The 144,179-nt window shown below is 39.3% G+C and overlaps 2 protein-coding genes and 1 pseudogene across 2 annotated transcripts; 1 reads left to right on the forward strand and 2 right to left on the reverse strand.

Annotated features, from left to right (window-relative positions):
- Positions 1-5,873: 5,873 nt before the first annotated feature.
- On the reverse strand, positions 5,874-7,677 carry LOC126155110 (inhibitor of growth protein 1). The gene has a single exon (XM_049916211.1). The coding sequence runs from the start codon at positions 7,592-7,594 to the stop codon at positions 6,641-6,643; it is 954 nt and encodes a 317-aa protein (XP_049772168.1). The 5' UTR covers positions 7,595-7,677; the 3' UTR covers positions 5,874-6,640.
- A 3,021-nt stretch (positions 7,678-10,698) lies between these two features.
- LOC126168251 (set1/Ash2 histone methyltransferase complex subunit ASH2-like) lies at positions 10,699-102,673 on the forward strand. Its single transcript, XM_049920541.1, has 11 exons — positions 10,699-10,918; positions 44,666-44,869; positions 44,953-45,131; positions 49,148-49,320; positions 56,000-56,177; positions 60,329-60,534; positions 65,155-65,332; positions 65,420-65,564; positions 73,547-73,682; positions 87,817-88,068; positions 100,235-102,673. Exons 1-11 carry the CDS (start codon positions 10,896-10,898, stop codon positions 100,337-100,339), a joined length of 1,779 nt encoding a protein of 592 aa, XP_049776498.1. The 5' UTR covers positions 10,699-10,895; the 3' UTR covers positions 100,340-102,673.
- Positions 102,674-130,080: 27,407 nt separating this feature from the next.
- On the reverse strand, positions 130,081-130,198 carry LOC126099217 (5S ribosomal RNA; annotated as a pseudogene).
- Positions 130,199-144,179: the final 13,981 nt, after the last annotated feature.

Genomic DNA, 144,179 nt, shown 5'->3' on the forward strand with positions numbered 1-144,179 from the left:
TATGAGACCTTGGTTGGGTGTGTGAAGTCATTAGCAGGCTGTCCCGTAAAGCGAGACACTTGTTTGTTTCACGAATGTGGTGACTGCCCTGGAAAGGGAGCACTGTCTTTACACACACTTGGCCTGGAAGACGTAGCAGATAACTATGCAGAAATTACATATGCGGCATGGGAGTAAAATAAACTAATTAAGAAAACTGTTGCCTTTGACGGTTTCACTGATGAACTTGGTAAATGGTCAGTGAAACAGTAACACACCAGCATCTGAAGAAATTGCAACAACAACACATTGCAGAAGTGAAAGGGTGTGTACAGACTGAAGAACTATTTTTAGTGTTTCACTATGATTTTGCTGAGAACTGGTCTGCAATTCTCCCACAAGAAGTACAAGGGTATCATTGGAGTAATGACCAGGTTTCAATTATTACAGGAGTGACATATTTTCAAAACAAGACCACAAGTGTTGCAGTTATAAGTGACAAAACTGGACAGGACTCAGCACATGCTTTGCTAGCAATGCACAAAATTCTTCAACTGCAGACAGGGGCAGAGAAGATCCATCATTATTTTTGATAGTGCTCCTAGTTATTTTAAAAATCAGTACCAGCTGTTTGAACTGAGTAAGTTGCTTGTGCCAACTAACTAGATATACAGTACTACTGGTCACGGGAAGGGTCCTTTTAATGGTGCAGGAGGCCTGCTGAAGCACCATGCTACAAAACATAATCTTTCCGGATCAAATACAGCCGCGACTCAGAATGCTGAGGATTTTAAGTGAGTCGTGAAATCTTACACATCGCCCTCATTCTTTTGTCCAAAGAGGAAATCGAAGAATTCCATGAGCAGAAGAAAGAAGAATGGTCCAAACTAACCACCTGTGAAAGGAATTCAGAAGACACATTTTTGGACTCAAAGTGATGGGAAAACTCATATCGCACACACTTTAAATAGCAAAGAAGAAGAAATTTCATTTGTTCGGCCAACACCTCAGAAACAGTAGTATAATATTCAGATTCACAACCTGAGAAGGTGTGTGTGTGTGTGGGGTGGGGGTGGGGGTGGGGGGGGGGGGGGGGGGGGAGAGATAGAGAGAGAGAGAGAGAGAGAGAGAGAGAGAGAGAGAGAGAGAGAGAGAGTCTGGAGGATTGCAGAGATTATAGACACCAGTTACGAGTTAAACAAAATTGTAGTGAACTTTATGCTACCACATGGAGCAGCTGCTGGATATAGGTTTCCAGCTGAAAGACAGCAACACCACCATCAGTGCTCACTTCTTGTTCACAGTGTTTTGAAGATCGTAAATCCTCCAGTTCCTATTATTTAAACAGGAAGGCATCACTCAATATAAAATGATGATACTGAAGCAGTAGAACACATTTTTAGTTCACTGACTAGCTAATGTCAATACAAAACAGAGTGCACAGAAGTTGTATAAATTGAAAGTCTTTGGACCTTTCACATACATTTTGAAACCATTTAAGATGCTTGAAAAATGAGTCTCTTACTCATCTTTCAAAATTAAAATTATGTTAAATAAGGCTAGGTTTTGATTTTTAAGGGCTTGTTATGTGATAATAAAACAAGTTTTATGTATGGCAAAAATTTCATTGTTTATAAAACCTGTTCAACCTAAAAGTGGAAGCTCTCCTTTTCAGGGAACGCAGAACTATACGGTACTAACCAAAAGCGGGGGGGGGGGGGGATATCAAAATTTTATGGACTGGCAGTTTTGAAGAATTTTTGTTTTCCATAGATCATAAAAAATGTTCACAACACTACAGCAAAATAACTTTGCACACCCACTAAATCGTTAACATTCATAATCTACGTGTCTACCACATCCAAACTGTATAGTTGATCACAAGAAGAACATTACTCTTATCTGTATGTATTGTGGGATATTTAACTTCTACATATATATGTTAATTGTAATTTCTGACTCTCAAAAAGATACAATAATATACGAGGAAGGATACAACTGACCAGATTTTCTGTCATTACAGTCAAAGATGTCTTTGATACAGGTCATATCAACATGGACAAATAATATTATTATGAAGAGCTGAAATGGACTGTATCACTGTGTACTACTCTTCCCTAATCAGCAGGGAATCCTCTGACGGGAGAAATCACATAAGCAGTTCCCAAACTTCAAATGCCACTGTTCCTCACATAAGTAAATGGTCTTTCATCTAATTACAGAAAGCAGAATTAGTTCTCTTTGAAGATGAGACTAATATTGTTATCAAAACCAAACATACATACAGCAACAAAATAAATGGTACACAATGTTCTTAAAAGTATAATGGATTGGTTTTCTGTGAACAATCTAACTCTCAGTTTCAAAATGAAAGAACTTATACAGTTCTGTACATCTAGAGTTGTCCATACTGATGAGAATTTGCATTGGAAAAAAGCTCATTTTGGAACTCCTGTAACAACTTAGTTCAGCCATATTTTCACTTATTCATTGCAAATCTTGGGGAGAGAGAGAAATCAATAAGCTGACATATTTTGCATTGTTCATTACTATAATGTCATATGGGATAATGTTCTGGGGTAATTTATCTTTAAGAAAGTCTTCATTGGTCAAAAACAATGCAGTAAGAATAATATGTGGTGTCCTTCCACGATCTCTCGTAGGCGTCTAGTTAAGGAGTTAGATCTGTTGACCAACTCTACACAGTAAATTTATTCCCTCGCGGAGTTTGTTGTAAAAAGGCCACTTCAGTTCAAAAGGAACAATGATATACCAGTACAATTACAATACCAGAAGGAAAAAAAATGACACTCATTAAGGTTGTCTTTTGCACAACACACATTGCACAGTGCTGTAACAAAAATTTTTATTCCCATGAGTAACAGAAATTTTTGCCCCCGTGATATAACATGTGACACATAGCAAAGTAAATTTTGAAAAGAAACCGAAAAAGTTTCTCCCTGACAACTCCTCCCACTCAGCACAAGAAATGTCTACTACTGTAAAGAGTGAGAGATGGTGGGTACGAATAACTAACTCACACCTGTGTATCTTAATAATAAATAAAAGACTCAAATGCCCAGCATGTAGCCATATTTACAAATTAACCTGCAATGTGAAAGTAAAATTACTTCTTTCACACCATTACAGGTAAAAGTTACAAATTGGACCCCCCCCCCCCTTTTAGGTTTTTCAACATGCCTCAAACTTAAACATTAGTATGTGGTACATGTTAATTTGGTAAAACTACCTTTATTATGCTTTCACATTCATTGGCTTTGCCAGCTCATGAAGTCTCCTCATAAAGAAACCTAGATCTCAGGCTGTGCTACAGATCAGTGTCACCACAACAAAGACTTCAGAGGGGGTCCATATTTTAACCTCATTTATGATGTATCATGTAAATGATCCACGGAACATGAAACTAACCATTTCACAGGCTCAGCCGCAGCTCAACATAAAAGGAAAAGTCTTATTTAAAGCAATGGTCCTACTCAGCCTATCAAACTGAGTGCATTCTCCCAAAATGTTTTACTGACCATGTCTTGTCTCTTTCAGGCACTCCTCGCCCACTATGAGGTATGACCCAGCTATCCAACAACAATAGAGAATGTAGGGGGGGGGGGGGGGGGGGGCGTCACATGTAGTCACCACTGGTATTGTACAGGAAGTCTTGGCTGATTTATCCTATCCCTCAGTTCATTACCCTCGATAGCCACACGGCCTGGTACTCACCAAAATATCATCCCCTTGCCTTGATGATTTAGGATAAAAGGTGCAAACTCCCATGGATTGAACTTTTCTCACAGATAGATAAAATAAATTTACCAATACCCCTACATGCAACATCACAACAACAGTAAAATACACTGCACTGAATTTGATACTACAATGTCACTGTCAAGCAAAACATATTAAAGCCTTATTAGGAACATCATGTTACCAATGATTGCTAGGAAGTCAATTCTGCAGCACTTTAGAGTAACTCCAGTGTGCAGTATCTTTTTTATCCAATTAGTGAGGGTGTCCCCATACTGACACCAAAAATAGCATTACTTAACCTGAACATTTCAAATCTCTTATTTTCCTTTTGTCTTTATCCTGTGTCTGTACTGGGTCAGCAAGGTTATATCATAATTGGCATTGTTAATCTTCGAGGGAGGCCGGGTGCCATTCCTGTCACCACTCCTTCACCAGCTGGGGACTGAATTGGTGTAAACCCACACCAATTGTGTGTGGGATGAGTTATCCATCTAACAGTGTGCCAACATTTGAGATTTTCCAACTATGTAGCTGTGGCAGGACATGGGTACCAGCTCAGTACTCACCTAGACATTTGTGAAAAAACAACTAAAAAACCACATCCAGGCTGGCCAGTACAGTGGCCCTCATTAACTGAGAGGCGGATTAGATCCAGGCCTGGTGCACATGCCAGAATCCTGGGAGAGTTGGTTCCATGTGCAGCTATTCAAGAAGGTTGGATATAAGAGTAAAATCAAATTATTTTTACCTGAACACGGGCTGTAAATTGCTCGAAAATACTGTAGTAAGAAGTTACGAACATCCTGTCATTCTAAAATTCCATGGAGCGATATTTAAATTTGAGTGAAACTGAGCAACAATAGTTACTAACAGGTTCTGTATGATGGAACACTTTGTCTCACATCAACCTTCACTACATTCCTATTGTTGTGTAGAAGTCTCAAATTAAGCTACTGTAACTGAAGTCAAACTTTTTGCAACACAATGTATTCTTGGACTAAACACTGAAACCTATGTTCTTGCAAAATAATATGTGACACTGTATGGTTGACATTCCTAAATTTCCCTCACACACTTATACACTTTGTAGTGAAAAAGGAGAGCTGCTGCAACAACTAGCAGCCAGGTTTCAGCCATGTAGCACAAAAGGCTGCTGGCTGTATCAAACCTAAAAGACATGAAACAATCATCATTGACAGAGATGAAGCAACATCTGTTCTTTGTCATAGACACAAATACAAACTGGGGTTATGTGACAGATAAAAAAAAAAAAAAGCAGTTGTGCCAATCCTAGTATCACTGTCTAGCTGCTTCTTTTGTTACCTGAAGTACAGCATATGTAAAGGACACTAAAAAGATAACTGATATTCTGAAACATATGACTGCTGCAATAGAAACACCAGCATCTAAAACATGTTCCCCTCTCTCATTACTTCTGGGGATACAAAGTACTCCAATTTCATTAAACTCTGATATTTTTAGGCTATACAGTATATGTATTGTTTTTTCAAAATATATCCCTTGCTCACCACTGTTATCGAAATGCAATGATGACCCTCAGCGGAGAAAGCAAATGTAGTAACTAACAGTTTCACAGTAAATAGCTACTCCACCTTCACAGAATATGTGGGAGAAAAACATTATCTAAAATAATTATTATTATACCAAAGATATGGGTGGCCCATTGTAAACTTTAGGTCTTATAAAACTGTTTTTCACTTTCTGCCCACTACAAAACTTGAATTCACAAAATTAATTTTGAAACACTTTGCAAAACAACATGTACTACAGACTCTTTTCTGAATGAATCTTAAAATAATTGTTATTCTCCCTTTTACTCCATGTTAACATGTACATCTACACAAAGTAAACTTCCCAGAACAAATGCAGAGAATAAATGTCAAATGTGTGAAAGTTATCATAATAATTCATACTTTGATTCCCTAACATAAGCACATACAAGACACCTCTCAAACATCTTCCTCACATCCACCACACCCACACATCTTTTAGTCATGGGCCTATATAACTTTACCGCCAATGCTGGTCACCATATTACAACAACACAAAATTTAACAGTGGATAAAGTTTTCATTTTGAATCAGTTAAAAGCATGATACAGTTGTTCACCGATAAATTTATTTAACATATAAAAAGTTGCATATAAACTATTAGGCTCAAATGAGAACATAAACAGCATTCTTTGCTTGGGGAAAATACTGATAGTCATCATTTCTCAATCTATTTATTTTTATGTATGGCAGGAACTACAGAGTTCAGCTTTTAATAATATAAGCTTTGTACAAAGTGAACTCTGTATTTACCTTTAATTTACTGCACTTTTTCACAAAGAAGGAAAAAAATTAGCATAGTTTCATGTTTACATGCAAATAAAACTTTAATCCCAGTGTGGGAAAAATAAATAAACAGATTTTAAATATAATTCTGATTCAGACCATTTAAACAAACATGTCATACAATAGACGAATGTTTGCTATTGAGAACGTTTGTACGGCTGCACAAAGGATCACTGTTATGGTCACAAATTATTGTTACCTAAGCATCTTTGTGTACCAGATGTGAGAAAAACTTTAGTGTACAGAACAAGGCAATAAGTAAAAATCTTGTCTGTAATGTTCTTCACAATGAGAAAATATATTCAGAGGTGTGTACAGTACATGTTTGACAGTACCGTAACAAAAACAGACGCTTACTTTTGTATGCACATGAACCTGTTAAACTCTCAACCAAAAACGGCAAAAGCAATGAAGAGATTTTAGTACTATCTTCTACACCAGTATATATACAGACTGACTGAATAATTCCACAGTACAGTACTAAAAAGAAAAAAAAACACAAACGCTGTGATTCACTGCACAGAGTGCATGCCACCCATTCATTACGCTTTTTCTTCTTTCTCTTTATTGTATCGTTCAAGCTCTTTTAGAAATTGTGCTTTCGGCTTCATTACATTCGGTCTATCACCACGACATTTGGGGCAAAACCATTTACCTTTGGGCTTTGTAGCAAGAGCAACACAAGAGAAATGAAACCACTCTATCGGACAGAGGTCATTATCACAGAGGATCATCTCGCCATACGATATTTGGTCACACAAACAATATGTTGGTTCATCGGGGTCGATGGCCAGTTCATCATCTTGGGGCGGGGTATCTTCACGCTGTTGTTGTACTTGCTGTTGGGACTGTCGCGATTTACGTTTTTTCTTTTTGCTTGTACTGTTACCTTTTTTACTGTTGCAAGTTGCGTTGCTAGACGTATTTCCTCCACCCGTACTGCTTCGCGTTGCTGCAGGTTCCGGGACAGAAACTTCTGATGTGTTAACAATATCCAAACCTGTGACACTTTCAGTTAACGTACGTCTAGCGCGTTTAGACTGTCGTTCCCCAGTCCCTGTACTTGTGCTACCGCCGCCTGCCACACTGCTGGAACTACCATGATGATTGTGAGTTTCGCGATTAGGTTCATGATTTTCCTGATCCTTCCGAAAATCTAGATTTCTATAGTCCAGATCTAATTGTCGAGATTTATTTTCAATTAGATCTTGTATTTGTTGGACTATCTGTAATTTTTCATCGCCCACTTCCTGAGCAGCAATTAAGGACTGTTGTATCCTAAGCAAATTACGCCGCCTGGCACTGGAATCTCCTTCCGAACGCGAGGATTCCTGATGTTGTTCCACTTCTTTCAAATAAGCCTGATACGTTACATCCAGCTCTCTCATACGAGAAATCAGCCTCTGTAAATCGTCCGGAAGGTTTTCCACACAATCCAGGTAATTCTCTACGTAAGTAGCGGAGTATAATGCTTCAACAGCAGCTTGATTCAACATACTTACAAAACTAACTACCCACTAACACCGCTGTCTTAATACGACACAACCATTGACTGCCATCAATGACAACAACCACATTCAAGAACAAGAATAGACTGTGCCAAAGATCCCACTGTAAAGATGGCACCCAATCCTGGACAGTAAACGAAATGTCGTAAATGTTTACGTCGTAGATACTAGAAATACATGTATATTACATTTGTGATTTGACAAAATAACGCGCATATGACATAACATTTTCTTATACTCACTACTATGAATTAAAAATAATTTTATTGTGAAAAAATGAGAAAAGCCTCTTGCTATATCGTTGGCTCTCTCTGTCATAATTTCTGAAAAGTCAAAGTAATACCGCAAAATAGCAACAAAGTACGATGAGCGGGAGAATTGAATGTGGGTTGAGTTATTACAGTTTGCATTTCGATATGTAAATGTTTTAAAAGAGAAAGCATACGTATTGGTCGCTTTTAAAGATATCAAAAGATACGTTTTCACTGAATAAAACATTATCAATTCATAGCAACAAGCTATAAGTATAGACTTCTACATTTACACTCCGCAAACCTCTTTGAGGCATGTGGTGAAGGGTTCTTCCCGTTGCACTCTAACGAAAACCGAGATAAAAAGGACTAAGAAATGTACCGTTGTCCTATTACGAGTATTGACTAAGACAGCGGCTACACAATGGAGCCAATATTCAACTGAATTCGTATGGGACCAACGTCAACATGTCTGGCGTACAGATCGTGGTCACAGTATTTGCAATCTAATGAAAACCGATGTAAAAAGAAATATATCGCTGCCTTCTTACGAGTATTAAGACAGCCGCTGCACAACGGAGCCAACATTCACTTGAACTCGTATAGGACCAATGTCAACATGTCTGGCGTACAGATCGTGGCCATTGAGCGTGAATAATTACATTTACCCATTACAAAACAAAAAAAGGAAACCACACAAAAAACTCTATAGCTATATCGCTTCACACATACTGGAATCAGCAAGTTCTAAATAAGGTATAAGCTACCATATGCTATAAATAAAATTCTACCAGCTTGATTTTATTTATCATTTTTGGTACAGGTATGACGGACGTAAGTTATTAGACCACTATAATCGTGAACCCTCTGGGCAATTCCATAGCTTTTGTCGTAAGTGAATGACAGATTTTGAGCGGCTTCTTCAAATGATTGAACCCAAAATAAAAAGGAGAGACACGTTTTGGATGGAGGCTATACCTGCTGAAGTTTTTTTGGCAGTGACACTTCTACTGCTTGCTGCAGGAAACAGTTTCAAAAGCTTGATTTTGCTGTTCAAAATATTCACTCAAGTGAACGAACGAGCGTAATAAATGACTTCTACGCTGAAGCTACGATGATGGAAAGCAATCACAGTTCACGCCAATGTGTGGTTGGCGTATCGATATTGCCTCAAGGTTCTTCAACGTCGAAATACCGACAAGCGACGGATTCGCGCCAAGATTGGGGCCAACGTTGCTTCCATTACTATTTCATCGATCCCCATATTCGGTCACCTCTGTTGTCTCCGTTTTGTGGATTCGGCCAGAGTATAAGCGATTTACACAGGAAGTTACTAAACTCTACTTATAAGTAGTCCGTCATCTTGGTGAAATACTTGGTGCTCAATAGGAAAACAAAGCACTACGCCGTGGAGTATGTCAATTTATGTGAGAATGTTCCGTCATTACGTTTAAGTGTAAGTTACATAACGCCAATAAAAATAATCACATACTAGCGCTGCAGAATGTTTTTTGTGAAATTTTGTACTATATAACACAATATACCCTCTGCTATGCGTCTCCCGCTGGTTTGCAAAGTATAGATGTAAATATTAATAACGATGATATCGAAAAAGAAAATACTGGATAGAGGGGAGTGACAGTTTACTTTATATGCACAAGGCATAAACGAAAGAGTGATTTCACTAACCGGTATTATAGTTGTGAATTAGTGTGCCTACACAATAATAGTTTTTAACAAAAATTTGCAATTCTTCTCAAATAAGTGCTTATCCGTAGTCGTGCAAAACATCTAAAGTAATTAGCATATTAAAAAAGAGTCAGAAAGATGATGATTATGAATATTTACTGTAGTACTGTATGCTATATTTAAAATTTTAGAGAAATTTACAAATAAGAAATTTATGTTATTGAAAGAGACATTTATGATAAATTAGCACACCAAAGGGCAAAGTTAACAGACAAACAATATATGCCACAACAGTAACTTAATCAACTCTGGCAGCGCGAGGTAGCCATGAGGTCTCAGGCGTCTTGTCACGGTTAGCGCGGCTCCCACGGTCGGAGGCTCCAGTCCTACCTCGGGCATGGGTGATTGTGTTGTCTTTAGCGTAAGTTAGTTTAAGTAATGCGTAAGCCTAAGAACCGATGACCCCAGAAGTTTGGTCCCATAGTCCTTACCACAAATTTCTAATTAACTCTGGTGGACAGTAAATAGTTAACAATAAGACTTAAAAAAAAAACTGTCTGAAGGGTGGTTGGTTGTACACGGCTGTTTATTCAACTAGAACATCAAGATTTTTATTTTAGCTCTATAATAATATTAGAGGTCTAATTCTTTAATTATATGTGTACCTTACAGATCTATCGTACACAAAAGGTATCCATAAATAAATATGCTTTTCAATTTTGTGCCTAACTGCATTTTGTTCTTGGACTAATTTCTACATTTCCAGCCTATCTACTTAAGGGAAACGATAGTTGAGAAATTACGGAAATCACGAATGAGAAGTCGGAATTTTGATCTCCCCCTCCACTTCCACTATTTACTGACATTAGTCCAGAGATACGATGGTGCCCACTGCCCACTCAGGTGACGCACCAAGTAAAACAAAGGACTACTAGCATTCCAGAGGAACGGAATTCAAATCCCCATTTGCCTATTCACATTTTCCAAGTTTCTTTTTTTTTTAAAGGACAGAATGTCCATCTTTTATAACCAGTCAGCGACGTGAAGCTAAACCCTAATTTTGGTATCTGTCGAATACGTTGCGTTCTTAGGATTCACTCCTCACTTCTTCGTAGTCTACATGGCGCAAAACATTTCAAATACTGTTATCGGTGCTTCCTTCTTTCCGTTCATGAGAACATTTCATTTCGCGTATGGTTCTTCATTTGTTTTCAAACTGTATGCCAATACTATGTATTGACAATTTGACTACATTGATTTCGTCGTAATCGAAGAACTGAATAAAACATTGAACAATAAAATTTGTTATCATCTCTGGCGCACTGAAGTGTATCTATTTTGCTTTGGAAATGGAAGACGTAAACAAGGCTGCGTGAGTATCAAATAAGAATTTCGCTGGTTTTGCTAAGGTCATTGTAGTCAGTGCTGAGTGGTAATAGGTGTTGAATTGTCGCGAATGTTGAAAATGTGATAAGTACTGCATTTTATGAATGGCAGTCGCAGTGTCCAAATTGCTTCTGCTCGCAATGGAAATGATTTTTAATGAAAGAAACACTGCTTGCCTTACGTATTGTGAGGTGTAAATTACATGTACCTCATCTACAACAAATAAACCTTGACCTTTAAAAACTGATCCCAGACGTTTAGTTTGTCGCATTATATTCCACCTAACCCGTATCGTATTGTGATGCAACACGAATTAGCCTCCGAACTTTTCAGTGACATTTTTACGCCCAGAATAAATCGTGCTACAGGACACGTCTGTAAAACCATTTAAACATTTCAGTTTTTATGCTATTTAGAGGTGCCTCCAGTAATGTTTAGGCGTGGAACGACACGTTTTAGCTGATATAATCAAAACAAACAAATCGTTACCAGGAGCTTACCGATGTCATTTCCACAGTCCGTACCGTTACATGAAAACTTAACGTGATTTTACTGAGAATCGGTCGTACAGTTTTTTCACTTCAGTACGTTTGGAGCGGTGCTAGTTTAGGCTTCTTTATTCCCAGCCATATTGACACGTTAGAAATAAGCAGTGTCATTTCTTATGAACTATACCAAATTTATGCAATTTATTTTTATAATATCTGAAGAGAATTACGCATTTTTATTTTATTTTTATTTTATCCATATTCTAAACCTATTCAATAGATGATATATAGTGAACATACACACGTGGATACGCACATGTATAATGTGGAAGCTATTATATGTTTTTACTGCTTAATCTATTATATGTATATTGTCTAGATGTAATCAAAATGACGTGTCCTATATTACAAGAACATACCTATACGAAAGGCAGTTTACTGGACCAATAAAAGTCACGGTGACAAGTACATGCAGAATTTAATTGTGAAAAATTTCGTAAATAACATTTGTTTATTTGCCCTTGGACTCATTTTTGTACAACATACACATATTTAAATCAAAACACACAGTTGACATGGTTGAAGATGTTGTAGACATGAAACGTTTTTACATGTGCGTGGTCTCATGTTCCATGGATGATTCACACAATAAATCATAATGATGTAGGCCTACAATGATTCATTTTACATTTAAATAGCAAATTAATTTGTTAATGTGGCTGTATGCAGACTTTTTTTAACATAAAGTGTGAATTAGTAATTCCTATCCTTCACCTTTATGCATTATAATAACAGAAATTTTTTCTGTGGAGTAGGAGGAATTGTCGGGGAGAAACTGTTTCAATTTGTTTCAAATTTTACTTTGTTGTTGTCAGACATGTTATATCATGGGAGTAAAAATTTTTGTTACAGCGTTGTGCAAAATACAACCTTAATGAGGAGTACTGAATGTCAGTTTTTTTCATCTGGTGTTGTAATTCTACTGGTATATCATTGATGCCTCTTAATTGCAGTACATTATTTACTACAAACAGAAATATTCTGAGAAGTAGTAGTCAGAAGGTCTAACTCTTTAAACAGATGCCTACAAGATGATCATGTGAGAGCACCATGTATTATTCTTATAGCATGTTCCTGAATAATGAAGACTCTCTTAAAGATAAGTTACCTCAGAACATAATTTCGTTTGACATTATTGAATGAACATACTCAAAGTATGTCAGCTTACTGCTTTGTCTTTCCCCAGGATTTACAGTGATTGTAAGGTGAAAATGTGGATGAATGTTGTTGTTTTAGGAGTTTCAGAATGTGTTTTTCCATTTTAAATTCTCATCAATCTGGATACCTCAAAATTTTAAGTTTTTGCTCTATGTATTGTTTCCTCAGCATTTGTTAGTGTTATCATTGGTGTAGTGCGTATAGATATGCAGAAGTGCATATGTTGTCTCTTTCTGAAATTGAGAGTGAGACCATTTGCACAAAACCAGGCAATTATACTTTTAATAACACTGTTTGCCATTCCTTTCGTTGCTGTATGTATGCTTGGATTGATTACAATACTAGTGTCACCCACAAAAAGAACTTATTCTGCTTATTGTATATTAGGAGAAAGATCATTTACACATGTAAGTCCGCCGCTCGTGGTCTCGCGGTAGCGTTCTCGCTTCCTGAGCACGGGGTCCCGGGTTCGATTCCCGGCGGGGTCAGGGATTTTCACCTGCCTCGAGATGACTGGGTGTTTGTGTTGTCCTCATCATTTCATCATCATCCAGGAAAGTGGCGAAATTGGACTGAGCAAAGGTTGGGAACTTGTACGGGCGCTGATAACCACGCAGTTGAGTGCCCCACAAACCAAACATCATCATCATCATACACATGCAAGGAACAGTGATGGACCTAAGATTGAGCCTTTGGGAGAAATACGGAAGCGTCCGATCCCGCCCGTCTGCTTTGACCCATGACGTCACAAATATGGCGGAAACAAAAACAAACACACACACTTTCCACAAGAAGCCTAATGATACTAACGGGACAAGCGCGGGAAATGGGGTGTTTTGGGTGGGGCAAACTAAATATAAACAAATTTAGACACCTTGTGTAGCTACAACGTGTAAGTGAAGACAGCCATGCATGAATACCCACCCACCTCCCCAGGGGTCGTAACCCCAGCAACCCATAGAAGATAAATATGCTTCAGTAGCTGATAAGTGTTTTTTGTCTTTTTTAAAAAAAAATCTCACGGGATAGAACGAACAGATCAGAAAGATAAATATAATAAACTAAAACAGAAATTGGAGGAAACAGATAATTAAAATAAGTAATAACATTTTTAAATTAAAAAAAAAAAAATCTCACGTGATAGAACGAACAGATCAGAAAAGTAAATAAAATAAGATAAAACAGAACTGGAGACAGCCACACTCAAACCAAACTCCGCGCCGTCATGACGTCACACACGACAACACCCTTACGTCACGGGTCAAAGCCGACGCGTGGGATCGGACGCTTCTGTCGACCCCCCTTTGGGAACCTCGTATGTGATTTCTCCCGAGTCACAAGAATCTCCCTCATTACATTGGTTGAATTAACTAAGTACAACTTTCTGCATATTTTAGTTAAGTATGATGTTATCTATTGGATGGTTACACCTTCAGTTGCATAAAACATCAATTTATTTAGGAGATTATTGTGATTTGCGGAGTAAAATTCCTTAGATAGAACACAGAAAATACCAGCTGGTGCTATTTTGTTATTTAATGCCTGTAAAATTTGGCAAGCGAATGTGTAAATGGCAGTCTCAGTTGTGTGACACTTTTGAAACCAAACATTGATTTCCTGAAGATATTATTGTTGCTCAGGTGGGTGCTACTCTAGAATACGTCACCCTCTCAAAAATTTTCGAAAATGATGTCAGCAGTGAAACAGTTTGATAGTTATTGACATAACTTCTATCATCTTAATTTTTTTCATGCAATACTTTAATCTCTCTTGTGATACATGGTTTTTTACACAGCTGTTCAATGTCCTTTCTGATTAGCTGTATGTCAGCCTTTGGTTCATTACAAATGTCCTCCCAGGTTATCTCTTGTAACCTGTTCTTTAAAAAAATCTGTTCTGGAGTCTAATTATTTTAACTGATTTCCTTGAGGAGTATCTATACTGTAAGGCACTGTCTTATTTGCTCTAACTAATTGTGCATCATGATCAGAAAGAGTATTTGTCATTTGGTATACAGCTATTTGAGTTTCATCAAAGAAAACATTATCAGTAAGAGTCCTGCTGTATATATCTATCAATATTCAAAAGTTAATTGCTGATATCAAATTATAGGATCCAAGCAAGGTTCCCAGACCGTTTTTCCTATCAGAATACCACAGAAAGTGTATGCTGCAATCAGCACAGACTGTAAACTGCTGGTTGCTGTCTGACATATAGGACAGTGAGGACTCTGTATTCCTCATAAAAAGCCCAAAATTTTCCAGTGATGATCTGTGTGTAGTTACAATTAAAAGTGAACTATTTTTCAGAATTAATTATCAAGCACATACCTCTATGGCTGATCACTACACAATCTACTTGCCTCGATGTTTTTGAATTTGTGTTCTGTCTTAATATATGTAACAACTCCTTCTTTTCCCATTGAGTAAGTTCTGCTTGAGAAAGATGCTAGAGTGTAACTTTTCAAACAGTGGAACATACAGGATGGATTGTAACAATACTATGAAAACGAGAGTTTCTACTCGCCATATAGTGGAGATGGTGAGTTGGAGATAGGCACAACAAAAAGTCTGTTAGAAAGTGAGCTTTCGGCCAACTAGGAATTCATCATAAATAGACAACATACACACACATACTCACACAAATGCAACGCATGCACATGGCCACAGTCTCTGGCTATAGAAGCTAGACACTGTAATCTTATATATTCAACTGTTCTAACACTCTGGTTACATGACGCTCTGATATGCACAGGACCTCTATCTTTTCAGAGCTCTAAATTTTCCAAAAAGGCAAGAAGCCCCTCGCCTAACTATGATCTATCGTAGAGTCCTCGAACAATAAACTTTGCCCAGTTCTTGCAAAACGCACTGGTCACACCCATCTACAAATGGGGTAGTAGAAAGAATCCACAAAACTGCCATCCAATATCCTTGACAATGATTTGCTGTAGAATCTTAGAGCAAATTCTGAGCTCAAACATAATGAGATATCTTGAACAGAATGATCTCTTCAATGTCAATCAGCATGGATTTTGAAAACATCAGTCATGTGAAAACCTACTCATACTTTTCTCACATGACATACTGAAGGCTTTGGATCAAGGCAACTAGGTAGATACAGTGTGTCTTGATTCTTGAAAAGAATTTGACTCAGTACCACACCAGTGCTTATTGTCAAAAGTATGATCATATGGATTATTAAGTGAAATATATGACTGGACTGAGGACTTTTTGGTAGGAAGGAGACAGCATGTTGTCTTGGATAGAGTGTCATTGTCAGATGTAGCAATAACTTCAGGTGTGTCCCAGTGAATTATGTTGGGACCCTCGCCATTCATGTTGTATATTAATGACCTTGCAAACAATATTTATAGTAACCTCAAATGATGCAGTTATCTATAATGAAGTACTATCTGAAAGACGTTGATAAGATTTCAGAGTGGTGCAGATATTGGCAGCTTGCTTTAAATGTTCAGAAATGTAAGATGTGCACTTTACAAAATGAAAAAAATTTAGTATTATATCCTATGACTATAATATCAATGAGTCAGTGTTGGAATCAGCCAACTCATACAAATATCTGGGTATAACACTTTGTATGGATATGAAATGGAATGATCACATAAGTTCAGTCAGGGGTAATGTGGGTGGTAGACTTCGGTTTTTTGGTAGAATACTAGGGAAGTGCATCAGTCTACAAAAGAGATTGCTTGCAAATCACTCATGTGATTCTTCTGTACTTAACTGTATGGTTGTTAGCTTAGCAATCAGCAGGGACAGGAAAATTTCAAATAAATGATAAAGCAAAAAATAATGCAAAATCTATGCTTTTCAGTGATGTAATGTGAAGTGAGCGGTTGTTACAAACCGTCACAAAGTTTGACATTCGTCCCCATTCTCATGTAAATATGTTGCATGCCTGAAGGCAGCAGTTTACTATATTGGAAACTGATAATTATTGGATTTTTTCTTTTTTCTTAGCTGTGAGAATTCTGTATAATTTTAAAATAACTATTTATTTCTCATATTAAGGCCTAATGCTCTAGATGAGATATCAAATTAATTACATTCCAGTAGCAGTTTGTCAGCAGTGTGACACTTCTGCACAGTGTGTTGTATAAAACATGGGATGTTTTGTAGAGATCTTTAATGTATTGCCTAAGTTAAACTAGACATTTTCATAGTATGCAAGTATAAATGTGAGAAACATCAAAGATGGGACATTAGTTTTGCAAACATGTAAATCAGAATGACACCTGGTACCTTTCAACCTAGCCCAGTCCCCAGTCTACACAACAGATCATGTTGTCACCAAAAACTTCATTCACAAAATGGTAGAAATAATATTGAATAATTATTGTCAATGTTGTTTTACCGCCAGAAACACATTTGCATGAGGTCATGTATTCTATGTGGTGGCTTGCTGATTAGAAGCAAACCAAATGGGCACAGTGTTGATTTACATGTTTGTAAAGCTTAAGTGGTATATTTTGTGATTCATTTTTATACCTACATACTACAAATATATACAGTTTAATTGATATCTGTCGAAACTGCGTCATTCTTGGTACGATTTGTTGTACAAAAATATCATAAAATCTGATGTCATCAGTTAAAACATTGTAAGTAAAGATTGATTCATTATTGTGGATAAATGAATTTTTGGAGATTGAACCAGTAACATTTTGATAAATATGAAGGGTCTGATGCTTTCAAGCATAAGTGAAGGAGTCAGCGAAATGCACTGTGCTGCACATAGAATTCGGGCTAACAACCCTTGCAGCCTCAGATCCACAATTAAGTCTGTATTCACAGCTCTATGTTCTTGCTTCAGCCATGGGACCGCAATGAACTTTCTTTATGCTGATATGGTAGACTCTATTATGTATTGTTAGAATGACAGGTCTCTGCTGAAAGTATTCTTAAAGGATGCAAATCCCTTCATAGAGTAGTGGGAAATCAACTATCCAAACCAGCAGGATGTGTGGAAATTGTCAAATGTGTGGTGTTATGCTTTGTCTTCCATATTCAAATTTGGACTGTGGGCAGCTGTTTTCACACTATAGTGAAGTATTGATGGATCTGTGGTGTGAAGTCACAGAAGAGAACTTTGAAGTTATGACAGTGATTTCTTTTGTAAAACCTTGAAAGTGTATGGTTCCAAAGTTTTTATTTACTTCGTTACATTTAGTGGTTTTAATACAGATGATTTCTTTTTTAATAATGTAAATAAATGTAATCTGTTACGTCAGTAAACATAAAGTAACTGGTAAGCAAATTTTAAATTTCAACATAAGTACTGAAAAACAATAAGATAAGACAAAAATTGGAATGTACAGTACTTAAAAAATAATCCATCTGAAATGAAGACTGAAAGTGGCACAAAATGATGCCAAAACTGACAGAAAATAACACAAGTCCACAGAAATAACACTGAAATTTGCCAAAAATAACACTGAAGTAGGCCCAAAAATAAAGCAATTTTTTATGTCCAAAGCAATCAGTGATGAGGTGTACTTTATAATCATTTTCACTTACAACGTGATTAGAATTTTGTAAGATCTATCAAATTATTCTATGATTCCTGACAGCAGCTTACTTGACCAATGAAATAGGATATGGTCTGCTACAAAAGGTTCATAGTTTTTCTCATTAATATTGATTGAATTCCTTTGAAAATACAGTATTACTCCTACAGTGATTGTACGAGCTCTTCCCTCATGCTTCTAGACAAAGCCACTGTATTTCTTTATTTCTCTTTCAGATAGAAATTTTTGTCTCCTTCAGGTTTCTATAAATTTAATGCTGTCATGTCGTACACATATGTAACAATAACTCGCAAATTACATCATAATCTCTATCGCTATGTTTCATAGCCTCCCTTTAAACATCATTTCGTTCTCCTCTCTAACACTCAATGTCCTCAAACTGTATTCCCAGAAATCAGTCTTCACACTGAGTCCTCAACCAGTGCACACAAAGTTGGTCTCTTGCATTCGATTTTGCATACCAAATTCTTTCCTAATAATAATGTCATTAATGTCTTGTTGTTCCTGCCTTAGTCTGTAATTTGTTTTGGAGATGGGCTGCATTGGAACTTCTTGCTTCCAATCATTTTGTGTGGAACTTGTCTTATTATCAATATGTTTAACTGTACATAGCAGTAAAATAAATGTTTTACTTTATCTCTACTTACTACGATCACCGGTTTTTGTCTTACTGCTAAAGGTCCCTGTGGGATCAAAATCTCAACTAATACCATGTTTTTCTCTGGTCTGCACAGATATACATTTTTGTCCCAATGTCATTTTACACATTCATTTTTATATTACAATGAAAAATAATTCAGTGCTGTAGAATGAAGAAGCAGTGTGTGCACTAATATGAAACTTCTTGGCAGATTAAAACTGTGTGTCAGACCACAACTCGAACTCGGGAACATTGCCTTTTGCTGGAAAGTGCTATACCATATGAGCTACCCAAGCACAACTTATGACCCGTCCTCACAGCTTTAATTTCGCCAGTACCTCATCTACTACCTTCCTACAGTACCTCCTCTCCTATCTTCCAAACTACACAGAGACTCTCCTGCGGACCTTGCAGAACTAGCACCCTGAAAGAAAGGACACTGCGGGGTGTGGAGACATGGCTTAGCCACAGCCTGGGGGATGTTTCCAGTATGAAATTTTCATTCTGCAGTGGATTGTGCACTGATGTGGAATTTCCTGGTGGATTAAAACTGTGTGCTTGGCCGAGAGTCGAACTCTGAACCTTTCCCTTTTGTTGGTTCCGGGTTCAAATCTCTGTTCGGCACACAGTTTTAATCTGCCAGGAAGTTTAATATCAGCACACATTTCACTGCAGGAAGATTCATATCAGTGCACACTCTGCTGCAGAGTGAAAATTTCATTCTGGAAACATCCCCAGGCTGTGGCTAAGCCACGTCTACGCAATATTGTTTCTTCCAAGAGTATTCTGCAAGGTCTGCAGGAGAGATTCTGTGAAGTTTGGAAGGTAGGAGATGAGGTATTGGCAGAATTAAAACTGTGAGGACAGGTCATGAGTCGTGCTTGGGTAGCTCAGATGGTAGAGCACTTGCCTGTGAAAGGTAAAGGTCCTGAGTTCAAGTCTTGGCCTGGCAAGAAAAAATGATGTTTTGCCATTCGTGCACCCAGGTTCATCATTGAGTACACCATTGCAGGCGCTCCTGTCTGTGATGCAGCTTCAAGGGTAACTGCAGCCATGGTCTCCGAGCTGATAGGCCATGCTGTTGCAAACGTCATCGAACTGTTCATGCAGATGGTTGTTGTCTTGCAGACGTCCCCATGTGTTGACTCAGGGATCGAGACGTGGCTGCACGATCCATTACAGCCATGCAGATAAGATGCCTGTCATCTCGACTGCCATTGGGATCCAGCACTGACTTCCGTATTACCCTCCTGAAACCACTGATTCCATATTCTGCTAACAGTCATTGGATCTCGGCCAACGCGAGCAGCAATGTCGCGATACGATAAACCGCAATCGCGATAGGCTACAATCCGACCTTTATGAAAGTCAGAAATGTGATGGGATGCATTTCTCCTCCTTACACAAGGCATCACAACAATGTTTCACCAGGCAATGCCGGTCAACTGCTATTTGTGTATGAGAAATAGGTTGGAAACTTTCCTCATTTCAGCATGTTGTAGGTGTTGCCACTGGCGCTAGCCTTGTGTGAACGCTCTGAAAAGCTAATCATTTGTATATCACAGCATCTTCTTCCTGTCGGTTAAATTTTGCGTCTGTAGCACGTCATCTTCGTGGTGTAGCAATTTTAATGGCCAGTAGTGTATTGGAGAATATGCTGCAGACTGCTGTTCCACCAAGGAATTTCTGGGAAATATCCTCTACCAGAAGCCAGGGTTCTGTGCTTTCTACAAAATAAGTGAAATTGGGACATCTGCCTCTCAACAAGTAATCCTGTTAAAGGACTTGGAAACTGTGAAGACCTTAAGTGTACCAGAGACAGATTTCCATGGTAGTATCAGCTGGTTCTGCAGTTTACGTCTTTCTACCCTACAAAGCAGCTCACTAGCACAGAGACTGCCAGAAGATTTTACTTTGGAACTCGTCAACTACCAGAGATATGTAATCCAGATGTGGCCGTGGCATTTGCTTTCTACACCAGATTGGCAGTGCCTATCAGACACCTACCTTAGAGACATGCCAGACAGTACATCAGTAGACCGTAAAGGGATGAAAAGTATTTCATTAAGAACAACTACAAATGAAAGATAAAGAAATACTGAGATATTAGCCATAATACCAGAGAGAGGAAAGCTGATCACTCCTCCGTTCCCCCCTCCCCCCCCCACCCCCTCCCCACCTCCGCCCCACCCCCATACCCTCACCCCAAAGTGTAAAACACTTCCCAAGGAAAATTTCTTTAAGGGGTTGGTGATATGCTGCCAAGAAAAAGACAGGAGGACGGCGGAACTAATGGTGGACTGGATAGCTACTGAACTACGGACACGGGGCAGTGCTCAGTAAGAGAGCTCTGCTTCGTTGCCTTTAAAAGTCACCTGGCACCCACAGAAAAAGAATAAAATTTTTGCATTGAAGACAGACCTACCTGGACATATGACTTCAGAAGTGCTTGTGTCACTGAAAGAACATCTCTAGAAACACTACTTCAGTTGGTTTTTACAAGCCTGAATAACCACCTGCTTTTGCAGCAAGGACCACTGTGGGATGTGCAGGAAGAGAGTCAGTGAGGTTCTTGAAGGTAGTGACAATGATGTGGAACTGTGCTGACTCCAGTGCTTTGGCCACCTGCACTAGGTTTCTCAGTTAAGGATCCATGGCACGTACATCCTGATCGAGGTGCTCCCACAGATTCTCGATTGATATTTAATCCACAGAGACTGGTGGGCAGGGGAGTATGGTAAACTCATCCTGGTGCCCTCTGGACCATGCATGTACACTCCAAGCCGTGTGACACATGGCATTGTCCTGCTGGTAGATACCATCATGCCAAAGAGAAACCAGTTGCATGTAGGGATATGCATGCTCCCCAAGGATAGATGCAGATTTGAGTTGATCCACTGTGCCTTCCAGAATAATGAGATTACTCAGGGAATGCCACAAAACATTCCCCAGACCATAACACTCCCTTCTCTGGCCTGTACCCTTCTGATGATAGTTGCAGGGTGGCTGCTTTCAGACTTTTCACAGCGTACACACCAGCAGCCCTCTGTCTGATGGACCATAAAATGTCATTCATCTGAAAAGCCCACCAGTTGCGGTGTTGGTGTGCAAATTCCAGCCGCCTGCCGCTTGGGTTCTGAGGCCATCCTTGGTTCCTTCCGGCGGCTGGCTGATTTGGTGAAGACATCCAGCATCGCACGCGGAGTGCAAGCTGAGCTTAATATCTGCAGCATAGTGCCCAGAGTCGATCGCGGTCCTCTGGTTTGGAGCCGTGTGGAGGGTCTAAACCAGAGGCTCAGACGACTCTGCGACTATAATGGTTGCAAATTCATCGACCTCCGTTATTGGGTGGAGAACTGTAGGGCCCCCCTAGACAGGTCAGGCGTGCACTACACACCGGAAGCAGCTACTAGGGTAGCAGAGTACGTGTGGCGTGCACACTGGGGTTTTTTAGGTTAGAGGGACCCCCCCCCCCCCCCCCCCCCCCCTTGGGCGAAACGATAAAATACCTGACGGCTTACCAGAGAGGACATTATCATCGTTGATAAAGAACGTCCGTCCTCAGAGACCAAAAACAGGAAAAGTTAACGTAATATTGGTAAACTGCAGGAGTATCCAGGGCAAGGTTCCTGAATTAGTATCTCTTATTGAAGGAAATAGTGCGCATATAGTATTAGGAACGGAAAGTTGGTTAAAACCGGAAGTGAACAGTAACGAAATCCTAGACACAGAATGGAATATATACCGCAAGGATAGGATAAACGCCAATGATGGAGGAGTATTTATAGCAGTAAAGAATTCAATAATATCCAGTGAAGTTATTAGCGAATGCGAATGTGAAATAATCTGGGTTAAGCTAAGTATCAAAGGTGGGTCAGATATGATAGTCGGATGCTTCTATAGACCACCTGCATCAGCAACCGTAGTAGTTGAGCACCTCAGAGAGAACCTGCAGAACGTCGTGAAGAAGTTTCGTGATCATACTATTGTAATAGGGGGAGACTTCAATCTACCAGGTATAGAATGGGATAGTCACACAATCAGAACTGGAGCCAGGGACAGAGACTCTTGTGACATTATCCTGACTGCCTTGTCCGAGAATTACTTCGAGCAGATAGTTAGAGAACCAACTCGTGAAGCTAACGTTTTAGACCTCATAGCAACAAATAGACCGGAACTTTTCGACTCCGTGAATGTAGAAGAGGGTATCAGTGATCATAAGTCAGTGGTTGCATCAATGACTACAAGTGTAATAAGAAATGCCAAGAAAGGAAGGAAAATATATTTGCTTAACAAGAGTGATAGGGCACAAATCACAGAATATCTGAGTGACCACCATCAAACGTTCATTTCTGAGGAAGAGGATGTGGAACAAAAATGGAAAAAATTCAGAAACATCGTCCAGTACGCCTTAGATAAGTTCGTACCGACTAAGGTCCAAAGCGAGGGGAAAGATCCACCGTGGTATAACAATCATGTACGAAAGGTACTACGGAAACAAAGAAAGCTTCATCATAGATTTAAGAGTAGTCGAATCATAGCTGATAAGGAAAAGCTGAACGAAGCGAAAAAGAGCGTAAAGAGAGCAATGAGAGAAGCATTCAACGAATTCGAACATAAAACATTGGCAAACAATCTAAATAAGAACCCTAAAAAGTTTTGGTCATATGTAAAATCGGTAAGCGGATCTAAATCCCCTATTCAGTCACTCGTTGACCACTATGGCACCGAAACAGAGGACGACCGAAGAAAGGCAGAAATACTGAATTCAGTGTTCCGAAACTGTTTCACTGCGGAAAATCGTAACACGGTCCCTGACTTCAGCCGTCGCACGGACGTCAAAATGGAAAATATTGAAATAAACGATATCGGAATTGAAAAACAACTGCTATCACTTACTAGCGGAAAAGCATCCGGACCAGACGAGATACCCTTAAGATTCTACAGTGATTATGCTAAAGAACTTGCCCCCTTTCTATCAGCAATTTATCGTAGATCGCTGGAAGAACGTAAAGTACCTAGCGACTGGAAGAAAGCGCAGGTCGTTCCCATTTTCAAGAAGGGTCATAAATCAGATGCGAATAATTATAGGCCTATTTCGCTTACGTCAATCTGTTGTAGAATAATGGAACATGTTTTGTGTTCTCGTATTATGACGTTCTTAGATAATACAAATCTCCTTCATCATTACCAACATGGATTCCGCAAACAGAGATCATGTGAAACTCAGCTCGCCCTATTTGCCCAAGAAATTCACAGTGCCGTAGACACTGGCGAGCAGATTGATGCCGTATTCCTGGACTTCAGGAAGGCATTTGATACAGTTCCGCACTTACGTTTAGTGAAAAAAATACGAGCTTACGGAATATCGGACCAGGTTTGTGATTGGATTCAGGATTTCCTAGAAGAAAGAACACAACATGTCATTCTTAACGGTTCAAACTCTGCAGATGTAGAGGTAATTTCGGGAGTACCGCAAGGAAGCGTGATAGGACCTTTATTGTTTACAATATACATAAATGACTTTGTTGACAACATCGGTAGCTCCGTGAGGCTATTTGCAGATGACACGGTTGTCTACAAGAAAGTAGCAACATCAGAAGACTCGTACGTACTCCAGGAAGACCTGCAGAGGATTAATGCATGGTGCGACAGCTGGCAGCTTTCCCTAAACGTAGATAAATGTAATATAATGCGCATACATAGGGGCAGAAATCCATTCCAGTACGATTATGCCATAGGTGGTAAATCATTGGAAGCGGTAACGACCGTAAAATACTTAGGAGTTACTATCCGGAGCGATCTGAAGTGGAATGATCACATAAAACAAATAGTGGGAAAAGCAGGCGCCAGGTTGAGATTCATAGGAAGAATTCTAAGAAAATGTGACTCATCGACGAAAGAAGTAGCTTACAAAACGCTTGTTCGTCCGATTCTTGAGTATTGCTCACCAGTATGGGACCCTTACCAGGTTGGATTAATAGAAGAGATAGACATGATCCAGCGAAAAGCAGCGCGATTCGTCGTGGGGACATTTAGTCAGCGCGAGAGCGTTACGGAGATGCTGAACAAGCTCCAGTGGCGGACACTTCAAGAAAGGCGTTACGCAATACGGAGAGGTTTATTATCGAAATTACGAGAGAGCACATTCCGGGAAGAAATGGGCAACATATTACTACCGCCCACATATATCTCGCGTAATGATCACAACGAAAAGATCCGAGAAATTAGAGCAAATACGGAGACTTACAAGCAGTCGTTCTTCCCACGCACAATTCGTGAATGGAACAGGGAAGGGGGGATCAGATAGTGGTACAATAAGTACCCTCCGCCACACACCGTAAGGTGGCTCGCGGAGTATAGATGTAGATGTAGATCATCGCCAATGAACAACAGTCAGGAAGGGTGCAAGAACCAGGCACCTGCTGCAGAAGCCCATATGCAACAATGTTCGCGTAATGGTCATTGGGGAGACACTGTTGGTAACCACTTGGTTTAACTGGGCTGTCAGTTGCTGAATTGTTGTGTGTCTATTCGCCCGTACACATCTGTGCAATCAGCATTCACCTCTGTTATCTATGGCCCTTGGTGCACCATGGTTGCCTTGGCAAATTTGGGATAGTGCCATTTTACCATGCACAGTATACTTTAACCATGGCAGTACATGGCCAGTTTACAGATATGGCCATTTTGTAAATGCTTCCAGCCTTGGCCCTTTTGGACATCAGATAAATCACTCCGCTTCCACATTATAACAGTGATTGCACTATTTTCCACAATCTTCCCAACATGCTGTATCTGTGCTCCACTGTTAATGCTGCCACCTGCTGTTTGTGAGTGGTTTTGCGCATTGACATCAAATATAGGTGGTAGTCACTTTAATGCGAATGGACCATGTAGTTGGAGCATTGAGTAATGACAAGAGTAATGACAGTTGAGTTTAGGTTCATTTAGCACATCTGTCATCACGCATTCTCTGACAAACACTGAGCATTGAGTTGTGTTCTGAGCACTCTGCTGTAAACTTCATAGCCACTGCAAGAATTACATGTTATTGTAGCAAGTTAATTAGTGAATTTTTATTCGATTTGTTACATTACGGGGTAAAAAATGTGATTAAAATGGTCAAATTGTGACGAGTTTTTGTAAATATGTAATATGAAATAAATTCTTCTCCTCTTAGTTTTTCTCCTTTTTCCCACTCAAAATTAAGCATGTGACTAATGTTTGGGTGTAGCTTATATTATAACCAATGTGGTAGCTTGAAAAACAAAGCAGAATTAGTTATTACAATTAGGATACAGAAATCATTTGTTTTGCATAGTCTCATTCAATGATTGACCACAGGATTGTGTTTGGATATGTTGTTGTTGTTGTTGTTGTGGTCTTCAGTCCTGAGACTGGTTTGATGCAGCTCTCCATGCTACTCTATCCTGTGCAAGCTACTTCATCTCCCAATACTTACTGCAACCTACATCCTTCTGAATCTGCTTAGTGTATTCATCTCTTGGTCTCCCTCTACGATTTTTACCCTCCACGCTGCCCTCCAATGCTAAATTGGTGATCCCTTGATGCCTCAGAACATATCCTACCAACCGGTCCCTTCTTCTTGTCAAGTTGTGCCACAAACTCCTCTTCTCCCCAATCCTATTCAATACCTCCTCGTTAGTTATGTGATCTACCCATCTAATCTTCAGCATTCTTCTGTAGCACCACATTTCGAAAGCTTCTGTTCCCTTCTTGTCCAAACTATTTATTGTCCATGTTTCACTTCCATACATGGCTACACTCCATACAAATACTTTCAGAAACGACTTCCTGACACTTAAATCTATACTCGATGTTAACAAATTTCTCTTCTTCAGCAACGCTTTCCTTGCCATTGCCAGTCTACATTTTATATCCTCTCTACTTCGACCGTCATCAGTTATTTTGCTCCCCAAATAGCAAAACTCCTTTACTACTTTAAGTGTCTCATTTCCTAATCTAATTCCCTCAGCATCACCCGACTTAATTCGACTACATTCCATTATCCTTGTTTTGCTTTTGTTGATGTTCATCTTATATCCTCCTTTCAAGACACTGTCCATTCCGTTCAACTGCTCTTCCAAGTCCTTTGCTGTCTCTGAGAGAATTACAATGTCATCGACGAACCTCAAAGTTTTTATTTCTTCTCCATGGATTTTAATACCTACTCCGAATTTTTCTTTTGTTTCCTTTACTGCTTGCTCAATATACAGAATGAATAACATCGGGGAGAGGCTACAACCCTGTCTCACTCCCTTCCCAACCACTGCTTCCCGTTCATGCCCCTCGACTCTTATAACTGCCATCTGGTTTCTGTACAAATTGTAAATAGCCTTTCGATCCCTGTATTTTACCCCTGCCACCTTCAGAATTTGGAAGAGAGTATTCCAGTCAACATTGTCAAAAGCTTTCTCTAAGTCTACAAATGCTAGAAACGTAGGTTTGCCTTTCCTTAATCTTTCTTCTAAGATAAGTCATAAGTATTGCCTCACGTGTTCCAACATTTCTACGGAATCCAAACTGATCTTCCCCGAGGTCGGCGTCTACCAGTTTGTCCATTCGTCTGTAAAGAATTCGTGTTAGTATTCTGCAGCTGTGACTTATTAAACTGATAGTTTGGTAATTTTCACATCTGTCAACACCTGCTTTCTTTGGGATTGGAATTATTATATTCTTCTTGAAGTCTGAGGGTATTTCACCTGTCTCATACATCTTGCTCACCAGATGGTAGAGTTTTGTCAGGACTGGCTCTCCCAAGGCCGTCAGTAGTTCTAATGGAATGTTGTGTACTCCCGGGGCCTTGTTTCGACTCAGGTCTTTCAGTGCTCTGTCAAACTCTTCACGCAGTATCGTATCTCTCATTTCATCTTCATCTACATCCTCTTCCATTTCCATAATATTGTCCTCAAGTACATCGCCCTTGTATAGACCCTCTGTATACGCCTTCCACCTTTCTGCTTTCCCTTCTTTGCTTAGAACTGGGTTTCCATCTGAGCTCTTGATATTCATACAAGTGGTTCTCTTTTCTCCAAAGGTCTCATTAATTTTCCTGTAGGCAGTATCTATCTTACCCCTAGTGATATATACCTCTACATCCTTACATTTGTCATCTAACCATCCCTGCTTAGCCATTTTGCACTTCCTGTCGATCTCATTTTTGAGACGTTTGTATTCCTTTTTGCCTGCTTCATTTACTGCATTTTTATATTTTCTCCTTTCATTAATTAAATTCAATATTTCTTCTGTTACCCAAGAATTTCTACTAGCCCTCATCTTTTTACCTACTTGATCCTCTGCTGCCTTCACTACTTCATCCCTCAGAGCTACCCATTCTTCTTCTACTGTATTTCTTTCCCCCGTTCCTGTCAATTGTTCCCTTATGCTCTCCCTGAAACTCCGCAAAACCTCTGGTTTAGTCAGTTTATCCAGATCCCATCTCCTTAAATTCCCACCTTTTTGCAGTTTCTTCAGTTTTAATCTACAGTTCATAACCAATAGATTGTGGTCAGAATCCACATCTGCCCCTGGAAATGTCTTACAATTTGAAACCTGGTTCCTAAATCTCTGTCTTACCGTTATATAATCTATTTGAAATCTGTCAGTATCTCCAGGCTTCTTCCATGTATACAACCTTCTTTTATGATTCTTGAACCAAGTGTTAGCTATGATTAAGTTATGCTCTGTGCAAAATTCTACCAGACGGCTTCCTCTTTCATTTCTTACCCCCAATCCATATTCACCTACTATGTTTCCTTCTCTCCCTTTTCCTACTCTCGAATTCCAGTCACCCGTGACTATTAAATTTTCGTCTGCCTTCACTACCTGGATAATTTCTTTTATCTCATCATACATTTCATTAATTTCTTCATCATCTGAGGAGCTAGTCAGCATATAAACTTGTACTACTGTAGTAGTTGTGGGCTTCGTGTCTATCTTGGCCACAATAATGCGTTCACTATGCTGTTTGTAGTAGCTTACCCACACTCCTATTTTTTTATTCAATATTAACCTACTCCTGCATTACCCCTATTTGATTTTGTATTTATAACCCTGTATTCACCTGACCAAAAGTCTTGTTCCTCCTGCCACCGAACTTCACAATTCCCACTATATCTAACTTTAACCTATCCATTTCCCTTTTTAAATTTTCTAACCTACCTGCCCGATTAAGGGATCTGACATCCCACGCTCCAACCCGTAGAACGCCATGTTTCTTTCTCCTGAAAACGACGTCCTCTTGAGTAGTCCTCTCCCAGAGATCTAAATGGGGGACTATTTTGCCTCCGGAATATTTTACCCAAGAGGACACCATCATCATTTAACCATACAGTAAAGCTACATGCCCTCAGGAAAAGTTACAGCTGTAGTTTCCCCTTGCTTTCAGCCGTTCGCAGTACCAGCACAGCAAGGCCGTTTTGGTTAGTGTTACAAGGTGAGATCAGTCAATCATCCAGACTGTTGCCTCTGCAACTGCTGAAAAGGCTGCTGACCCTCACCAGGAACCACACGTTTGTCTGGCCTCTCAACAGATACCCCTCCGTTGTGGTTGCACCTACAGTACGGCCATCTGTATCGCTCAGGCACGCAAGCCTCCCCACCAACGGCAAGATTCATGTTTCATGGGGGCGATATAAGTGTTCATATAGCAAAAATTAAGGAAATGTTGTGACGGATTTCAGAAAGTACATGGTATATTCAGTGTAATTTTATTTTGATAAGTCATGAATAATGCTGAAATCCAGTGCTTTATTTATGTGTTCACACTTTTATGATCCTCAGAAAACATTAAAGTAATGTTTTAAGATATCTAAATTTCAAAATTATTCCCCTGCAAGGTCACAGCAACCCCTCATTTTTTTAACACTATTGAAATCCATCTAAAAAAGTGCATATCATGCTGTTTTACCTCAAAAATAAAATTTTTGTATTTTAGGAATTGTGTTGTAAAGAATAATTTTTACGTTGTGGAAAATACTTTAATTATTAAACTGTGAGAGATGTATTAATTGGAAAATTAATTGAAATGGCATATCTTGTGAATGAAGGCAGGCATGCTGACACCGTGGCAGTACTTGTTGGCAGCAAGTATTATTTATCACACACACTATGTAGATGCTAAGACTTATTACTTTTATTATCCGTTTCTTTGTTTGTGCTAAATTTGCATAGTTTTCCCCATAATTTAAATTTCATTAAAGATACATGAATTCTAATAACAGTAATGGAAAGAGGAGACAAAATATTAAGAAACTGATAATAACAGTCATAAGTAGTAAGGGTACCACAGGAATAAATAGTTTTCACCATTGCAAGCACAAATTGTAAATATTTAAACTTTATTCTGATGATAAACTGTGGCACATAAAAATTATTATTTATATTTAAAGTGTGAAATTTAAGCACATGGCTAATGGTGCAAATGGAATTTTGATCAAACTTGTGTACAAAAATTTGTGGAGGAGTGGTGACCACGTGAGTCCCTTATGTGATGTCAGTGGGTATGCTTTTCATGGGTGGTAATACCGAGAGTTGGAGGAGGGTGACAGTTTTCTGGAGGGGAGTGACTGAGTCTTTATAATCCTTGTACATCCATACTCATGGCAGATGGTTACAGGGACTTCAGCTGTTCAGTGTGAAATAAAAATCAAAATGCCTGCAGCCATTTTTTTTGCATGTAATTTATTCATGCAGCCAGTTTCAGTATTCCATTACACCATCTTCATACCACTTGACCAATGTACACTGAGGAGAAGAAAGTCATGGCATACCTCCTAATATCATGTTGGATGTAGTTTTGCCCAACATAGTGCTGAAAGTCCCCTGCAGAAATATTGAGCTGTGCTTCCTTTATAACTGTCCATAATTGGAAAATTGTTGTTGGTGCAGGATTTTCTGCCCAAACTGATCTCTCGATTATGTCCCATAAATGTCGTGCTACCTGGATAGCCAAATCATTTGCTTGAATTCTCCAGAATGTTCTTCAAACAATCACAAACAATTGGGGCCCGGTGACATGACGTATTGTCATCCATCATCATTTGGGAACATGAAGTCCATGAATGACTGTAAACAGTCTCAGAGTAGCTGAACATTTCCATTTCCAGTCAATGACTGAACCAAAAGACCCAGTCCATTCCTTGTAAACACAACCCACATCATTATGGAGCCACTACCAGCTTGCACAGTGCATTGTTGAAACTTATGTCCATGGCTTCATGAGGTCTATGCCACACTTGAACCCTACCCTCAACTCTTACCAACTGAAATTTTGACTCATCTGACCAGGCCACAGATTCCTAGTCATCTAGGGTCCAACTGATATGGTCACGAGCCCAGGAGAGGCGATGCAGGTGATTATGTGCTGTTAGCAAAGGCACTCATGTCAATTGTCCACTGCTATAGCCCATTAATGCCAAATTTTGCCACACTATCCTAAGAAATACATTTACCATATATCTCACGTTTATTTCTGTGATTATGTCAAGCTTTACTGATTGTCTGTTAGCACTGTAACTCTATGCAAATGCTGCTGCTCTTAGTCATCAAGTGAAGACTGTTGGGCACTGTGTTTTCTGTTGCGAGAGGTAATGCTTCAAATGTGGTATTCATGGAACATTCTTGACACTATAGATCTCAGAATATTGAATTCCCCAATGATTTCTGAAATGGAATGTCCCATGACCCAACTTCAAATCCATTCTGCATTCAAAGTCTGTTAATTCCCATCATGCATCCATAATCATATCAGAAAGCTATCCACATGAATCACCTGAGTACAGATGACAGCTCCACCATCACACTGCCCTTTTATGCCTTGTGTATGCGATACTACTGCCATCTGTTCATATGCGTATCACTATCCTGTGACTTTTGTCGCCTCAGTGTAAATTGGGAGAAATCCAATCTCATGTGCAATCGTAACATGAGCCAAAATTAAATAACCTGTGCCCACAAATCTATGGTTTGCATGACACTATCAGTTCGTTCATCAACCAACCAAGCTCCTCAGGGTCTCTTTTTAGTGGTCGGGCAATTGGTGATTCGGTACAATCAGAGTGGAAAGATTTGTATGAGCAGTGGTCCAGCCACACTCAGTAACTGTTTGAAATATTTCACTTTCCATGGTACTTAGAAATATTCCGGCAGTGTTTGGACTCTATTTTTGTGCAGTATTCGACTTTTGCATGGATAGGATTGTTGGACTTAGAAATATTTGTGCACAGTTTGCATTCTAATTATTTTGTACAGTGTGTCACAGACAGAGGGATTTCAGTTAAAATTCTTAACTGATCAGCAGCTAGTAGGACAGTGAATCATTGCGTTGGCTAGTCAGTTCATTGGTGAGGGTATTTCAGTGAATTTATAGCTGTGAACACAGCCTGTTGTTTTCTATCTAATTTATTAATTTATTAATGGTAAAGTGTTAGTCACAATTTATTAATTTATTAATGGTATAGTGGTAGTCACAATTTGGAGTTTGGGTCATATTATTAATTCAACATAATGACTTGTTGTAATCACCAATCAGAAGTTTAGTGAATGATTAATTGGACAATAAACAATGTGTTAAAACTTAAATCATCTGTCATTGGATATGTGATTTATAGCAGCAACTACATTCAATCTAGCAGATATTGGAATTCTGAATAATCATCAGTAACTATTTTACAGTTTCATTGTTTACAGTTTTTATGTTTACTCACAAAATGTTGCAAGCTTTAAATATTAAAATAACAGTCATTGGCATTTTTTGTGATCTTTCTAAGGCATTTGATTGCATAGATCATGTCACTCTCTTACAAAAACATATGTCTTATCCAAATGATGGTTGTACACACAACTGATTTGAGTCATGTACAAAAAACCGAATGAGAAAAGTTATGCTGAATAATTCAAACTATGTGGAAAGGAGAGAAAATTTTAATGACCGAGGAGAAATAAAGAAGGGAAACCTACAAGGTTAAATTTTGGGATTACTCTTATTTCTTATACACTCTTAAAAATACAGCTTGAAGAATTATCCGAATGAAACAGAAATTGATAGATGTGATGTACTTATACAAACAAACAAATGATTAGAATTTCAAAGAAACTGGATGATATATTCAAGTGAAAGAGCTTCACAAATTGAGCAAGTCAATAATGTGTTGGTCCACCTCTGGCTCTTGTGCAGTTAGTTATTTAGCGTGGTATTGATTGACAGAGTTGTCAGATGTCCCCCTGTGGAATGTTGTGCTGAATTCTGTCTAGTTGGCACTTTAAACCATCAAAATCCCAAGGTGGTTGGATGGCCTTGCCCATAATGCTCCAAACATTCTCAATTGGAGAGAGATCTGCCAAACTCTGTGGCCATGGTAGAGTTTGGCAAGCACAAAGACAAACAGTATAAACTCTTTCCATGTATGGGTGGGTATTATCTTGCTGAAATATGAGCCCAGGGTGGCTTACCATCTGTGCAGGTCTCCAGGACTCAGTTCGAAGTAGGACTTATCACTGAAGACAATTCTACTTCAGTTGATAAAATTCCTGGCTGAAGACATGTCTGGAGATGCCTCAGACCCTGCAGCATATCAAACTGACTGTCAGCCTCTACACAGTCCGACAACCAGGAGTGGTGATCTGGGGTGCCCTTTTGGTTATTGTCCACAGCACCTGTACAGGACAGTGGTTTTTTGATGATATTCTACATCCTGTTTTGTTGCCCTTCATGGCAAGCCATCTTGGGCTTACATTTCAGCAAGATAATGCCCACTCAAACATGGCAAGAGTTTCTACTGCTTGTCTTCGTGCTTGCCAAACCATACCTTGGCCAGCAAGGTCGCTTGATCTGTCCCCAATTGAGAATGTTTGGAGCATTATGCACACGGCCCTCCAACCAATTTGGGGTTTCGATGATCTAATGCACCAATGGAACAGGATTTGGCATCGTATCCCTCAGGAGAACAACCAATAACACTATCAGTCAATACCAAGTCAAATAACTGCTTGCATAAGGGCCAGAGATGGACCAGCATGTTATTGACTTGATCAATTTGTGAAGCTCTTTCTCTTGAATAAATCATCCAGTTTTAAAAAAATGTTATTATTAGTTTGTCTGTACATGTATATCACTTGTACTGATTACCATACCATTCGGATAATTCCTTCATGGTGTGTGATTTTTTTCTTAGTGTATATATGTGAATGACCTTCCACTGAACATCCATCAAGCAAAATTAGTACTTTTTGCAGAAAATACTAGTGTTATAATAAATCTTATTAGGAAAACAGCAACAGAAGAGATTATTAACGATGTTTTTCGAAGAATTATCATGTGGTTTTCTCGAAATGGACTATCCCTTATACCAACAATTGAAGTCACTAAATGAAGTAAAATGCTCAAAATATTATGGGTGTATATGTTGATGAAAACTCAAAGTAGAAGAAGCATATTACTGAGCTTCTCAAACAATTGCTCTTTGTATAATTTCTAGTGTTGGAAACAAACAGTTCAGCCTCCTGACATATTTTGCATATTTCCATTCGATAACGTCGTATGGAATATATTTTTAGAGTACCATATCACTCAGAAAGAAAGTATTGATTGCACAAAAGTGAGCATTAAGAATCAGTTGTCATCATGTAGTCGTCTCTTCAAGGAGTTAGGCATGTTAACTGCCCCATCACAGTAGACAGATTAACTAATGAATGTCATCATAAACAGTTCACCACTATTTCAGAAGTTCAGTTGTGTCTGCAGCTAAACCACTAGAGGTAAAAATGACCTTAATTACACATTATTAAAGTTGCCATTGGTTCAGGAAGGACTTCAATAAGCAGCAACAAACATTTTTGATCATTTTTCTAATAATGTGAAATATATGTTACAAAATCAAATTTTAAATCTAACCTAAAATCATTTCTTCTGGGCAGTTCATTCTACTCCATGGACGAAATTTTATTAAAAAAATGGTAACTGTAAAAAAAGACCTGGTTTTAAAGTGCAGTTGTATGAGTGGGACTAAAAAATTGTTCATTAATGTTAATACTGATCACGTATAGACATCCTCTAAACTGACTCATTCCACATCATTTGGATACAAGAATTGTTCAAATGATCTTTGAAACATGAAACAAAATAAATAAATAAGTAGCAGTGCCAAGATTATCCAGGAAGAAGTCCAAATCATTATTCAAGAAATGTGGTTTAAGTGAATTTTTTTTTTTTTATCACATAACAAGGCATCTCAGTAGTTGTTATACAAAATTGTAACAGTTCTCTGCCCTATTGTTGCCTAATATGTTCTTTCAGATGCTTGTGAAAACAACCATGCCATTCTTTAAACATCACTCAACAAATCAAGGGAATTTTCATCAGGCATTAGTTTCATAATTTACTGTTCTACAAATATTCCTTCCCTTTTTTTCCCTTGGAAGCTTCTTTTGAAAGTATTTAAATCCATTTAAAATGTTGTCCATGGCCTTCATAAAGTTTTTGATGAGGCCCAGTTTAATGTGCACATTTTTGAGGCCCAGTTTAATGTGCACATTTTTGGAATCAATAAGAGGAATGTGCACCATATTCTTCTGTCCATGCTGTAGTTCATGCCAAGCAGGCCACTTTTTCCCCCACAATAGTCTTTTCATTATGGATATGATGTCCTACTTGCACAGAAAGTGCCAGTGCTCTGCATACATGAGCTGTATGCCTTGAAATACAGCAGTTACGTGGAGAGCTCCATATGTATGTCATTTGCATTTCTTGTTCTGGGTGATAGTGAGTTTCAGTTTAAAGTTCTCCTCTGTCTGCTTCTGATTAACTGGATGAGCATTCGGAACAGAAAGAACTTTATCATCGTTGTGGAGAAGTACTGCTTTCAGATGAATTTTGCTGGAATATATGAACAAGTTCCTCTCATTTATATTCAAACCTTAGCCAAGAATCTCTATAGTAAACTCAATATTATTATCAAAAACCAAGTCATCTTTCTTGGAGAAATATTTAGAAGAAACAGCATAAGAGTCACAGTTATCATTGACTTTTGCATCTGTAAGATTTTGTCCTTTTATCATGAAGGTAAAAGCTTAGCTAGTTGCTTTGATAAATTTAAATTATGAACAAAACCTTTGAGATCCCCTTGAGACAAAAAGTGTGGGTCATTAGAGTCACAGTGGCCTCGTAATGTTGGATAGCATGCATATCTACTTTGCTGCCTTCTGTGTGTTCACCACCGTATTTATCTTCACACTCTGTCACATTTCAGTATGAGGTACTGGTAGCAGCAGTTCTTCACTGTGAGACAAAAATAACAGTCCATGGTATGGTCTGTTAGTTTCCTCCAAATCATGGGAACAGCATGTGATGTGATTGTGTATTGCATGAGAAACAACATATGTTGTATTAGTGATGGCAGGAGATAAAGGGTGGGACATTTCTGGTCTTTGTCATCAACCATAGACTGAAAGTAAATTCACAACACTTCTTTTCAAGAGGATTAAGTTTCTGTATTTGTAATTTCAGAGTTAATTGTGCACAAATAGATCAAAGAGAATTTACATAGGTTGAGGCTTTTCTTCTTATGAATTAACACAAACTGCAAACTTTCAATAACTTAATGCAAACAGTCGCTTTCAAGAAATGTCAGAACTACCAATGCTAAGATGCAATTGGCAACAAACACAATGTGATTATAAGTGGTCAGTGATGATTCATCAGCAGTGCTGCCAAAACACCTTCATTTCCCAGAGGTAGATTTCTTAACTGGGGCTCATGTGTGGTAATTTTTCCTTTTCAACAATTAAATATGCAGAATATTTCAGGTAAGACTCAGAAGTCTAACAAATGTAAAATGATTCCTGGTGTTTTGATTGCTAAAGGGAATCATGTTACAAGGAAACTGAGCCTGAGAGCTAAAAACTGATTTCATTTTCCAGTTCACTACCCATGAGCTAGCAAGGTACATCACTCAAATTCTTTGTAACAAAAAAGTTGCTGACCAGTTTCATTGGCTACTAAATTCAATTAGTTCTTCCAAACAGCAGCTGAAAATAAAGGGAGAGGAAATGGACCATTGAGACAAATTCATTATATTTACTTAGTAAACATTTCATTCTCCAGCACAGACTTTAGTTTTTCCAACTCATTTAGAAAGATCACAAATATGATTAGGTGACTGAAAAGCAGTAACTTTTTTCAAAACCAAAATACTAAAATCTTATGCTTACTTGGTAGTATCTCCCTTGACATACCTTTGTAATCAGACAATTAGCCCTAACTTTGGCGTCTAGAAGAACTATGTTAATTTTGATGTGTCAGGAAAATGGTTCTGAGGAAGGCTGTTTAGTTCCAAAATCCCTATTTGCTTATCTTACTGAAAATCACATGAACAGCATTCTAAAAAAATCTATAGTCACTAGAATTAAAAAAAAAGACCTATGGTATTTTTGTCCCACGATAGCAGACTAACATAAGCAAAGTTCATTGGTATACATATTTTGTAGATCTCACAAGGAATTGCAAAGTAAAATCACACTGAACTTTTGTGCTATTGTTGTGACTGTTTGAACATTGTGCTGCCTGGAAGATTACTCCACTTCGTATTGAGTGTGGTGCGAGTGTCATGTATTGCTTACCTAAGTGTTGCTAGTTTCTGTGGAGACTGGTGTAAACTTATGTGCAGTGCACCATTCAATTGGCCACAAAAACAACATATGGGTTTTTGCAAAACAAAGAGCTAATCTGTTTTGCTGCAAATTAGTTGTAAAACTGTTCCACTACTCTCCTGACTGTTAGGAAATATTTGGGCCCATGATCAGCATACTTGTATTATCAACAAACATCATAGGTGTAGAAGAGTCATCCACTGTCTTTAATTAATCATTTATGCAGGTCAAGAACAGGAGTAGGCTGCATACTGAACTTTACAGGACTTTGTATTTAATGTTTCTGCATGTCAGATATAGTTTTTAACCTGTGGTATAAATTGCTAATTTGACTCTCAGTTTTCTGCTGTTGAAGCATTCTTACAAGGCATATGCCTTAGCATCAAAATATTTTAATTTTCTTGGAAGAATTTTATATTGTTCACAATCAAAGATCTGGGAAACAAAATTAAAAATACCAACAGGGTAATTTTTTTGTTTCATTGTACAAAACTAAATTTGTGAGATCATGTGTTGCTATTGTGTGTAGAGAATACTTTATTGAAGCCAAACTGAACAGCTATTAAAGGCTATTTGTCAAAAAATTGGCTCAATATTCTATTATGAAGAGAGAACTAAAGCCAGTATGTTTAAAAATGTGTTAGAACATACTTCTTAAAATATACATACCGTACAGCAAAGGCTTACTGAAATAATACAAAATAGGGCTTGTTAAAAGTATTAGGATTATCAAAAATTAGAAAAAAAAAAACATCTCTGTCATGTCACAGCATATTTTCAGACTATGTGGTATGGAAATGGTATGTCAAGATCTGTGATGGAAAATGCTAACCTCTTTTCATCTTCCTGAGATCAACATCTTAGTGTTGTGTGTAGAGTTTATTATAGAGGGACACTAACTTAGTTTTCCAGAAAGACAAATGGGAAACACAAAGAATGTTGTGTGTGCACACACATACACGCGGGCGCCCTTACATACAAATGCATGCACAGACGCCCTCACACACACACACACACACACTCACTCTCTCTCTCTCTCTCTCTCTCTCTCTCTCTCTCTCTCTCTCTCCCTCCACCCCCTTCTATCACTGTGTTTCTCCATCTCCTCCCAACTCTCTTTGTCCTTGTCCTCCTTCCCCCTTTCTATGTTCTGTGTCCATTCCCCACTCCCCCCGTCCGCATCCTCTTCCCTCCTCTTTCTGACACCGGTCTCATTTAATGTTATTACAAATTCACATTCCATGGTAGTATTCTAATCATAAGCCAATAAGTCATACACACAACTTCTGTTTTCTGGGAAAACTGACTGCAAGGAAAAAAAATAAAACAACACATTGTTGTACATACAATGTTTTTTAAATATGTATGACGAGAAAGAGTTTACAGTGTGTCTCCCCTAAGTGTCATCAGTTGCATTTTCTCAGGTATTTGCAGTTTTAGTTTTGCATTGTGTAGCCGGAGTCAGCCCAGATAAGTAGTGCTCGTCATGTCTTTTATCCAAAATAAAGTCTCGATGAAAAGTGTCATTTTGTTTCCTTTTAGAAACAAGATAATTTTTGAAGTTGTATTTTACGTGCCGTTTCGATGGACCACTCCCAGATTACTCTAGTGCGATATTTATTTTATCAGTATATATTAACAGGGACAGTAAAACTCAAAGAATAACCAGTACTCCCAAAATGACAGCACTGTCCTGGTCCTTCCTGACTGCTACCACTAAGCATGCATGTGACTGAGTCACTGATGGATTGCTGTTTTTTCTTCATGTTTTTCTGTCCCTATCAATACATATCAATAAAACAAGTATCTGCCTAGGCCAATTTGCGAGTGCTATACCAAATGGGCACGTAAAATTGTGATTTAAAAATTTTGTTTGTAATGGGAAACAATCCAACACTTTCTTTTGGCACTGGATGTCGCATGAAAGGCATGACAAGTAGTAATTGTTTGGGCTGACTCCAGCTATACAGTGCAGGAATTAAAGAGCAAATATCTGCAGAAACACCAGAGAAAATGTGCTTGATGACTCTTAGGAGAGACACGTGGGGTGTGTGTGTGTTTGGGGAGGGGGGGGGGGCAATGTCCTGACTCACTGTAGATGTCGTTTCAGAAGAGATTTCCACACTGAAGGGGATGAAATATGAGATGGAAGATTTTTGAAAATATGACACTATTAAGGCAATTTTGAAGCTAGACCTACAAAAATTGTTATTTGCTTTCTTCATAAGACATAAGAAATGCGTGTTCCAGAATTTTTGGAAATTTAACACCTATGTGGGCTGAAATAGTGGGTGAAAGTTTTTTTAACGTAAAAGTGTTATTAAAGAACTACTAAAGTATTTTTAATGATACATCTATAAAAACTGATATTTGACTACTCAGGTTAAAAAATTTTTTTTGGAAATTCAATCTCTGTGGTGGTGAAATTGGGGATGAAAGATTTTATGGAAATATTTCATTATGCAAATATTTTTTAAGCTGAATATATTAAAATATTTGAAAACAGTTTACCTAACAAAACAGTGAAATATAATTGTAGGAAACCATCTAAAAAACCATGGCTTTCTAAAGGGATAAAAATATCTTGTAAACGGAAAAGGGAAATGTATCTTATAGCTAAGAGGAGTAATGATCGAGAAACAGTGCAACATTATAAAAACTACTGCACTGTATTAAGAAAAGTTACTAAAATGTCCAGAAGTATGTGCATTATGTGTGAGATTAGAACATCTGACAATAAAATTAAAACAATTTGAAATATTGTGAAAAGGGAAACAGGGCAGCCAAGAGCACAGGAAGACTATTTTTATCAAACTCAATGGAAAAATTTTTTAATGAGAAGTCAGAAGTAGGAAACATTTTCAAGAATTATTTTTTAAGTGTTGTAGAGAAAATAGGATCTAGCTATTCATTAGAAAATGCATGGCAATATGTGAAGAGGCAGTACCTATGCAATTTGATAAAATTGAAATTCAACCCATCTATCCTACTGAAATTAGGAAAATAATAAATTCACTCAAAAGTAAAAGCTCACATGGAGTTGATGGCATTTCCAACAGAGTACTAAAAGCTTGTTCCCAACAGAAAAGTAGAATTCTCAGCCATATCTGTAGTAGCTCACTGAAACAGGGCATTTTTCCAGATAGACTGAAATATGCTATTGTTAAACCATTGCATAAAAAAGGCGTAGCGCTGATGCTAACATTTATTGCCCAGTCTCACTTCTGACAGCTTTATCCAAAATTCTTGAAACTATAATGTATTCAAGAGTAGCATTATGTATTTGTAAAATGAAGTACTAACAAAATGTCAGTTTGGTTTTCAGAAAGGCTTTTCAACAGAAAATGCAATATATGCTTTCACTGATCAAATATTAAATGCATTGAATAACCAAACATCACCCATTGGGATAGTTTGAGATCTCTCAAAGGCTTTTGATTGTGTGACTCATGAAATTCCTCTTGATAAGCTTAAGTATTGTGGTATGAGGGGGATAGTGCACAGATGATTTAATTCATATTTAACTGGAAGAATGCAGAAGGTTGAAATTAACAGTACAGATAGTCTGCAAAAATCACCAGAGTCCTCTAAATGGGGAGGTATCAAGAATGGTGTCCCACAGGGTTCAGTCTTGGATCCCTTATTGTTTGTAATACATATTAATGACTTGCCACTCTATATTCATATGATGCAAAGCTAGTTATTTTTGCTGATGATACAAGTATAATAACCAGACACAACAAACAAGAATCAGCTGAGAAAATTGTAAATAATGTATTTCAGAAAATTATTAGGTGGTTCTCTGCAAATGGATTCTCACTAAATTTTGAGAAAACACAGCATATACAGTTCTGTACAGTAAATGGCATAACACTGTTGATAAATATAGACTATGAACTGAAATGTGTTGCTAAGGCAGAACATTGAAAATTTCTTGATGTGTGTTGATGAGAAATTGAATTGGAAGAAACACATCAATGATCTGCTGCTAGGTTCAGCTACTTATACCATTAGGGTTATTGCAAATTTTGGTGATAAATATATCAATAAATTAGCCTACTATGCCTGTATTCATTCACTGCTTTCATACACATCATATTTTGGGGTAATTCATCATTAAGAGAAAAAGTATTCATTGCACAAAAGCATGTAATCAGAATAATAGCTGGAAGCCACCCAGGATCACCTTGCAGACATTTATTTAAGGAACTTGAGATATTCACAGTATCTTTGCAATACATGTATTCAGTTTTGAAATTTGTTACTAATAATCCATCCCACTTCAAAAATAACAGCAAAATGCATAGCTACAACACTAGAAGAAAGGATGATCTTCGCTATTCTGGGTTAGATCTGTCTTTGGCACAGAAAGGGCTGAATTATGCTGCCACAAAAATCTTTGGTCATTTGGCAAACAGCATTAACAGTCTGACAGAGAGCCAACCAACATTTAAAAGCAAATTAAAAGAATTTCTGAATGATGACTCCTATTCAATAGATGAAGTTTTAGATATGAAAAAGTAACTGTAAAAAAAAACTAATAATTTTGTGTAAAGAAAACTCATATTAAAGTGACACATTCCACATCATTAAAAAATATCATATTCATGATCTATGAAACAAATGGTAATGTATGTATGTATGAATAAATGAAAATTTGTATTTGGCTTCTCTTTTAGAAATAAAACAAAATACTCATCTCACTGTTTTTGGAAATTCAGTCCCTAAGGGGGTGAAAAAGATGATGAAATTTATTATGAAAATATTTCATAATGAAAGCATTTTTAAAGCTAAATTTATGGAAATTGGTAGTTGGCTTCTTCGTTAAAAAAAAAAACGTGTTTCATTGTTTCAACCCCTAAGGGGCTAAAAAAGGACTAGACTGATTCACTGACACGTCATTATTCAGACCAAACAGCTAAGAGGGTGAAATAGGGGATGAAAGACTTTTTGAAAAATGTTGATTCTAAGATAGTTTTGAAGCTGGAACTATGAAAATTGGTGTTTGGTTTCTCAGTCAGAAAAAAATTATGTTTCAGCATTTTTGTAAATTCAACCACGAAGAGGGGTAAATATTGGGTGAAAGTTTTTTAAAAAAATAAATCAGTGTTAAAGGACTACTAAAGCATTTTTAAAGCTACATATATGAAAATTGGTATTTGACTTCTCTGTTAGAAATAGAAGAATACACATTTCCGTGTTTTTGGAAATTCAACCCTGTAAGGTAGTAAAATAAAGCCTGAAAAGTTTCATGAAATCATTTCATTATGAACACATTTTCAAAGCTGAATTTATGAAAACTTGTATTTTGCTCCTCTGTTAGAAGTAAAAGACTACTTGTTTCTTTGTTTTTGGAAATTCGGCCCCTAAGGGGATGTATTAGGGGATGAAAATATTTCCTACTATTAAAAAAAATTTAAAGCTAAATCTGTGAAAACTGGTATTTTACTTCTCATTTAGATATAATGCATATGTGTTAGGGAATGAAAGTTTCTATGGAAATATCAACAAAAGAATGCAAAACGTGTGATTAACAAAAACCTTAGACTGAAGCCACTAGAATCGCTTTTTGATCAGAAGTACATTCGGAAAAGACCATGCTTATATGGCCTTAATTGGTGTGGATTCTTTAGAAGTTTCTGCAGTTTGTGAACAAGATAAAAATTCAATTAAGCAAACACAATGGAAGGAGAAACAGGTTGGAGAAGATTAGAAAAGAAGAGGCAGTTTACTAAATTCCATTTTGAAAGGGACACACCTGTTGTGAAATCTCCCTTCATCATCTTCACATGGGAGTGACTAATCTGGCTCTCCTGTTTAATCTTCCCTGACTTCATTTCTCCCTGAAGTAGGAATGAACGGTTCCAAAAGCTAGGAGAGTTTTTTCCTAATTTTGTGTGTGTCTTTTGACAGTGCTGGTTGTTCACCACTGTACTGACACCCATTGTCTGCTTGTAATTTCATTATTTTCCAAAGAGGTCATGGTATAATTTTTCATTTACATGCCTGCCACATATTGTCTATATTAACTAAGAAGTATCATTTGTGGCTGTATGTTCTGACATCTGCTTGTGGCTGCTAGTTCCAGCCATATGCAGTTTCCAAAGACTACTCATATAAACAAAAAACTTTGACATTAATTAGTGATTAAACTATTGGCCAAACAGAAAAACAATTTCATTCAAATTTATGTTGCACAAGGTTTCCCTAAATCATCCTTCAGCACAGTCATGTCATATTTTTGTTTACACCTGCATTCAACATGAAATCTGTACTGACCATTACATTGACAATATATTAATAACCTAAATGCAGTCATGTAATTCATACACTGTACATTGCATTCTGTATCTTCAGGAAAGTGGTTCCGTCATCTTCTCACCCATTTAGAAAGATCTGATCACTTGACCTTTTAGTGTACTCATGGTACAAAAGAAATGAGAGTGCTCACATTACTAATTAATTATTTCTTATATCCTATTAAAGGAACTATTTCTTATGTCCTATTACTGCGCCGCTGTTTTGACATTGCAGCGTATCCATGCATTAAGAAAAGTTTCATCATAATCTAGGTGGCAGTGAACAAGTAGTTTACTTCGTACATGTTCGTGTGATTCATCAGAAGGCAAAAAAAAGCAAGGCTTCTGTGCAGCCTAATGGAAAATGATGCACATAGAATTTTGAGTCATGGAAGTAGTGAATGCAGGTGTGTGTGCGTGCGCGCGCGCGCGCAGTTTTGTATGGGTGGGTATGGTTGGGTGTTTGTGGAAAAAAGGTGTCAAACTTTGAATGGAACCACTACTAAACAGAACAGCAGTCTCACTTCTCATGTATGACATTTTCCAGTTGAGTGTGAGAACACTGTGTAGCAAAGTAATCAATAACTATCACCGTGTCAATCAGTTTTGATGAAACATGTCTTCACTTAAGTTCTAGGACAGACAAATAGTCCTTTATTAATATGTCACAACAAGAAATTTCTTAGTAATGTGAGCTGTCCTATTTTTATTGGGACAGTAAAGTATTATTTCCATTATGTGTAACTTTGAAAATGAGGTGAATGGTTTTGACGTAAGTTTCCTGGAACTGTTGTCTCCTAGCTACTAATTTCTATTGTTACTAGCTAAAGTTGTTCCATAGACAAATATTTTGTTTTCAAACTTGTAGTGAATCAAATGAAGAAGAAAGCACTAATGCTAAGGAGAATGGTGCTCCCCAAGAGGAAGTGGCACAGAAAAATAAACAGATGACTGTGGGAACTGGAGACAGTGATGCTGCACGAACAACAATATTGAAACCTGTAGGGGAGGGGAAGAATGGAAATAAAACAGCTTCCAAGCAGCGGCTAGAGAGGAAAGGTTGTTGTTACTGGTAGGTCACAGGATCAAATAAAACATGTGGAACTTTTAAAATGTTTCAAAACATTGTTATGTTTCTTTTGTCTTTCTGTAAAGTGGCAAGGAGCGTAACCTAAACATTGTAGAACTGCTGTGTGCCAGCTGCTTACATTGGTACCACGAGTCATGTATAGGTCTTCAGCTTGGAAAGCTTGTGCCTTTCATGATGAACTACGTATTTGTGTGCAAAAACTGTTCTCCTACAGGACTGGAAAGTTTCAAGAAAAACCAGGCCGGTAAGTTGCATGCAGTTTTTGAGTGTGTGTCTATTTAAAATGTAAATTAGGCCTTAACATTAAAATACATAACTGTTCTAATACTTATTAGAGTCATTTGAATTATTTTTAGTCTAGCATTAATTACATTTTATTGGAATAATTACTAATTCCCCTTTCTAGAAACCTCAAAACTTAATTGTGGTAGTACTTTGCAAATTATTTTTAAAACTGTTAGCCATAAATTTCAGCTTAATATTTTTTAACCTTTGTACATTGGGATAACAGAATAATGCTTAAAGCATTTGAAAATTTCTCCTAACTTTGAAATTATGCTTGTTTTGGTTATTAATAGACGTTTCATCATTTCTTGCAGCTTATGTTTTTTAGTTGCTGTAACAGTTACACAGCTAATTTGTTATTAATTTTCATGTCCTGGAGGCCTTATTTTAACCATTTTGATTTTGTGAAACTTCCCAGGCATGTAACATGCGTCTCTTAGTGTCCAGTGATGTGGTGCTCACATGTTCATCCCTCTACATGTTTGACTGAAATTTGTGTAGTCCTACTGTTTTCCTCTCCCTGATTACTGTTGTCATTGTTAAAATTAATGTGTTTTTATGTTCAAAGATGTGTAATTACGATTGACAAGGATTCATTACCAAATGATAGTTCTGCTCCAATAACTCATTAAATCTTTGTTCTTGTGCTGTACTATTTCTTAATATATTGAACAACTTCTTTAGAAACCTAAACTTGGCAGTGCTGTACAGAAAACTTAAGAGATTGAATGGTTAAATGCTTTTTCATTGTGGAGTAATGATAGTGGATCCAGAAATTGGTGTGTTGCACATCTGATGGAATTGTCGTGCTGGTATCGTGCTTCAGCAACTAAGTTCAACTTGCTTTTCATTTTGTTGATAATCATTCACCAAAAAATAACATACATGGGATGTGGGTAAAACATTTGTTTTAGAAAATATTATTGTGAAAAATTTGGCACTGCTAAGAACAAAATATTTTCCAGAAATTTCCTTGGAAAGTTTCATTTTTTGCTTAAATGCAATTGTATCCAATTTTTGATATTGTCCAAGTTCAAGATCCAGCAAATGACAGGTCTGACTATTTGAAATTCATGTTGTTGTTGTTATGGTCTTCAGTCTAATTAGTGGTTCACTGCAGCTTTACATGTTACAGTATCCTGTGCAAGCCTCATCATCTCCGAATAGCTACTGCAACTTACGTCCATTTGAACCTGCTTACAACATTTGTCTTGTGCTCTCCCTCTACAACTCTTACAAGTTTAACCCTTCTCCTACACTTCCCTCCAGTACTAAATTGATGCATCCGTGAAGCCTCAGATTGTGTCCTATAATCTGATCCCTTACGCCACAAATTTCTTTCCTCCTCAATTCTACTCAGTACTTCCACATTTTCTACCCATCTAATCTACAGAATTCTTCTGTAGCACCACATTTCAAAGACCACTTTTCTATTCTTTCCTGAACTTCTTATCATCCATGTTTCACTTCCATACAAAGCTACACTCCAGACAAATATCTGTAGAAAAGACCTTCTAACAGTTAAATTTATGTTGCTACTAACAAATTTCTCTTCTTCAAAAACACTTTTCTTACCATTGCCAGTCTACATTTTATATCCTCTCTACTTTAGCTGTCATCAGTCATTTTACTGCTGAAATAGCAGAACTCATCTACTACTTTTAATTTCTCATTTCCTAATCTAATTTCCTCAGAATAACTTGATTTAATTTGATTACATTCCATTAATTTTGTTTAGCTCTTCTTGATGTTCGTCTTATATCCTCTTTTCAAGACACTGTCAATCCCATTCAACTGATCTTCTAAGTCCTTTGCTGTCTTTGACACAATTACATTGTCATTGGAAACCTCAAAGTTTTTATTACTTCTCCCTGAACACAAATTCCTTCTCCAATGTTTTCTTTGATTTCTTTTACTACTCACTTGATTTACAGATTTAATAACATTGGGAATAGGCTACAATCCTGTGTCACTTATTTTTTTGACTATATGTGATGGTAGTATCTGTTCCTGAATGAACAGTTACCGTAGATGACCATGCAGCTTTGCTAGGAATGAAATGATAATTAAATGGAAACCCTAGCTGCAAACAGGCATTGATGTACATTAATCTACCACGAGTAATGAGTATGATGGGCAAACATCTATTAGGCGCACTACGATTATAGTGGTGTGGACATGTTGGGAATGTGGGTCTCACGGGGAGCTTGCAAGGGATAAGTCCCTGCAGGTGCACTATCCGCTGTGCCCTCGGTGGCTCAGATGGATAGAGCGTCTGTCATGTAAGCAGGAGATCCCGGGTTTGAGTCCCGGTCGTGGCACACATTTTCAACATGTCCCCAATGAAATACATCAACGCCCATTTGCAGCTAGGGTGTCCATTTAATTATCACTTATTTTTGAATCACTGTTTCTCTTTGATGCACTTCTAATCTTAAAATTGTCATTTGGTTTCTATTCAAATCGTGTATGTTCTTTCATTCTCTGTATTTTACCCTTACTGCCTTCAGAATTTCAAAATATTCCAGGCAATATTGCCAAAAAAATTTTAAGTTTACAAATGCTGTAAATATAAGCTTTCCTTTCTTTAACGTACCTTTTAAGGTGTGTTATGAGGTCAGTATCACCACATGAGTTCCTACCTTTCTTTGGAATCCAAACTGATTGTCCTTGAGAGCAGCTTCTGCTAGTTTGTTTCCATTCATCTGTAAATAATTCATGTCAATATTTTGCATCCATGACTTACTGAACTTATAGGTAATATTTACAGCTGTCAGCATCTGCCTTTGTTGAAATTGTAATTATTACATTCTTCTTGAAGTCTGAGGTTGTTTCCCATGTCTCATACATCTTTCACACTAGGTGGAATAATTATGTCATGGCTTGCTTTTCCAAGGATATCAGTAGTTCTGAAGTAATGTTGCCTAGTTCATGGGCATTCATTTGAATTAAATCTTTCAGTCTACTGTCAAATTCTTCTTGAAATACCATATCCCCATCTACTTCCTCTTCCCTTTCTGTAATATTGCATTCAAGTTCATTGCCCTTGTGTATCCCCTCTTTATATTCTTCGTACCTTCCAGCGTCCCCTTCTTTGCTTAGCACAGGTTTTTCAGTTGACCTCTTGATATTCATACAGTAACTTCTCTTTTCTCAAAAGGCCACTTTAATTTTCCTATAGGCAGTCTCTATCTTTCCTCGAGTCACACATGTTTCTGCAGTCTTGTGTTTGTTCTCTAGCCATTTCTGCATAGCTGTTTTGCACTTTATCGTCAGTCTCATTTTTAGATGTCTGTATTCACTTTACCTGCTTCATTTTCTGCATTTTTATATTTCCTCCTTTCATCAATTAAATTCAATATCTTCTTTAATATCCAAGGATTTCTACTAGGCCTTGTCGTTTTACTTGTCTGATCCTCTGCTGCCTTCACTGTTTCATCTCTCAAAGCTATCCATTCAGCTTCTACTATATTCTTTTCTCCTGTTTCAGTCAATTGCTGCCTAATGCACCCTTTGAAACTCTTAACAACCACTGGTTCTTACAAGTTATCAATGTCTCTTCTCCTTGATATCCTATATTTTTTGCAATTAATTATGGTCAAATTCCACATCTGCCCTTGGAAAGGCGTTCAGTTTAAAATGTACATGTATGCAGCCTTATTTCATGGTTCTTAACCCAACTGTTACCAGTGTTTGAATTATGCTTTGTGCAAAATTCCACAAAGCAGCATCGTCTCCCAATCCTTTCCTCTTACCCACATTCTCATATGATTTTTCTCTAACACAGCACATTGATATCAGATTGCAATAAATATTTTATGGACATATAACTGGGACGTTCCACATCAGTGAAGGTTGCACTGAATACTGGAATGAATATTGCATGAATGTATGATGTGTGTGTGTGTAATCTTATATTTCTAATTTTCTACTCTAATTACTTGTACTTGCCACTTAAACAAATCTTTATTACAGCATTTACACAGATGTGTGTAACTGCCTTAGGAAACTTAAAACATGCAAGTGCAAAAGAGGGCACACCCAGGACAATGTTTTCTAAGGATAAAGAAATTGTTCCATTTATTGATCTTCATTGGGAAGGCATGACAACAATGCCACGCCGTGTTACTCAGTCATGGCATTCAACGGTAAGTTTGTTATATTTTATGTATGACAAAACACTGAAAAATTATAAAACGCTGTGTAATTCTGTTCTATGGCTCAGACATGGTAAACTATTAATTAAGTGGTGGCTTTTTTACCATCTCATTGCCTTGTTTATCAATATTATATTTGTCATTGCAATAGACCTCTGAACTAGCTCATCCAGACATTTGTCACAGGACTTTTTTTAATGTGAAGATCGCAGTAAAGCTTTTTTTTATGTTAACATATCATAACCAAGTATGAAAGTCAATTTATGAGTACAAATTGTAGGGCTGCCCTTCGAATTTGTAATTGAAAACCTGTCTACTTCGAGCACATAATATGTGATAAAGTATGGTTTGTTCATTGCAGATAATTAGAGCAAGCACAGTTCACAGTTGTTCTGATACTTTTCTCTTTCAGAGTTGCAATTTTCTTGATGCCTGAAAAAAGGATTAGTGGTGAAAATTACAGTTATGAGACCTGTCTTCAATAATTTCAGCAGTTGTAGCAGTAGACATTGAAACAGTTTTTGTTTTGTTTTCATTGCCCCTCTTGAGTTCTTGTTTTCATTTCACACAGATTGTGTAAATGAGCATAGAAGGAAACATCGAGAGTTAGTAAGGGCAATGATGAATCACAGTACTAGGAAAAATGTAGAGGGAGAATGCAAATCTAGTAGTAGATGGTAAGCTGCTAACCACAGTTAGAAAAATAGGTAAAGCATGAGTATTAATGAGTAGATACTTCAACAGTAATGAAAGATGTTGAGAAAGGGGAAAACGCTTTGCAGAAATGAAAACATAATGTGCAGAATTAATAAATTATCAATTAGATAACACACAAATAAAAAAGCTGGAAATGTTTTAGAATGAAAGTCAATGTGCACAGACTAAATTGGAAACTACTGATGTAAGAGAACCGACCATGAGAAGTCAAAAATGTGCCTTCTGTTTGAGAGACTACTGTAGCTTTAATCAAATGTCGACAAGTTTCAGAACCTTTCTTCTGATATCTTTTTCAACATTGGTGCTTATTATATAGGTATGGTGTCTCCTCTTTCAGACGTGCACACCCAAAAGAATGGACACTATACCTATGTAGTACACGCAAGTGATGGCGATCAATCTTTCAGTGCGGGTCCTCAGTAGTGTCTGACCTCCCACGGTAATACTGTGTGGTTGGAAGGGAAGGGGGATAATGGACAGGGGACACTACTTTGTAATGGGTGGTGTATGAAGACTTGGCAATATTATGAAAGGGAAAGACTGCTACTCACCATATAATGGAGATGTCGAGTCACAGACAGGCACAACAAAAAACAAACAAATAAGCTTTTGGCCAGAAGACCATGGTGGAGAGAGGGCAGGGCAGTTAGATGCAGTCAGGAAGTAAGATGGCAAGGGGGAGGGGGAGTGAAAAGACTGTGGGTGCACTTGTGGAATAGGTGTCTGAGGAGTGGGGATTGGGAAAGGGGATAGGTTGGCGAAGAAGAGTGAGTAATGGAGGTTGAGGCCAGGAGGGTTACAGGAACATAGGGCACGGTGCAGGGAGAGTACCCACCTGCGCAATTCAGAAAAGCTGGTCTCGATAGGAAGGATCCAGATGGCACAGGCTGTGAAACAGTCACTAAAATGAAGAACATTGTGTTGGGCTGCGTGCTTAGTAATTGAGTGTTCCAACTGTTTCTTGGCCACAGTTTGTCAGTGGCCACTGATGTGGAAAGACAGCCTGTTGGTTCTCATGTCCACGTAGAATGAAGCACAATGGTTGCAGCTCGGCTTATAGATCACACGTCTAGTTTCACAGGTAGCCCTGTGTTAGAAGTATGAGACAGGTCTTGCATCTAGATTTATTACAGGGATATGAGCCTTGAGGCAAGGGATTGGGAGCAGGGGTTGTGTAGGGATGGATAAGGATATTGTGTAGGTTCAGTGGGTGGCAGAATACCACTGTGTGAGGGTTGGGGAGGATAGTAGGTAGGACATTCCTCATTTAAGGGCATGATGAGATGAGTCAAAACCCAGATGGAGAAAGTGATCCAGTGGCTCCTGTGGGTATTGTGTCACACGGGAATGCTCCTCTGTGACCGGACAGTGGGACTTTCGGAGGTGGGAGTGACTGGAGACATAAGGCACAGGAGATCTGTTTCTGCACAAGGCTGGGAGGGTAATTACAGTCTGTGAAGGCCTCAGTGAGAGCCTTGGAATATTTTGAGCAGGACTTCTTGTCACTATAGATGGGACAGCCATGGGTGACTATTCTGTATGGGAGGGAGTCTGTGGTTTGTAATGGATGGCAGCTTTCAAAGTGGAGGTATTGTTAGTGGTTGGTAGGTTTGATACTGACAGAGGTAGCCATGTTTGATGTGGAGGCCAGCATCAAGAAAGGTGGCTAGTTGGGTTGAGGAGGACCAGGTGAAGCAAATATAGGAGAAGATGTTAAGGATCTGGACAGACGTAGATAGGGTGTCCTCATCCACAATCCAGATCATGAAGATGTCGTCATCAGTGAATCTGAGCCAGGTGAGGGGTTAGGGATTCTGAGCAGTTAGGTAGGATTCGTCTAGATGGTCCATGAATAGGTTGGTGTAGGAAGGTGCCATGCAGGTGCCCATTTCCGTACTCTGGATTTGTTTGAAAATGATGCTTCAAAGGAGAAGAAATTGTGATTGAGGATGTAGTTGGTTATGGTGACCAGGAAGGAGGTTGTAGATTTGTAATACAGTTTGTAATACATACTGCATTGGGAATGGCAGCGCTGAATAGCAGCTAGGCCATCAGCATTTGGGATGTTGCTGTAAAGAGAGGTGACACTAATAGTGATGAGCAGGGCACTGTGTGGTAAAGGAGCAGGAACTTTGGAGAGTCATTGGAGGAAATGGTTAGCATCTATTATAAAGGAGGGTAAGTTGTGGATGATAGGTTCACCCACCTATCCCCTTCTATGTTCCCATTCCACAGCCTTCTAATTGACAGACTCACCAAAGTCATTTTACTACTCCCTCCTTTTCTGACCTCCCCCCCCCCCCCCCCCTCTATGTAACCTCCCAACTGGAACTAGCTGCCGTACCCTCTCCCTCTCTCTTTTCTTGTCCCTGTATGCTCCCACAACAGCACTACACTGTGCCCCACCCATACCCTGACCTCTCTCCACTTCCCCACCCCTAGCTACCCCACACCACCCAGATTGCTTCTCCCACCATGCACAGTTGTTCACAGTATGGTCCTGGCAGCCAGAGACAATGTTCATGTGCGTGTGAGCTGCATTTGTGTGAATTTATGTGTTTATGTTGATTATTTCAGAAGACGTCATTCTGACTGAATGCTTATATGTTTAGTAGTCTTTTTGTGGTGCCTGTCTTCAACTCAGTTTCTCTGCTATATGGTGAGTAGCAATCTTTCATTTTCATAGTATTGTCATTAGTCCATCCTGGATTTCCATTGTTTGATGTGGAGATTCTGGTCAGTAGGGAGACATGCTTGGATAGCTGAAGCACTTAAGGTGACCTCTTGCGAAAAGCAGGAATCCGGGTTCAAATCCCGGTCTGGCACAAATTTTTATCTAGTTATTTCAATGTCCTAATGCAGCAAAAGTTGGAAATTTCTGTCATCAAGTACAGTAGTGCTTCAAAACTCCAGAGACAAGAACCATCTCTACAATGGATGCATAACGATTGTCATTAATTTAGGTTATACCAGGCTGCTCTCTTCTTTTACTCATTTCTCTGTCTTCCCTTTTCTATTTATGTTCAATATTCCTTCTCGGTATTTCTGCTTCACTTTTGACAGTTATTTAACATCTTTTCCCTCTTTTACACACTTTTCTCTTTTCCCATTATATCTGTCTCATTTTTGACAATTATTTAACATTTTCTCACCTTTGTTCTTTGCCTTGACCACCTCTCTCATTCATCTCACACCTTCACCCCTCCTCCCTCTCACTGCATCATTTCACTGTTTTATCTTTCATTTCAGTCTAAACTCTTCCAATTTTAAATCATATTTTGCTTATTGACTACATGGTGGGAGTTTTGTGGTGATTTGGGCAGATATATGAGGGTATTCCATGGGCTCCATTGTTACTCTGCAACGTCACATTACTGCCAAGAATTACGTGACCATTTTGGTGGATCAGGTCCATGCTGAGCTGCAAAGTTTGTTCGCCAAAGGCGATGCTGTGTTTTGAGATGACAGGGCCCTTGTCCACACAGCTGCATCTCCTGGACTGGTTTTTTGAGCACAAGGATGAATTTCTGCATCTTCTTTGGCCACCACAGCTACCGTATCTCAATATTATTGAGCCTTTGTGGTCTACTTTGGAGTGAAGGATGTGTGATCACTATCACCTCCATCGTCATCTGACCTTGCCATTATTTTGCTGGAAGGCTCATACAAGATTCCTTTCAAAAATGTGATATTTATCCATTCTGAGGTGACTGGAAACTGTTTTGAATGCCAATGGTTTTGATCATTTCATGTTTTTGTCCATCCCCTGTATACACAGCAGGAACTGTGAAAGCTTTGGGTGTGAACATCAGAAATATCTATTTTGAAATTTTCTTAGATGCTGGTATGTGGCTACTCAGTGTCGCATGTACAGTTCAAAGTGATTTATACAACTACTAATTGTTCTTCTATCAGACTCATAGATGGCAGAAACTCTATTTTAAAATTACGTTTGTAACTACCTCAAAGCTTGTCTGTAGTGTGTGGTGTGTAGCAGGGAAATAGAACATATTCTAATGGAATGTACAGTTCTCTTTTCCTCCATCTGAAACTGAGGACATTGTGCTTTTCTGTGCTTCTTACCCTTCGATATCTGAAGGGTGGAAAAATTGTTTTTCTCATGATCTGCCATCCTTTCTGTAAGTATGACAAAGGGTGAAAATGCCTCTCAGTGAAAAAGAAACAAGTTCATAAAAAGTTTTCAGTTGTACATGATAGAGTTGGAAGGTAAATAGGTCAGGTGTCCACTACACACAGGAGGCGGCTGCACGGGTAGCAGGGGCTGTGTGGCGTGGACCGGGCGGTTTTTTAGGTTAGACAGTCTCGGGAAAGATAAAAAAGGACTCCAATCTCAAAGGGTACAGGGCAAAGAAACGGTGAGACTCATCAAAGACCTACTCTTCTCCTGACCCGTACAGTGCTATCAATCACTTCAACCAAAGCTAACCTATTCCCAACATCAAACCTTGCTTCTTGCAATTCACACCACCATCCAGTGGGACATTCCCCCTTTCTCACCTAACCCTCCATGGTTACCTTCCAGGAATTCCTTATATACAACTTGCCTCACCAATCACCATCCTTCCCTAGGTCCCATCCCAAGAATAGAAAACCTATCAGTGAAAGAAAGAACTGCTATTAACAGCCTCAAGATGGACCCTGATTTAATTATCCTCCTGCAGCCAAAACCTCCACCACTGTCATAATGAATCACTGTGACTATTTGAGAGAAGGCATCTCCCAACTGCATGACTCCTCCACAGAGAGGCCCTGCCATAGTCATCCTATTGCAGAAGTCCAGTATAACTCCAGTCCTTACTCAGATCCTTAGGCTCATCCCAGAATTTTCTCCTGAATCCATCTCCCACCTCACCCCAATGACCCCTTGCACACCACCTTCTACATGCTTCTGAAAATCCATAACCCCAACAATCCTGGATGCTCCATTGTATAAGGTCACTGTGCTCACTCTGTAAGAATCCCTACTCTCATCTACTAACACCTCCAACTAATTGCTCATAGTGTAGCCTCTCACATTGAAGGTGTGAACCGTTTCCTTCACCTACTTTCGACTATCCTCACCCCATTACCACCTCAATCCCTATTTGTTACTGTTGATGCCATCTTCTTAGACATCAGTGTCACCCACTCCCATGCCCTTGGTGCTATTGAATGCTGCATCACCCAATGTCCTTCAGACTCATTCCTTATACATCTGACCAATTAAATCTTCACACATAACTGTTTCTCCTTTAGGAAGAAGATGTATAAACAAATCCATCAAATAGCCAAGGGCAACTATATGGCACTCTCTGATGCCAATTGTTTATGATTCATATAGAGGAAACCTTCCTGGCATCCAAAAACCCCAAACCCCTCATCTGAGTGATGCTCTTGATGGTATCTGGGCACAGGACCAAGATAATCTATCATAATTTCTTCATAGGCACAACACCTGCTGTCCCATTCGCTTAACCTGGTCATCCTTAGCCCAACAGGCCATCTTCATGGATGCTGATCTCCATCATTCCAATGGCTCCATCCATACTTCTGTCCATGTCAAGCTCATTAACAATCTACAGTACCTCCATTGAGACAGCTTTCACCCCTTCCACACTAAAAGGTTGCTCCCATATAACCTGGCTACCCATGGCCAGTATATCCTTTCATCACCCCAAGAACCAACTGCAAAGAAGCATGTGCACCTCATCATCCAATATAATAAGGATTGCTGTTGTGTGAGCATAGTACTAACAACAATAGCAACATTATTACATAGCCAGTTAGGCTGAGAGTCAATAAATATTGCAGTCTTTTTATATTTATAGGTCTACTTGTAATTTTTGACTTGGTATCCATCGTACACTTTTATCTTTAGAATACTGTGTGTACAGTCAATTAGCCAAGCTCTGATATGTTCTTTTTCTTAGCTTCATGTTTTTGCCTGTTTCAGATCCATCGTGCCTTAATGAAAGATACAGGAACATTATTTGTATGTGATGACACTGGGAAGACTGATGCCCATCCATTATATGGTCTTCAAGGCCTTGAACTAGTTGACATAAGGCCAAATTATGAGGCAATGATTCGTGGAGGTCATTTGAAAATTACAGACATGGGAGTTCAACATGGTATTATCTTTTTGGTTAACTAGTTGCTGAATATAGAATTTTGATATAGTACATTGTGAAATGGAAAATAGAACACTTCTCAGTATGATAATCTCAAAGTTTAGTTTGTTTTGGATGCAAAACTGCAGAAGTTAGTGAAACATTCTTCTTCGTTGGTGTAGCATGTCATCATTTATTACTTATATTTTCAGATAGATCTTTCTGTGTTGAGTGCAATAAAATAAAGGTAATCTAAAAGTCACCGTCTGCATTCTCTGTGGCCAAACCATCTATTAGGAAAGTTCTCACTTTTTGATGTTATAAAAGTATAACCTGGTGCAAAATCTTATCAATATGAATTGGTTAGTTTAGCCATTAGCTACCTACAGTTCCTAAAAATACATTCCATCTTCTGAGACGATGAGGTATTTTATGTTTCTGACAAGAGAAAAATGAGAAAATTATCCAGCCATTTTGGATTCTGTAGCATATTTCGATTCAATGCAATTTTTCTTGTATCCACAATGTGAAGATAGATGTTGGGATGATTGGTTTTGAATATCCTATCTGTTCATTTAAGTTGACCTTACTAATTAATTTCAGATACTTTCTTAAGATTTTCAGCTTACTAAATTCCTAGCATGTTAACAAAGTCCATTTTTATGTTGTCAAGCATGTTTCACAGGCTCTTTTGAGATGATTTGCTAAGATGTGTTTGCTCAATTGGTTCACAGTACCAGATTTGAAGTATAAAGGAGCATTCCCACTTCATATTCAACCAACAGCATTTGGCATGAAATCGTTTAATTGTTTGATGTTTAATGTTCATTCAAAATATATATCCAGTCACTTATTTGAATAGTTTATTAATTATTTGCTTGATTTATCATGCTAGATCTGCAGTGGTGTTAAATAATCAAACACAGTACTGTACAGCTTAGCAAAATGATTTATATTTATCATTTACATTTTATTGTGATTACCTTTCATGCTCACAGAGCAAAATATTCTCAATACAATTTTCTTGTGCCTAATGACTTACTGGGATAAAATAAGAATAAACATTGACCTTATGTAAGCTATAGTACATACCATATCCGCATATAGACAGTGTATACATAAGAGGAAGAGTACCATTTAGAATTAACAAACAGGTTTAAAGTTCTGGAGGATTAAGAAACTGTAAATTTAAGTATGAGAAATGATGTTTTCACAAACATTATTCTGGAAACATTGAAATACATTGCAGAAGCAAAGAAGCACATACAAATCAAAATTTCAGAGGACACAAGACAGTGGAACAATGTAAAAGAATCGAAAGTAAGTGGAACAGAAATATGGAGTTAAGTGACCTAAAGAAAACTATTCACTAAAGTTTACAAGAAGATGCCAGAAAGTATAATTAGAGAATTACAAGGGAGACAATGCAGAGCAACCAAAGTCATGAGAAAATGAAAGAGGCACTTATCCTTGGTATACACCAAAGCACATCAGTCTAGATGCCAGTTGACTGTTGCAGCAAAGTGGGAGACCATACTGAAGGTGTCTGAAGCTTTCTGCAGAAATCTGTTAAGTGCACCTAAGGAAATGAACACTTAGGCAGTATGTTTCTTGAAGTTTTCCCAGCAGGCTGAGAAATGATGGAATACTTACTGTGTACTATGAGAATGATTACATTACAGAAGAATTATGTGAAGAAGTAGGGAAAGCACTTAGGCACATTAAATACTTCCACAGTTATTCACATGTTTGCATACGAGAATGATACCAGATAGTTGAAACAACACTGTATTTGTTGTAATTCACAAGAAAGTGTGCAAGGACAATGTGAAGAACTATAGGCCCATCAGTCTTGTGTCAATAATGTGCAATTTGTTTTTACAAATATTGTTACAAATCATCCAGAAAACACTTTAGATTTTAACCAGGGAAAAGAATGAGCTTGCTTTAGAATTGGGTGAAGCACAATGGGCCATCTATGGGTGGTCAACAAAGTTATAAAAAGAAGCAGTGTATTTCAGTTACCACTCCGTGTAGTGTGTATTGGCCATGATAAAGCATTTGACTCTGTCACAATACAATCTATGCTAATTGAACCTGAGAACTGAGGAATAAAAACTACTTCCATCAATTTGTTTAAGAATATATATACAACAAGGTTACAGCTTCCATTTGATTGTGTTAAGTGAGTGAAAACTTCAGACTTGTGGCAGGAGTTAATCAGTGGGATTCCATTTTACCAAAATGTTTTCTGCAGTCGTGGAAAAGGTCTTCACATCATTCAACTGGGGTGAAGAAAGGATTGCTTTCGCTTTGTTGTGACATTGTTTTGTTTCCTTTAAATCCAGAGAAGTTTCAGCAAAAGATGGAAGATCTTAATAGAGCAAATATGATACAGGCTTGAGGAATAATTACAGTAATATGAAAATAATGGAGCTCATTCAGGAAAATGAATATTGTATTCAGAAGTAAAATCCCAATGTGCCTTAAACAGAAGGTCTGTGCTTTGAGCTGAAGGTCTATAGTCAGTGTATACTACCAGTACCAATTTGTGAATGTGTAAAGTGGACTTTTAGTGCTCATATTGTTTAAAATTTGAGTCTTGTTCATCAATCAATGGAAAGATATATATTGGGATGAGAAGAAGTGACAGAAACACAAGAAATGGATAAGAGAAAAGACGGAAGTCATGCGTGATGGTTAGGTATAAAACTTAAATGGAGATGTGCTGATCACACAGGATGTAACATAATGACGATTTAAATTTTTGGAGATTGTAGAGGATGAAACTGTGTGTGTTTTGATATTAGGAACCTACAGTCACAGAAGTGAAATGAAGTTTTCTCATTCACCACTGGGCTGTTGAAAATCCATGCACGACCTGTATGAGAAGTTACAAGATGAGATTGTCAATGAACATTTGGGCTGGAATTCTTGGAGATCACTTTATTGGACCTCATATCTTACCAGATTATTTGAATAGTGCATGGTATTTGAACTTTCTGGACAAGGCATTGCGTGAACTTCTACAGGGCTTTCCGTTGCAACTGCACATTAGTTTGTGGTTTCAGAACAGTGGTGCTCCTGTGCACATCATCGGGCCACAGCATAACTCACGGAAAACTTCAATCAGATAGTAATGAGGAGGAGATTTCTAGTCCCTTGGACTATGCACTCCCCTTACCTCACCCCTCTTGACATTTTCCTCTGGTGTTATGTAAAGTCCTTTGTGTACTCAAAGCCAGGAGGAACACTACCTGAGCTTATTGTGCACATCTTTACAGTGTTTGATACCATTGGAGGGAGCATGGAATCTTACAAAGAATCAGAGAAAGCATTGTTCATTGTTGCACATTATGTAATGAAGTTGATGATCATCACAGTGAACATTTACTTTACAGTAATGAAGCCATAGGTTCCCTACTATCAATAAATGTTTTCCAGATTATGGTAGGTTCCTTTTATTAAAACGTTCAAAATATCATTCTCTACAATCTCCCAAATTTTCAAAATGTCATTCTGTTACACCCTGTATAGGGAGACGAATAGATGGGACATGGATGGAGAAGATCCTGTCTAGGACTTTCCATGATAAGAAAAGCCTGCCTAATGGAAGATGGATTCACAACATAAAGAAACAAGCAGGACAGAATTGTATGTGAAAAGCTGAAGATGGTAACAATATGGAGGAGTCTGGAAGAAGCCTATATCCAGCAGTGGATGTTAAATGGCTGATGGTGGCAACGATGGTGATTACATAAATGTTTAGGAATGAAACTGAATACAGCATCCATCAAATGTACTGGACATTAAAAAATTGAATTTAAATAATGCCTTTAAAAAAGGTTTGTGGAGTGTATCAGTGATGTTGTCTAAGGAATCTAAATTGAAACTTAAAGTGATCCTGGATGAGCAGTTTCATTATTCACTGTAGTTTTACTCGTAACTGATTCTAAGAATGTGTGTACCTGTTTAAAGAATTAAAAATTTGTTGTAATATTTGTAAATGGATCATACGGCATCTGTTATTTTTTCCATAAATTTGTTCGCAGCTACTAATAAAATATGCTTATCAGTGTATCTATGCATAGCTCTCATAATCCTTTGACAAGTTGTACGCTCTCTGCATGAGTGATATTATTTATCATTTCTGTCTTTTGTCACATGTGTAGTACAACCATCAAGTACCGTAAAAGGTCGAAGTACAAAAAGGAAGATAGCTTCTGATCAGGGAGGTGGTGGTAGACAGAGGGGTCGAGTAACTGAAGCAACTGCACCAAAATTGTCAGCCCATGGCTATCCTTTGGAACATCCATTCAATAAGGATGGGTATCGTTATTTCCTTGCAGAGCCTGATCCACATGCTCCATTTAGGCAGGTGAGTATGTCACATTGCTATTTCACAAGAGAAGATTCATAACTGATGTTTATAGTTAAGAGCTGGTGGTGTTGGTGTGGATTTATATAAGGATTATAATTACTCAGAGGTGTTAGGCAATGGCAATGGGAAATTTTCATCTTGATATAGAATTTGCTGTCATTTCCAAGCTTTTGTAACTCTTCACAAGGGTTGTGCTTCCTCACTAGAATGTGAACACAATGAATAATATCCATTAAATATCTTTTGTTTACTTGTAGGTCTTGCTATTCTGTCTGAGATTCCTTAAGTTTTTGTAGTATTTTTTCTTTAGTTTTTGCCTGCTGCAGGCCTCATTATTTCAATATTGCCTTTGTTTCAACTTTAACTAGCACCCAGTACCTTACTGTGGGCCTTCTTTCTTTCTTCAGTGCAGGTTTTCTTCAGTTTTAACCTTTGGATTTGCTTGGAAATGCTGGTGTGTATGAAGCCTCTTCTTGAACAGATCACAACTCTATATGTCTTCATTTGTCATCACTGCTACTTGAAGATCCAGCTCAACCTCAGTGAACCAAGCAGTTGTCTTGTGTGTCTGTAGAAAGCGATCATCCTGTTTCATATGGTGTCAATCACCTTTTACACATGTGAGTAGAATTTGTTGCTATGCCTCCTTCTAAACTCACCATTCTCTCTTATTAGGCCCAAGATCTTCCTTAAGATAATTCTTTCTTTGGCATCTAACTTCTCATTCAAACCTTTCCTATTCATCATGAGGCACTTTTTTGTGTACAGTGCCTCTGGTCAGAAGCCTGGACATTGGTGTTTGAGCTTGATGTTAAATGACACTGTTTGCTGTGGCACCTCTAGCCAGCTGACTTTCCACTTTCATCTTGTTGGCCGTAAACATGAGGACTTCTTTCTCAGTTGTATTGTTTTCTATCCAGTCTCCTAGGTGGCCAGATGTTTGTAATCTGCATTTAGCTTTCTGGATGCCATCTTTGTGTTAATTATAAATTACATTTTCCTTCAAAGTAGATCTGGAGACCCAACTTGGCTGCCAGGGTTTCAAGTTCATTGATATTTATAATCATTATGCTAGGGAATGAGGAAAGAGTGCAAGATGATCTGGAAAAGCTAATAAGTGAGTTCTCAGATCTAAACTTGTGCAGCTCATTGTGTTTCCATTTTGACCTGTTTATTATATGGCTCTTTGGTCTACTCACAAATAATTTTCTTCAGCATGCAGTTGTAAAGATGAGAGCTTGTCTCCTTGCCTAACACTCTTCCTGACCTAGAATCTTTTCTTCAAATTTCACTTTGGTGAAAGTGTCACCTTTTGTATGTTGTCAAGGTGAATGAAATGGCACAGCAGGCAGATTTGGTGCCATTCTTATGAAGTGGTTGTATCAGGGCAGTTATTCTGTTTCTGAAATCTCTTGGATGATGTCCAGTAGCTTATCTTCACCTGGTGCTGTGTTGCTCCTTAGCAACTGAGTGATCTGCCTGTAAGCTCTTTTGTGGGTAGAAGTGAATCGGTATTGAACTGCATGGGCTCTTCAAAAGCAAATTTTGACTGTGGGACTTGACAATTAACAAGAGACTTAAAATATATTGAAAGAATCAGATACTGCCCTCATTGTTGTAAGCCAGTTTTTGTTTGGGAGCTCTGAAGTACATACTTGAAGAGATATATTTACTGAGGTTATGTGTGAAGATTCTGGAGACATTCCTTGTGTTGTTTTTTTCTGAATTGATGCTCAATCTGTGTCCTGTTGGTTTTTGTAGAAACTACTCTTTACCCCATGAACAAATCACTGTTCCTCCAAATTTTTTTGCAGTAAGAAAGTCTTTCCATCTATCATTAGCCTTCTGTGAGTTCCATCTTTGCCAGATTAGTGGCTTCATGGGTTCTTTGAGACACTCCCTGTTCTCTTCATAAAGAAACAGTAATTTACTAGTAAACGTCTGGTTTTTTTTTTTTCTCTCTGTCTCCTAACCTTTATTATCGTGACTCTTCTGACATAAGATGATATGGACCTTTTATCTGTCATAAGAAATGGTTCAGAGTGTTTGTAATATTGTTTTCATTTTTCTTATTTATGCTAAAAGCGACACTTGAATTTTCTCCTTGGTCTGTTTCTTTATAATAAAACCTATGTTCTTATTTCAATTCTTTCCTAGAATTCTGTTTAATATCTCTAAATAGGAAGTAGTAGAAAGTCTATATTATTATTGTTTATTTATGACATTGTATTTTACTTAATTTGTTCATAAATCATTTGATACACTGAAGATTAAGTGTTATATAGAACAAGTCAAATGCAACATTAGGCATTGATTGACTGAGTACGTGCAAGAAATAAATAGAAGGTGCGTACATAACTCTGGCAGATTAAATAATGGATGCAGCTGATGAATAATTAAGCAAAAAGACATAGTCTAGAACAAATCCTTGACTAACATATGAGATATTAAATTTAGTTGATGAAAGGACAACATGTATAAATGCAGCAACTAAAGTAGGCAGGAGTGAAAATAAACATTTAAAAAATGAGATTGACAGAAAGTGCAAAATGACAAAGCTGGAATGGCTCAAAGATAAATGCAAAACTGTAGAAGCATGACTATGAGAAAAATAGAGGGCGCACTTGGAGGAAATAAGTTGCTGTATGAGCATCAAGAGTTTGATTTGAGTTTGTTGACTCATTCCACTTCCCAGAGGTTCTCCTTCCTGATGGGAGCTATGAAACATAATGAATGAGTGAATGAAGTGAAATAATGCTTCTATAGGACATAATTTTGAAAAATATTCACATCATTCTGTATTAATAAACTGACAGCAGAGTGTAAACTATGTCTACATATGGTAATATTAATCACACTTTCCATACAGAAAGATTAAACTGTCAGTTCATTTTTAAAAAAATATGTCCACATCTATTATACAGTATCAAATTTTCATTATGTTCTACAGTGCCCCAATTTGCTTAAGCATAATGTACCAAAATATAAATTTTATGTTTATGTTGCAAGCTACAGTGTAGCTCTGTACTGCAAAAGCATTTTGCAGCAGATAATTTTAGAAAGATACTTCAAATTTTAGAATGTTCTATTTTTTAACTTCAACTCTGTGACAATTTAGTACATGGAGTTCTCAAGTTTCCTTTAGTGACTGGAAGTTGACCACTTGCTTCTAAACTATTTATTTTCATGAATAATATGAATCTGTGAATATACAAACAAGTCAGTGACATAATTTGCAGTTTTCTAATCAAAAGTGTGCAAGAGGTTTCTGAACTAGCACTTAATTTACAATATATATGTTGTACATAGTTATTTGATCATAGATGTTTGTGGATCCTTATTCCGATGATATTATTAGCATGCAGCTTCTCAAGGATGTTATGAAATAAGTCTGCAATTGATACTAGTAGGTAGTTATTGTTATTATGTGTAAGTTATGTTATACTTATTCTTCAGTACTGAAATTTTGTTGGAGGCAGAGTGTGTACCAAATTTATTTAACTATGTATCATATCAGAGTAGTGCAGAATGAAACTGTAAACCTGTGCACACCAGGAAATATTAGAATAATAATTTGTCATTTTTGTCTGTGTGATTTGTATTTGTGGTTTATTTTGCATAGTTTAGCAACTAGCTGAGAGTTTGAGCTAGGTATAATAAAACTAACAAGAAAAAGTAATATAATTGAATAGACAAAAAATCTACTCACCAAGCCATGGCAGGAAGAAACACACAAAAGTTAAGGAAATGTGCAAGCTTTTAGAGCCAGTGACACCTTCTGGCAGAAGTGTTGAAGGGGAAGGAAGACAGGTGAAGGAAAAAGACTAACAAGGTTTAGGATGGGGAGAGTTATTACAGAAAAGTTCCCCAAGATTCTGGTTCAGGGGAGACTTACTGGGCAGTATGAGAGGGAAAGACTGATCATTGAGGACTGCACCAGATGAGATTTTTAGCTCTCAGCTATAAGCTCTAAGAGCCTCAGACCTCATCTACTGCAGTCCCCAACAATCAATCTTTCCTTCTCATCTGGTCCCATAAGTCTCTCATGACCTAAGATTCTGGGTGATTTTTCCGTAATCCTCCCCATTTCCCAAATCTTGCCAATCCTTTTCCTTCATCCCTCTTCCTTCCTCTTCACACCTTCTGATAGAAAAAGGAGCCACTGGCTCCAAAAGCTTACACATTTTCTTAACTCTGATACGTGTTTTCTCCTGCAACTGTTTGCTGAATAGATTTTTTACTAACAAGACAAATGAATGTTTCTGAAACACAAATTTAGTATTATGATTATTGTTTTCCACATAAATAGTTTCTAATTCCTAATGAATATCTTGTATCACTCTTTCTCACAACTTTTTCGACTCCAAAACAATTTGTTTGTTTTAATTGTTTCACATATAAATATGTTAAAATGTGCCTATCGCAAGTTATCATGGACTTGTGGTGCTGTAACTGAATGGCTATGTAAGACTTGTCAACAGACTAAAATCACTACTGGTACTCCATCTGTTATCACTGAAATTATGATGCAACACTCTCCCCTTATCTTTTATGAATATCAACTTAAATCTATAGTATACATAAGTACGAGAAATGTGGATCTCTTTGTTATAACAGGAATTTGATGAGAGCCCTGACTGGGCAGGTAGACCAATACCTGGCTGGTTGTACCGCAGGCTGTGTCCAAGTACAGTCTTACTTGCACTTCATGATCGTGCTCCACAGTTGCATATTTCTGAAGACAGACTTTCTGTCACTGGTGAGAAGGGATACTCCATGGTTCGTGCCACTCACTGTGAGTTGTTGAGACAATTTACACATTAATTACATTTCTTTTTGATTATATTTGGTAAGATATTCCTTTCATTTTCTGTGATTGAAGCGGTGAGTCGTGGCACATGGTACTGGGAAGCCACTGTGGAGGAAATGCCTGATGGCTCAGCAACACGTCTGGGGTGGGGACAGGAGTATGGAAATCTGCAAGCACCTTTAGGTTATGATAAATTTGGATATTCCTGGCGGTCAAGGTATGTAGTTAATTTTGAACTGTCCCAGAAAGATTTTCTGCTAATTTTGTTGCAAAGTTCTCATAGAATGTAAACCATAAAATTTAGATTTTCTGCTAAGATGTCTTTTATTGTGCCTCTTATGCATTGGAGAGTTACTATGGTAATACTTTACAAGCTGTTTTTGTTTTAATGTTTACAAGTAGTGAGTACTTTGTACTGATCTCTGATACCATATTCTATTTTTACCTGATACCTTTTTATACATAGTTTTATGACAGTTCATTGAGAGAGAGAGAGAGAGAGAGAGAGAGAGAGAGAGAAAATTTCATCATATTTCTACCTGGTGCCTATTTATTCATAATTTTATGACAGTTCATTTACATGTTTAGTTTGTTTTATTATTCTCCTTCGTCATTGCCTTATTTCTCTTTTCCTGTATTTAAGGTATTTTACAGACATGCAATAGTAATAACACACTCAAGCAAGCCTAAAACTGTCATAAATAAACCATACTGTCTGATGATCCATTTATTTCAGTGAATTATATTCTCATCACATAATTAAGTTGACATAAGTGCTCATTCAGGGAACGGAAGGTGCTTGCAAGCAGCCTAATGTTTGTGATTACTAAGAGTGTGTGAAGTGTATGTGCAAACTCCCCACTTCTCTTACACGAGTTGACTTACTTGGGAATGCGCAGCCGATCTTTTTCTCTGGATAGCCGGCTTCTGGAATCTCTACAAACTTCTTCTCTGAAGAATGATGCTAGTCACAGGAGCCTTTAAGACTCTCTCTCTCTTTCTGAAATAATGAGGTACGCAAAGAATACTTTTCAACAACTATTGGTATACTTGAACTTCCTCAAAGAACAAAATTCACACTTCTCACATTAACAATTGACTTCTAGTGAGTCAACCGTGTCGTCTCACATTAGAAACAATTAAGTTAGATTTACAACAGAGTTGGCTTTATAACCATGACTCTATTATACAGGAATCATACACATGTCTTGCCTGTAGCAAGTTCAAGTTAAAAGTTACTAAAAATCTTTTTTCACTCAAATGTTCTTTAGTCACTAACAATAGTCACAGTTACAAAACACTACAGAATAACACAGAAGTTCCTTGCTGCTGCTGTGTGCTTTCATTACGACTTCCATGGACCAACCGACAGGTACTTGTTGGTGCTGTTCGACCGCCTTGTCTACCGTCTCCATACGACAAACTTCAAACCTGCACACACAGACAGGTAATGCACAGTAGATAGGGTTCCTTTCTCCCACTCATATCTAAAATATCATGTGTTCAAGATGGTGGAAGGCTGAGTGATTCTAGAATTTGTGTGGAAATTCTTGAAACACTGCAGCAGAAACTTCAACTTGAGTTTGAAATATTTTGGTGTACCTCTGACAGCTTTTAACTCTTATGAGAGCCTAATGGAAATGAATGTTGCAAGGTTCTGCATATTTTCTTCAATAATAGTTAAAGATGCGTTTACAGCATGATGATTATTCCTCCAACTTGTGCTCACTGAATGGATACTGCTGTTCCTTTTTAACAAGTTGCTATCTTGTGAGGAAGTAGATGTGATTTAAGGACTTCCAACTTATTAAATAGAAGCTTACATTGTGTGATGACATTTCAGTGCTTATGATACTGAGTCAAATTTACGAAGACCTGAGACCACCTATCAGTATGATGTTGCTACCCACTTTGATATGGGTATATGCACTGATTTGGTTGCAACTTCTTCTGGCAGAAGGGTTGAAGGGGAAGGATGAGGGGTGAAGGAAAAGGACTGGAGAAGTTTAGGAAAAGGGGTAGATTTTGAAAAAGTCAGCAAGAACCGCAGGTCAGGGGAGACTTACCAGATGGGATGAGAGGGGAAAACTGATTGTTGGGGACTGCACCAGACAAGATTTGAAAACCAGGTTGTCAAATCTCATCCGGTGCAGTCTGTGACAAGGCCCCAGAAGTAGACAACATTCCATTAGAACTACTGATAGCCATGGGAGAGCCAGCCCTGACAAAACTCTACCATCTGGTGAGCAAGATGTATGAGACGAGCAGAATACCCTCAGACTTCTAGAAGAATATAATAATTCCAATCACAAAGAAAGCAGGTGTTAACAGGTGTGAAAATTACTGAACTATCAGTATAATAAGTCACAACTGCAAAATACTAACACAAATTCTTTACAGACAAATGGAAAAACTGTTAGAAGCCAACCTTGGGGAAGATCAGTTTGGATTCCATAGAAAAGTCGGAACACATGAGGCAATACTGACCCTACGACTTATCTTAGAAGATAGATTAAGGAAAGGCAAACCTACGTTTCTAGCATTTGTAAACTTAAAGAAAGCTTTTGACAGTGTTGACAGGAGTACTCTCTTTCAAATTCTGAAGGTGGTAGGGGTAAAATACAGGGAGCAAAAGGCTATTTACAATTTGTACAGACACCAGATGACAGTTATAAAGAGTCGAGGGACATGAAAGGGAAGCAGTTGTTGGGAAGGGAGTGAGACAGGGTTGTGAGGTTTGCCGATGACATTGTAATTCTGTGAGAGACAAAAAAGGACCTGGAAGAGCAGTTGAATGGAATGGACAGTGTCTTGAAAGGAGGATATAAGATGAACATCAAAAAAAGCAAAATGAGGATACTGGAATGTAGTCAAATTAAATCATGTGATGCTGAGGGAATTAGATTAGGAAATGAGACACTGAAAGTAGTAGATGAGTTTTGCTATTTTGGGGAGCAAACTAACTGACGATGGTTGAAGTAGAGAGGATATAAAATGTAGGCTCGCTGTGGCAAGGAAAGTGTTTCTGAAGAAGAGAAATTTGTTAACATCGAGTATAGATTTAAGTATCAGGAAGTCTTTTTCTGAAAGTATTCGTGTGAAGCGTAGCCGTGAATGGAAGTGAAACCTGGATGATAAATAATTTAGACAAGAAGAGAGTGGAAGCTTTTGAATTGTGGTGCTACAGAAGAATGCTGAAGATTAGATGGCTAGAGCATGAAATGAATGAGTAAGTACTGAATAGAATAGGGGAGAAGAGAAATTTGTGGCACAATTTGACTAGAAGAAGGGATCAGTTGGTAGGATACTTTCTGAGGCATCAAGGGATCACCAATTTAGTGTTGGAGAGCAGCATGGAGGATAAAAATAGTAGAGGGAGACCAAGAGATGAATACTCTAAGCAGATTCAGAAGGATGTAGGTTGCAGTATTACTTGGAGATGAAGAAGCTTGCACAGAACAGAGTAGCATGGAGAGCTGCATCAAACCAGTCTCTGGACTGAAGACCACAACAACAACAACAACAGAAAACAGTTAATTAATAAGCAGTCAACTCTGAATATTCAACAGGGCACACATATAGCATTGTTAAAAAAAAAATAATAAAAAAATGTACCCCAGCATTCCAGTCAACACTACGCAGGACATGATTGTTCATAACTTGATGAATTATAGTGGATGTCCTGCAGATGAGATTGATGACATCCTCAAGCTCCTCAGTACTGTACTCAGCTACAAGTATCATACCAACATTCAGAAGCATGGCCTGGCTGTGGGCTTCCCATTGTAATATTGTGTTTCTAATATATTTTTGGCTATGCCTAAAAGTGATATTGGTACTCTGGTTCCCACCTATGGTAGTAAAATTGTACTATGGTGCAGATCTGTTGATGACCTGTTTCTACTGTACAATGGTTCTCACGTGGAATGCTATGATTTTATTAATAAATTAATGCCATACATGAAAAGGTGCAGTTTACCATAGAACACGATGAGGGAGTATGGCTACCTTACTCAGATTTAAAAATTTCTGTACAGGATACAGGGATTGAGTATGACATTTTTAGAAAGGTTGCAAAGACAGATACTGCTATACACTACCATTCTGATCACCCCCTTGCGTACAAGATGGCAACTTTAGGTCAATGTCGTATCGCCTTCACAGTGTAGCCTTGTTGAAGGAGGCACATGATCAAGAATTTCAGTATATTCTACACATTGCACATGTAATGGATAAGACTCCAATGATACAATGAATATTAACAATGGTACTGTGTAAAAAAGAAATCACTAGGAATATATAGAGGTCAAATGGTAATGAAATCACACTACAGAGGGTGGACAAAGGGGATGAGTGCCCGAGTTACCATAAGATACCATACTTTGGCACAATTTCAAAAAAAGTAGGCAAAAAAATTAAGGACAAAAAGATAAAGTCAGCGTTTCTTATCCCAAGGAATCTTGGTCAAAAACATGTAAATGCAGAAAGGTAGCCTGTGAAAAGTACAATCCTACTGGTTTATATTGCATTAGTTGCAAAAATTTCCCGGCTAGATATGCGGGGCAGCGGAACACCAGATCTGAGGAATTCAACGTCTACTTTAAGTAGCCACTTACATGATTCTGGCTATCCCATAACAGGCTAATAATTTAAAAGTCCTACACAGAGAAGTAAAGGGCCGGACCGTAAACATTCTGGAAGGGACTGAAATTATGCAGAATGCCCGTAACACACCTTTAACAATCACATGGTGTTAACACATTACAATATACAGTTGAACTCTGATTGCTTTTCAAGGACATAATGTCATAGTTATTGGACTGCTTGGTTAGTGATCCTGGCCTTGTTGTTGTATGCTCGTGTTTCTTGTCGATTTGCTTTTAATGATTTTTACACTGAAATATTTTATAGTTTATATAATTATGCTGTGCAATGAGGGCCTCAATCATTCCCATGATATTTTGATTTGTGCCAAAATACTTGTAACTTTCATTGTTTCATGCATGGTGATACTAATGCCCTCCGTGACATGCGTGAGGACACTGACTATCAGTATAGCCCAGTACGGCAAGGCAGATGGAGGGTTGCTGACCACCACTTCCTTATATGAAGTGACTTTTCTTAACCATTGGTTTTCAACTTTGAAAGCTGCTAGCTGTTTTCTCTTGTTTTCTTATTGTGCTATTTTTGTTGTAAGTAAATGTGCATTAAACATGCTAGTTTTTCAGCTGGTCAGTTTGAGCTATGACATCCTGCTTATTGCAGGTAGCAGTATTTAATTTTGAGAAGTTTGAGTCCCTCTCCTTCAGTGCTTAAATGTTTTACTGACATCTGTACAACTGAAGATGTGATATGAAATCATGAATTTGGTTGTGTTCCTGTAAAGGTTCGTATACAGCTGAAAGGAGTTCATTTCAGAAACTGATTAATGTTTGTAGATCGTGGTTTAATAGAATTGATAGCCCCCCAAAGTTCTCCAGAGATTATCCAAAAATATGTTTTCATCTTTTTCATTTTTTTAAATTTTTAATAAAAGTTGAAAACAATATAAAACTAGTATTTGCCTCATTTAGAACACCTCTTATGTATTTTAATGGCTTCCAACAAGATTATGAAATATATTACTACACAAACAATCACAGCTTTTTAAATAACAGTCAGGCATGGACAGAATAAGATTTGACAATAGTGAAGAGGATAAAAAGCTAAAAATGTTTGTAGACCTCAGAAACATATAATCAATTCCTGTCATTGCTCCATATTACTAGACACATTTATTTTTTTCCCTCTGTCATATGGCAGCTTTCCACTTATGCAGAATTGTTATTTAATTTGCTTCCATATTTTAATATTCTATGTTACTGATATTTTCTCTTTTCTGTTGTCTTTCACCAGTGATTTTTATTCATACAGTCTCATCTAAATCCTACAGTACTTATTCTGCTGTGGTTTTTGCCATTACATTTCTGATTTCAACACTGTTTGCTGTAGATGGGATATTACTTCATCACTAGCTAGGAAAGTTAAGGTCGCAGGAATATTCTGTGTTCTTACAAAAGCATTCGACTCTGTAAATCATGCTCTGATGCTTTTCAAACTCAACAGGTATGGAACAAGGGATATGGCTTTGAAATTGTTTGAATCATATCTCTTGGAGAGGAAACAAAGGGCAGTAATAACTTCAAATGGAACAGATTACTTCTCAGAGTATGAAACTGTATCACTGTTCTATGCATGACTGGCCTCTTGATATAAATACTCATTTAATTTTGTTTGCAGGTGATACTTTTGCCCTAATTGAAAATGAAAATTTTGACAATATACCACAGAGAGTCACAAATATGTTAAGTAGCTTGGAAACACAGTTCAGTCTAAATGGCTTAAGGCTAAACATTTCAAAAACCCACATGATGAGTTTTAAAACCAAACAGTTAAAAACTGAAGAAATCTGTATCACTCACAACAATCAAAAAATGGAAGAACTTGACTCAGTCAGGTTCCTGGGTATCAGGTTCCTGGGTATAAACTTAGATAGAACTTTGAGTAGGAAATCTCATATAGAATATCTAGCAAATAAATTAAACAGCCTTGCATTTGCAATGGAAATTTTAGCCTGTGCCACTGATATGGTCACCAGGAAAATAGATAACTATAGCTACTTTGAATCTGTTATTCAATATGGCATAATTTTTTGGAGAAACTCGGGAAACGTTACACGGATTTTAAAGTTGCATAAAAGAATCATTCGCAACATGTGCTCTGCACACCTGAGAGTATCATGTCAATCATTATTTAAAGACCTAAAAATATTAATTGTACCCTCTTTATACATCTTTGAGGTGGTTCTTTTCCTATGCAGCAGAGGTGATCTATTAAAAAAAATCATTTTGAACCCTCATACAACAAAAGACATCTTTATGCTCACCCCACATCACTTAAAACTGTGTGCTCAGGCTGCTCAGTATATAACCACGAAAATTCACAACACAATAAAAGGGTGTGACATAATGAATAGTTACATGATTTTCTAGTCGAACGATGCTACTACTCAGTGGAAGATTTCATGAAGGATGAAGTGATACTTTGAGCTGGATTCCTAAAATGGAATAAAAATTTATGATAGTAAATGTAAATATTATAAGTTTGACAAATTTTAAATAAGTAAATTCTCCACAAAGTATTATTGCAAGTGTGACAAATTTTCAAATTAATTGACATGTCTCCTGTACATTAGACATATGTTCTGAAATTGTACACATTATGAGATGAATAAAACACATTTCACATTTTCTGTATGCCTACTTAATTAGAAATTTTCATAAGACTTCACAGGATCTGTCTTTTATTCTCAGTTTCTTGCACACTCTGTGGAAACATATGCAGCAGAGAAAGTACTCTGTAAAATACAGATCTTCTCCGCCTGCAGAGGCAGATTAGGTGTACTTGTTCTTGTGAGGAGTCACCCAGTAACTGCAACATGTAAAAGAAGTGTACAACGTATATAAGACACACCCTAGCACAATGTGCTCTTTACTTGCATTGAATTGTATTGCTGTTGACGTAGGTGTGTCATGTTAGATGTGTTAAATGGAAGGTGACTGGGAGGAAATGAATGACAAGAAGCAACAGCCTGTCCAAGGGGCACTCCTCTTCGGGCATTGCATTTCAGATTTTACCTGTATGTCTTTCATTCTTAGGGAAGGTGGCATTTATGCTCTATTTCAACTGTTGTCATTATTTAAGTGAGATTTGTCAGATCTTCTATCCAAATAGCTAAGCGGGAGATTTAGGTGTTCAATTTTGGTGGTTCATAATGTTTCTCTGTAAAGCATTCAGCCAGTCAATTATGTCTGATGTATATCTCAGTCTTTTGTTTACTTTTGTTACCATCCATGTTTATTCAACAATAGCACCATCAGTTTTGAAGTTCAAAAGACTCTGCATAAGTGAACTGGGTGTAACAGTGGAAGTAGGAGAGGGAGTTCATGACTTTTGTTAAAAGTGATTCTCAATTATTACTATATATAGTTTTTAATTATTTCAACTACATTTATTTCAATGTTTTTAACATAGACCCCAGTACAGTCCTTCTCATTGGTGTGTATAATATGTAATGTGTGTATTACAATTAAAACGATAAATTGAAACATTTTTGGTGTATTAGCAATGCCTTATTTAAGTTTTTGCAAATCTTGACAGGAAGGGTACACGATTTCATGAGTGTCGTGGTAAACACTACAGTCCTGCTTATGGAGAAGGTGATGTGCTTGGATTCATGATTGTTTTACCCGACTCAAATGAAGTAAATCATTTACCTCAGCCCTACAAAGATAGAGTGAGTAACAGAAATTCTTTTGTATTGAAATTAATGTTTTCTACATATGGTACCTTGTTCATGAGACATATGGTACCTTTTTCGTGAGTAACATCTAATGAAAAATTGATTTTATCAATAAAAAAATGTTACGTTCAACTTTGTGATTGATAATAAAAAAACTGAAGATGTAGGGTCATGTCATTAGCAAGTGATAACATTACTGTGACAGCTCTAGCAAATCATGTTTAATTTTGTAGATTTAGTTTTTAATCTTTATATTTGTTATGGATCATTTCAGATTGTCATAATGTTTGGCTCACCACAGTGTGATACAGTTACAATCTTAAAGCGATTAACCCTCAGCATGGCATATGTAGGCCAAGTAATGCTATATTTCTGTATACCATGCCATTTTTGTTTAGCATGTGTAGCATTCATCATGTTACTTTGCAGGGCAAAAGAAGGAAGAGGAATGTTAAGCAGCTCATTCCATTCCTGTGGAGTTTTTACCATTTGTCATTTTGGAAATTGCAATCACTGTTCTTCAGTGTAGTGAAACAGTTCCCACGGATGAGTCACAATACCTTTACTGAATTGGAAATAATTTCTTCTGGGCTAGAAATCTGTTTAAATGACTTGGCATTTTTTTGTTCACTTACATCACTGCAGGAAATATCAGGACAAGTCTTCAGATAATTTTGTTAAAAGTCATTTTCAGATCAAGATAAATGTGTTCTGTCCAATGAGATTTGTGGTGTCACCACCAGACACCACACTTGCTAGGTGGTAGCCTTTAAATCGGCCACAGTCCATTAGTATATTTTGGACCCGCTTGTCGCCACTATCAGTGATTTCAGACCGAGCATACGCTCTCATTTGCTGAGACGATAGTTAGCATAGCCTTCAGCTACGTCATTTACTACGACCTAGCAAGGCGCCATTACCAGTTACTATTGATACTGTAATCATGTACCATCAAGAGCGACGCTCATCATTAATGGATTAAAGTTAAGTATTCCACCAGCTACGTCCGTTTTTTGCTAAAGTCTAATTTCCTTGTCCTGTTCCAGACCTCACGCCAGCCTGCGTGAGCTAAAACGCGTGCCTTTCGGCCTCCTCTCATACCCGGTGTTGGCTCTCCTGCCAACCCACAACAACATTGTTTTTAATTATGTGTAATATTAATACCATTTTTGTTGTTAGTGAACTGTGATCTTCGTTGATTTATCAATACCTTATATAATTCTAATTAAGCTGAGTTATGTTAGCAGTGTCTTCATAAAATACACCAAATAATAATTGCCTGGTTCGCATGAAAGGATTCAAAGTGTCTTGCTAGCACAAATTTTTTGTACTAAACCAATCTCGGCTTAAATTTATGATAACAGTTTGATAATGATAATAATTAAAAAGAACAAAAGAGTTAGAACAAGAGAAAGTATCAAAGCTTGCTAGATTTGTCCCCCTAAACTCACAGAATTGCTTCATCTTTCGAAACTCCTTATCAAACAGTGTTTCCAAGTATCTTAAGCAAACAGGTACACTCATAATCATATGCCTTCAGCTGTGTCTTAGTAGAAAATTGTAATTTTCTGACAGAAAATAAATAGAAATAAAAGAAGGATACAAAATGTAAAATCTGTGTGTAAATATGAAGAACTCTTATTTTTTCCATAATTGACAATGATGATATACAAAGTGCAAATGAGAAACTAAACATTTAGTCAATGATTAATTTCTAATATTAATGTTGATGACCTGTATTGTGAATTGTGGTTTATTTGTCTCATAACATATATAATCTAAATAATTTGGTTCAAGTACAGGAGACACATCAAACAGTGGTAAAATTTCACCATAAACAAAGAGCTGATAATGTTAACAAACAGCATCACAATAATGATACAGTATTGTTATACACACATGCAATAAAACTAACACTTAATTACCCCTTGCTCAAATTACCATTTCATCCTCTATGAATTCTTCTGTTGAATTGTAGCATTTCTCTCACAGAATCTTGTTTTTAAAATTTCTGGCTTCATATTAAATATATTTTTGTCCGTTAACTTGTTGTATATTGTCATTCCCATATACTGCGGAGTCAGTACTTTTAATTTCAACCAGTGTGTGGTTAGCATAAAATTATTTTTATTTCTTGTGTTGTATGTTTGGTTAAAATTATTCTCCTCAAATAATTTTTGTTTGCTATGTAGGAAGATTATAATTTCATAAATGTACATGGAGGGAACGGTTAGGATATGTAGTTTCTGAAGTAATGGGTGACAAGACTTGTTTACTGTGTAGTATACCAAGCAAAGTGACGCAGTGATTAGCACACTGGACGATGGTTCAGTCCAGCGTCCAGCCATCCTGATTTAGGTTTTCCGTGATTTCCCTAAATCACTTCAGGCAAATGCCAGGATGGTTCCTTTGAAAGGGTGTGGCCGACTTCCTTCCTGGATCCGATGAGACCAGTGATTTCACGGTTTGGTCTCCTCCCATAAATCAACCTGACCCAACCCTGTGTAGTATACATGTAGCAGATAGTTTTCTTTTGCAGTTTCACTATTTGAAATGCACTACTTGAACTTCCACAGAAAATTATCCTGTATCTAATGGCAGATTCAAAATAACTATGATAAGCAATTTTACATATACTCAAGTCAGTGGAATTTGCTAGTATTTGCATTACAAATGTAAAACTGCTTAGTTTATTTGATAGGAAGTCAATATGTGTATTCCAGCTTAAGTTCTTGTGTACATTTCATCCCAGGAATTTGACCGTATCAACTTCTTTCATAGTTTGATTGTTATATTGTATTTTAAGTTCCTTATTTGTATGAAATGAATTAAAACTAAAGGAAGAGAAGGTTGATTTTGCAGAAAAATATATACAGTACAAAAATGAAACAGATGTGAAGAGCTGCTCGAAAAGAGATCATCAGACAAAGAATTGGTAGAGAGCAGAAAATTAGTGTAGATTATTAAAAGACAGATAGAAAGCAGTGGAAGTAGTCAAAGTAGAGGAGTCCACAAAACAAAAAAGAAGTGATTGTAAACCAGCGACTGTTGTAAGAACCTGTTATTAACTTTTGAGTATGAAATTTATCAGTAAATGGAACTGTTCATAGATCCTGACTGGGAACATGTCTGCAGTTAATCTGTAGGTAATGGACAGAATGACAAAACTGTTCAAAAATAATATAAAAGCCTGCATCAAGTACTGCACAGAAAAGAACCCATACATAATTGTTTCAGTAACTACGTACTTCTAAAACACAGAAGGTGAGCTAAGTAAACACTAAACAGGAAAGAAAGAGAAAAGACTGGAATCTGCATTAGTTTCACTACTTCTACACTGCTGAGATAAAATAACTTTGTAATGATAGACATCACTGGAAGGGGGAAGCATAGCTGGCTAGTACATAGCATTCTACATGGTCATGCAGTTGATAGAAATCACTTCATCTTTGGCTCTCCCCTGTCTAAACTTGAGTACTTGCCTTGCCTAGCAAATCTCTGCACTTGCCTACAAAACAGGTAACTCATAAATCCTAGGAAAAGCTGCAGTTGGCTGATACCTGGACCTGTCACATTAATTGCTGAATTATCAATCACATAATTAATTTAATTGAAGTATACTACCAGGTGTCCCACCTAAGAGTCATCAGATGCTTTTTGTCTCATTTTTCCAAAGCTCTTCTCAATGTTTTCTTTTGTGATGTGTCAGTTCAATCAATTGAAATGTAAAATGTGTATTGAGTTTTCATACAATGTCCAGTGTCAATGTGAAACAGCATTCTGATTATTATTACAAATCAAACATTGGCCAGAATGTAATTTTATATAACTGATTAATAGATAGATCTCAGACCAACAAAGTTGGTCCATTATAATATGAGACACAATTTAGGTCGAATGAATGAAGATACAGCCCCAGTGATACAGCTACAGTATTTTGGTTCGAGTCAAAAGCTTAGCAGTTAAGCTTTACCAGGTAGCCATTGCTATGCGTCAGGCGCTCCGTCTGTATTTATACGGATACCCTTCCTTTTTCACGTGCTTCGTCTGGTTTGAATCGATTGCTTATTTTGCTTTGATCTAATAAGTGCCGTTTTCAATGTTATAGGTGTTTACGTCAGTCACTCTAAGCTGAAAATGCATTACTATACTGTGTCATGCAGTGTTTGTCGCATTCTGATAGTGCGTGTTTACGGCCTGTCGCTGCTCGCGGCATGGCTTGCTTTTGTGCGCGCTACCGCCGCCTACAATTAAAAAAAAGAGAGGAATCGTCACATTAGCGAAACAATGGCAAGAGACTGCTATTTGTTGTTACTTACACTGCTGCTTTCTTTGATAATGATCAACAAGAACCAAATAATAGACTGCGTATGATATAACATGTTCTGAACGAGAGTTTGGCGAAAATTTTTCTCCGTTTGAAAATCTTTGCGGTCGGTTCTTTAGTACATCAAATTCTGCACAGAAATTAGTCATCTTAGATTTAAAAATCTAGTCAGTTGCCGTGCTTCATTTCTGACTGTATCACTATTAGGCATAAGAGTAATACGAATATAAACATGACACGATACGTATATTCTTCCGCGTTTGCTGTTGTCTCACTCTAGTTTCGTAGTTTATTTGGCAGACAGGATTTAAATGAGATAGAAGCAAACACGAAAGAATACATGGCAAAATGTTTATATTCATATTATTCATGTGGTGAAGAGAATACTGCATGTGATACAAATTTCATCAGGTTCCTATTAGCAACCATCTCTTCTCACAGGTAGGAAAAAATTCAGAACGTAGAGTTGGCCATATTGACAAAAATCCCAGTATTACCAGTCGGATTTTCGTAGTACATTGAAATTCGAAGATGAACAATACGGAATTTGTATTTACTTCGTTGGATAATGTATGAAAATGCAGTGGTCGAAACTCGGGCGGAGAAAAATGCTCGTCTTCCAATTTTTTTTTTAATTTTATTTACTGACACAGAGGTTTTGGCGCCAGTATTTATCTTTGTGCCTACAAACTACAAAGGATGCCTGTGTAGCGCTACATACATTCGACAGCAGAAGTTAGTTGTGGCGGCACCTATCAACATTTTTCAGAACTTCCGCTTGCTTTGCACTCGATTCTAAGCCGCAGGCGGTTTTTTGAATTACAAAAACCGGAAAAAAAGTGCGGCTTAGATTCGAGTAAATACGGTAGCTGCCTGAGCAATCATTTCTATTCTAGAAATTTCAAGTATAATGTAGTGCACTTTTTCCTTCAAAATTGGTATAGATGAAAGGTCAAACTATTTTTTTACTTAACAGACAATAGTTATGATACACCATCAGCTACATCATTAATAACCATTTTCTGTAATGTGGCATTTATAACAATCAGTTTTAGTTTAATTTTGTATAAGACTCTGAAGCTTTTCAGTCTTGACATTTATCATTAATTGTGCAATTTCTGTGCTGTTTTTCTGAAACTTATTATTCTTAACAGATATATATTGATTGGCTTAAACATTTTGACTTCCAGCTTGTTGTCCACCTTTGGAACACAATACAGCAGCAATTCTATGTGGTATGAATTTTATGAGCCCTTGGTTGGTTCTTGGAGTTATATGGCAGCAGATGTCTACCCACAGATCATGCAGATCCTATGAATTATGGGCTGGTGACTGTGAATGTGAAGGTAGCCCCCGACAGTGCTCCAGACATGTTCCTCTAGTTCAGTGCAGTCATAATTGGTGGCCAAGACATCTACATTAGTTCACTTAATTGCTCCTCAGGCCACTGTAGCACTATTCTGGCCCTGTGACATGGACATATATCTCCTGCTGGGAAGCACCTTCACCTGTGCGGGAGATATCAAGCATGAATGAATGAATGCAGATGATTCACAGTATCTTCACACAGTCCACAGATGTTGTGGTTTCTTGGATTACTACCACTTGTATGATGGAAACCCAGTTGATGTCTTCCATAACATGAGACTGCTCCTACAGTCCTGTGAATATTGTGAGCCGCAGCTTGCCAGGATGATGATGTACCCAGACAGGGACACTGACCTGATGTAACGAGAAATGCAATTCATCTAGCTTGGTGATACATTCCCATTGCTCTATCTCAATGATTCTGTGCTTGCTTCAGCCATAATTGACAATGTTTGTCGGTCATCATGAGAACGCGGAGGGTTTGTCTGCTGTGGAGCCCTCAACAGTGACACTCAAACAGTGTGCTCCAAAACACTTGTGCCTGTGCCAGCATTGTGCTCTATCATCAGACCTTCCAGAGGTTGCTATCTAACTTTACAGAGGAGAGAGAGAGAGAGAGAGAGAGAGAGAGAGAGAGAGAGAGAGAGAGAGAGAGAGAGAGTGAGTGAGTGACTTGGTGTGGCAAGTGAGTCTACTGCATATTTGTTGTGGGTTGGCAGGAGAGCCAACACCGGGATATTAGAGGAAGCCGAAAGGCACGCGTTTTAGCTCACACAGGCTGGCGTGAGGTCTGGAACAGGTCAAGAAAATTAGACTTTAGCAAAAAACGGACGTAGCTGGTGGATTACTTAACTTTAATCCATAAATGATGAGCGTTGCTCTTGACAGTACATGATTACAGTATCAATAGTAACTGGTATTGGCGCCTTGCTAGGTCGTAGCAAATGACGTAGCTGAAGGCTATGCTAACTATTGTCTCGGCAAAGGAGAGTGTATTTTGTCAGTGAACCTTCGCTAGCAAAGTCGGTTGTACAACTGGGGCGAGTGCTAGGAAGTCTCTCTAGACCTGCCTTGTGGAGGCGCTCGGTCTGCAATCACTGATAGTGGTGACATGCGGGTCCGATGTATACTAACGGACCGCGGCCGATTTAAAGGTTACCACCTAGCAAGTGTAGTCTCTGGCGGTGACACCGCATTCCTCCCTCGCAAATCGGTGCACGGTTGTGGGATAAGGCTTCCGCCCACCGTGGGGAGGACCCCATGTTGACGTATGCGACGAGGTGGGGAGCCTAACAACAGGCGAGGCTGTGCCACCCACACCCTGCCATTCGGACCGCTGGGAGCTAGGAAACGCCTGAAAACCTGCTCCAGGGTGCACGCCAACATGCGGTGTATGCGCCCGCAGAGAGACAGGAGGGGCCGAAGGGTCGACCTCCGTCGGGCCAGGGTACCTGACGGGTGCAGACGACATATGGTCCGTAGCGGGCAAGAGTTCCATGTCGGAGGACAACTGGTCACGGGAAGCGATCGGCAGCGCGTGACCCAGGGAGGCGCCCGGTGGTTGCAGTGATGCGTTCACTGCGGGCGTCGCCGGCGGCGGCGTCGCGTCGCCATGGGGCAAAATGGAAGGCAGCGTCAGTAACACCTGGGGCTGAGGCGAGCCAGTAGATGGGTCCCCAGGGCGCTGACCAGACGGCACCGTCGCAGAAAGCAGACGGGGAGCGGCAGATCCCGTGCAACGACAGAGGCGCAGCTGATTGAGATGCTGACGCACCTAACCAGAGACCCCCAAAACCAGATACATAGTGCGGCCGAGGCAGTGAAGAATGCGCCCTTCGAGCCAACGCCGTGAACCTCGATAGTTGGGGTAGTAGACAACGTCGCCTGGGGCAAAAGCAGGTGTCTGCCACTGCACAGGAACCTGATGCAGTGGATGTAGCAAAGACATCAAGGTGCGATGAGGACGACCGTGAAGCAACTCAGCCGGCGAGCGACCATCTCGGGGCTGAGAGCGATACGAGGACAAAAAGAACAATACGCGTCCTCCCGAGAATGCGACTCTTTCAACTTCAACATCTGTGACTTGAAAGTCCTGACCAATCGTTCAGCGGCACCGTTTGACTGTGGCGCAAACGGCGCGGACGGCAGATGTTGAATACCATTGGCCTTGCAGAATGACTGAAATTCTGCGGACATGAATTGTGGGCCATTGTTGGGAACAATAGTCTGTGGAAGACCTTCAATGTAAAAGATAGCGGATAATGCTCGGATGGTGGCAGATGACGTCGTGGAAGACATCCGGACAACAAAAGGAAAATTACTGCATGAATCTACCATAACCAACCATCGAGCATTCCAGAATGGACCAGCAAAATCGATGTGTAAGCATTGCCAAGGGGAAGTGACTTTTGGCCATGCAAAGAATTTCCGCAGTGGTGCTGATTGTTGTTCGGCACACACCATGCAAGAAGAGCACATATTCGTAATCGGCATTGATTCCGAACCAAGTACAGTGCTGACGAGCAAGTTGTTTCGTTCTCACTATACCCCAATGTCCTTGGTGGAGAAGCTGTAAGACAGAGGACTGTAACGAACGTGGGACCACGACCCTGGACTGATCATTATCAGAACGCAACAGCAAAACACCACATCGTACAAAAAGTCTCTCGTGGTGAGCAAAAAATCAGCGAACCAACGGATCCCCGATCCGTGACTTTGACAAGGGCCATTGCGTAGCAACAAAACGCAGAACGGTAGCAAGGACAGGGTCGGCAGCTGTGGCTGTAGCTACACGACGAAAATCAATCGGAAACGATTCGACCACGTCATCGGTTTCCGAATCAATGAACATGCAAGCAAGTTCGAAGGAATTGAATGCTCTATCCTCAGCAACAGGCAAACGGGACAACGCATCGGCGTTTCCGTGCTTAGCAGTGAACCGATACAAGATACCGTAGCGGTACTGCGAGAGGAAAATAGACCAGCGAATGAACTTCTGCACTGTACGTGGAGGTACAGGCTTGGTTGGATGAAAAAGCGATGTCAAAGGTTTGTGGTCTGTGATGATGGTAAAGTGACGACCATATACAAGAAATCATGAAACTTTGTAACACCAAATACGAGAGCCAATGCTTCTTTCTCTATTTGTGAATAATGTCTTTGCGCAGACAAGAGCAATTTGGACGCAAAGGCAATAGGGCGATCGAATGGCGTAAGGCAAGTATTGGAAAGCAACGCCGATTTCAACTGGCGAAAGGTGCGTTCGCAGTCCATCATCCAGACAAACGGAACACCTTGACTGCGTAAGCGATGAAGCGGAGCTGAAATGAAAGAGGTGTGTGGGATATATTTATGATAATAGTTGATTTTTCCCAGCACACTTTGTAGCTGCTTCAAATTCTGCGGCGAAGGCAAGTCTTATATGGCACGGAGGTGCTCTGGACTGGGATGTATGCCCTGGGCATTGAGTACATGTCCCAGATAGGGTAAGTCATGAGCAAAAAACACACATTTGTCCTTCCGCAAGCGAAGACCATTTTGTTGCAAGACCTGAAATAATGTTCTGAGATTGGCTAAATGTTCTTCTTCCGTCTTACCGGAGATCACAATATCGTCCAGATAGTTTGCTGCAGTAGGAACCGATGCACATTGTAGATATTGCTGAAACAATGCAGGGGCGGATGCACACCCGAATGGCAGTCGTTTGAATCGATACAAACCAAGATGCGTGTTAACCACCAAAACGCGCTGGGATTCTTCGTCCACTGGTATTTGCAAGTACGCATCTGCTAGGTCCAACTTCAAAAATATTTACCTGGGCACAGTTTGTCAAAAAGATCTGCCGGGCAGGGTAAAGTAAAAGTTGCAATCACTAGTTGTGGATTCACTGTTGCCTTGAAGTCCACACAAAGTCTCAATTTTCCTGAATCTCGGCAAAGGAGAGCGTATTTTGTCAGTGAACCATCACTAGCAAAGTTGGTTGTACAACTGGGGCGAGTGCTAGGAAGTCTCTCTAGACCGCGGCCGATTTAAAGGCTACCACCTAGCAAGTGTCGTGTCTGGCAGTGACACCACAATATTATTCCTGTAATAAGATTTGCCTATCATGAGTGATTGTTTTTGTTTACAAGTTGCTGCCAGAGTGGTGCATGTTATGAGTGTTTTTGTTTACATGTCAGTGTCAGAGTGGTGCATATTGTAAGAGTTGGAAAATTGGAAATTTGTGGAAAGGTCTTATGGGACAAAACTGCTGAGGTCATCAGTTCCTAAGCTTACACACTACTTAATCTAACTTATGCTGAAGACAACACACACACCCATGCCCGAGGGAGGACTCGAACCTCTAATGGGGGGAGACTCGTGGACCGTGACAAGACGCCTCAGACCGTGTGGCTGTAAGAGTTGCTTGCTGTGCAGTTTGCTACCTGAATGATGAAACTGAGATTGCAAGGGACCTAACTTCTTATAAATAGTAACAGAATTAAGGAACTAGCAATAACCAGAGCAAAATTCATGGTGTACATTTTTAATAAAGGTCGTATGGTAAATTCACCACACTACTGAGAACTGCAGGAAGAGGCAAATTGTCATTCAAACATTTCAAAACATCAATAATTATTTGCTTGACAAAATATATACATATAAACACACCAAACTGTATTTAGAAACCACTACATTGCACATTTGTACTTTATCCTTTTGTGCCGTGTTTTCTTATGAAGGGCCAATTAACGTCCAACATCTTTCTTCTCCTTAAGTAGTGCTGATTTTTTACTGCTGAAACTATTTACATTAAAAAAAACATTTTCATCGGTTTATGTTTTTTCTTATCTACAATGTATGTCTTTTCTTTGCCCAGATATTGCAAAACCTAATGCAGGAAAAATATAAATTTTTCATGTGATCTTTGCAGTGTCTCATGAAAACAAAACAAACAATTAAATGAAGATTAAAAAGACATAAAACTGCAAAATCAATTACTATAACATGAAACAATGTAAAGTCCAGGTTGAAATATCAAAAATATTATGAAAAGGATAGATTTGCTACCCAACGTAAAGATGACATGTTAAGTTGCAGATGGGCACAACAGAAAGGCTGCTATAGACTTAGCTTTGGACTGAAGATTTCATCAGAAAAGAAAAGAAGACACACACACATACACATTTACACAAGCAAGCACAACTTGTGTATACATGACTGAGCAGTCTTTTCATTGTACCTGTCTGCAACTCAACATGTCATCTTTACTATAACATGAGTGATTGAAATGAGAACTGATTAACATCTTATGTTAGGAGATGATGCCACCTTTACCTGTTTAACACTCAGGGTGTTAGAAGACTACACTCAGCATAATCAATTGATTGTTGACATCACCAACCTACTCATGACAGGATTGACAGCTGATTTACTTGCTGTCATATGGTGGGCACCCACCGTAAGTAGTCAGCTTTGACAAGAAGCCCACTTGTGCAAAACAGATTTTACACTGCAGTGTCTTGAATCAGAATTTCACCTCTCAATCTTGGCTTTTTGTATTGTAGTGCTGCAGTAGGTTACTGGTGACAAAAATGGCACTTGTGTTATCAGCACTGATTATAGGCAAAGGGGGCAAAAGATGCTACTTGAAATATGACATAATGTTGCAACAGAGAAGTATGTTGTGATTTCTTTCATTAAAATATTTTTATTCACCAACAAAATTGCTCAGTTACTCCATAGAATTATGTTTTAGTTGTCATTAGCAACTATCCTTAGATCATATTAGTGCCTTCAAAATAATATTGTTTGCTGGAGAACATCCAACATTAAAATGTGATGTGAAAAAGGAGGTGTACTACACTTTCTCCCCAAGAGTATAATCATAACAGATATTTATTACCAACAACTCAGACATAGTTACTTACTTTGGTTTAATTGTTTATTTAGAAGAACCACTTTTAACATGATCACATATGCATTAAACATTTTATTACATAAAATAAATAAAGATATGAATGCATAATGAATAGGGAATGAAGATGGTGATGGTCAGAATGGAGGAAAAGCAACTGATAAAATTGCATCAAGTACATTGCAGCCTAAAGTCTACCCCACATGTCGTATTACGAAAGCAGTTACATGCAACTTGCTTATGGTATGATTTCACATTCCTTGTAGTTTCACAGTCTTGCCGTAAGATGGTTTTGAAGTTGATTTTATGATTCTCTCAACTCTATACTACGCAACTTCATCAAAAATGTTAGCAGTTACACATCTGATGAAATATACAGAATATTTTTAAAAAAAGTGTCAAATACTTAGAGATGTTAGTACTCATCGAAACAAGGAAAATAAGTCCAATAAACATGGGTCCAGAAATGTGTACTTTCCAAGATAAACATGTGTTTATAGGAAGAGCTGTGCGACAATTGGTTGCAGATATTAGCAGAGTCATTGCATTTGTGCTTTATCAGATGTGTCAGCAGGGTATTACAATGTTTACTCACATTACTCTTCCTACCATTAGGTGGTCTTAAGTCAGTTGTGTGGTTTGAGTCATGCTGTCGCCTACATTAGTTTTCACCACGTTTGTGTGCCTTATTGTACAATACTGTCAACCCTGGGTACATATTGTGGCGTTTTACCTTCTTTCAAATGTGAATTCACTTATAAGTTTACTGTTATTGTGCTGTTTGTATGTACAAATGGGGTAGTGCATTTACATTTTCTCTCTTTCGCCACTTATTAGCAATGGTAGCTTACTAACTGACAAGTGGAATGGCAGATATGATATTCTGCTATGGTTTAGTAAACGAATGTAGCCTATGAGCCCAAATCCTCTGTGCTGAACAATTTCCACAGTGCAGAGTACCCTCTGATAAGCTGTTTAGCAGACTTTTCCAGTTTCTGAAGGACACAGGTACCCTTGCATCTCAAAGGACTGACAGTGGAAGGCCCTGCACAGTCCACACATGTGCTACATTCATAGAAAGAAACCCCAGGGAGCATTGTGTATTGATTAGAAGCAGCTACAGCTGCAGAAGGTATGTCTCAGTATCTTATTTGGGGGGTAATTCGTGAACAGTTTCTGTATCCCATGTCATATAAAGTGCATTAAGGCTGTAAGGTCAAAGGGTCATAATGGCAGATGGTGGTTTTGTCACTGGCTGTGGTAGAAGTGTGCTACAGATCCACTGTTCACATACAAGATTTTATTTACCGATGAGGCAGGGTTCACAAGAGATGGCGTTGTGAATTTCCATAAACAGTATGTACAGGCAGATAAAAATCCCCGATCAATTCATTAAAGAGGGCATCAATGCTAATTCTCAATCAATGCATTGGCAGACATACTTGGCGATAGATTAATACGATCATATATGCTATCATGAATGTTAACAGGGGGCACATTATCTGGACTTTCTCATTAATGTATTGCCCACCTTGCAGGAGGCTGTGCCATTCCAGCAACGAATACAAATGTGATTCATGGATGATGGTGCACCAGCACACGTACACGATCCCAATGTGTGCGAATATCTGCAAGGTGTGGGGGGGGGGGGGGGGGTGCACACCTTGGCCTACTTCTTCCCCAGACCTCAATCCTGTAGACTTTTGGTTATGGGGACACTTGAAAGAATTGGTCTACCCCATGCCAGTCACTAATGTGCGGACACTAGAGGGCCACATCTTCACTGCATGCCTGCAGGTACAGCAGCTGCATATACTTCAAAGGCTGCATCATTCCTTGTGCCGGAAGGCAGAGGGATGCATTATCATAAATGGATGCCATGTTGATCACCTCCTATAAACACGTGTTTATTGCAGAAAATATGCATTTCTGGACCCATATTTATTGGACCTATTTTTCTTGTTTCAATTAGTATTACCACCTCACAAAGTATTTAACACTCTTTTTGAGCACCCTGTGTATATGGAAGAGCATATATTACTGTTCAATTTATTTATATCTGCTATTAATCTTAAAAAACTACATTTATTACATTGAGGAAGTGCTACAGGTTTTTGCATCTGGCCCATATATGATTTGTGCCTCTTGAGGTACAACTCAATAAACAAGATTTATAAGACCACATGAATTATGTTGTTGACAAAAAGTCTACGTGAAATTAGTACAATATAAGTCCAAGATTGTTCACTTGACTTCTATAGATGTAAAAATGAGCAACAAACACTGATTGATAAGAGTCAACCAATTAATTTACAAAAAAATACTGCATATAACATTTTTCATGTTGTTATTCTTGTAATCAATTTTTATAGTGCAGTAGCACATATCCTCATGTATACGTGATTAATTGTATATTTCCAGAACATATAAGTAATTGCTTCAAGACTGAATTCCATTGCTTCAGCTTTAATTAACATTTTTCTTACATTGACCAGGTTAAGACTAGTTACATTACAAATACCTTCTTTTCTTTACAGCCTCTAGTGAAATTCAAGAGCCACCTCTACTATGAAGAAAAAGATACAGTCAATGAAAAACTGAAGCAGCTTAAAATTATTCCTGGAAGTAAGCTGATCTTTTACAAAAATGGTGTCTCACAGGGTGTTGCTTTTACAGATATATATGGTGGTTCATATTATCCATCACTTTCACTGCATAAAAGTTCTACCGTTTCTGTAAATTTTGGACCAAATTTTAAATTTCCACCAACTGACTTTCCATTCAGACCAGTAAGTATAAGAATTATACCTTTCCTTTTCTGTGAGTGATGCAAATACACAGTTTTCTATTGCTTCATCATTTTGCCATACCGTTCTTGTTCCCCAATAGTATATGTTTCTCTATTGGTCTGATAAAGTTTCATATATTGTACCATGCAAGTGTCTGTTATTAGTGTGCTTATTGGTCACAGTTTCTTCCCAGGTATACACAAAAAGGTGTTTAAATTTATTTCGTATTTATTTATTTTGTGATTTTATGATAACAAACTGAAGTGAACATTTTTGTGGATGGAAGCTCAAATGTGCAAGCCAGATCATGAATAAAAACACTAAAAAAGCTTGTACATGGCAAGAAAGGTACATTAATAATTCAAGTTAATTTGGGAAAGCCTGTTTTGTTTGTGTTAAGTTTGTAATGTATGTTTCATTTTTGGTCAAAAAACACTCAGGTATCCTAATAATGGTATCATAATAAATTTGTAATAATAATAATATGACTGTAAAAATTGTTACTTTCCATAATAATAATAATAATAATAATAAAATAATAATGCCAGGGCTGTATCAAATGCTAATTTCAAATTACTTGTAATGAATAGGGAATTGAGAAGGTGATGGCCATGGATTGTTACTCAGAACCAGTCTAGCATTCATCAATAATGATTTAGGAAACCCAAATCAGGATGACTGGATTGGGTAACAGTTCTGAGTCTCATTATACTAACAGTATTTCCTTAATTGCAATTTAACCAAGTTAAATGGATATTCAGTATTCCTATTGAGAACAAGAGTAGTTTCTTAAGAGGAAACATGCGCTCTGTAAAAACATGTGAGTTGTCATTAACTTACTTTAATTCTTGTAGGCTTTGAAATTGTACACTACTGGTTAAAGCACATGTTTCTGAACTGTAAAAGAGAATATGCTCCATACATGTGGACCTAATTTCATTTTGTGTTAATGAATGTATTAAGCTGTTCCTTTCAAACATTCCCATGTGAAGGCTTCCTTATGGGAAACCTCTTTTCTTCTATATGGGAGTTCCTTGCAGGAGTTTATATCAATTGGAACCTCAGTGTGAAAATTCATAGCTTACTAAATAGTTTCTGACACAAGATTCATAAATTAACTACACATATGGTCTAAATGTATATTTTTTAGTTTCCTACCTGAATCACTAAGCGTTATACTTGTTTACTTACTTCCACCATGCTAGATGGCAACATGGCAGCAACTTGAAATGATTTAACAAAATTGTAAAAAACTACTGAAGTTGCATGGAAGTTTGTGTATATTAATTGATGGTTCGAAACTTGTAAAAAGACAAACTTTTGTGCCACTTTGAAAGTTTTTACAATTTTGTTGCATTGTGCTTGTATCTTCAGCAAATAAAAAAGGATTGGACCTTTCTGGTACACTCAGTGATAAGTCATTGATATACACAGAAGTTTGTTTTGAGAAGATTGCAATGTGTAACTAAAATGAACTTTCCACCCACAGATTATTGTCATGACCATAAGCAAGTGATTAAAAGTATAAAACTGTTCATGATCCCTGGCTCTAAGAATTAAGTATGATGTGAAGCAGGCTGTTAACTGATCTGCTCATGTGAGCTGGTTCGTGCTCGTGCCTCAGCTGTGAGCAAATGGTAGGCTCCTAGCAACTGATAGTGGGGAAGGGGGAGGAGAATGTGGAATCAGAACAAGGTAGCTTCTCAAGAGAAATGGTTGTCAGTGAGTCTAATTCTACAGCTGCTAACTTTATGTTGTACTGAGATTTACTTCACAGTTAAGTAATTTGCTTCATGGCACATTTATTTTCTGAGATTGTAGTAATGATGAGAAATTACAGTGAAGTGAAACTTACATCTCTTAATATTCTGATGAATCGAAAAATATCATACAGCTAAGTACAAAACATGGTTTTCTAATGACTGATGCCACTTTATAATGACTACCATTTTTGGACAACATTTTAATTGATATTAGCTGGTACTGTGTGACCATTTATCCAGACATTAACTATAAAGTAACAGGATATAAATGAATATTACTAATTTTGATTTTAACAAAAGCAACAATATCTGATACTGCCTTCTGAGCACTGCTAATTCAGAGACAAATTTTTAAGTATGGTAATGTTTGCTAGTAAGCTTCTCTGGGTACATTTCATTCTCTTCATTGTGGAAAAAAGTTGCTCACACATGTATGTAGATCCAAACATCAACATAATTGTAGTCGCAAACTTGTAAAATCAAGGAAATTTTTGTTGAGGAACATTTTTTAAAAAGTCTGCATGATTTAATTTTGTTATTAAACTTATCACACCACTGCTTGTCATACTGTAGGTCTATAAATTCCAACTGTATCTTAGTTTCCACACTATTAACATCAACTGAAAACAGAAGTAACATCAATTGAAAACAGAAGTTCTCATTTAACTTTTCAAAATCCTTTAAATAAATCTCAGATTTGCGGAGAAGATCAATGAACATATTTCAATACTCTGCTCCTATCATTAAAGGTGACGGCTTGGAGGAATGAGTAGTGTTTCCATTTCCCAGCTGTCTGTTCTACAAAGAGAGAATCATCTGGAACCTCTTATTGCAGTCTGAATGTGAAAATAGTTTAGGCCTTTATTTCTCTGCTCTGACATGATGAATATTGCTTCAGTCCCATGGCTTAACAGTGCTTTCTTTAATTTTTGCATCATTGCTTGTCAATCTTGGCCTTCTAAGAGTTCATAATCTTTTGTGTGGAAGGTGTTGTAATGTTACTCTAAACTGAAGTTTTTTGGACATTAAGCGTTCCAAATATGATCGTATCCCATAAACATCTAGGTCTCCTGTACTGACATGTTGTAAACTGATGTTGGTATGTCTGACCTTTACTTTAAAGTTCCTTTCCCAGCCATCATGATGCGTTTCATCTGTTAAGAAGAACTACTCACTACTTTAAACACTTACCTGTAATTCTATGTGCTCATATCTAAGGCTATGCTGTACCTGACACATGGTCATTCCTCTGAAGAAAGCACAGTGTTTGCATTTCCTCTGCACTTCATAATTGTGTCTGACTATCCCATTTTACTGCAAATGCAACTTTCTAGCAATTGAGCTACCATGAACAGTTGTTTGCCTAACAACTTCTTGAACAGCCCTGATGTGGATCTCCCATTTGCTGGAATCAGAGAATCTAAACTTAGTTGACTGATATTAGAGGAATCTCTCTCCACATGGTTTATGTGATTATGCTCAAATTCACTAAGCATCAGCTATGGTGCCTGCAGGAGTCAATACTACATTCTGCACACAGAATGGTGCTCTTAACCATTCTTCATGGTGTTGGATATTCACTCAGCATCCCACTCAATGTTGCATGTTGCGAGAGTGCAGCCACCATCAAAGGATCTAACACAGTTATGGCCATCATAGTGGGACACATCCAAATACACTGATGATGGAATTCATTTACTCACGCAGTCCGCATGCTGTTCCTCCACTATCTGAATTATTTATTGTGCTGTGCCACACATTGTTTGAATTTTACTAATTCTTTCTGGGGACTGCAATATTTAAAAAAGCTTTAGTATTTATCAGGAGAAGAAGTGATTTAAGAGCAAAAACCTGAAAAACACTTCTTTGGTTACCTTTACTGTACCAACTTATAAAATTCATTTTTTGTCATGTGAAATACAAAGTGATTTTCTGCCTCCTACCACATAAATAACAGTAAAACTAACTGTTGGGTTTTCCCCAACCCATATTGTTGTAACCTGTTAGACTGTATGCCATGTTCGCACAATTAAAAGTCTTTATTAACTCAAATAAGAAATTCAGCCTCCTTTTCATTTCCGTTATCCCCTGACAGTTAAATTTTCAGATTCATTCATGCAGTATATTATTTCTTCAGATATCTTCATATATTATTTTCTCTGTCATCTCTTACCTATACTGTGGATATGTAATCTAGTGTAATGATTGATAGTGTTGGCTTTCTTCTGTATCTTAACCTGTAATAGAAAAAAAATCTATTTCAAAATGTCTTCACTGTGGTCTTCATTGCAAAGACTGGTTTGACGCAGCACATTGTGCTAATCTATCATGTGTAAGCATCTGCATCTCTACATAACTATCACAACATACTTCCACTTAAATCTGCTTACTGTAGCTAAACCTTGTTTTTCTCTCTACCTCACACTTCAGTCTGCTACAGATGAGTGGCTGCTATTCTCTTATTTTACCAATAGCTCGTCCAGGAATTTCTATTATTGCTGTACTTGTTCTCCTTCTGCTATTTTTACCACTAACTCTTCCGTCCATTACCAAACTGACTACTTCTTTACACCTGAGGATTTGTCGTATCAGTTTATCACTTCTTTTAATCAACTGCTCTTGTAAATTTCCTTTCTTCCCAGTTTGATTCGGTACTTCTTCATTGGTTATTTGATCAATCTGTCTTATCTTCATCAGTCTTCTGTAGCACTACATTTCAGAGGCTTGTATTCTCTTCTTGTCTGCACCATTTAGATTCCATGTTTCACTTCCTTATTTCAGTTCCTTACAAGTTTACCTGCTCCATTGCCATATGTTTAACGTTGCTGCCTTTGGTGTAGAGGGTATGAGCCCTGGTACCTTCTCATATTTTTCTGAGGTTCTTAGGTATGGAACAGGACCCATCAGCCTCGTGAAACCAAATGAGGAACTGTTTGAATAAAGAAGCACTGGCACTACCAAGATTCATCTGCTGGCAATAACGGCTGAAGGGATGGTGACATACTGATGACAAGTCCCATGATCACAAACTGCTTCATGTACACCTTCTAGGCATCAGTGAGCAACTCAGAACAGGCCTAATCTGTGAGTGGTGATTACATTTACAAATCTGCACACTTCAGAAAAAATTTGCTTCTATTGCCAGCCTGCATTTTATATGCTCTCTGTTTTGGCCATCATCAATTGTTTTACTGTCCAAATGACAAAACTTGTCCACTGCTTTTAGTGTATAATATCCTATTCTAATTCCTTCAACATCAGGTGATTTCATTTGACTACATTTCATTTCCCTTGTTTTGCTTTTATTGAAGTTCATCTTAGAATCTCTCCTCTAAACATTACACATTTGTTCATCTGGTTTTCCAGGGCATTTGCCATCTCTGAAAGAATTACAATGTCACTAACAAATGTACAGACTGAATAATATGTGGGATAGGTTACAAACCTATATCACTCCCTTTTCAACTATTGCCTCATGTGTTCCTACATTTCTGTCTAACCCAAACTAATCTTACTTGAGATCAGTTTCTACCAGTCTTTCTGTTTTTCTATGGAAAATTGATGTTATTATTTTGCAGCCACAACTTATTAAACTGGTGGTTTAGTAACAGTCATACCTGCCTTCTTCTTTTTCCCCTTCTCCTTCTTTTTTCGAATGGGCCACCTAAGGACCACGATACTTAACTTTTCAGCCTGGAGAGAGACTTGATGTTTGCCCAGTAATCCCACATTCTCTGGCTATGTTTCTCCTTTGCCCAAAGGGCGCCGGTCTTTTTACGGGGTGATCCGTCCTGAAACCTCTTTTCTTTTAGTATGCTTCTGAGAAGTACTCAGTTTCTAATGTCACTTTCAGTTAAGATCAGTTCCTGGATGTCTTTCTTGACTTCTATCAGCCTTGGTGTCTTCCAGCTCTTCCAGTAGTTGAGAGGTCGTTTGGTTAGTCTTGTTTGGTCCATCCTTGTGATATGTCCATAGAAAGCGAGACATCTCTTCCTGGCTACACCTGTGATTTTCTCGGTTTGATTGTCTTCTGTACTCACCATCTGTTTTGACTGATGCCAGAATTTGTCTCAGGATCTTCCTCTCCTGAATCTCTAGTCTTTCCTGTTCAGATTCAAGAATTCTGAGGCATATAGGGCTTCAGGGCGGATAACTGTTTGGTAGTGTTTTAGTCTGCAATTGCGAGATAGGTATTTCTTATTATAGATGTTCTTGGTTAATCAATATGCTAATTGTAACTTATTAATCTGAGTTGTTAGTACTGTTCCTTTTGATAAATGATGTTCCAACAATTCTCTTAGATACCTAAATCTGTCAACTTTCTCAATCTGACCTCATTTCAGCTGTAGTTCACTGGGGGTATCATTGATGTTGGTGAGGTATTTTCTCTTTTCTAGTGACAATTGAAGTCCTGCCTTGGCAGCCTGGTGTTTGAGCATATTGAGCTGCTACTTAAACTGAGCTTGCTATAAGTGCCAGATCTTCTGTGAAAGCTAAACATTCTACTACTAGTCCTTTCCATTTGCATCCCAGGTAAATATTGCTCAGTATATTTTGTACTTTCATTTATTTTCACCACTCTCTGATCATGTTATTCAGTGCACAGTTGAAGAGAAGAGTTGAAAGTCCGTCTCCCTGTCTAACGCCTGTCTTTATCTCAAAGGTTTCTGAAAGTGTTCCCCTAAACTTTACTCATGATCTAGTGTTACTCGGGTTCTTTTGGATAAGGCTGTGGGTTTTCTGGCCCAGGCCTGTTTCCTGCAAAATTCTCATAAGAGTATATCTGTTGATTGAATCATATGCTTTCTTGAAGTCAACGAAGAAACTATGTACTGTTTATTTGCTAGTTTAATTTGACTTAATGCTGACTTCAAGTTAAGGATCTTTTCAGCACAAGAACATCCTTTTCTAAAACCACCCTGATAATCTCCAAGTTTTGGGTCCATTTTGGGTTCGGCTCTGTTCAATAATGTCTTAAGTAATATTTTATAGGTGACTGGTATCAATGAGATCCCTCTATAATTGTTGATGTCAGTCAAATCACCCTTCCTGTGTAAGCGATGGATCATAGCAGATGTCCAGTCATCTGGTAACTTCTCAGTGTCCCATATGTTCTGTAGAATCTCGGTCAACTTGTTGATTGCTTTGTCTCCAGCCTGCTCCCATAGTAGTGCAACCATAGCGTCTTCTCCTGGTGCTTTGCTACTCTTCAAGGACTGAATGATGTTTTTCACTTCTTCTTCTGTTGGAGGGTGAGACTTTGGTTGTGTGGGACTGTCTTAATAGATAAAGGAGGTTTTAGGGGACTCACAGGTGATAATATTCTCAAAATATTTGGCCAATATGCGGCAGTTGTCTTTGTCATTATAGGCTATGTTTCCATCTGGTTCTTTGAAGTATAAGTTGGGTGGGGCATAGCTTCTAAGGTTTCGCTTGAAAGTTTGGTAAAAGTTTCTAGTGTTATTCTTCTTGAAATCTTCATCTAATTGAGTAATTGGTCCTGAATGTGCTGATGTTTAACCTACCTGATGATTTTGGCAGTTAGCCGGCACTGTTCTATGAACTCCACCTTATTTGTTTCGGACTTCTGTGAGCTCCATCTTAGCCAAGCTGCTTGTCTCTTTGCAATCACTTGGTCTCAGGTTCTTGTCCGGCACTCATGTTTCTTTTGATTCTTTAGTGGAGCAACTTCTGTTGCGGCTTTTACTAATTTGTCCCTTAGTTGGTCCCACTTGTTGCATTCATGATCTAGTGTTTGCATTCAGTCTGTAAGCATATTGCAGGTTTTCAGTTTTTTCAAGTCAAACTTGGTAAGTTTGGGAGTTTGAGACTTTCTTGTATTCCTAGGGGACTTCTCTACAGGACGTCCTTGAAATGGCCACATGATCTATTTGAATCTCTCCTAGGAATTTATTGGGTGAAGTCCATGTCTTCTGTTTTCTTGGTAGATGCTTAAAGGCCATTGATTTCATTACTATGTTAAATGCTTTACAGTGTCTCACAAGTCGTTCTCCATTTCTGTTAGTGCACATGTGAGCTGGCTATTACTCCACTATATATTTATACTTCCGCTGCTCTTTCCTTAACTGGGCGTTAGAATCACCCAGTAATATGATTGTATTCCACTCTGGGATCTTGCCAATAGTGTCCTCGAGTTCTTCCCAAAATTGCTCTGTACCTTCAGGGTTTCTCTTGTTGTCCTGGTTAATAGGTACGTGTACATTGACAATGGTGTAAACCTTACTGGAGAAACGAAATATTAATAGGGTCACTGGACTGTTAGGTAAATGGAAGTTGATAACTGAATCAAGTATTTTGTTACTGACAGTGAATCCAGTTCCCAGGTGAGTGATGTTCTTCATCTTCCTACATCCCACTTTGCCCTTGAAGATTCGATAACCCTGAGATTACAAGGCATGTTCATCTGTATACCTGGTCTCTTGTACCGCTGTGATAGGAATCTTGTGTTGTGTCAGTGTGTCTGTCAGATGCTTGAACTTGCCCATCTTGAGCAAGTAGTTGACATCCAGCATGGCAAAGTAGTTGCATTGTTTATGCCATATCTTGTTTCTAGAGGTTTCATGATGCTCCAACTCATCCTTGTAACATGTTGGTATGGGCTCCCCGGAATCCAAAGGCCCACTAATGTTGTCAAAGGCGACGGTGGATTAACTACTACCTGGGGTAATTATAATCGTAAGTTTGTCCTCCATGCTTTCGTTGAAAATGCTGTTGGGTGGATTAGGATTGTTACGACCTAATCATGTTACTACCGAGGTTGTAAGCTCCAATAGGTTTACTCCCTTAGATTAGTTGCCTTCCAAGGCTATGGAGACCAACCTTCCTCTTGTGGTTCTTCCGCCTTCCTTGCCGTTGTGATTGTATCAACCATCTTCATCTGCCTTGGAAGCCATTGACCAGTTTTCACCTGTACCCTAAGCAGGGGCCCTTACAGGGTGCTAACAGCTGGGCCAACTGAACCCAGTTTTTTTATGAGGTGTTACTCCACCCACTCCTCCTTCCTCAACACTTGTAAGATGATGCCCCAGGCTTGTGACTGGTATAGTGGAGTTACCTGCCTTCCATTGAATTAAAATTACTACATTCTTCTTTAAATAAGAACATATTTTGCCTGTCTCATATATCTTGCATACTGGATGAAGTACTTTTGGTATGGCACAGTCTCCCAAAGAATCAATCAATAATTCTGAGGGAATGTAATCTATGACAGGTGCCTTGTGTTCACATGGGTTTTTCAATGTTCTGTCAGATCGTTCTCATGGTATCATGTCTCGCATCTCTTCCCCATGCACTTCCTCTTGCCTTTCCATAATATTAATGTTTCTAACGTATAGCTCTTTTATCAGTTCGTTCCACCTTTTGGCCTACCCGTATTTTTACATAGTGTACTGACTTGCCATCTATGCTGTTGATATTCATGCATCTGATGTGCTTTTTCCAAAGGTTTCTATAATTTACCTAAATGCATCCCATGTCTCTCCCATTGCCATGCATGCAACTACAGCTTTGCGTTTCTCTTCTAACTATTCTAGATTTATCATTCTACATTCTGATTTATCATTCTACATTTCCTGTCATTTCACATTCTTCATTTCCTGCATGATTATACTTCCTGTTTTCATCAGTAAAATTCAATAAGGTCTGCTTGTGTCTGTGTATATGTAGATGGATATGTGTGTGTGTGCGAGTGTATACCTGTCCTCTTTTCCCCCTAAGGTAAGTCTTTCCGCTCCCGGGATTGGGATGACTCCTTACCCTCTCCCTTTAAAACCCAAATCCTTTTGTCTTTCCCTCTCCTTCCCTCTTTCCTGACGAGGCAACCGTTGGTTGCGAAAGCTAGAATTTTGTGTGTATGTTTGTGTTTGTTTGTATGTCTATCGACCTGCCAGCACTTTTGTTTGGTAAGTCTCATCATCTTTCTTTTCAATATCTCATATGTTATTCAAGAATCACTTCTGGGACTTTTTTCCTCCTTTTGATCCAATACTGTTTTCACTGTTTCAGCTCTCAGTTTCCCATTTGTCTTCTATTGTATTCATTTCCCCTACCTCAGACAATCATTTCCTAGTGCTTGTCTCTCAACACTGCTTTAAACTCTCAACATCCTCTGGTTCTTCCAGTTGAGCCAGATCCCATCTCTTTAAATTCATATCTTTTTGCAATTTCTTCAGTTGTTATCTGCAGTTCATAATCAATAAATTAAGGTCAACATTCCCATTTTTCCCTGGACATGTTTTGTATTTTGAAATGTGGTTTCCAGATCTCTGTCTTACCTCTATGTGATCAGTCTGAAACCTTCCTGGTGTCTCTAAGCCTCTCCCACCTATACACCATTCTTTCATGATACTTAAACCAAGTGTTTGCAATGACTGAATTGTGTTGTGTCTAAAATTCTACAAAGCAGCTTCCCTTTTCAGTCCTTCTACTATATTCTCTTCTCTTCCTTTTCCTTCCCTTTCCTGCTCATGAACTTCAGATCCCCATGATAATTAAATTCTCATCAGCCTTAACAAACTATATAATTTGAATATAATAGAGGGAAACATTCCACATGGGAAAAATATATTTAAAAAGAATATATTTAAAAAGAAAGATGATGAGACTTACCAAACAAAAGCGCTGGCAGGTCGATAGACACACAAACAAACACAAACATACACACAAAATTCTAGCTTTCGCAACCAACGGTTGCCTCGTCAGGAAAGAGGGTTGGTTGCGAAAACTAGAATTTTGTGTGTATGTTTGTGTTTGTTTGTGTGTCTATCGACCTGCCAGCGCTTTTGTTTGGTAAGTCTCATCATCTTTATTTTTAAACTATATAATTTCTTTTATCTCATACATGCTTTTAGTATCTTCATCTTTAACTGTATTCAACTTTTGTCCTACATTCATTGTAACTAACTAGTCTCTCTTTTATCATCATGGATACTGCTTTGGACAGCTTTTAATAGAACAAATAGTATGTTTGATATGTGCCTCAATCAAGTTCTTCTAAAAAGAAATCCTTTTGAAATTGAAATCATGTACCTCCAATAAAGCAGTGTGTTCATGGAATATAATAAAATAATATTAGCTTTGTTTCCCTTTTCTCTTTTTATGGTTACTAAAATTGCTAGTAAATTGTTAACAGTGGAAAGCAAGCCTTGCAATGATATTCTTCATTCACTATTAAGCTACCATCGCTTCCTGACATACACATGAGCCAGAAATTGCTTGATGTGTGTTCTGATGGTCATACTTTTTGATGAGTTGGTTAATTATTATTTGACATTGTTGTGACAATAGCCACACAAGACTAGTAGTAAGGTTTTCAGAAAATTTTTCTGTTGAATGGATGTTAATTAATATTCTTAACTTATGTGGCAATGAGGTGGTCATATCTATATCTTTGGTGAACCATATTACAGAGAGTCAAATACACTCATTGTATGTTCTTTTCATTTTTAAATTTGCTCCAGTCAGTCTCTCATATTTCAGTCACCATTGTCACAATTTGTCATGAGGATGTTAATGTTTAATTTTATTTGAGTCTCCCGTTGTTGGCTTAAAATCTTCCTTGGTAAATCTCTAAGCAGCACCTTTCTGATGACGTCAACAATCGGAGCTGCAGTACTTGTCTCTTCTAAAAGTCTTTCAGTACTGAAGCTTTCAAACATTTTTTTTAAATATTATGTAATTCGATGGGGGGGGGGGGAGGACTACTCACCAAGCAGTGGCAGAAGAAAACATATACAAAGGTTAAAGACATACGCATGTTTTGGAACTAGCAGCTTCTTCTTTTGGCAGAGAGGTTAAAGAGCAAAGAAGAGGGATGAAGGAAAAGGACTGGCAAGGTTTAGGAAATTGGGAGAATTCAGAACAGTTGTCTCGAAACCTGGATCAGGGGAGACTTACTGGACGAGATGAAAGGGAAATTGATGATACCAAGTTTTAGTACTGTTCACATTGGCATGCAGTGGTATTTCATGAGGTGTAAATGCTACAATTTGATTTTCATGGTGTGAGACATACAAATGTGTTTCTTGCTGTTGAAGCCCACATTCAAATTTGTTTATCTTTGTGTAATACACGTGTGTGAATATTAATGACAATACTGAAGAATTGAGAAAAGGAGAAAGAGGTCCAGACAATACTGAATAAAAAAAATACAGAAAAGAAAGAGCTGTTACACAGTTGATTAGTAATTCACTTGTTGAATTTTGTTGATGTAAGCTATTTCCATTAATGTCAAAAAATTCTTGGACTATGTAATTGTCCCCCTATCTCTTTTTCCATTACCTCTCTCTTTGAGTAACAGTACAATTTCCCAAGACATTAAACATTGTGTTTTTGTACATAATTCCTTTTAATACTAATAGATAATTTTGTCTTTCTTTTTGAAGATGTCTGAGAAAGCAGAGGAAGCCATTTGTGAACAAGCTTTAGCAGACATCCTGTACTTAACGGAAAATGAGGGGCGACTCCGTCTTGACATTTATGGATCGTAACTGCTACATATTATTGGAGTTGTTGTTAACTTTATGATACTTTCAAGAGCTTTTTTTGGCAAAGTTGTAAAATATAATTTTGCTGATTGCCAAAGTGATATATATTTGTGATGTTAGTTTTGCTGTGAATACTATGTCAGTAAAATTATATACATAAGATACTTGAAACTATATTCTGTGATGATATTTATATTTTTTCTGTTCTGGTGTCAATGGAGCATCATGTCCATTGATCAGAGTGTAAAGCACCATTTTAATTCCAGTGCATGAAGTCAGTGACTCACTGCATTTCACTGTGTAAAATGATTGTACGTTTTAACATTAGGAACAACCTGGAACAAAATGTGATAGCTGTGAGGGCTGCTGTACTTTAATGTTGTGCCTTAAATTTGTTGATTCTGTGAAACAATGGTTATTTACAGATATATATATATATACATATATATGTATATAATATGGGAATTTATATATTTCCAGAAAAAATTGCATTTATCTCCAATATAATCATTGTAAATAAATGATTGTAAGCCATTTTCGGATGGTAGCGTATTTTTGTATAGAGATTTAAAAATACAGCTTGTGAATACCTTCTCTAATCAATGATTTAATTTAATGTGTAAAGCTTTTGAGAGTTTCTGGACCAGCTTACAGATCAAGCTTCTTGACTGTGTATTTTATATGCAGTGTGAACTTACTGCATACACTGCCAGTACCAAGAATTTAGTCTTTGGTAAAGTTGGTGTTGAGAGAGGACCCATTCTATTAAATGTACCTCTCTTGAATACTTAAGAAAGGAGTTCATTTCACCATGTAATTCTATTTTTTCCAACGTTGGATTCGCTTGTAGCTAGGTAGTTGCAGCATACATATTTCATACCATGTGCTTTAGTAAAAGAAAGAAGGAACAAACATGGAAAATATTATTCTGGCTTTTTGTTTAATTTACTGCTTTCTCTACATTATTTTGACATGTATGGATGTGAAATGGAATTTTACTTTTTGTAAAATTTGATTTGGATATTATCACATTAGAATGAATATTCACTCTGCAGAGAAGTGTGTGCCAATTTGGAACTTCCTGACAAATCTGTGTGCCAGATCGAGACTCAAACCTGGTACCTTTGCCTTTCACAGGCAAGTGCTCTACCTACTGACCTATCCAGCATGACTCACAAATTGCCCTCACTGTTTTACTTACACCAGTTCCTCATCTCTTACTTCCCAAACTTTACAAAGTTCCCTGGCATACCTGGCAGGGCTAGCATTTTGAAGAAAGGGTATTGCAGTCCGGCACACAGTTTTAATCTGCCAGGAAGTTTCATTATCATAGTATTTTTCTAAAGCATAATTTTAAGTGTAGATAAAAAGCTGTATATATGTATTTAAGTTTCATCAGAATGTTTCAGTGTGTCAAGGATTGTAAGACACGGTCATGTATTAAGGGCACAACTCTTTTTAATATGTATCTAGGTTATACCATAAGGAGAACAGTCAAGAATTAGAGTGTCATATCTCAGTTCATGGAAGAATAATACAGTGCTGCTCTAAAGGGAAGCCTCCAAATTTACTTGGGAGAATAAAAATAGTTAACCTGTTTTGAGGACTTAACATATGTGGGAGCCAAATTTATGATAATGTAGTGTGGATCTCAATATTGTTCACCAGTCAGCTTAAGAATCTGTCAACTGAAAGTGACACCTGAAATGAGGAAAAACATAAAAGCAGTACTGTCCTGTGGTTTATTCCCAAAAATATGTTTACCAAGATATAGGAGAATAGGGCATTATCAAAAACTACTATATTTGGTTAATTGATTCTAGTGTTTTTCAAGTATTTCTACATTTGCAACAAGTGGACTGTCAAGTCATACAACAAAAACATTATTGCTATTTTCAAGTTGTGGAATTAAAATTATAATGCTGAGTGTATCCTGATTTTGTAAAAAGAACAAGAATAAGAATGTTGGTTGGTAATCAAAGAAGTGAACGTCATCTGTCTTCCCATTTGCTTTAATGAAAATCTTCTGTTTCTTGGGCCACATATTATGAGGAACTGGAAAGAATTTGGAACAATTCATTATGCATCAAGTTTTGTAGCAAAAGATTGCAAGAAGAACTGCTGTGAGGTATTTATTTTAGGCCATAATTTGATGGACCTGTGTCTACATGTTATTCCAATTACAGCAAAATACTTCTTTGTGTGATGTTGTGTAACTAGAACTTCAACCCAAACACATGCCACTAGAGGGATTGAAATAAAATATGTAAGTAACATAAAAATGTATGTTTTGAACAAGGCATCCTACTCCATTCTGTTGTCGTTTTACTGCCTCTTTTTTGTTGTATTATTGTGCTTTTGTCTTCTTTGAACTTTACAACTTCTCAGCATTTTGAAATTGACTGCATATGTCATTAGTAATACTAAATAGTCAGGCATTTAAATCATGTCTCTGATGCTCTGTTATTTCTGTTCTATTATAAACTCATTGTTATGTTTTTCCTGACGTGGCCTTTAATTGTAGTTCTCCTTTCATGTTGTCTTTTACAAGTTTTAATACTCCTGTTATTTCTTTGATTTCTTCTTCAAGCAACAATTGTTAACAGTAACTCCACTAATTAGTAGAAAAACGAAATTGTTTAGGCTTCTTGGGTTGCTTCATGATGTGCTGCTCATTAGTAGTGTTCTCTGAATACTTGGGTAAAAGTTGTTTGTTTGTTTCTGTCATGTTTCCCAGTGCAAGGAGCTATTTTTGTTAAAAACTAGGATTTCAAAGGCAAGATTATACTAGTTACACCATGCACAAAGGCATTTAAGCAATTATTTATCAAATGATCCATATGTGAATGGAACTGGAGAAGCCCAGTAACTGATACAATAGGATGTACTCTCCGTCAAGCACTACACAGTGGTTTGTAGAATATTGATGATGTAAATACAGAAGTGGAAACAGAAGATTCATCTTCCATTACTGGTGGTAAACTAATACTTTCAGATTCATCAGAAAAAACATAATGTTAACATAACAAGGAAGTTTATGTGGTTACGTTAACTTTTACACCTATTTTCATCTCTAAAGCACCTGGAAGAATAAATATGAATGAATTTATACCACAAGTACACAACAATATAAAAATTATTAGGATTACAGAACTGTACATGATCTCTAACTTTGAGGAAGCAGTATGGTGTGAAACCACAAAGTGCAGCGAACAGAGCCTCTTAGTGGCATGTTATGTGCCAAAGGGAGCCTGATTGTGTTACTAGTACTTTCCATACCTTGCAGTTTGTTTATGAATCCACAAAGAATCAATGTTAGTTGCTGATGGACCATGCTGAACAAGTTTCTGACTGACAATATTCTAGACATCTTTAATGGGTGACATGTCAGGCAAATATGCAAGCAAGGAGAGCAGTGAAGCTACCTGAAACATAGGCCCGTACCATGAGCTCTTAAACCTCCCAGGTGTAGCAGTTTCTAACCATATTATTCTCAGTTTGTAAGAGAGATCACCTCTTGTATCCAATGGTTCCCCAAACCACCACACTTATTGTTAGTCCATTATGTTGTTCAGACATGAAAGATGGAGAATCATGAAAGCAGCTGAATGTAAATGGAAGAAGTTGAAGAGTATTGTAAAGGGTTCGTAAAGTGTATCCCAGGAAAGTTGTGAAGGATGGGAAAGAGCTGCTGTGGATCAAAAATAGTGCTCAAAAGCTGTGACCAAAAGCAATGAGGGCATCATCTTAAATTTAAACATAACCAAAGCCTTGCAGACAAACAACAACTGAATGAAGCCAAAATCAGTGTCAGGAGAGCAGTGCGTGAAGCATTCACTGAATTCAAAAGTAAAGTTCTATCTACCCATCTCCCAAAAAAAGTCCTAAGAAGTTTCTATCTTGTACTGAATCAGTGATGGATCAAAGAATTTGACCAGTCTCAGTGACCATACTGGCACCAAAGCAGAGCACAATAGAGAGAAGGTCAAAATACTAAAATCTTTTTCTAAAACTATTTGACAGATTAGGACCATAATGTAGTTCCCCCTTTCAGTTGTTGCATAAACATCAGAGTGACAGATATTGAAACAAGAAGCAGTAAGATAGGAAATCAACTAAAATCGCAAAAGGGGAAAGACAAGTGGACCCGATGGTCAAACTCAGAAGCAAGCAGATAACAGCACACAAGTTTGCCAAGTCCATGACTACTGCAAAGCAATTGATGCAACTCTGCACAGTTATCTTATGAACAAAATATAAGCATATAGAGTGTACCTGGATTCAAGAGTTCCTAACAAATAGGACATAGCATGTCATCGCTAACAGAGAGAAGTCTTAAGATGTAATAATAGTTCCAGGCATTCACCATCACACTGTAATACGAGAATTACTGTTCACAATTTGCCACATACTCTGAGTTTCCAGCAGTTATTTTGATTTAAAATGTACGATATCTGGACGGTACTGGGACTTGCTTATTTATCAAGTATTTTAATTTAAAACAACAAAAACTCCAGGTAGGGCTATCAACAAAGTAGTAAAAGACAGATAGCTGCTTACCATAAAGAAGACACATTTCAAGTTTCAGATAGGCACAATTAAAAGAATAAAAAATAAAAAGGCATTCTGGCCCGAGATGCTGGAGTTGACACTTGCGTGTGTGTGTGTGTGTGTGTGTGTGTGTGTGTGTGTGTGTGTGTGTGTGTGTGAGGTGCACTTGTTTGTGTGTGAATGGTGTGTGTCTCTCTTTGACTGATGAAGGCTGTGACCAAAAGCTTTATGTAAGTGTCTTTTAATTGTGCCTGTCTGCAACTTGATGTATCTTCTTTATGGTAAGTATTGTAATTTGGTAGATTTTTCTGTGTGTGTGTAAGTAAGATCACTCTCTGCTGAGACAGGTGACTCAGTGCCATGCATACTTCATGTTTGCTCAATAAATATGTTTTCAGAGTAAAGTCTTAATTCTTGATGACAATCCCATTCTTGTAACTAATACATGACTTCCTGATGGTTTGCAGGAAATAATTTTGCAATTATATACATCCGCTCACTCATGATAAAATCTGTACCTAAGGACTGGAAAATTGCTCAGGTCACACCAATACCCAAAAAGGGAAGTAGGAGTAATCCACTGAATTACAGGACCATATTACTAACACTGATTTACAGTAGGGTTTTGGAACATATACTGTATTGAACATTATGAAGTACCACAAAGAAAATGATTTATTGACACGTAGCCAGCATGGATTCAGAAAATATTGTTCTCGCGAAATGCAACTAGCTCTTTATACCCATGAAGTAATGAGTTCTGTTGACAGGGGATGTCAAATTTATTCCATATTTTTAGGTTTCCAGAAGGCTTTTGACAACATTCCTCACAAGCGTCTTATAACCAAACTGTGTGCCTATGGAATATTGCCTCAGTTATATGACTGGATTTGTGATTTCCTGTCAGAAAAGTCAGAGATCATTGTAATAGATGGAAAGTCATCGAGTAAAACAGAAGTAATATCCAGCATTCCCCAAGGACGTGTTATGGGCCTTCTACTGTTCCTGATCTACAGTAACGATATAGGAGACAATTGGAGTAGCCGTCTTAGATTGTTTGCAGATGATGCTGTCATTTATCATCTTATAAAGCCATCAGATGACCAAAATGAATTGCAAAACGATTTAGATAAGGTATCTGTATGGCACGAAAAGTGGCAGTTGACCCTGAATAAAGAAAAGTGTGAAGTTATTCACATGAGTACTAAAAGAAATTTGCTAAATTTCGAATATGTGATGAGTTACACAAATCTGAAGGCTGTAAATTCAATAAATACTTTGGGATTACAATTACAAATAATGTAAATTGGAATGATTAAATAGATAATGTTGTGGGTAGAGCAAACCAAAGACTGATTCATTGGGAGAACACTTAGAAGGTGCAACAGGTCTACTAAAGAGACTGCTTACACCACACTTGTCCACCCTATTCTGGAGTATTGCTGTGTGGTGTGGGATTCGCATCAGATGGGACTGACAGATGACATTGAAAAAGTACAAAGAAGGGCAGCTCGTTTTGTATTATTGCGAAATAAGGAAGATAGTGCCACAGACTGTCCGCCGCTCGTGGTCTCGCGGTAGCGTTCTCGCTTCGTGAGCACGGGGTCCCGGGTTCGATTCCCGGCGGGGTCAGGGATTTTCACCTGCCTCGAGATGACTGGGTGTTTGTGTTGTCCTCATCATTTCATCATCATCCAGGAAAGTGGCGCAATTGGACTGAGCAAAGATTGGATAATTGTACGGGCGCAGATAACCACGCTGTTGAGTGCCCCACAAACCAAACATCATCATCATCATCAGTGCCACAGACATGATATGTGAATTGGAGTGGCAATCATTAAAACAGAGGCGTTTTTTGTTGTGATGGGATTTTCTCATGAAATTTCAGTCACCAGTTTTCTCTTCCAATTGCGAAAACATTCAGTTGGCACCCACCTACATAGGGAAAAATTGTCATTATGATAAATTAAGATAAATCAGGGCTCATACAGAAAAATTTAATTGCTTGTTTTTCCCACGTGCCGTTCGAGAGTGGAATGATAGAGAGACAGCTTGAAAGTGGTTCACTGAACCCTCTGCCAGGCACTTTATTGTGAATAGCAAAGTAATCACATGGATGGAGATGGAGATGAGATATCAGGAAACTTGGATATTGACACCATTGTGGCTCCAATAAAGCTATACAAAAGCCATTGCTTTCACAGGCAGCAGCCCAAGTACAAACAGCACATTCCTTCAATAATCTGCATTGTTAAGTTACCAACAATGTGTGTAAGAAGAACATCAGGCAAACAGCAGTGTTTTCAGGAGATGCTGTTCAGGCTTAGTGCAAAGTACTAAAGCAATTTGACTATGTCATGAAATACGGCAGGTGGAATACATTGTGTATCTTATGTCTTTCCAATATCTATTTTTATTTGGACATTACAGTGCAGCAATGGATTGAGAACAATGAGGAAAGGTGCAAGATCTGGAACAAATTCTGGCATAAATTAAGAAAACATCTGATGACAACAAGTAGCAGTTTCATATAACGTAAGTGCAGAGCCCAGCATCATTGGGAGATGACACAGTCATATATTCATAGTGTAATGTCACTGGGTTACACAGTGCACTTGAATAAATATCATACCAATGGCAGTCCTGAGCAACCACGAGGATCTCGTATCACTAACACAGCAAATAGTTAGAGAAGAAATACAAGAGTTTATGATTGTTCATGTTGAACCCAGACAACCAAAGTAGTAACATTGGATGTTGAATCGAGCCAGGAGGGAGACTAATGAGGAAGAACTGTAAAACTCCAGATATGAACCACAACCATCACACAACATCCAAAGTTCTTGAAAGATAAAACTGACTCCCTCAACAAATCAATCACCTCACAGAAAAATGGACATTTGGAGGATGGAAGGCAACTCACTAATTTAGGATTCACTGGGCATATTGTGTGCTGCCCTAAATAAAGGAGAAGAGTGCAAAATGAGTTTTCATTCTGTGGAGGATGTGTGTGGATTTGAAACTTTCTGACAGATTAAAACTGTGTGCTGGACTGGGACTTGGAACGAGGTACCAACATCATATGTTTGGACCCTAATCTGGCATACAGATTTCATCTGCCAGGAAGTTTCAAGAAGAGAAGTATTTGACAACTATTATGCCGCAAAATGTGATACAAAACAAACATTCTGTGTATGCTATGGAAATGCAGATGATTACTGCTGATCTGGGGGATGAAGGGCACCACGTTTCACTGATCAATATCATTCTCCAACATGCTGTTATTGTTCACCTTTGCCATTTAGAGGTCCAATAACTCATCTAGGCACTACAAGTAGGAAAAGTAAACAAGGCATCCATCTACGGAAGTGAGGCCACCAGAGATGAATATCCACCATAAATGATAGTTGCCAAGATTTCGGGAAATTACTTTGAAGACCAACCTATCCAGGCACTAGTCAAATTTGGCGTATTGTTTCCTGTGATATCAGATGCTTATTATCGGCAACTGAGGAAGATTATTTTAGTGTCCCGATTAGTAGACTGCACACAATAAATAACGAGTTTCAGTAGTATGTAAGTAACAGTTTATTAATACAGTAGTTAAAGAACGTGGTTCAGTATTATGTAGGTTCTGGTTGATACAACTGAAAGGGCACCTCCTGATCTGGTGTGAGTGAGGTGAAGCCAAAGCCTGCCATGATGTTTACCTTGATGATGTCGTGATGTAGGGTGTGACAGTACTCCATCATGATAGTAACTCCTAGGTCGAGGCTCATGTAGAAGAATACCAGTTCTGAAGACATGGAATCCAGTGAAGTCCATGATCAGAGGAGATGAAAGATCCGAGGGTGATAGCTGGTGGAGCACTGCGGATGCTGTAGTATATCTTCCATGGATGCATTTGGAGCTAACAAGACAGAGGAAAGCCAGTGTCAGAGAAGGTGAAGGTTCCAACAGTGATGACTAGTGGATTGGTGATACGAGCTGGTGTGGGCTCCAATCAATGGATCATTAGGTGCGGTAGGCTTGAAGCATAAGCGTAAATGTTAGCTTGTGCGGCTTACTTGTGGCTGAGCAGCATCTTTAATAGGCAGCAGGTGGATGGATATGCGTATGGCGCTTGGTAAGTTCTTGACCCACAGATGTAACATAGTGCTACAATTGTAATGCTATTGTCATTGATGTGTGCGCTGTTTGTGAGCAATATTGATGCCTCTGGTGGTGCCTTCTGGAGGTTGACTTGTCAGCAGGCATGCTTGTATTTGTCAGCTATATTGTTGCTAAACATACAGTGCACTTGCATTGCTCAGTACAAATACTGTGTCTTGTGGATGAACACCAGGACCAAGACTATCCACTGGTCAGAGGTGTTTTGCCAGACACAGAACTGACCAACATATGGCTAAGTATATGGCAGTTACAAGGGCATGCTAAAAAGTAGTACCTCCAAATTTTTTTAATGTGAAAACTTAAAGCTTTTTAAATGAAGCAAATGTTGTAACTTTCTATATCTTCATTCTTCATGTCTACATATCTGCAACCCGTGGCTTCTACAGGTCTCTGAATTGTAGCCTATAACATGACACCGTGTAAAGTAACTATATCAGTGTGTGAGAAACAACATGCTGTAATTGAATTTTGAATTCAAGGACTTTGTCCATATATGGTGCACCAACACCTTTAGCATGACAATCAAGCCAGTGCCTTAGGTTCACTGTCATTGATCATTCATCCATACAGTCCTGACTTGGTCCCATCCAATTTTCATCTGTTTCCAAAACTGAAAGAACATGTTTGAGGGGTCCAATTTGATACTGAGGAATTGGTGCAAGCAAATGTGAGGTTGTGACTCCATCAAAGAAGTCAAACTTTCTACAATGAGGGTAGTAAGAAACTGGTCTCTCGTTGGGAGAAATGTGTTCATCACTGGGGCAACTTTTGTTGGGTATTAAATATGCAGACATGAAGAACAAAGTTGTAGACTGTTAATAACTTTTGCTTTATTGAAAAAGCTTTAACAGTTTTCGCAGAATAATTTGGAGGCATAACTTTTCAGCACACCCTCGTTTGTTCCAAGATATTTTGGTGATAGTTGCAAACAAAAAACACATCCAGCCAACAGGAAGCAGTGTTGTGAGAATAACTTTCAGTGAGAGACTGCAAGCCTTAAAAATTGATGTTTTTATATAATATTATCCTTGGACAGAAAATTGTATAAAGGAATTATGAGTTAGTGAAATGTGGTGAGTTCTCAAGTAGCACATAAGTGACACTTTATTAACATAGCACACAATAAAAAAAATTTCTGGTAGATACAATGGAAGAGTTCCTCCTGATGTATGTACATGGCAAAGCCAAGAGACCATCATGACCTGGGTCATGAAAATGTCATGACATTGCTGATGACAACAGTCTGTCAAACCGGGCATGGCCAGCATGAAAGCTCATAGTGTAAGCATATACTGCTTGATATCAATCAAGCTGTGTCTTAAGTAGGCCACAGATGGAAGTATATCACTCAGTGAACACGTGACACAGATGCACCATAAGCCCTGCAATTGCAGCACTGCTGTCTGTCATGTGTACATTGCTTGTGGTTGAGGCTGGCACATCTGGTGGTGGCACCGCTGGAGCTTGCATGTTAACAGGTGTGTTATCAGAATTCTGGAAATGTCGTCATAGCTGTGGCTAAGCCATGTCTCCACAATTTACTTTCTTCCAGGAGTGCTAGCCTTGCAAGGTTTGCAGGAAAGCTGTGAAGTTTGGAAGGTAGGAGAAGAGGTACTAAAGGAAGTAAAGCTGTGAGGACAGGTCGTGAGTCATGATTGGGTAGCTCCATCAGTAGAGAACTTGCCCAAAAGTCTCAGTCTGGCAAACAGTTTTAATCTGCTAGGAAGTTTCAGGTGTGTTACTGTCTGTCAGCAGTAAAGTTACAAAACTAGTGACGTTCAGCACATACTGTCTTTGGTGGAGGAGAGCACTGGAGGAGACTACCCACTCATTGCAGGTGTTGTGCCAGAGACAGAACTGACCAGCAGATGATCAAATATATGGCATCTCCTCCCCATTAAGGAAAAAGATGGTGAAGTCATCATCATATTGGCAGCAGATTCTACACCCCTTCCCCTGTGGTGGGAGACTGGTGCTGATGATAAGTGCAATGTCAACAATGAAGAACTGTTTCGATGGACAACCACAAGGAAGCTGTGCCTACCCCCATGCTACATGTGATGTCCAAGGGAGTTGAGACCTCTTGGTAGCTTTGACCCTGTCGCTGGAATTGTGGTGCTGAGGCTATAACAGTTGCTGCAGAGGGTGTTTTACAGTCTTGGTTTGTTTGTGAAGGAATTTAGTGAGAGGCTTCAAATGAGAATATATGCCAGTTCTTGGTACGGTGATGAGGATAAGAAGTGCTGTGGCACTCTCATGATGAAGGTTAGCTGTGGTTGCATCTTCTAGGTGAAGGCAGGATGCAGGGGGCAGTGTTGGATGCAGGTGACCGGAGGAGTGATGGTGCTGGCAAGGGAAACGGAATGTGCCCGGAGGGCAGAGATTTGAGCCTGGTTGGTAGGAGCAGAGAACATCTGTGAGGAGCATGCAAGTGGCCATGTGATGATGAATGTGCTGGGAGGCATTGAGGTCATGCCTGAAGCAGGCCTGAGGTGGCAGACACACCATTAACTTGAAGGTCGTACATGAGGAAAAAGAGAATACATGTGCTGGAATGCATAAACTGTGGTCATTGAGTTCATGTGGAAGGAGCGAGATAGTGGGCCTTTTGCATGGATGCACTGTGGCACTGAGGTCATGTGTTAGGAGCACAATAGTTCAAGAGCCAGTAGGAAGTCCCAAAACAATGGGATGGTAGAAAGGGGGCCAGTAGGAAAGTATGAAGTACCAGAAGGTGATCACCAGATGTGGCGTGTACATGTGCATAGAGGAAGGCCAGTAGGGGGGCCATATTTCGTGAGAAGGTTGTTGCCATAGCATGTGTAGGAGCAGGCAGGGAGAGGTGGAGCAACAGAGGAAGTGAAGAAACCCGTACGTAGTCACAAGTCACTCTGACGTGATGTGGGCACAAAATGCTGTGCCAACCTTGTGAGGAAGACTGGCCATGGCGGCATCTCCTTCATGAAAGCATGATGCATAGAAACAGTGTTGGGTGCAGCTAAAGGAAGGTGGCATCTGGGCAGGACAAGGCAGCATGTGGATCCAGTTGCTGTGATGCCAGTTGATGGCCACTGGGAATGATGATGGAATGCTCATTGCCAAGTAATGTGTTGCACCACTCTCATACAAGAGGCCGGTCATTGCTTCATCTCTGTGACAAAGGTGAGGTGCAGCAGGAGCAGCATCAGGTGTGGCCAGGGAGCTTGTGGCTAAGCACAGATGAGTCCTGGTGCTGGGTGGAGAAGGCATTCCAAGGTTGCATCTTTTTAGAGAATGCGCGGAGTGAGGAGGCTGCACTGGTTGCAGCTGGAAGGAATCTAGATGTGAACCTCATTGCCAATTGATGTGTGTCTCCCTTGTGTAAGAAGCTGCCCATGGTTGTAGCTTCCTGGTGAATGTGTAGGACAGCAGAAACAGCCAGTAAACAAGGTCCAGTGCAGTGAAAATGGAGCTGTACTCTTGTTGACAGTTGGTGTGCCCTGGGCTGTGTTGCCCTGGAGAGGAATGCCAGACATGACTGTATATTCCTGATGAAGGTATGTAGTAGCACGACAACACAGGTACAATGGCAGATGAGTCCTGTTGCTGTAGCGTGTACACTTTATCCTCATGGCCAACTGATTTGAGGAGCAAAGACACCGTCAGGATGAGGCCGGCCATGGGTGCAATGTGAGGAGCAGCAGAACTTATGTTGGGCATGGCTGGAAGAGGGTGGCGGCCGGACAGTGGGTGAGACTAAATGCTACCAGGATGTTAAGTTATCCTTATCATCAGATGATGTGTCCTGATTGTAGGCTGCATCCATATCTAAGTGGCACATTATTAACACAGCACAGAATGTAATACAGTTTATGACAGGTACAGCTGGAAGAGATCCTCCTGATCTAGTATGAACTTGACAAAGCCAAGAATTTGTTGTGACTCAAGTCATAACAATTTCATGACATAGGTCATGACAAAAGTCCATTGAGTCAGAGAAGCTCTGACTGAAGAGCCACTGGGAGTCTTAAGACCGGAGCGGGAGTGTATGCTGCTTGATAGTGATTGAGCCACAGCTTAAGTAGGCCACAGGCAAAAGGATGTCCCATATTCATCAGTGAACACATGATTTGCAGATAGAGCATAGTCCCTGCGATTGGAGCACTGCTTGTGATCAAGGCACCTCTGTTAATGTCTGTCAGTGGTCAGCGTGTCAGCAGGCATGTTATTGTCTGTCAGTAGTAGTGTTTCCAAAACACATAGTGTGCTAGTGACACTTGGCATGTACTGTCTCCAGTGGAGGAGTGCGTGGAAAACTGGAGCAGACTATGTACTGGTTGTAGGTGTGCTGGAGGCAGAAGTGGCCAGCGTATATTGAGGCATATGGCATGCCGGGCAACCATAGGATGACAACTGCCTACTACAGGCAGACAAATGGCCTCCTAACAAGATGCTGGCAGATATGCATTCAATTTTTGTAAAATACATAACTTCAAACTGCAAGATAATTATTCTCTGCTATTGCAACTGTGAAAACAACTGTAGCATAAAGAAATCGTTAGGAAAGCATGTCTTTTACATTGTGTGTAAATAAACCGGGTGCTAAAGAAAGAAATAAAAAGTTTTACATTAGCCAACTACATTGTAGACAAAAACACATTATCGTGTGATGCCATTAAAAGCTGCAAACAGAGCCCCTCATAGGATCTCTCATTAATAGTATGAACTCATTCTAAAGGAACTGTAGTATTCACTTCTTTGGTGACTAAACAGAAAAATGATTTGCAATTATAGTTAAGGTTTCATTTTGAGTGTGTTCCCAACAGAAATAAAAAGTGATGGTGATAAAATGATTATACTGGGATTTTCATATTAAGTCAAAGTAGTTTACTGGAGCACTCAAATCTTTTTATTGTGTGCAGTAGCTTTTCACAGTAGTTTCAAGTGTTTCACTGTGATATTCACTGATAAGCTAAAACACTGTGACCACTGCCCACTACCACACTGGATGCCACCTGATGGTGTTGCCGGCACCTGATACATTAACAAAAGTATGTAAGCAGAGCAGACATGAATGGGGGATCACCCTAGCGAAGGTATGGGGAAATCCATCGAGATAAGCAACTTTGACAAAGGGCAGATTATTAGGCAGATTATTATTATTATTATCCAGAGCCTGCAAACGAATATCTAAAAAGCGGTGGAGCTGGTTGAATGTTCACATGCTACTGTTGTGAGCACTTATGGAAAATGATTGGACATCCACGACTCTTCACAGAAAGTGGAGTTTGGAGCTTGTGTGCTCTGTAAAGTAGGATAGATGGTGATCTGTGGCATCTCTGCAAAAGTGTACAATGCTGGTGCACACACAAGTGTTTTGGAGCAAACCGTTGATCGTACATTGTTGAACGTGGAGCTCTGCAGCAGACCACCCCTACATGTTCATATGTTGACCCAACAATATCATGAGTTATGATTGCAGCAGGCATGGGACCATTGGGATTTGACCATTGATCAATGGAAATGTGTCAGCTCTTCAGGTGAATCTCATGTTTGCTACACTAGGTCGATGGTCGTCTCTACGAATGCTGTCATCGAGATGAACAATGGATAGAAATGTGCAGTGTACCATGGATGCAGGCTGGTGGGAGCAGTATTATGCTGTGGGAGACATTTTCCAGTTCTTGCATGGGACATTTGGTAGTAATTGACAGATGTGAACATCCTTCATCCCTTCAAGCTTCATGTGATCCCTGATGGCAATGTCACCATTCAGAAGTATAATTGTCCTTTCATGAAGCCACAACTGTGGTAAAGTTGTTTGAGGAGCATTATAGTGAACTCACATTGATGTCTTGGTGACCAAATTCACCTGATGTAAATCCTATGGAACCCATTTGGGTCGCTATTGGGCACAATCACCACGTAAGCATGTCAGTGGACCACTATTTACACAAATTACATGATCTGTGCATAGCCATCGAATGTCACATACCTCCACAAACCTAACAACAAACTGTCAGGTCCCAGTGATGTATTTCGTTCCAAAGATGAGCAAACAAGCTGTTACACAGGTGGTCATAATGTTTTGGCTCATCAGTGTAGTGCTTCTTGTGTATATTATGGCAAATCTTTTGTTTTTCATATTTTTACTATCAGAATTCTGTGAACATATTTATTCTCAAAAAGGAAAACATACGTACACAGACAGCCACTGCAACAGAAGGTGACAAAATGGCAGTCACAGAGAAAGAGAGAGAGAGAGAGAGAGAGAGAGAGAGAGAGAGAGAGTGTGTGTGTGTGTGTGTTTGTGTGTGGTCATTCTATATGCATAGTGACATGTTCCATGACCAAGCTGCTTTGTCTGTTATGCTTCAATACAACCTGAGAAGAATACAATTACAAGAAATCATATAGATACCAGGTATTTTTCTGCATCATCAGCTTGCTGGCATGTCAATCACAATTGTTACTTTGGGGTGCTAATACAAAAGCTGCAATGTTGCTGCACCCATCACATCTTCAGATGTCACCTAATTTAGTTTGACAGACTGAGCAGTAAGAAAAGGAGGAGGAGGTTAGTGTTTAACATCCCGTCGACAACTAGGTCATTAGAGATAGAGCACAAACTCAGATTATGGAAAGGTAGGGAAAGAAGTCAGTCATGCCCTTTCAAAGGAACCATCCCAGAATTTACCTGAAGCGATTTAGGGAAGGCATGGAAAACCTATATCAGGCTGGACAGTTGCAGGTTTGACCCATCGTCCTCCCAAAAGCACTTCCAATGTGCTAACAGGTGTGCCATCTTGCTTGGTAAGTAACAGTCCTACATCGTTAGAAAATTAGACTAGGGATGTGCAGTATTCCAAATGAAGGGTATGAGTTTTCCCTCGCATGATTTTCCTAGGGAAGTAGTTGTTGCTGATGCTATATGTAGCATGCAGCAATACAGACCAGCAGTGATATTTGACAGTTCCTCCTGAGTGTCACCCTTACCATTTGTCCAGTATAGCACTCTAAAACAAGCTGAAGCATGTCTCTCATTACTGCCTAAAACTTTTTAATACTAACACTAAAGTTGTGTTAAATGTTTTGGAATGTATCCTCTTGCTTAGTAACAGCCAGATATATTAATGATTGCTTCTTATACAAGCCAATTGGTTCAGGGTGAAGTAAATTCTGTTCATAGGATTTCATAAAAAAAGAAAAAAGACATACCTCATTCATCACTATCTGAGGAGTCATATTTTTCATTGCTACCCTTGAACTAAGTAGTAATCTGATTTTCTGCATCCAGCGCATGCAAATAGTCATCAGACCACTGTGTCGTATGCCATTTGTCACAACATGAAAATCTTACTTTTGTCTAGTAGATCATTAATTAATACATATATAAATTTGAATTCTGTAGTGTTTTTATATCCTGTGATACAGATGATGGACAAGGAGAGCACTCTAGTCACTGACATTAATATCTACATCTCTACACCACAAGTCACCAGTTTGTAGTGGAGTGTTCTCCTGGTACCCTACCATTTCTTACCTGATCCATTCATGAAAGATATGTAGGAAGAACGATTGTCAGAAAACCTCCATATGAACTCTCATTTCTCCGATTTTCTCCTCATATTCATTTCATGAGACATATATGGGAAAAAGTAATATATTATCCAACTCTTCATGGCATAAATTGTATCAGAATTTCAGTAGTAAACAATCCATTAATTGACAATACCTCTCTTCTAGAATCTACCACTTGACCTTGCTAAACATTCTTGTAATCTCTCACACCTATTAAATTCAACTGTAACAAAACATGATCTCTTCTTGCTCTTCTGCTAATACGAGCTGGTAAGAGTCACAGACTGGTGATCAGTTGAGAATCGCTCAAGAAAGAAATAACTTACAAAACTATTTCTTTCATTGATGATCTTTATTTCCTTAAGATTCTCTCATTGAATCTCAGCCTAACATCTGGTTTTTCTACATTTTGTTTAATGGTCACTCCACATTAGGCTGCTGTGCATAGTTACTATTAGGTATTAGTTACTGTGTGCATTGATTTATTGCCAATAATGCAATCAAACAGTAGTTTGATTCAATATCAAAGGTATAAGCTATACAGCCACTCTATACCCTTGTAGCCTACAAAAACAAAATTGACACAAAAACTTTTAAAACACGTCATACTTGCTTAAAAAGCTTAAAGAGGGATGGTTGTACAGCTAATCATTTTGTGAAGTTGAAGATATTGATGGAATGTGGTGTAGGTGCAGCAAGTTAGAAGGACAAAGAATAGAATTATGTAAATTTGAAGAATAGTATGATGAGTAACAGTGACTGTGTTGGATGATATGAAGGTTTGTTGTTGTTGTGGTCTTCAGTCCTGAGACTGGTTTGATGCAGCTCTCCATGCTACTCTATCCTGTGCAAGCTTCTTCATCTCCCAGTACCTACTGCAACCTACATCCTTCTGAATCTGCTTAGTGTATTCATCTCTTGGTCTCCCTCTACGATTTTTACCCTCCACACTGCCCTCCAATGCTAAATTTGTGATCCCTTGATGCCTCAAAACATGTCCTACCAACCGATCCCTTCTTCTAGTCAAGTTGTGCCACAAACTTCTCTTCTCCCCAATCCTATTCAATACCTCCTCATTAGTTACGTGATCTACCCACCTTATCTTCAGCATTCTTCTGTAGCACCACATTTCAAAAGCTTCTATTCTCTTCTTGTCCAAACTAGTTATCGTCCATGTTTCACTTCCATACATGGCTACACTCCATACAAATACTTTCAGAAACGACTTCCTGACACTTAAATCTATACTCGATGTTAACAAATTCCTCTTCTTGAGAAACGCTTTCCTTGCCATTGCCAGTCTACATTTTATATCCTCTCTACTTCGACCATCATCGGTTATTTTACTCCCTAAATAGCAAAACTCCTTTACTACTTTAAGTGTCTCATTTCCTAATCTAATTCCCTCAGCATCACCCGACTTAATTTGACTACATTCCATTATCCTCATTTTGCTTTTGTTGATGTTCATCTCATATCCTCCTTTCAAGACACTGTCCATTCCGTTCAACTGCTCTTCCAAGTCCTTTGCTGTCTCTGACAGAATTACAATGTCATCAGCGAACCTCAAAGTTTTTACTTCTTCTCCATGAACTTTAATACCTACTCCGAATTTTTCTTTTGTTTCCTTTACTGCTTGCTCAATATACAGATTGAATAACATCGGGGAGAGGCTACAACCCTGTCTTACTCCTTTCCCAACCACTGCTTCCCTTTCATGCCCCTCGACTCTTATAACTGCCATCTGGTTTCTGTACAAACTGTAAATAGCCTTTCGCTCCCTGTATTTTACCCCTGCCACCTTCAGAATTTGAAAGAGAGTATTCCAGTTAACACTGTCAAAAGCTTTCTCTAAGTCTACAAATGCTAGAAATGTAGGTTTGCCTTTTCTTAATCTTTCTTCTAAGATAAGTCGTAAGGTCAGTATTGCCTCACGTGTTCCAACATTTCTACGGAATCCAAACTGATCTTCCCCGAGGTCGGCTTCTACCAGTTTTTCCATTCGTCTGTAAAGAATTCGCGTTAGTATTTTGCAGCTGTGACTTATTAAACTGATAGTTCGGTAATTTTTACATCTGTCAACACCTGCTTTCTTTGGGATTGGAATTATTATATTCTTCTTGAAGTCTGAGGGTATTTCGCCGGTCTCATACATCTTGCTCACCAGATGGTAGAGTTTTTTCATGACTGGCTCTCCCGAGGCCATCAGTAGTTCAAATGGAATGTTGTCTACTCCAGGGGCCTTGTTTCGACTCAGGTCTTTCAGTGCTCTGTCAAACTCTTCACGCAGTATCTTATCTCCCATTTCGTCTTCATCTACATCCTCTTCCATTTCCATAATATTGTCCTCAAGTACATCGCCCTTGTATAAACCCTCTATATACTCCTTCCACCTTTCTGCCTTCCCTTCTTTGCTTAGAACTGGGTTGCCATCTGAGCTCTTGATATTCATACAAGTGGTTCTCTTCTCTCCAAAGGTCTCTTTAATTTTCCTGTAGGCAGTATCTATCTTACCCCTAGTGAGACAAGCCTCTACATCCTTACATTTGTCCTCTAGCCATCCCTGCTTAGCCATTTTGCACTTCCTGTCGATATCATTTTTGAGACGTTTGTATTCCTTTTTGCTTGCTTCATTTACTGCATTTTTATATTTTCTCCTTTCATCAATTAAATTCAATATTTCTTCTGTTACCCAAGGATTTCTATTAGCCCTCGTCTTTTTACCTACGCGATCCTCTGCTGCCTTCACTACTTCATCCCTCAGAGCTACCCATTCTTCTTCTACTGTATTTCTTTCCCCCAATCCTTTCAATTGTTCCCTTATGCTCTCCCTGAAACTCTGTACAACCTCTGGTTCTTTCAGTTTATCCAGGTCCCATCTCCTTAAATTCCCACCTTTTTGCAGTTTCTTCAGTTTTAATCTGCAGTTCATAACCAATAGATTGTGGTCAGAATCCACATCTGCCCCAGGAAATGTCTTACAATTTAAAACCTGGTTCCTAAATCTCTGTCTTACCATTATATAATCTATCTGATACCTTTTAGTATCTCCAGGATTCTTCCAGGTATACAACCTTCTTTTATGATTCTTGAACCAAGTGTTGGCTATGATTAAGTTATGCTCTGTGCAAAATTCTACAAGGCGGCTTCCTCTTTCATTCCTTCCCCCCAATCCATATTCACCTACTATGTTTCCTTCTCTCCCTTTTACTACTGACGAATTCCAGTCACCCATGACTATTAAATTTTCGTCTCCCTTCACTACCTGAATAATTTCTTTTATCTCGTCATACATTTCATCTATTTCTTCATCATCTGCAGAGCTAGTTGGCATATAGACTTGTACTACTGTAGTAGGCATGGGCTTTGTGTCTATCTTGGCCACAATAATGCGTTCACTATGCTGTTTGTAGTAGCTAACTCGCACTCCTATTTTTTTATTCATTATTAAACCTACTCCTGCATTACCCCTATTTGATTTTGTATTTATAACCCTGTAATCACCTGACCAAAAGTCTTGTTCCTCCTGCCACCGAACTTCACTAATTCCCACTATATCTAACTTTAACCTATCCATTTCCCTTTTTAAATTTTCTAACCTACCTGCCCGATTAAGGGATCTGACATTCCACGCTCCGATCCGTAGAACGCCAGTTTTCTTTCTCCTGATAACGACGTCCTCCTGAGTAGTCCCCGCCCGGAGATCCGAATGGGGGACTATTTTACCTCCGGAATATTTTACCCAAGAGGACGCCATCATCATTTAATCATACAGTAGAGCTGCATGTCCTCGGGAAAAATTACGGCCGTAGTTTCCCCTTGCTTTCAGCCGTTCGCAGTACCAGCACAGCAAGGCCGTTTTGGTTAATGTTACAAGGCCAGATCAGTCAATCATCCAGACTGTTGCCCCTGCAACTACTGAAAAGGCTGCTGCCCCTCTTCAGGAACCACATGTTTGTCTGGCCTCTCAACAGATACCCCTCCGTTGTGGTTGCACCTACGGTACGGCCATCTGTATCGCTGAGGCATGCAAGCCTCCCCACCAACGGCAAGGTCCATGGTTCATGGGGGGGGGGATATGAAGGTATGGATATATTTGGGAAAGAATGAGGAGATAATTTAGAAACAGAATCTGAAACTAAGCTTTTGGAATACGAATATCAGGAGAAGACCTTGATGAGAATAATGAAAACGTGGCTCTGTTACATCTGAACAGATAGGTTAATATCATAAAGTATTTCATGGCTGTTTAGAGGGAGTTGGTTTAAGTTTCATTAGGCGAGGATATGGAGACTGTGCTGATGTGTCCCAGCTCTTCATGAGCTTTATAATGATAATTTGTAAATGATTCCATCTCTAATGCCCTTGCCACCCTCCATTCAGGAGGCTTATTGAAACCTAGGCATTCACAGCCACACTTCATACCAGTCTTGGTACGTGTGCTCCACTGCTGCGCATGTTTCACCAAATTCCATGCATTCTAAACGATTTGTTCCAGTTGTTGGAATCATCATGGGTGTGTAAGTATTGTTCACTGCACTTAATCTGTTCATACTATTAAATATTCTGATATTCCATTTTGCAAGGAAGGCTTTAGAGTAAATGTGCACTATGCTGTCGTGGCGAGGTCGTACTTTTCTTTTCTTTTCTCATGTTACAATTCTGAATAGTAGAATGACTGTTTTCAGAAACCAGCCATTCTAAATTGTATTAAAACATTTTGACTAGCGTCATTCCACAGTCAGATTGGCATTTATTTGAGGAATGAGTCCGGTTGTTTGTTTGGCAACTAAGGATGCCATTGCTGCACGGAGTGTAAGGATATTTATGCTAATTGTTACGTGTAGGACAATATTTCAAGCTTATGAGTGACAACGGGTAAATGTTCAAAAAAATTTCATAGAATAATTATTTGATGGGAATGGACTACGGGAATAACTTTTCGCAATTTACAAATATAGAAAAATTAAAGATAAGTCAATTTACATAAGTTGAGATTTAATTTTTAGTGTGTTTGCAAATGGGTGTATAAAGCTATAATGAATTTCTTCGTTAATTTTTACAAAATGTTATAAATATGAAATCTCATCAAAAATGATGTGCAATACAATAGGCCTTTGCATTTTTGTTATGAGATCATTCAGAAACCACAAGACGAGGAATTGAAAGAGAAAATTTTGCATTCTGTATTCTATATGGTAGTAATGCAGACTGTTTACTACGAATACGGGCAGTGAAGGGCGTTATCACGTTTACATCAAATGTTCATGTTTTTAACTGTGGAGAATAGAGTTCATTTCCTGTATTACTCCTCTGTTGGGCGCACTAATCCAGATTTACGGATTCGAAGCAAATCAGCGCACGTTTCTTTTGGCGATATCTTCTGTAAGAAATGAATTGCCGAGACGCTAAAGTTGCGTCCTCATCTTCTCCCCATGGCTTTTGTTAATAAACCAACGACACGTGTTTCACATGCGCGGAATATGTGACGTACCGGTACTAGTTTTGTTGTCTTCCTTGCTCCACAGTGATTTTCATGAGGCGCATGTACAGCTTTCATTTCATGAGTTACGTAATTCAGTCATCACGCTCTCCGACCTACCTGTAACAGATAGTGTCAGCATGTTTCGTTCTTTTCGTGAATGCGTCATAAGAAGGCCATGTCCACATTGATTGTTATGCCGTTCGTGTAATGCTTCGTAGACAAGTTTTATGCTAATGATGTTTGTGTACCTTTTATTCAGAACTTATTCATGTTCACAGTTAACGTGAGAAGTCTAGAAAAGTTTATTGTCGTTTTTGTTAGTTTGTGGCTCGCGTACTTCAGTTGCTCGTCATAGCTACCAACGTGATATGACTTCTCTACGTTTCTCTACTTGCCGTTTATTCGCGCTGGCAGGCAGAGCAAATTAACAGTAAAATTTCAGAGTTCGTACGTTATCCTAGGATAACAGTTTGAAAAGCAGTCGGTGTAAAGGCGGTACCACAGGTACGGGACAATCGATTTGTTTGTCTTTAACGTTGGCAGCCCTTGTTCGCACCGAAAATACGCCGGACGGCCCGCGCGGCGGCGATTGGCTGGCTGGTGTATTGATCCACGCCTCTCAGAGCCCAGCGGCATTTCGTCGTCTGCGCTCGAGCTGCAAGCAGGTCTTCTGATGGGGATCCTCGCATACCGTTATATTATTCATGTGTACGTACCGAGGTGAATGCCACGAACCCCATGAAGTTTGTCGGTCAACCTAGGTAACCCGACGAACTATTCGGAATGTCGTGTTGCGAAACAACGACCGCGATATCTCCGCAGGAAGAAGATTGCCTCAAGGTTCGAAAGTGGTGGTGTTTTTTGTTGTCCAGTATCTTCACATTCTTAGCAGGACTGCTGGTAGTATTGTTGTGGAGAGCCTTCGCGTTCTTGTGTTGCCGCAAAGAACCAGAATTTTCTCCAAATGACCCGAAACAGAAAGAACAGAAAGCCGCCCGACAGGGCAAGCAGGAGTTCGAAGGGACTTTTATGACAGAAGCGAAAGACTGGGCTGGGGAGCTGATTTCTGGTCAGACTACAACGGGGAGAATTCTGGTAAGTAAGCAACTTTTTACTGATAAGAGGTGTTTCTGATTATTGAACTTCCATGGGTCAATGTTCACATCTTATTTTGTACACTAATGACCCAACAAAGGAGTGGTTACCAAGAAGCATTGATTTTAAAGATACCGGCATGAACAGTGCAGTAATATTGTATAAGTACGATTTATCCCAATCATAGCATTCAGCAGCCATGGGGACATTTTAAATACAGTGTTAAGGGACTTTCTCTTGATTTTTACTGGCTAACATCTGATGACACATGTAGAAAAATCGTGTTGTAGTGAAATAATGCATGTAGTGAAAGCAACGAATTTTTCATTTCAGATGGATGTTCTTTCTGCTTGCTGCACTTCACATAACTAAAACTGTAAATAGCTCTGTGTGTGTGTGTGTGTGTGTGTGTGTGTGTGTGTGTGCGTGCGTGCGGGGAGGGGCGGGGGGTTAGGAGGCGGACGGTTGTCAGCCTGACAATTCTGAAGGAGCCTACAAAAGCAAAACAAAAATTTTGAGTTCTTCTGGAGGAGGTGCGAAATTTACATCTTGTTGTATGAGCTCTCGTTTCTCTTTGCTACATTTTAGCCTGCGAAACAAAATCGTAAGTAGAACAGTTCTCCTGTTGTTTCTAGAATAGTCCATGCCACGACAGACTTTGATGGAAAGTAAATTTTGCTAACAGTCGAAAATAAAGTAAGTAATCTGTGGTGTCGTCTAAATTGACAGCTTTTTTTAAATTTCCATTAACTGGAAGCAAGTAATGCCTGATTGATTAATTGTCTGACCTACATGCTCTGTGACTAAACCAACAGGAGAGTAATGTAAGACTGAGAAGTAGTTTTCATAGTTTCATTTTGTCAGTAGTGTTGTCAGCCTTGAATCACATTAGAATGTTTTCGTACCACCTAAATCACAGAGACCGAAAATTAACTCGCTTAAAGAACTAATTAAATATAGGTAACTTAAATTATTAATTTTCTGTCGACACTAGGTGGATATGAGATTTGTTTCGTTTTGCGTAAACCCAGTTTACATTGTTCCAGAGAATGACGAAACTCGAAGATTCATATGGTCAATAGACTACTGGCGGAAGTTTATCCGACAGGCACTCCTCAGAAGCGAAAATTGGAGTTAGACAACGACATCTGAAACGAAAAGAATGCTATCTGCCCCATGAGGGACAAACAAATCTCTTATACCGAAGTCTGGAACAACTTAACGGAGAATAAATTTTGATTCTAGCTGAAAGTCCTTTAATTATTCACTTTTCTCATTTGTAAATTATCGTATTTCATCATTAGTTTTGTTTTTCATTTTTTCGTGTCCTATTTTCATACAAACTGAGCCCGCTAGAAATTTTTTTCCAGAAATGACTGAAAGCCGATACTTTCCCTGTCGTATAGCGATTACACGAAACATAATTGCTAAACTGCTATGTTCTGCTAATGATTTCAAATTAGTAAAAAGTTTATTTCAGCGCAACAAAGTTGGCGAGATGCATTGCTGTACAACCAGTGGTAAGTACGTGAAATTTCCTCTCCTGTGCTCGTTTGTTGCACTTTAGTCGTCTAATTTGCTTCGTTTGTAGTTAGCACTGGACTACCGTCTGTCATCATTTGTCAAAAGTGCAGAAATTTTCTTTGCATATGCTGCGTCAGGTCTTTAGGAAACGGTCGAATGAAGTGCGTTTCCATTCTGGCGCTCACTGAATCTCTGAAATCGCGCACCGGAAAATTCTAGTTTATTTCCGCTTCCGTTTGCTGCTGAGTCGAAGTTGGAATTACTGTCATCCTGTTTTTCTTCCCCCCCTCCCCCCTTCCCGTGCCTTTATCAACGACTTCGTTTCCTCTCGAGAGCTGAAACGGATTCACATGTTCTGTACCTATTATCAGCCTGATTTGTTTCGAAAGATTTAATCAGAAATAGTCTAGAGTTATGAAGGCAAAAGCAAGACTTGCATTTCTGATGCTACTTGGATTTCTGTCATCTAAAGCGTACCAGGATATGACAAGATATTTGCTTAATGAAAGCTGTGAGTGCTTTTCATTGCCATTCTCTAATGTTAGCGACAATGCGCTCTTTTTGTATCCGGATCAGTGCGATGTAAGTTTCTGTTATAGGCCACCTAATGAGGCAGTCAAATTTTGTTCTGAGAGTGTAATGTTTTTCAGTGAGAAAAAGTTCAACCAGGCATTTCATATTGGCTTCTTGGTGATTGTGGTATAATATACGTCAAATTCGTAAATCTGGGTGATGTAAGTACCCTACTTACCTATATAGTTAATACACAAATTTAAATACCGATATACTTTTGTAGGTCATTTTAGACACGTCAAGTAAGTTTACTTTCGAATGATTCTACATAAAAATCCAACGATTTATAGTTATTAGTATAAAACAGCAGAACATGGTGACTATACTGCAGCAATTTGCCTGCAGTATTCACTGATAAAGTATCATGTGCTACATAGTTCAGATCCTTATGGCGCAGAATGTATTAATTGATGCACGAGGGCGTGCTGAAAAGTAAAGCTTCCGAATTTATTTGCAGCCTCTTAAAGCTTTTTAAATAAAACAAATTGTTAACATTCTACGTCTTTTTTCTTCATGTCTGCATACTTGAAGCCCTCTGCCGCTACAGGGCTCCAATAGTAACGTGTACCATGGCAGTGTGTAACATAGCTATGTCGGTGAATGAGAAACGGCGTGCTGTAATCGAATTCTAAGAGTTCGTCCACACTTAGAGCACCATCTCCTTCAGCATAACAATGCCAGATTACAGAAGAGCCCTGCGACATCTGCAACAAGCCGACGCCTTGGCTTCACTGTCATCGATCATCTTGACAATCGCGACTCGGCCCCACGCGGTTTTCATGTTTCCAAAACTTAAAAGAACATCTTCGAGGACTTCACTTTGATAGCGATGAAACGGTGCAACAATACGTGAGGTTGTGGGCTCGTCAACATTCCTCAGCGACGGTACCAATAAACTGGTCTGTCACTGGGACAAATGTGTTCGACGCCGGGGTGACTTACGTTCAGAAATAAATATGCAGACATGAAAAATAAAGGTGTAGAATATTAATAACATTTGTATTACATAGAAAGCTATGAGTTTTCACACCAACTATACGGAGGCATTACTTTTCAGCACGCCCTCGTATGTACTTTCACCCGTTCTAGAATGTTCGTTTCAGAATAACGGAACATTTTTTGTGTTGACCCGATGTATGAGCAAGTCTTTCAAATGTTTCATTGGAATTATTTAAAACTAAATATAAGAGATGCAAACAATGGTTTGAAAATGATCGCAAGCGTTCGAACCAAGTCACCGTTGCAACTATGACGATAAACTAAATAAATACGGAACGAAAATCGCGTAAAATTAAGGTTGCGGTAATTTGATTGACATTTAGATTAACAACATAGTTAATACGCAACTGGGCAGCAGTTATCTGGATCGAGGTCCAATTACATTTAGTGCTGATTAAGACGTTGACGACGGGGCCATAGAGAGGGAACAAAATGTTCGCGTAGGAAATAGATATGAAGAGAATCTGTCTTTAGTTTCAAATAGAATTTTCTGTCATCTGCCTACGTTCACAGCGGTAGCGTCAACGATTGCCAGAGGTCGCACTATTAAGTTCGGCCGACAGCTAGGTCGTAGTGCGCCCGATCTTCACCAATTTCTGGGGAAATCAAGGAGGTCATAATGTATTTGAACCTTCGTAGCCGGGACGGACATCATGACGCCTCTGTGCAGGGAGCGATTGCCGCATTGCATGCGAATGACCTATATCTGTCTCGAACGTGGCGAGTACTGTAGCCTACACTCCTTCCTCGGTTATTGGAATGACCAGACAGATTTTACGAATATATGAGATGAAGAAGTAAATTTCTATTACGTACTCTAGCTGAGTCTTGGTGACATTGAAAAGGAAGATTACAAACACTCTGCACAACATCAAATACAGTCAGCAACACATACATGTGTCAATCAACCCTTAGTGACTGTCATTCAGCGTATGGGAGAAAAACGTAAATTTTAAAGTAGGATACTCCGTACACCTGAAGCACTGAAAAGTGGAAACATATACACTACATTTGCATCACCTTGCTGGCATAGAAACACCAATAAGCAGTAAAAATAATTCGGAGACGTCTAATGCCCACATGCCACTATCCAAAAAAGATCCATTTTATGCAACAAAATTGACATACACCACCTTTCTCACTTGAACACAACATTTCTGAGGTTACATTCTACAATTTTGTCTGCGTTGCAGATGACACACTGTATTAAGTATTAGACATGAGGCTGAGATGGCTAGATAACCACAGAACATGCGTAATGTAATTGATGATAATGTTCAAATAATTATTATTCAAACTTACTGGCAGATTAAAACTGTGTGCCGGACCGAGACTCGGTCCGGCACACAGTTTTAATCTGCCAGGAAGTTTCATATCAGCGCACACTCCGCTGCAGAGTGAAAATCTCATTCTGGAATTATTATTCAGTTTTCTAGTTGTTCCGGAACTTGCTGCCAATAAAGCAGTGATTTCAGATTATTGATTCCGAGGCATGTCTCTGTTATATATGTCATCCTCAGCGCGCTGCAAACTCCTTCTTTCTTGTACTAAACTTGGAAACTTCTCACAATTCATGTTTTGCGTGTGGGAACGTTGCCCGATATGAGCGAAGAAAACAGACAATTTAATTCCACCGTCCGTCGCCCGAAGTCTGTATGTTCAGCCTTTGAGATATCTTGCATTGCGACCGTTCACGTACTGACTTACTGATTTGAAAAGATTGGCGTCCTCAGCCGACACCCGTAGGTAAATTTAAATCTGAGTGCCCGGTTGAGAATTTGAACCTCGATCATTCCGAACAAAAGTGCTTTGTCTTGACCACTTCGCTCATTATTTGTTGACCGTTGCAAGAATTACGGAATGTGGAGAAATTACGTTTATTTCTTTGTAGAAACTTGTCTTCAGCAAGTATGCTTTTGAATAAGGAAAGAAAGAGACAATAATAATCATTAAATTTTTCAACAGGATCTTTTGTCTGTAGTCAGACTGAAGTAATAGACCTCATCGTATTGCAAATTAACATCAGCAGCAAATTGTGACATATAAAGAGGTGTGAGGTTCCAAAACGTTATTGATGCTACGAATGGGTGTCGCCAGGTCAACGTTCGGATGTTTTAACAGTTATGCACTGATGGAATTGTGACTCCACAGTTGTTTGTGGGTATTCCGTAAGTGAACGGTCTAGTCACGTGCTCCTTTAAAGATGTTGAGTCAGAGAGAAACTTACCTCAGTGAGAGCTGATATCATCGCTGCATCATCCTTGGTGTTTGATTCAGACACTGACGGTATCCCGCCACCTCAGGTAACACTCACTTCGGCGGACTTTCAGCAAACGACTGTAGGGATTGTTATCGACTTTGTGACGAGGAAGAATATGAATATTATTGCTGCTCATTTGTCGCAACAATTAAAGTTGTTCTCTTAGGTTCCTGCCTAACCACGCACTCGGAAATCGCCACATATTCGGATTCCCCAACCTCCCCCCCCCCCCCCCCCCCTTTTCGGTTCGTGCCCATACAGCCATCTCAGTAGTGGAAAGAAGATACGACAATATGCTTGAGACAATTTTCGTGTCAGTAATAACGATACAAATGTAAGGACAACGTTACATCCAGACCGCTAGCGGAGAAAATCTCAGACACGGTTTGTAACCGAATCTTGGCCTTTCCATTAGCAGTCTGTCGCGCTGACCCGGTAACTACCCAGGCGGACATATTCAGAAATAAAGTAAATAAATAACGGTGACCCGTTTGTGGTATGTTTTCAATGTGCCATTGCCTTGAAACGGCATACTGCAAGTTATAATAAAAGCGTGTAACATGCTTAATTTGCAAATTATTGACGATAACAGTTCACTCCTGAGACAGCACTCTAATATGAAAGCAATAACAGCCGATAAATCATTATGCGACGTTTAATTATAACAATAATTGTAAGTTGTACCGAGAATGACGTGCAGAGGGCTTGTATTGAACGCTAATGCATTTCCTGCAGTCGTCGACATTGCGCGACCTCAAAATGACGTCACGTTTGTGGAAAGTCTTGTTAAATGTGTGTTACCCGCCGCCTCAGAAGTCGAATAATTATCTCCGAACTGTTTTAAACAACTGAGTGAACAAAAATTCATCATGCACCAAATTAACTAGAACTTACAGACATTTATCGAAATGTTAGTAGTTATTGTCACGTGATAATGAAGCACAAGTGGGAAAAATTTGGAAATTTGTGGTAAGGTCGTATGGGACCAAACTGCTGAGGCCATCGGTCCCTAAGCCTACACACTACTTAATCTAACTTAAAGTAACTTACGCCATGACGACGCACACACCCATGCTCCAGGGAGTACTCGAACCTCCGACGGCCGCACCGAACGTGACGCCCAACTGGGGATCAGCAGACTAAGTACGTAGCAGGCAGCGTATTCTCCAAATGCGAAATGCAATATCCTATGTTTTAAACAAAATGGTTTTTACTGATGTGAGTATTCCTTTTAAATAGTATTATCGTTAACTGATGTTAAAGAAAAAGGTGGGAGGACATTAAGTGTGGCTAACAGGCATTTATTTAGGTACGGTATTAGTTGCACTCCGTCTTCAGGCCACGAGTGACCTACTGGGACCATCCGACCGCCGTGTCATCCTCAGGGGAGGATGCAGATAGGAGGGGCATGGGGTCAGCACACCGCTCTCCCGCTCGTTATGATGGTGTTCTTGACCGAAGCCGCTACTGTTCGGTCGAATAGCTCCTCAATTGGCATCACGAGGCTGAGTGCAGCCCGAGAAATGGCAACAGCGCGTTGCGGCTCGGACGGTCACCCATCCAAGTGCCGACCACGCCCGACAGCGCTTATCTTCGGTGATCTCACGGGAACCGGTGTATCCACTGGGGCAAGGCCGTTGCCTACGGTATTAGTTATGACTTCAGACTTTAATTCCGTTCCACAAGAGATTAAGAGCTGTAGGTGCGTGTGCGGTACGTCTTAGTGCTGCGTTTCGCAAAAGTCAGATTTAGAAACGGTGTTAAAACTTCCATTAATGATCATACAAATATTCAAATCTATAGCTATCGCAGCTGAAGATGGCTGCGTTCCCTTCATTCGTGGCACTAGAAAACTGCGCGGGCAGCGATTTTTCCCCCAAGATTATGTGTGTGAGATCTTTAAGGATCTGTCAGCGAAAGTGACGCTTTTCAAGTTCCTGGGTGTGCAGCCGAGTTGATGTAGTATTTTCCCCCAACATTTCGACTACTTTCTAGAACTTTCAACCAAGACTGCCAAACTGATAGATCAGTGCCTATGTCATTTAAAAATATTTTTTGTTGATGAATATTGTCTTACATTTACGTACATTTTCTATTGCTCTTAAATTCCTGTGAGGCCGTTTCATTCTTTGACAGCGCTATGAACCAATCTCTGGGTCGGCACGCATCGTGTCTCGCCCACTTTGGTTGGAGTCCAAACACCGAGCAACGAAATGTGCTAGAGAAGTTGTGAAAATCTCGCACAGTGAAAACGACAGCACTAACTGGACTGTAAAATCAGGAGCTAGTAAATTAACAAATGTGGGCGTGGGTTAGTCACCGGGCGTGTATGGGAGAGGAGAGCGAAACACTTGCTTATTTCCCGACATACCAGCTTGAAGCGACGTGCAGTGAATTTTCCGCGTGTCTCGAGACACAGTGGGTTCGCTCCGCGTTTGCAAAGATACTACGTGGTGAAGTAATGCATCTTTCTCGTGCACAGCTGAAGCTGGGGAAGTGTGTTTAAATACTACATCCCAATTCTCAACGTGCTTGCTTCTGTGCAAGTTAATATCTGTCCAAACGTGAACTTAAACTCGAACTCGTCCAACCACTTTTCTGATAGAAGATAATCATTTAGCGTGAAGACATGTACTAGTAGAAGGAATTTTGTAGAATAAAAGTGGCTAACTTCTTCGATGAGATTTCTCAGATGTTTGCAGGGGTGTGTCCGCATATGAGTATTGAGATGGTGCGGAGTGATTGAGAGGTAGCTACATCCTGGAGAATATTCTACCTTCAGATCGAGATCCTACATTGGTCACCGGATAGAACGGTCATACAGTACAGAAATTAGTGGAGGAAGACCGGTAATATGGAATCGCTGACAGGGAGAACACGGCAAGTGCCATAACCCGATTACCCAGAAACTTCGTACCGAGCGAGGTGGCGCTATGGTTTGCACACTGGACTCACATTCGGAAGGACGATGGCTCAAACCCGCGTCCGGCCGTCCTGGTTTAGGTTTTCCGTGATTTCCGTAAATCACTTCAGGCAAATTATGAATGAATAGACACTAGAGAGATTTCATCGAAAATAATATCAAATGATTCTTCTATTTACTTATTTATTTATTTATGTATTTATTTATTTTTTAGTTTATTCGCTAGACGTGCGGATAGTAGACGGATATAGACTACGTTATTTCGGTGTACATTGGAGAACATTCGTGTAGTAATCTTTTAACGGACATGTGTAGATAAATGAAAAACATAAAAATCTGGTTTCGAACACAGGACGCAAAAGTATCAAGCAGCTATGCTCCACTGTGGCTCCGCTTCGGCAGAACGATTGATTTACGTGCTAAAAGGCACATAAAGTACCTCCGAAACCGTCGTTTTCTCAGAAACAGTCGACGAGCTACGGAAAAGCCGAGAAACGTGTTCGCTTAGTTTGATCGCACTTCCACTGAGCGAAGTTTATAGGAAATAGTATTCACCTCGTTACCCCCCCCCCCTCCCCTTCCCCTGATTCCCGGCCGGGTTGGGAATTTTCTCTGACTGGGGATTGGGAGTTTGTTTTTTCATGCTCCTCCTCCTCCTCCTCCTCATCATCATCATAATCCTTATTTGTGACAGTGACTACACTGGATTGTGAAAAAGAATTGGACTGTGCAAAAACTGGGACTTCGTACAGGCGCTGATGACGAAGCAGTTGAGCGCCACAGAAACCAAACTTCACCGTTATCATCCTCGTGACCCTGTAAAGAGTTGTGATTAGCGCCCGAGAACAATGAGGGGGTCGGTAGTTGGACGGACGGGTCTCTTCTCCTTTGTGTATATCGGTACGCCGCAAGCCACCGAATATTGGAGGGCCGGCCTCGGTGACCGAGCGGTTCTAGGCGCTCAGTCCGGAACCGCGTGACTGCTACGGTCGCAGGTTCGAATCCTACCTCGGGCATGGACGTGTGTGATGTCCTTAGGTTAGTTAGGTTTAACTAGTTCTAAGTTGTAGGGCTCTGATGACCTCAGTCCCATAGTGCTCAGAGCCGAGCCAATGACAGATTTGCGTTCGATAAGCGTTGTCGTGACGTTGCTTGTAGGAAAATTAACAGCTCCACCAAGAAATGAATAACATACGATATAGTGCGGAATGCGCAAATAAATTTAAGCTCTTAGGTCACAACCTAACCAGTTTTCCAATTGTGAAGAATTCCGAAAGAGGCGCCAAACGTGTGAGACAATGATGATTGTAACAGTCATTGCTGTTCATTTTACTCGCAGCAGCTTAAACAGTGGGCTAACAAACTTCGGAAATCGTTCGATTCCTACAAAACTTTCATCATATACTACATAAAGGCATCCCGCTGCAAATCAAAGTTTTTACGATGTACCGACCTAAATTATTCTCATTTAGGTCATATATTTTCCTCTAGAGGCGCCACATCTGCGACAATCCTATCTAGGCCGTAGTTTGTCAGGAAGAACCACTAGCACAACCCTTCCTCATCGTTGCCAACTTTCCCACTGTATGCATTAATATTGTTTAGCCGTATCATCTTGAATAGCACGTAGCTGCATGTTCCTTGAGACTTCTTCGAATGTCTGCTCCCGTAATTTTGAGAGTAAACCTTTCCCTGCGCATATCTTCCCCTGTAGCACCTCTTAGTGGGTTTCTGGACAATTACGCGATGCTGACGTACTGACTGAAGCAACTTGTGACGAATCGCACAGCTATTCTCTCTCTCTCTTTCTTTCTCTCTTTTCACACACTCTACCCCCAACGCCCGTCCCCACCGTTGCTACACCTCGCTGAAGGCCCTAGACCACGGGTGGGCGGCCTGCGCGCCACTTCCGGCCCGCGTTTGCTAACCATGCGGTCGCGGAAGAGGTTCCGGGTGAACATAAAATAAATGTACGGTTAACAACAGCAGCTTTGAGACATAATTCGTTGTTGTGGCGTATCGAGACTGGTTACCATTCATACCCACGCGTTACCGCATAAACGTTAACTTCACAGACGCTATAGTTTTAACTTTATGCGCTAGGAGCGCTGCTGTCATGTCACTTGACTAGGCAGCCTGCGACCGTAGTACAGTGCAGTCCCAGTATTTCGAGGTTCCGCGTAATTCGAGCTGGTCTTAAGAAAATTAAAATTTTATGTAGAACTAGAGTAAAAACCCATTTTCATACGTTGTCTGCATGTACGTTTTACGCACTGCCTGTTACATATGTCCGCCAAAAATCTGCTTACATGGTCCAAAATATTTTTAAGAAGTGGTTCCTCGAAGATTTTGTTCCAGAGACCAGAAGATAACTAAATAAATAGTGCTTGCTTTCCAAAGCAATGTTAACGCTTGACAACGCTTGTTCACACGCTGATTTGGACGAATTATGCAACATTATTCGCGCATTGTTTTTACTCCTAACGTGACGGGTTTTAATACAGCCTACGAACCAACGCTTTTCACAATCTTTGAGAAAAAAAAATAGAATCGTCGTTGTTTGCTTCAGACGCTTCTAAAAACAGAAGGTGAAGGAACCATCAGAGAATTTCTAAAAAAGAAAAAAAAAGAAAATAACTACGATAAGAGGTAGCCGATTCATGGTTTGAAATAAAAGCGGAGACACTAAAAGATCTTGGAACCAGACTTAACTTATAGTACAGATGGAGATGACTAACCGTCGGCAGGATGGAAGGAAAAGCTGACTGAATGTGAAAACGCGAAGCGAGAGTTTTTTCAGAATGGATCAACTATTTGAAGTGACCGATATTGCAATTGTTGAAATGGTTAGTGAACCCGCCGAAGACAGTGACGACGACGAATTGCCTGAAGAAATTCTACCAGTGATTATTCACGCAGAGGGTTCGGCAGCGCTAGATGTGACACTGTGTTATATCGAGCAGCAAGCGGAAGCTACTTCAACTGACACCATGCTTCTTAGAAGATCGCGCGACGCTGCAGCTGAAAAACGAGGTGAAACAGCCTCAGCTCCAATTGGCTCAAATTACCGGTGCTCAGTTGTTTGTGAATCAGGCCCGTGGGTCATGCCTGTCCTACACTGACGAACAAGGATCAATCAGTCGGACGAGAGTTGCCAGCGATATCCTTTCTGGGTGAGGTACACTTCCAAGGGATCCTTCCAACAATTTTGCCTGCCAGCTACTTTTCCCACAACTAGACTTGTATCGACATTTCATTGTAAATCTTCCCCAATACCAATACATATTTGAAGGCAATGACTGATCCTGGTGACTGTTCAGCAATGGTTCAAAATGGTTCAAATGGCTCTGAGCACTATGGGACTTAACTTATGAGGTCATCAGTCCCCTTGAACTTAGAACTACTTAAACCTAACTAACCTAAGGACATCACACACATCCATGCCCGAGGCAGGATTCGAACCTGCGGCCGTAGCGGTCGCGCAGTGCCAGACGGTAGCGCGTAGAACCGCTCGGCCACCCAGGCCGGCTGTTCAGCAATGGCGTAAGAACAAAGCGCATTCCGTTACATTTGATAATATTGAGTATCAGATGCCAGTCTTTTCAAAAAGCGTTGCTTCGTTTGGAAACAATTTACTCAAGCTGCGACCTTTCTATAAGCAATTGCTTCGTCTGCGAAGTCAGACCTACCGAACAATATGTAAACAAGCATTGACACACATAGTAGCAACAACATTCCTGGTTTCTGAGGTTTTGTCGGCGTGATTCATTGATCATATGCTCCAGATCTTTTAACGGAGTTGATGACTGTAATCTCTAAACAATACCTCGAAGACTTTCCTTGCCTCTTCGTTCAGGTAGCCCAAGCAACGATATTACGTGTGCTAGCTGCCTGGACTGCAGCCGATTTAACGTTTCCCCATTGAGAATGATTGCTGGCCGGAGTGGCCGAGCGGTTCTAGGCGCTACAGTCTGGAACCGCGCGACCGCTACGGTCGCAGGTTCGAATCCTGCCTCGGGCATGAGTGTGTGATGTCCTTAGGTTGGTTAGGTTTAAGTAGTTCTAAGTTCTAGTGGAGTGATGACCTCAGAAGTTAAGTCCCATAGCGCTCAGAGCCATTTTTTTGAGAATGATTCACGTCTACGACCTAACAACACACCTGGAGTGATATTTTGTGAACACTCTATTATGTCTGAAAGACGACTGTATACAAATGTATTGAAGACCTCTCGGTTGTCCACGAACACAGTAGTTAGTACATCTACATACGTACTCCGCAAGCCACTGTATTGTGCGCTGCGGACAGTCCCTGTACCACTTCTAGTCATTTCCCTACCTATTGCATTCGCAGTCCGCAGCTCGTGGTCTCGCGGTCGCGTTTCCGCTTCCCGGGGTCCCGGTTTCGATTCCCGGCGGGGTCAGGGATTTTCACCTGCCTCGAGATGACTGGGTGTTTGTGTTGTCCTCATCATTTCATCATCATTCGTGAAAGCGACGAGATTGGGCTGAGGAAAGGTTGTGAATTTGTACGGGCGCTGATAACCGTGCAGTTGAGCGCCCCACAAACCAAACATCATCATCAATTCCGTCCGCGGCTCGTGGTCTTGCGGTAGCGTTCTCGCTTCCCGCGCACGGGGTCCCGGGTTCGATTCCCGGCGGGGTCATCTCTGCCTCGAGATGACTAGGTGTTGAGTGCCTTTCATCATCGTTTCATCCTCATTCACTCGCAAGTCGCCGTAGTGGCGTTAAAGAACATGTGGAGCGGCGGCCGAACCGCCCCGCGAGGGGTCTCTCGGCCACCAATGCCATACGCTCGTTGTTAGTATCATCAATTCCACACTGTTTGTGTGCCTCAGCACGCACCCTGATTTTTCGTCTCTTATTTTCGTGGTCCTTACGCGCAATGTTTGTTGGCGGTAGTAGAATCGTTCTCTACTCAGCTTCAGACGCCGGCTGTCTAAATTTTCCCAGAAATGTTCCCCGAAAAGAACGTCGGCTTCCCTCCTGGGATTCCCATTTGTGTTCCCGAAGCATCTCCGTAATATTTGCATGTTGCTCGAACCTACCAGTAACAAATTTGGCAGTCCACCTCTGGTTACTTAGATGTCTTCCTTCAATCCGACCTGTTGAGGATACCAGACACTCCATCTGTACTCAAGAATAGGTCGCACTGGCAGATGAACCGCACTCGCAATAAACCGAAGTCGACTATTCGCCTTCTCTACCACTATCCTTACATTCTGTTTCCATTCCCTATCGCTTCTCAACATTACGCCCAGATATTAAGATGTGACTGTGTCAAACAGGACACTATCAATGCTGTATTCGAACATTATTGGTTTTTTTCTTAGAGCGAGCAGCCATTTATCACGCCAACGAGAAATCTCGTCGAACTCGTCTTGTATCTTCCTACAGTCACTCAACTTGGACGCCTTCCCGAACACCACAGCATCATCAGCAAATAACTGCAGATTGCTGCACACCGCGTCGGTCAGACAATTTACAATGGGTACCAGGAGGCTGATTGTTGCCTTGTTCTCAGAATACTCCACACTTGCATTGTAGTCGCTGTGCCAAGTCTGTGGTCGCAGGCGATCACTAGCAGGGTTGGTTCGAAGTGCTTGCTATGGCATCGTGGTCACGAAGTGAAACTCGGGCAATTTTGCGGTACCACTTCGCGCGTGGTTTAAACATAGACCAGTGCTTTGAAGAAATGACTTTTGCACTCCGTGATGTTTGCCCACATCGCATAACTACGTATATTCAGGTGGTACAGGGAATTCCATAGAAGATATTTCACTCCGGAGGACGTTGAGAGGACGGCAAGGCCACGATCATCAGCTACGGAGGAAAACATTTATGCTGTGAGGAAAATGCTAGACGAAGAAACGCGAGTGACCTACAAACAGATATAGGACACCTTAAGGCTAAATGCACCAGCAAATCGTTAGATTCTGCATGATCATTTGCAAGTAAAGCAAGTCTCACGGTGCCGCATGGACTGCCAGAAGAGCAGATGACATGATGTCTGACATGGTGTCGGGAGATATTAAAATCGTTTTCTAAAGGACAGTCTCATGTGAATAACATCGTGACAGGTAACGTGACTTGGTTGTATTACACTACTGGCCATTAAAATTGCTATACCCAGAAGAAATGCAGATGATAAACGGATATTCATTGGACAAATATATTATACTAGAACTGACATGTGATTACATTTTCTCGCAATTTGGGTGCATAGATCCTGAGAAATCAGTACCCAGAACAACCACCTCTGGCCGTAATAACGGCCTTGATACGCCTGGGCATCGAGTCAAACAGAGCTTGGATGGCGCGTACAGGTACAGCTGCCCATGCAGCTTCAACACGATACCACAGTTCATCAAGAGGAGTGACTGGCGTATTGTGACGAGCCAGTTGCTCGGCCACCATTGACCATACGTTTTCAATTGGTGAAAGATCTGGAGAATGTGCTGTCCAGGGCAGCAGTCGAACATTTTCTGTATCCAGAAAGGCCCATACAGGACGTGCAACATGCGGTCGTGCATTACCCTGCCGAAATGTAGGGTTTCGCAGGGATCGAATGAAGGGTAGAGCCACACGTCGTAACACACTGTTCAAAGTGTCGTCAATGCGAACAAGAGGTGACCGTGTAACCAATGGCACCCCATACCATCACGCCAGGTGATGCGCCAGTATGGCGATGACGAATACACGCTTCCAATGTGCGTTCACCGCTATGTCGCCAAACACAGATGCGACCATCATGATGCTGTAAACAGAACCTGGATTCATCCGAAAGAATGACGTTTTGGCATTCGTGCACCCAGGTTCGTCGTTGAGTACACCATCGCAGGCGCTCCTGTCTGTGATGCAGCGTCAAGGGTAACGGCAGCCATGGTCCCCGAGCTGATTGTCCATGCTGTTGCAAACGTAATCTAACTGTTCCTGCAGATGGTTGTTGTCTTGCAAAGGTCCCCATCTGTTGACTCAGGGATCGAGTCGTGGCTGCAATTTCCGTTACAGCCATGCAGATAAGATGCCTGTCATCTCGACTGCTAGTGATACGAGGCAGTTGGGATCCAGCACGGCATTTCGTATTACCCTCCTGAACCCACCGATTCCCTATTCTGCTAACAGTCATTGGATCTCGACCAACGCGAGCAGCAATGCCGCGATACGATAAACCGCAATTGCGATGGGCTGCAATCCGACCTTTATCAAAGTCGGAAACGTGATGGTACGCATGTCTCCTCCGTACACGAGGCATCACAACAAAGTTTCACCAGGCAACGCCGGTCAACCGCTGTTTGTGTATGAGAAATCGATTGGAAACTTTCCTGATGTCAGCACGTTGTAGGTGTCGCCACCAGCGCCAACCTTGTGTGAATGCTCTTGAAAGCTAATCATTTGCATTTCACAGCATCTTCTTCCTGTCGGTTAAATTTCGCGTCTGTAGCACGTCATCTTCGTGGTGCAGCAATTTTAATGGCCAGCAGTTTATTATGACATGCCGACTGAGACTCAAAACAAAGTTTATGTCTTTGAAAATGACGACACACCCGTTCCGTCAGAAAAAAACCCGATCAGCAGAGAAGAAAATGATAACTGTTTTTCCAAATCTAATGGAATTGTGGAGCGTGTTGTTTTGGACACATAGAAGACAGTCACAGCTAAGTGGTACAATTAACAGTGCCTGCCCAGTCATCCAATCGTTGAAGAACCTTCGACCGAAGCAGTGCCTGTCAAGTCATGCAATCTTTGAAGAACCTGCAATCGAAGTCAAGATTGGACACTTGGTTCCTCCATCATGACAACGCTCCAGCTCACCACACCAAAACATGCACCGAATATCTGCATGGTACAGGATTGAATCTTCTTGAGCACCCTCCTTACAATCCAGATCTTGCTCCTTGTGACTTTGCACTGTTCCCATATGTGAAAATGAAACTGAAAGGAGTACGGTTTTCAAGTGATGAGGACCTTCTGAAGGCTTGAGACACCGAGTGTCCTTTCTCTCTACAGAAACTTGGGAGAACTGATTTAGCGATTGGTTTCGCAGGATGGAGAGGTGTATTCAATGTGGCGGAAATTACATCGAAAAAGTTAGATAAAACTATATTGCAAAACTTTCCTCATACCCTTTGTACGTATACAGAAAACAATATCGATGCTGACACACTTCCCTGGGGCACTCCCGTCGATAACCTTGTCTCTGAGCCCTCACCATCATAAAGATAACGTATTGGATTATAGTACTTCAGAAGTCTTCGAGCCACTCACATATGTGGCAACCTATTCCAATGATCGTGCCTTCGTTAACAATCTGTAGTGGGGCACCGTGTCAGAGCTTTTTCGGAAATCTAGAAATACGGAATCTTCTTGTTGCCCTTCATCCATGATCCGCAGGATCTCATGTGAAAACAAGGCAAGTTGAGTTTCGCACGAACGATGCCGATTCGTGGACAGTGAAAGGTGGCTACACTGAGCCACAGCGCCAGAGATTGCGCCAAAGAGTATTATTCAGCCGCCTCCACTGGCAGTGCTTGTCGAGAGGTCATAATGGACAGTTGTCGTTGTGATGTTGTAGTAGGGAGTGCTTGTTCCATGTTTTATGCAGTTTTGATGGGCTAGACAGCAGACGTTGTTCGAATGGAGATATTGTAATGATCAGAGTGCTTTTCGTCAATATATATGAAGGTAAAAAAATTCCCTTTTCTTTTTATTATTTCAATGTCTTAAATAATGCGTCATTACAGGTTCAGTCAACAAAGCATCTGGCTTGTGTTCTTGTATTAGAGTGTAATTCTGGTTTTCTTGCGCAATTATAGTATTTCTATTTTTTTAAATTACTTTAATATAAATGGTACTTAAAATTTCTTTCTTATTGAAGAAGAACCGTGCCATATGTGTACGTTGAATCACACTTCCACACACAGAACAGCCACACTTGTGTTTTGTTGTTTCGTAGGTTTTATAGTTGCTGGGGACTTAATTAATTAATTGTGTTAACAGAAATTTTCTTTCATTCTTTGTTGTTATTCTGTGCAGTCAGATTGCGTACTAATACTGGTCAGGGCCAACCGGTTACGAGATAGCGTAACCGCACAGACAGTAAAAATTATTTGCATAATCTTAAAAATTTAATTAAGCCCCCATGCAACAGATCTTCCGTCTCAAGAAAATTTATTACGTTCAAACTGAGAATATGTTCAAGAATTTTCCAGCAGACCTATGTTAAGGCTATTGGTCTGCAATTTCACAGGCTGTTGTTCTTTTACCATTCTTAATTCAGAAGTAACTTGCACTTTCTCCCAGACGCTTGGAACTTAGCGCTGGGCGAGCGGTTCGCGATAAATACAAGCTAAGTAAGGTGCCAATGCCGTAGAGCAGTCTGTGTAAAACCGAATTAGGATTCCATCCGAAACTGCCGACGTATTTGTTTTCGACTCTTTCAGTGGTTTCTCTACGGCAGGAGTTCGTAGTACTATGTGGTCCATACGGGAGCCTGTGCGATGGTCAAACGATGGTAATTTTATGCAATTCTCCTGCATGAACTATTTCTTAAACACTAAATTAATAAAACTCCAGCTTTCGTTTTGGTACCTTGTACTGCCACACGATTTGTCAATGAGTGGCTGAATGGAAGCTTAGCGATTTTAAATAGGGCCACGTTTTTTTCGGGTTGCTGGCTATGTCATTTGGTATGGTAGGGCTCCATTGTCTATACTGTGGTGGTCTTAAACAAAAAAAAATCGAGCAGGGTTCCCCGTGGTATTTCCAGAAACCGTGTTTATTGTAACAGAAGCGCTACTAAGTCTCTAGTTCCAAGAATGTCCTCAGTAAATCCGCAAGTGGCGGATCTTGGTATGTGAATAACATTGTTACTGGTGAAATACTTTCTCATCAGTAACATCATCCAAGTAAGTTACGAAACAAGAACTTTGTGTTTCAAGATGACCATACTTCCTGTGCAGTCAGAGAAGCCATATCTATGAAGACGTCATTGGTGGATACTTTTGGCCTTAGTGAACTACTTGGTTCAAATGGCTCTGAGCACTATGGGACTTAACATGTGAGTCATCAGTCCCCTAGAACTTAGAACTACTTAAACCTAACTAACCTAAGGACATCACACACACCCATGCCCAAGGCAGGACTCGAACCTGCTACTGTAGCAGTCGCGCGGTTCTGGACTGAAGCGCCTAGAACCGCTCGGCCACCGCGGCCGGCTATCGAACTAGTGACAGATGTTTTAGGGCTAGCATCAGTTCACTTCCAGGTCTCCGTAGAACACTGCAAGCGCTTATGCTCCGGTTTTCCGGGAAAAGAAACTCAGTAACATGTCACTGCTTGGAACGATGACCATTATAGACACCATTTTTAAGACTAGATATAGCGCCGCCACCCATTGGAACTTGATGACACTATTAGGACTGGAGCGGCGCTATTCCACGATGTCCTGCAACAAATTCCGCATTTTTTCAACAGAATTTGGCCGACAAAAAATGTGGGGTATGACTTATTGAACGCTGTCCCTTGTATATACAATAAGAAAAGAAGATATAGAAAACGAAACTAAAACACTGTACCACAGTGTTAATTCCAGAATGTTTATACTTATGCATGTGAATGCTTAACGGTGAACGCACAGAACAGAGGTCCTTGAAAGACGGGTTGTTAAAAAAATGATGGGTTCAACATAAGTTACAGAGACTTGGCGAAGAGGTCTACAAAAATATGGAGAGAATATGAGAAGTAAAGGCAAAGAGAAGATTAATCTTCTGTGGAAACGTCTATCGAATGAATGAGAACAGGTTAACGAAACAAATATTCCTGTATTTCTGGGAAAAGAAATCGACAGTAGAACGGATTACAGAAATAAGAAAAATAACTAAAAAGTAAGATGAGAGAGTCGGAGGTAACAGAAGGAAACCTTTTTTAAGAAAAAAATACTGAATGTAGATGGCTTTCAAGTTAGAAGAAATAAGAAATCTGGAAACGACATGGGTAGAAAAAGACAACATTGGGGAAGTTGGGGAAGGGAAGGAATGGAGTAATGGGAAAATACGGAACAAAAAAGAAAGAATTGGAACTCTTACATGGTCCTATTTGGTCAATGCGAAGATAAAAAAGGATCTTGCTGCCGAGAGCCCTAAGTCTGACATCAGTTGGAGTAGGTCATGTAACCTGACATGTGGTGAGTGGCTTGTACTAAATTTGAACTAGCATGTTTTATTGGCGCGTTGATTAATAGTGTGCTTCCGGGTGTTTCACCGAGTTGTTGTTTCCATTTTATGCGCGATATTTCGACGATGCACAAGGCAGTCCTTTTCAGTTGCTACGAGTTTTGCCTGTCTGGTTGGAGCCTAGGCAGCGAATACTCCCGTCACGTACCATAGGTGGCTTGCGCAGTGTAAGGCACATGTAGATGTACACATAGCAGCAAAACTTGCAGCACTTGTAGAAGACGACTGGGTCTGTCGTCAAAATATTGCGCATAAAATGGAAGAAACTGGAGTGAAAACTCGGAAGCTCACCATTCATCGTTCAAAACTGTTTGAAACTACGTCGGCACAACAGATAAGGTGCAAATCGGATGCAGACGCTCACGTGTGAGCGCGGTGTCCGGTTTAATAAGCGTTCAGCGAGGCCGCTGATCCGTGTGGCGGTAAACACCCCGCGAGATATGCCGTCCTCATTATCTGCAGAGCGGGCAATTTGGCGTAGGTCGCCGCTGCGTGCTGCGGCGTCACCTGGCTCGAGCGAGGCCGAGCAACAGATTGCCGGCCGGCACACTGCGGCTGGTGGGCCGTGCCAGCTGGCGTGGCAGCCAACGCTCACGTGGGGCACGCTAGTGGAAGTGGAGGCAGAGATACAGATAGAAGTAGGAGCGGCCTCGGCTGCTGGGCGCACACTCAAGTTTAGCCTTCTGGCTCCTACATTCTATGATACAAAGCGGTCCATTTATCGTGACCGGGCCAAATATCTCACGAAATAAGCGTCAAACGAAAAAACTACAAAGAACGAATCTTGCCTAGCTCGAAGGGGGAAACAGATGGCGCTATGGTGGCCCGCTAGATGGCGCTGACATAGGTCAAACGGATATCAATTGCGTTTTTTAAAATACACTCCTGGAAATTGAAATAAGAACACCGTGAATTCATTGTCCCAGGAAGGGGAAACTTTATTGACACATTCCTGGGGTCAGATACATCACATGATCACACTGACAGAACCACAGGCACATAGACACAGGCAACAGAGCATGCACAATGTCGGCACTAGTACAGTGTATATCCACCTTTCGCAGCAATGCAGGCTGCTATTCTCCCATGGAGACGATCGTAGAGATGCTGGATGTAGTCCTGTGGAACGGCTTGCCATGCCATTTCCACCTGGCGCCTCAGTTGGACCAGCGTTCGTGCTGGACGTGCAGACCGCGTGAGACGACGCTTCATCCAGTCCCAAACATGCTCAGTGGGGGACAGATCCGGAGATCTTGCTGGCCAGGGTAGTTGACTTACACCTTCTAGAGCACGTTGGGTGGCACGGGATACATGCGGACGTGCATTGTCCTGTTGGAACAGCAAGTTCCCTTGCCGGTCTAGGAATGGTAGAACGATGGGTTCGATGACGGTTTGGATGTACCGTGCACTATTCAGTGTCCCCTCGACGATCACCAGTGGTGTACGGC

This window comes from Schistocerca cancellata, chromosome 1 (assembly GCF_023864275.1).
Source record: "Schistocerca cancellata isolate TAMUIC-IGC-003103 chromosome 1, iqSchCanc2.1, whole genome shotgun sequence".
NCBI classification, from domain to species: domain Eukaryota; kingdom Metazoa; phylum Arthropoda; class Insecta; order Orthoptera; family Acrididae; genus Schistocerca; species Schistocerca cancellata.

Bases quoted from the DNA above. Each gene is read 5' to 3' on its own strand.
- LOC126155110 (XM_049916211.1), bottom strand. From the start codon at position 7,594: ATGTTGAATCAAGCTGCTGTTGAAGCATTATACTCCGCTACTTACGTA.
- LOC126168251 (XM_049920541.1), top strand. From the start codon at position 10,896: ATGGAAGACGTAAACAAGGCTGC. The intron at 49,321-55,999 runs GTAAGTTTGTTA...TGCCTGTTTCAG, and splicing joins CTCAGTCATGGCATTCAACG to ATCCATCGTGCCTTAATGAA. The intron at 73,683-87,816 runs GTGAGTAACAGA...TTTTCTTTACAG, and splicing joins CTCAGCCCTACAAAGATAGA to CCTCTAGTGAAATTCAAGAG.